The 106,948-nt window shown below is 43.3% G+C and overlaps 2 protein-coding genes and 1 pseudogene across 16 annotated transcripts; 2 read left to right on the forward strand and 1 right to left on the reverse strand.

Annotated features, from left to right (window-relative positions):
- Positions 1 to 9,174: 9,174 nt before the first annotated feature.
- LOC100409414 (ribosome biogenesis protein NOP53-like) lies at positions 9,175 to 15,345 on the forward strand (annotated as a pseudogene).
- Positions 15,346 to 35,163: 19,818 nt separating this feature from the next.
- Positions 35,164 to 84,547, forward strand: STX3 (syntaxin 3). Of its 15 annotated transcripts, none has more exons than XR_013523444.1 (11): positions 36,333 to 36,562; positions 53,136 to 53,219; positions 67,178 to 67,277; positions 69,090 to 69,164; positions 71,033 to 71,100; positions 72,892 to 73,000; positions 73,864 to 73,937; positions 74,149 to 74,283; positions 76,196 to 76,306; positions 76,353 to 76,536; positions 81,434 to 83,280. XR_013523444.1 is itself a non-coding variant. In XM_035262796.3 (11 exons), exons 1-10 carry the CDS (start codon positions 36,533 to 36,535, stop codon positions 83,864 to 83,866), a joined length of 864 nt encoding a protein of 287 aa, XP_035118687.1. In that variant the 5' UTR covers positions 36,333 to 36,532; the 3' UTR covers positions 83,867 to 83,871; positions 84,412 to 84,547. The 15 variants fall into 15 exon arrangements, 9 of the variants coding, with proteins under 9 accessions (XP_078197237.1, XP_035118687.1, XP_035118686.1 ...); XR_013523446.1 differs by having other exon boundaries at positions 74,149 to 75,388; positions 81,434 to 82,013; XM_035262796.3 differs by lacking the exons at positions 76,196 to 76,306; positions 81,434 to 83,280 and adding exons at positions 83,789 to 83,871; positions 84,412 to 84,547 and having other exon boundaries at positions 76,426 to 76,536.
- A 2,128-nt stretch (positions 84,548 to 86,675) lies between these two features.
- MRPL16 (mitochondrial ribosomal protein L16) lies at positions 86,676 to 91,369 on the reverse strand. The gene is made up of 4 exons (XM_002755372.7): positions 91,159 to 91,369; positions 90,434 to 90,499; positions 88,273 to 88,421; positions 86,676 to 87,371 (listed from the first exon to the last, which is right to left on the reverse strand). Exons 1-4 carry the CDS (start codon positions 91,211 to 91,213, stop codon positions 86,886 to 86,888), a joined length of 756 nt encoding a protein of 251 aa, XP_002755418.1. The 5' UTR covers positions 91,214 to 91,369; the 3' UTR covers positions 86,676 to 86,885.
- Between the last annotated feature and the right edge of the window lie 15,579 nt (positions 91,370 to 106,948).

Here is a 106,948-nt window from a genome sequence, read left to right on the forward strand (position 1 = left end):
GAGCCACTGCTCTTGGCCTTTAATTTCTTTATTAAAAAGTTTTCTACTCATCATATTATGGTCTTTCCTTCCACCCTACCCCAGGTAGTTCTTAAAAGAGCCTCCCCTCCAAAAAAAAAAGAGAAGTATCTTCGTTTTTAGGTCTATAGTAAAATTTATTGCAAAAACAAGAGATGCTTGTTATTGTTCCGGTTGCCACTGTGACAAGATATAGATGTAAATTAGGCTCTATTTAGAAGCTATATCAACCTTAGAATAATATGAAGTGCATTTTTTTTTTTTTTTATTGCAAAGAAGACAACTAGACACAGCTTTCAAAAGATGGCCCAGAAAGCTTGCTATTCATTCATATGATGCTAAATTGTTGGGTCAAATGTTGGGCATCCTGGAGACAAATAGCAGCATGCTTTGCTGACTTCAATCTTTACATAAATCTGGACAGGTGGTGGCAGTTATTTGGATCCATCCTTGCTTTTTAAACTAGAATATGTACATTCTGGAATCTAGAGGATACAAAGCTGTGCTTTGGGAGAAAGTGAACTTCCAGGATCAATATGGCACAGCTTTTTTTTTTTTAAAGGTCTATTTTAACTTGAAAATATTTGGGGAATGATTTTATATCAAAACAAACATGGAGATGATATAGGATAGTGGGGAGATTTGCAGGATTTAAGGGAATAAAAGCATAAGATTTTCAAGAAATTTCTTGTGGCTGATCACAAAGTTCTTAAAAATGTAAATTGTCTCTCATGCTAATTAGAGTACTTAAGTTAAAAAGCCTTAGATGTTTCACATGTACCCCAAAACCTAAAATGCAATAAAAATAAATAAATAAATAATTTAAATTAAAAAAAAAAGTCTTAGATGTTAATTTAGACCATAGATTGGCTAATCCTCAATTGAAAATACAATTTCCCAAAGTCCCCAAGTCTCAAATCATGACTTGGAATAGCTCCTCCCTTATTATGCCTAAAAAAAAAAACAACTAAAGTACTAGCCAACTTCTAAACAAGTATGTTCCAGAGAAAAACTCCCAGCAGACAGCTAGTCTTTGGAAATATAGTTTACTGTCTTACCGTCATGCAACTAAGAGCATGGCTCCACAAGTTCTTTGTCCTTCATGTAATCCCTATACAAGTTGACTAGTGGCCCCAGAAGTCACAGATGATCACAGAGTCAGAGCTCTGCCAGGTCACCTGGGTCCATCTTTTCCAAAGAGCCTGCTTGGCTTGTCCAAGACTGCACCAGGGAGTCAATTTTTAATTCATCACTTAAATATACAAAGTACTCTAGGAGATCCAAAGATAAATGAAATGCCATCTGCTTTATGGAGTCAAGGGACAAGACTGTCAGCCGGAACTTCCCTTATTCTGGTTTTGTTTGCCACACCTTTGTACCCCTGCCACTCATTGTCGGTTTCTCTCAATTTAAATTTGCAGATGATATTTAATCACAGAGAGAAAAGGTAGTTTGCAAGGAACTTCCAGTTTGAGTGGCTGTTTAACTAAGTCTATATAACCGCCTCTTTGGTTATGCAAGCAAATTTGAGGGGAATGAATAGATTTTAAAAAGCATAGAATTCGGGGGAAATGATGTTTCCAGGGAAGTAGGCTATGTTGGAATTAAATGATGTGTACTCAAATTTCAGCTTTGTGACTTACCAGTTTTGCAGTCTTGCTAGGTCACTTGCCCTCTCTCAGATCCCATTTGCTCAGAGTAACACCTCACTACTTTACAATGTCGTTGTGAGGCGAATGTTCACGAAATAGTGTCCATGAAAGAACCTAGTAAAATGCCTGTGTGTATTACTTACTCAATAAAGTGCAGAGATTCATTGATTCCTTTACTCGTTATCTATCCTAAGATTGAAAAAAAACATTGAATGGGTAGAACACCTGGCAAGTCTATCTAATATTTTCTGGGAGAGGTTTCCTATCACATCTAACTCCACTCCTAGTCAACGATGTTACCTTATACTTCAGAATCTCTCTTTTAGTGGAGTGAAGAATGACAACTCTTTAATCTACTAATAAACTAGTTATTGTTAAAAGGTACTTTATATAAATAAGGAAATGCAAAACAAACAAAAAAGATAGTTTATAAAAATGTACTGACTTTGGGTATATCTTTATGGCTGAATTGACCTACATGATATAGCTATTAGCACAAATTTGGACATACCTGAGAGGAAAATAAAATCTTAACTTAGGGATTTTTGATTGTGGGATGAACAGAGAAGGAAGAAAAAAGTTATAACCATAATTCACAGGGCAAAAGCCCAGCTCAGAGAGTGGGTATTTGTGGCTTCTGAAGATACTTATATGGCTGTAGCAGAGTCACGGAAGATCTGTGGATATCTATTCAAAGAAAATGTTCCAACATCACATGTACTCAAACAAAAGACATATTTTGCCCTTAGAAAACACTCTTTTTTTTCTGTGAGAGAAGTTCTCTGTCACTAAAGCTGGAGTGCAGTGGCACAAACATGACTGACTGAAGCCTCAACCTCCTGGGCTTAAGCAATCCTCCTGCCTCAGCCTCCCGAATAGGTAGAACCACAGGTGCATGCCACCATACTTGGCTAATTTAAAAAATGTTTTAAGAGATGGTGGCCTTGCCATGTTGGCCAGGCTGGTCTCAAACTCCTGGGCTCAGGCAATCCTCCTGTCTTGGCCTCCCAAAGTGCTGGGATTACAGGCGTGAGCCGCTGCGCCCACCCAAAAGACATCCTTGAATAACATTTTCTATATGTCTGATGATATTCTCACAAGTACTTCCTGGAAGAAATTCATATAAGTATTTTTGGCAACAATATCTCAAAAGAAAGAGAGCCAAAATTGTATCTCTTTGTTGTTAATATGTTGGATCATATGAAATTTGTTTTTGAAGGTCAACAATGGTAGCGTATTATTTGGGGGGAAAAAAGAGAAAAAACATCAATGGTAGCATATAGGCTATTTTACATGGTGCAATGTGATAGTTTTGTAAGTGAACTGTGAGCATATTATATGAAACAGTCAGACATTCAGCAGCAGCTGTTGTACTCCTACTGCAATAATAATGACTAACATTTATTGGGTGCTGTGCACTCCAAAGGCGGCCTCAGTACTCCAAGATCTGTGCACTGTGCTAATTATTTTACAGGCATCAGTTCATTTAAAGTGGACCTTCAGTTCTGTGCAATAGGTATCTTCCTTTTTTACAGTTTTTTTTTTTCAGATGAAGAAATTGAGGCTTAAGAGTTTAATGAACTTGCCCAGCTTGTAAATGGCAGAGTAGGACTTAATTCCTAGGTCGATCTGAAAGCAGGTCTGTTTCTATCATTAAAACAAACTGTAAATCACTGAGCAATGCAGTATGTGCAAGGCTGAAGGATAGTTGCCTTAGAGGGACAAAATTCTTTAATTCTAATTGTCCTTTATCAACAAAGTCTATTACTGTGAAGTGATGTGCCACAGGCATTCCTCAGAGCATTACAGAGGCAGTGCTCAGTACTTTAATTTATAGGCGCTTTCTTTCCTTTTTGTTCCTCATTTTCTTCCTCTCTTACTACTTATTCATTTAATCAACAATATTGATTTAAAGAAATTCCTTTTACATACATTATTAAGGCCCTGCTCTATATAAGGCATAGCTCTAGTTTCTGGGAAAAGAGAAAGAAGTGTATAAAATGAAAAATGTTAATGTTCAAAAAGCTCAAAATTCAATGAGAGCGATAGTAATGAAAATAATACAAGTCAGACCAGGTATTATGGCTCATACCTGTAATCCCAGCACTTTGGGAGGCTGAGGCTGGAGGATTGCTTGAGGCCAGGAGTTCGAGACCTGCCTGGGCAACGCAGTGAGATCTCATCTCTACATAAAATTTAAAAAAATAGCTGGGTGTCATGGCATGTGCCTGTGTGGTCTCAACTATTCTGGAGGCTGAGGCAGGGGGATCTCTTCAGCCCAGGAGGTTGAGACTGCAGTGAGCTCTGTTTGTGTCACTGAACTGTAGCCTGGATGACAGAGCAAGACTCTGTCTCCAAAAAAGAAAATACAGGGCTGGGTGCAGTGACTCACACCTGTAATCGCAGCACTTTGGGAGGCTGAGGCAGGCAGATCGCCTGGAGTCAGGAGTTTAAGACCAGCCTGGCCAACATGATAAAACCCCGTCTCTACTAAAAATACAAAAAAAAAATTAGCTGGGGATGGTGGCACATGCTTGTAATCCCAGCTACGTGGGAGGCTGAGGCAGAATTGCTTGAACCTGGAAGTTGGAGGTTGCAGTGAGCTGAGATTGTGCCACACTGCACTTCAGCCTGGGTGACAGAATGAGACTCAAAAAAAAAAAAAAAATATATATATACATATACGTGTGTGTATATATATGTGTGTGTATGTATATATAGAACACACATACACACACACACACACACACACACACATAATACAAGTCAAACTCAGGGCACTGCTGTCATAAAAGGAAAACAACCTAGGGAAACAGACATATCTCTCTTGTTGCAATAATGCCCTGAAGAATGGCAAGTAATTACAATTATTTTTAATGCGTAAGGGGGCTCCTATGTGAAGGAAACTTCTAGTAATTCCTTTTATGGCAGAATAGATATTTGCTAAGTTTTCAGTATCTTTAAATTCGAAATTGAAATGATGAATATTTTTTAAAAAGTAGAGGACTCCTTGAAAGTACTCACATCTCCGCATTTCAGGACTGGTTAGTGTTGAGCTCATTTCATCTGGACTAGAGTGTGCTCCCTGGATCATTTTAAGCAGACCTTTCTCTTTGCCTTTCTTTCATCAGTTTGAGGAGCATCAATTTCACAGTATGTATTCTTGAGTTTCCCTTAAGCTGTCGGGTATAAACTACTGGTTCTGAGTAGGAACTTGACTTCGACTCTTTCTGTATAAAGCTCCACACTTTGCTTCTGTTCCTAGCTTAGTAATTGACAAGGGATTTTTCTAACATTCTAAAATCTGGAGGCTGGGAGGAGATTCTGACCATTTGCTGAGCTCAAGTGGACTACAACCCATTGCAGATTTACTGGGGTCCTTTGTGAACCCCAAGGGCCCGCCTCAAGGTCTTACCTGTCCTCAGAGGATCCCTGGGCTGATATGCAGACCACTGCTACATTACATATCTCATTGATTCAGGGAACTTTGTTGAAATGCTTCTTAAACCAGACCGGAATCCTTTCAGATTAACTCTTGAGTTATATTCCATCTTGCTTCTTTCTTCTTTGTACAAGGTAACATGGGGCTTATCACATCTCTGTAGCTTGGAGCTTACTTTTAAAGTTGCACTGGTATTCAGACATGACATTATCATCAAATAACAACATTCATAACTAACCTGCCTAATAAGTCATTGCTGGTCTCCTGAGATGACTGAGGTCGCTTGGAAAGCAAAAATCAACACGATTAAATGTAGTCTAAGAGTTAACATTGCATCAGGATTATTCCATGGGTATATCTCCCCTGGGGATGGTCTTTTAATAACTTCTTCATGAGTTCAATGATGAGGTCAGTTGGGGAAAGAAAAATTATTGTTTTCACTTTATCTATAATTAATTTAAAAAATTTCCACATGTAGCATTCTTTTTTTTTTTTTTTTTGCCATATTCCACATTATTTTCTATTGTCTTTGTTTCTGGGAAATAGTGTCCTCCAAATTTTTCTTTTCTTTTTTAATTGACAAATAATAATTGTACCCATTCATAGGGTACATAGTAATGCTTCAATACATATAATATATAGTGATCAGATCAGGATAATTAGCATATTGTCCTACTAATTTTAATCCTGTCTGATGTTTCTTAATTTGCTTTGCCAATTTGTATTTCCCTAACTTCTACACAAGCTGGGTCTTGGTCCCAGGTCCTGTTTTCTATTGACGTATTTTTGTAGTGTTATTATTTAGTTGCTTGGCTTTAAGTATGCTGATAATTCTCACATGGTGTATCTCCAGCCAGCGGTAACCTTACTCCTGAACTCCAAACGTATACAGACACTTATCTACCTGATATCTCTATTTGGGTCATGAATAAGTATCTCACATTTAACATATTTTAAATAGGACTTTTAATCCATCATCCACTTGGGTATTATCTATTGAATCATTCAGATCCTGAGAGTAGTCTCTCAATAAATATTTGTTAAAAATTAGTGAATACTAGTGTTTCATGTAAAACATTGGGGGAGGGCTGGGTGTGGTGGCACACATCTGTAATCCTAGCACTTTGGGAGGCTGACGTGGGTAGATCACTTGAGGACAGGAGTTTGAGACCAGCCTGGCCAACAGCAAAATCCAATCTCTACTAAAAAATACAAAAAAATTAGCTGGGCGTGGTGGTACACACCTGTAATCCCAGCTACTTGGGAGGCTCAGACACAAGAATAGCTTGCAGTATAGTTTGAAGTCAAGTAGCGTGATACTTCTGCACAGCAAAAGAAACTATCATCAGAGTGAACAGGCAACCTACAGAATGGGAGAAAATTTTTTCAATCTATCCATCTGACAAAGGGCTAATATCCAGAATTTACAAAGAACTTAAACAAATTTACAAGAAGGAAACAAACAACCCATCAAAAAGTGGGACAAGGATATAAACAGACACTTCTCAAAAGAAGACATTAATGTGGCCAACAAACATATGAAAAAAAGATCACCATCACTGGTCATTAGAGAGATGCAAATCAAAACCACAATGAAATAGCATCTCACGCCAGTTAGAATGGCAAACATTAAAAAGTCAGGAAACAACAGATGCTGGAGAGGATGTGGAGAAATAGGAAGACTTTTACACTGTTGATAGGAGTGTAAATTAGTTCAACCATTGTGGAAGACAGTGTGGCGATTCCTCAAGGATCTAGAACCAGAAATAGCATTTGACCCAGCAATTCCATTACTGCGTATATAAACTCAAAGGACTATAAATCATTGTACTATAAAACACATGCACATGTATGTTTATTGCAGCACTGTTCACAATAGCAAAGACTTGGAACCAACCCAAATGCCCATCAGTGATAGGCTGGATAAAGAAAACATGGCACATATACGTCATGGAATACTATGCAGCCATAAAAAAGGATGAGTTCATGTTCTTTGCAGGGACATGAATGAAGCTGGAAACGATCATTCTCAGCAAAGTAACACAAGAACAGACAACCAAACACCACATGTTCTCACTCCTAAGTGGGAGTTGAACATTGAGAACACATGAACACAGGAAGGGGAATATCACACAACAGGACCAGTTGGGGAGTGGAGGGCTATGGGCAGGATAGCATTAAGAGAAATACCTAATGTAGATGACAGGTTGATGGGTGCACCAAACTACCATGGCACATGTATACCTATGTAACAACCCTGCACATTCTGCACATGTACCCCAGGACTTAAAGTATAATTAAAAAAAAAAAAAAGAATAGCTTGAGCCTGGCAAGTGGAGGTTGTAGTGAGCCAAGATCGCAGCATTGCACTTCAGCCTGGGTGACAGAGTTGAGACTCTATCTCAAGAGAGAAAAAAAGATCTGGGGAAATGATTTTTCTTCCAACATTCCTTGGAGAAATGAGAGATCATCTAGAGCTCTTCTTCATCTTCCTCTTCTTCAAAGTCACTCATGAAATCACAGAATTAAGAGAAGTTTTAGAGGTCATTTAGTGGTTGCCACTTTGGAATTCCAAATCTCAAAGGGCCCTCAAGATTATTAAGGGTTTTTCAAGGTAATTTTAACATTTCAAAAGCCCTAGTATTAGTCATACATTTCTCTGAGATAAGGTTATACCGCACATGAATTACTTACTATTATTCCTTTGTTATTTTGCTATTTAAAATAAATGATTAGGCAGGCTAATTTTCAAAGCACAGAGTTTGAGGCAATAGAGAAAAACAATGAAAAGAGCAGGTCTGTAATTAAACCTAAAAAGCTTCTTCAGAGCAAAAGAAATAATAGCAGAGTAAACAGACAACTCACCGAGTGGGTAAACATCTTTGCAAACTACGCATCTGACAATGGACTAATATGCAGAATCTACAAAGAACTCAAACAAATCAGCGAGGAAAAAAACACAAATAACCTCATTAAAAAGTGAGCAAAGGAGATGAATAGACATTTCTCAAAAGAAGATATACAATCAGCCAAGAAACATACGAAAAAATGCTCAACATCATGCGTCATCAGGAAAATGCAAATTAAAACCATGATGAGACACCACCGTACTCCTGCAAGAATGGCTGTAATTAAAAAACAAAAGTCGAAAAACAATGGATGTAGGTGGGGTTCAGTGGCTCACACCTGTAATCCCAGAACTTTGGGAGGCCAAGGCAGGCAAATCACTTGAACCCAGGAGTTTGAGACCAGCATGGGCAACATGGTAGAACTCTGTCTCTGTCTCTACCAAAAATACAAAAAATTAGCTGGGTATGATATGTGCAGCTGCGGTCCCAGCTACTTAGGAGGCTTAGGTGGAAGAACTGCTTGAGCCCAAGAGTCAGAGGTGGCAGTGAGCCAAGATTGTGCCACAGAGCAAGACTGTCTCAAAAACAAACAAACAGAAAACCCCAAACCAAAAAACAAAAACCCAATAGGTGTTGGCATGGGTGTGGTGAAAAGGGAACACTTTTACACTGCTGGTGGGAATGTAAATTAGTACAACCACTGTGGAAACCAGTATGGAGATTCCTTATAAAACTAAAAGTAGATCCACCATTCATTCGTGCAATCCCACCACTGGGTATCTACCCAAAGGAAAAGAAGTCATTATGTGAATAAGGCACATGCACATGCATGTTTTTAGCAGCCCAATTTGCAATTGAAAAGATATGGAACCAAGCAGAGTGCCCATCGACTAACAAGTGGATAAATAAAATGTGGTATATATGCACCATGGAATATGACTCAGCCATCAAAAGGAATGAAATAATGTCTTTTGCAGCAACTCAGATGGAATTAGAGGACATTATCATAAGTGAAGTAACTCAGGAATGGAAAACCAAATACCATATATTTTCACTTGTAAGTGAGAGCTAAACTATGAGGACTCAAAGACATACAGAGTGATATAGTGGACTCTGGAAACCTGGGGTGGGGTGGAGGTTGGGAGGGAAGTGAAGGATAAAAGACTACATATTTGGCACAGTGCATACTGCTTGGCTGATGGGTTCACTAAAATCTCAGAATTCACTGCTAAAGAACTCATCCATGTAACCAAAACCATTTGTACCCCAAAACTATTTGAAATAAAAAAGAATAAATTAGAAAAAATAGCTTAAAAAAAAAAGAGCAGGTCTGAATTCAGACAGATATGGATTCCAACCTTGGCTCAGCTACTCACTCCATGTGTGTCTTTGAGTAAGTTAATAGACCCTTTAAAGCCTCGGTTTCCTGACCTGTAAGATGGGGATAATAGTGCTGTTCTTCCCTCGTAGAGTAGTTGTGGGCATTGAATGAAATATGCATGTACGGTGTATATCGTCTTAGCTAACCCTTTATAGTTCTATCGCTACTATAGTGCGGATCATAGGGAAAACACTGTACAATTCCTATGTTGTAGAGGATGTTGAGAGCTACTGACCCAATGCAACCTCACTTTCAACACAGCTATCCATGCCCCATGTTTTTGGATAGATAGATATAAACTACATTGGATCACTTACTATGAAGAATTAAATAGCGGGGAAGGAAAGACTAAGTGGTAGTTGTAGGTAAGATTATTTACCCCGTATCAAAAACGCCAGGAAAGTTTTGTTAGACAACTTTTGAAGAAAATCATAACCTTTCATATCCTCACCAGGGACCTTGCAACTGCTCCATTCACTACAACTTCACCGGCACTGAGGATCATTATTAAAAAACAACCAAAACAAGACGTAATATTACAACTTGGCTCACTTAGGGCTAGATTCTTCCTTTGACAAGGCGGTGATGGGAGGCGGTGGCACTGGTGGGAAGTACAGATCGAAAAGTGATGACGACTGTGGCTTCCTGGGGCTGTGGCCCACTTCGGTGGACCCAGCACTGAGGCAGCGGTGGCGAGGCCCAAGAAATAAGTGCGGCTGGCGGCAGCTCGCTCAGGAGCCGCTGGGGCTGGAGGTTGACCATCTCCTGGAAGATGTGCAGCTGCAGGAGCGCATGAGCGTGGCTGGTTGTCAGAGGTCCCGAAGGAAAAACTCTTCTTCATGGACACTGGCTCCCAAGAAAAAGGACTAAGAAGAAAACCAAAGTCCAGAAGAAGTCACTGCTTCTCAAGAAACCCCTTCGGGTTGACCTCATCCTCCAGAACACATCCAAAGTCCCTGCCCCCAAAGATGTCCTCACCCACCAGCTCCCCAACGCCAAGAAGCTCAGGCGGAAGGAGCAGCTCTGGGAGAAGCTGGCAAAGCAGAGTGAGCTGCCCCGGGGAGGCCCGCAGGGCCCAGGCCTCAACTCTCCGGCAGCCAAGACCAAGCCAGGACACCGTGGAGCGGCCCTTCTACGACCTCCGGACCCCAGACAACACCCCTGGCCAGGCCGTTGGTTGGCCAGGATGCATTTTTCCTGGAGCAGACCAAGAAGAAAAGAGTGCAGCGGCCACCATGCCTGCACACTGAGCGGTCCCCAGGCCCCCGCCCTGGAGGTGGCGCCTGCCGGAGCTTCCTACAACCGGTCCTTTGAAGACCACCAGACCCTGCTCTCAGCGGCCCACGAGGTGGCGTTGCGGCGGCAGAAGGAGGCAGGGAAGCTGGAGCGGCAGCTGGCCTTGCCCCCCACGGAGCAGGCCGCAGACGAGCGTGGGACAGACCTCGGCATTCCCAGCCCCTGGCCCCTGGCCCCTGGCCCGGCTCCCCCTCACGGTTCCAGGAGCTGTGCGAAGGGCTGCTGGAGGAGTCGGACGGTGATGAGGAGCAGGGTTTGGACGAGGGGCCGGAGGCTGGGGAGGCCAAGGTCTGCCCCATGCCCGCCCGCCTGGCCGCCACAGAGAAGACCGAGCAGCCGCGGCGGCGGGAGGAGGCTGCGTGCACAGCAGGCTGCGTTGCGGGGAGGCCTGGCTCCGGCACCAGGAGCTGTTCCGGCTGTGCCGGATCAAGGCCCAGGTGGCCCTGAGGCTGGCGGAACTGGCGCGGAGGCGGGAGGCCGAGACTGACAAGCCCCGGAGGCTGGGGCGGATCAAGTGCTAGGCACCCAGACGTCGACGTGCAGCTCAGCTCGGAGCTGGCTGACTTGCTCAGGACCCTGAAGCCCGAGGGCAACAAACATCTTTGGAGACTGGTTCAAGACCTTCCAGAGGAGGAATATGATCGAGCCTGGAGAGAGAGCCAAGTTCAAGCTCAAGTACAAGGTGAAGCTGATGGAGAAATGGGTGTTACAGGAGATCCAGTTGTAGCTGTCATCAGACGCCGGAGCCCCGCCCTTCAATAAAAAGTCCCTTCTAGGCGGGGCGCAGTGGCTCAGGCCTGTAATCCCAGCACTTTGGAAGGCCAAGGCGGGCGGATCACGAGGTCAAGAAATCGAGACCATCCTGGCCAACATGGTGAAACCTCGTCTCTACTAAAAATACAAAAATTAGCTAGGCATGGTGGCGCGCGCCTGTAGTCCCAGCTACTTGGGAGGTTGAGGCAGGAGAATTGCTTGAACCCGGGAGGTGGAAGTTGCAGTGAGCCAAGATTGCACCACTGCACTCCAGCCTGGTGCCTGGTGACAGAGCGAGACTCTGTCTCAAAAAAAAAAAAAGTCCCTTCTAACTTCCCCCACAAAAACAACAACAAAACTTGGCTCACTTAAACAAACAAAACGGTGGTTGAATGCTTTAATTTGCAGTTTTTGACCCCCATCCTTCAATTTTAGCAGAATACTGTTTTTTTTGGCATGGCACAGCCTCTCTGAGTATCCCCTGAAAAGATCAATGCAAACATCACTCTGTAGGCTGCTACCCTTGGCCATTTGAACCAAATTTGAAAGGTCTACCACGACATAGAGAAATGTTTGTGTGCACATGAAAAATCTACCTTGCAGCCAATTGAAACTCAATAACATTTTAAAAAATTGACAGTGGTTCATGCCTGTAATCAGCACTTTGGGAGGCCAAGGCGGGCATATCCCTTGAGATCAGGAGTTTGAGACCAGCCTGGCCAACATGGCAAAACCCCATCTCTACCAAAAAATAAAAAAATTAGCCAGACATGGTGGCATGTACCTGTAGTCCCAGTTACTCTGGAGGCTGAGGTGGGAAAATCTCTTGAACCCAGGAAGTGGAGGTTACAGTGACAAAGTAAAACCCTGTCTCAAAAAAAGAAAAGAAAAATCAACAAATGTGTGGTGAGTGAGATGGGGCAGTGAAGCATGTTCATTAAGCTATTTCCTGAAGTTATACTCACAGGAAGTTGTGCTACTTTCATTTATAAAAATGTTTTTTGAATCAGCCTGTAATATTCGAATGTGATACCAAAAGAAAAAGAGGTTCCTTTAGTTTTTAAATTTATGGTTGGAGTGGAGTAATACAAATTAACAAAGTGTTTAAGAAAGATTAAGAGTATGATAAGTTGGGTTGTTGAGGGGATGAGCTGTACATGAGGGGATGGAAACCCTCGCTAGGCCGGACACCATAATAGAAATGAAGGTAGACATATAAAGTGAAATAAGAGCACACAACACAAAACAAACAGGATTGTTGAAGTTTCAAGGAAAAAATATAATACCAAAATTCTGGGTTCAAGAAGAGGAAGGATAACAGGATGAGTTATTTAATTTTGCTGGGCTTCCGGTTTCCACATTTGTAAAATGGACAAAGGAAACATCTGTGCTTTCTTTCCTCTGGGTTTGATATGAGAATCATATGCTGTTTGTGGAAATCATACTTTTTTTTTTTTTTTTTTTGCGACAGAATTTCGCTGTGTCACCCAGGCTGGAGCGCAGTGGTATGGTCTTGGCTCACTGCAACCTCTGCCTCTTGGGTTCAAGCAATTGTCTCAGCTTCCGGAGTAGCTGGGATTACAGGCGTGTGCCACCACACCCAATTAATTTTTGTATTTTTAGTAGAGACGGGGTTTCACTATGTTGGCCAGGCCGATCTTGAACTCCTGACCTCAAGTGATTGCCCGCCTCAGCCCCTCAAAGTGCACAGGAGTGTGCCACCGCACCCAGCCAGAAATCTATACTTTTAAGCTGTATATATTTTAAGCGGGGTGGTAGAATAATCATAGTAATGAAGAGGCATGAGAATGATCAGGAGTTTGCTATGAAAAAAAAGGAATGAAGACCAAGGAAAGAATAAAAACAGAAAGAAGACACTTATTGAGAACCTATTGCATGTCTGACACTGGGCTTAGCACTTTGATACATAAAATCTCAGTTAATTTTCCCTAAGACTCTGAGATGGGTGTTACACTCTTCCCATGTTTGCACAAAGAATGCTGATGTTCATAACTTCTCCAAGGTCACATGGCCAGTAGATTAAGCAGTGGGAGTGGCAGAACATTGACTGAACTCCGAAGGAAGCAATGAGGATATGTACGCAGTGATTGCATACTGTGTTTTTAACCTATCTGAACCTGCTCAGGCTCAATGACACAGGAGAGTAACTTTGCCTATGATTTCTTTCCTTGTACCAGGTCTAATGGAAGAGGAAAACCAGAGGGGAGTGGTACACTTCCACTTCCACTCCTTTTCAACAGACCTGGAGGTGACTTCCTTTATAATTGCAGCCTTGATGTTGCACCTAGGAAGCCTTGTTGGAAATTTCACCACTGGGCCCACAGTCTGGCGAGATCCCTTCCTTCATATTCCAATGTACTTTTTTGTTGTTGTTGGCGTTGACTATGTTGGAAATTGGCAGCTCCACCAACATTTCTCCTGCAACACTGGCTAGCATCCTTTCCATGGGGAAGGTGCTTATCTCTCTCCCTGGCTATGGAACTCAGATGCTCTTTGTCATCCTTTTGAGAGGATCTGAGTGTGTCTTGCTTGCTGTCATGGCCTATGACAGGTATATGACTGTCTGTCGTCCATTCAGTTATAATCTCATCGCAAGTGGGTAGCTCTGTGGGCAGATGATTTTGGGTTCTCTAAGGCTGGGATTCCTGTTGTCACTGTTTTTGACTATTCTGATCTGACACCTTTCATTCCATGGCCCAATGAAACCTACCGCTTCTTCTGTGACATGCCCACAGCAAGTGCCTGGTCTGTGCAGACACCACATGCATGAGGCAGCTGTCTGCCTTCATTGTGGCCACTGTCACCGTCCCCTTTCTCCTTGTCTGCCTCCCCTATGGCTGCCTTGCAGCCACCATCTTGAGGATGCATTCAGCTTAGAGAAAGCACCAGGCCTTCTCCACCAGTTCCTCCCACCTCGTTGTGGTTCTACTACAGTATTGCTGTTGCATCCTCATCTGCCTTTGCCCCAGCTCTAGTTACTCATCAGAGGAGGACTGGGAGGTATCTGTTGTTTGCACCTTTTTCTCCTTGTGCAGAATCCCATGATCTATAGCATATGGAACCAAGAGATAACATGCACTAGACAGACATGTGGCAAGAATGTCCTTGTTTGAAAAGCTAGAAATATTCCTTCTTAAAAAATATTCCCCAAACTAGGAGGACATGATCTAAGGGACAGGAAGCTCAAAGACAAAAAGGAAGAAGTGGAGCATGGGGGAGCCAGTCAATCCCAAAGACACGATCCAAAAATCTTGAAAGATCAAAATCCCAAAAAGATAATTGTGAAAAAAGAATTTCGAAATTATGTAAAAGCTAATTATTTACTTTTGTAACAGGAGATTTATTTGAAAAACATAGAAGCACTACAGAATATATTAGTGCTTTGCACAATAAAATAGGCAATAATAAGATACATATTTTTGCAAGCATAAGAACTCAGGCGCACTAATGACAATCACATGAGTATGACAGTTATGAGCAGATGAACCTTATTTATAAAGAAATAGCTCGTGTAACTTCAGTCATCTGAAATACTGTAGGGACAACCTAAGTCTTTTGACGAGATGGATCCAAAACCGCAGTGAGTCACCACCGCTCACGCAATCACTCCAAGAGCTGAGATCTGGAGAAATTTTACCTTTCACAAAAGTAGATGTACAAAAAGGACATGTCATCATTGATTGAGGAAGTTTTAACACTTTTATGTTATGCACAATGCTTACACACAAAGTTAATGTTGCAATAATGCACTTTTGTGAGGTCAAAGTTTGTAAAAAATTCATACAATAAATTAGAACTCTCTAAACATCTTTACAAAATGTGTACCTCTAGGATTGGAAATGATGCAAAGATAAACTACATAGCATAAGGAATTGTAAAAAATGATGCTGGGAATTTAAAATTGTGAGAAAAAACTAAAAACAATAAACAAAACTGAAATGAAAGTTTGACATATGAAAATGCATATTTCAGGGGTAGATTATGGGCAATTACACAAAAGAAGTCCATAAGAGCTTTCTGACTTCCATAACCATTAACTATATTTTGAAGTCTTGCATTGCAATAAATAGCTGCCTTTTTTTTTTCTTTTAGGACATGGCTCTTCTTGGAGAATATGTTCGCATTCATTTTCTTTTCTTTTCTTTTTTTCCAAGCCAAACTGTATCCAGCTTTATTAAAGATACTTTCCATAAACAGTCATGGTATCTCAGACAGGACATGGGCAGACAATTGTTAACAGTATACAACAACTTTCAAACTCCCTTCTTCGACAGATTACCAAAAATCAGAAAGCCACTATAAAACCCATTGAAGTCTTCATCCGATGCTCTGAACAGGAGTTTAGAGTGAGGGTTGACATTTCACATTTAGCATGTTGTTTAACAGCTTTTCACAAGCTGACACTGACTTTCAGGAAGTGAAATGAAAATTGCAGAATTTCTCTGAAGATCCACAATCTGCAAATGGAACCACCGCTCTTTTGACAGGTGCCATCTCAGTGGCATCACTGCAAAGTCAAGATTGCCTGACACACTGGTAACCAATGACTGGGGGTCAGGTCCCAACAGATGTCTGGGCTTAAGGGAGTTAAGTCTATGCTGAAAGACGGAAAGGGAGAAGAGGACATAAAAATGAATTGTTTTTTCATACCACAAAGCTTTTGTGCCAAGATGGCCATGTGTGTCAAAGTCAGGGAATCCCTTCTCCTGGGAGCCAAGAGTGCCATCCCTCTATATTGTTTTGGGCATGTGGAAATCCATACACTTATATGCAGACCATAAATTTGGCAGAAACAATACTGGTTAAACAGCAACACCATTGTGTGTCTTCTTATCTTACCTTGCACATAATTATTTTTGAACCAATCAGTATCTTCACTGGCTTCTTAGGGCAAATGCAACTTTAATTTATTAAAAGTTTGTAGACTGTCATAAGCTGGAAGGAATGCCAATGCAGGCACATTATACATTCATACACTGAAGTTGTCATTGCCAGATTATGTGGCCAATTGACTCACCTGAATTTTTCACCAAATGCATTGGTGAAAAAAAAACTTTTTATTGGTAACATCTTGAAATTCATTTTTAGAAGACTTGATTGTACCTAATTCCAAATATGTCAAAACTAGGGAGACTGATGGTGTAACTCTGAGTCTGAGGAACCTGGGAGCTGCTAGTGAGTCCCGGGGTCCAAAGGCTGCTGGCCAGGAGTTCTGATGTCTAAGGCAGCTGAAGAAAAGTGTGTTCCAGATCCCAGAGAGAGGCCAGTTTGCTTCTGTTTTTTGTTTGTTTGTTATTTGTGTTTTTTTGGAACAGGGTCTTGCTCTGTCACCCAGGCTAGAGTGCAGTGGTGTGACATTGACTCACTGCAACCTCCACCTCCTGGACTCGAGCGATCCTCCCATCTCAGCCTCTTGCACAGCTGGGACTACAGGCATGCACTAACATACCTGACTAATTTTTCCTCTTTTTTGGGGAAGAGATAGGATTTTTTTGCCATGTTTCCCAGGCTGGTCTCAAACTCCTGGGCTCAAGCAATTCACCCCCCTCAGCCTCCCAAAGTACTAGGATTACAGGCATGAGCCACCACACCCAGCCTGCCTTCTGTATTTGTGGGCTCTCCAGGTCCCCAACTCATTGGATGGTACCAGCTGACATTGAGGACAGATCTTCCCCACCTGGTTCATGTAGATTCACCACTAATTTCCTCTGGGAACACCCTCACAGACACAGCTAAAATAACACTTTAGCAGGTTTCTAGGTATCCCTTAATCCAGACAAGTTGACAACTAAAATTGAGTCCACAAAATTCACCCTTGTCAATTTGGCACCCATATTAATCTCTTTAAGCCGTAGTTAATTTCCAGATAGGAACTCTAATGAGGTAATAGTTCTGCCTAATGTGATACAATTGTCACACGATTGTGATTTTGGGGAATTTAAACGTAAGGGATTTGAGTTTAGAGATTTTGATCTTTCAGGATTTCAACATTTGGGATTATGTATGGTGTTCAGAATTGTGATCCAAACCCCTTAATGGCTGTCTTGGCCCTAATGCTGATCAGCACTAATTCCTCCAATTTTTATTAGATTCCAAAGATGAATCTCTGGATTGGTTCCTACCATAAGAAAGAATTCAGGGCAACTCCATAGAGTAAAGTGAAAGCAAGCTTGTTAAGAAGGTAAAGGAATAAAAGAATGGCAACTCTATAGGCAGAGCAGCAGAATGGGCTGTTTGTTGGCTATTTTTATGGTTATTTCTTGATTATATGCTAAACAAGGGGTGAATTATTTATAAGTTTTTGGGAAAGAGGTGAGCAATTCCAGGAATCGAGGGTTCCTCCTTTTTTTAGACTAGGGTAACTTTCTGACATTGCCATGGCATTTGTAAACTGTCATGGCACTGGTAGTATGGCAGGCCAGGTCTCACTAGCACAGGCCTCCATTACAACTGTCCCAGCACTGACTGAGTAGCTAGGTTAAACATTAAAAGCTGATTGAGCCCGTGCCCTTATACAAAGCCTGGAATATAACAAAGAGCCCACTAAGAGTTTTGCCTAAGCTTTCCTGAGCCTTGAAGCATGACAGGCTAATGAAGGAATTCTTAACAGGATCCTTTAAGGATTAAACAAGTTTTATTGGGGATCTGAAGAAATTCCCCAGGCCTCCACAAACAAGTTTATTGGAGTCTAAAGGAACTCCCCAAACCGTTATGATTTAGCAGGAGGCAAGATAAGGATAATCTCCTCAGACCCATTTAGATTAAGTAAACTTACTGAGGCTTCAAACAAAGGTCTTCAGGACTCAGAACTTAGTTACAGATTAAAAGAAATTAATCACTCATGTCTTTAGATGAATGCACACTTCCATGTAGACATATAGCTTGGAAGGCATATAAACTCTGAAAAACTAATTTTGAGTTTGGTCTGGTGATAATTTCCAGGTCTTCTGCCTGTAACCATTACAGAAATGAAAATTCTCTTCCTTCCCAGTTCATCTGCACCTCGTTATTGGGTCCAGCGAAATAGCAACCCCACCTTCAGTTTGGTCAGGGACTAGTAAGAGTGTCCTCTAGCATGCTAATGCATTATAATTGGCGTATAATGAGCAATGAGAATGACCAGAGGTCACTTTCATTGCATTGTCATTTCAGTTTTGGTGGGATTTGGCTGGTTTCTTTACCACATGCTGTTTTATCAGCAAAGTCTTTGTGACCTGTAGCTTGTGCTGACCTCCTATCACAGCCTGTGTCTTAGAATGCCTAACCTCCTGGGAATACAACCCAGTAGGTCTCAGCCTTATTTTACCCAGCCCCTATTCAAGATGGAGTTGCTTGATTGAAATGCCTCTGATACTACCACGTCCACCAAATTCCTCTTCCACCTTAGGGCTTAGAATAAGGACTGGAACAGGAAGGTCAATGAAGAAAAGAATGAATGAATGGATGAATGGGTTGGTGGGAGCAGGTGGTAGAGTGGATGCCATCCTGTTTCCTCTTTTAAGGGCCTACATCCCTGAAGGCATGCAGAGCAAATGGATTCACATATCCAACTGTCTCTTTGACCCTTCTCTTTGTCTTTTAAGGCCAGCTCAAGTTCCACTGCCGTAAGAAAATCTGTCTGGCAACTTTCTCTGGTGGTGATCTTCTTTTTTCATTAAATCATAATTCTTTCTATAAACTGAGTTTCATATGTTTTGGTACTGCCTCTATAATAGGCCTATAATGCCCTTTGGATCTGAAGAAATGGCTTACTTTTTCCTCCATATTTTCTGGCACAGTGCCGGTCACATAGTAAGTGCTTAGCCTTAGGGTCCAGGGCACAAACTTGGGCTCTAATTAGCTCTACTCTTTCCTTTATGTAAAATGGGGTTAATAATAACGACAGTTTTCCTACATCAAAGGATTGGAATGATAGAGGAGATAATGGGTGTGCAAAAATAGAATAGGAAAGTACACAATAAGCTGTGTGTGTGTGTGTGTGTGTGTGTGTCTTTAAGGTCCTTAGTCACTTGCAACTGAATAGCTCTCACTAAGTTGTTTAAGTCTCACCTTCCTGCAGGTCATATCAGCCCTTCCCAAAGTAAGTGGTAGAGTCAGCTACTTCTGTTGATAGTACCTTGGGTTCTGCAATCCTTCCAGGGAAATGCCAAAATCACAATAGACAATGAGCAGGGCTGTTATGGAGACTGGTGGACAGGCTCAAATGGAAGATTAGGAGTAGGGAAAGATATCTTGAAAGAAAGATACGATAAAGAGAAAACAATATCATCCTCTTCTTCCCCCCCCCCACCCCCATCCTGCCACCACGAGATGGAGTCTCCCTCTGTTGCCCAAGCTGGAGTGCAGTGATGTGATCTCGACTCACTGCAACCTCTGCCTCCCGAGTTCTAGTGATTCTCCTGCCTCAGCCTCACAAGTAGTTGAGACTACAGGTGTGTGCCACCACACCTGGCTAATTTTTTGTTTGTTTGTATTTTTAGTAGAGGCAGGGTTTCACTATGTTGGTCAGGCTGGTCTTGAACTCCTGACCTTGAATGATCTGCCCACCTTGGCATCCCAAAGTGCTGAGATTACAGGCATGAGCCACTGCACCTGGTCCCTCATTCTCTTCTTGACGTTGCAAATGCAATGCAATAGATGATAAAAGTCTCTCTATCCCGTTTCTGATTGTGCAATGTACAAGAAAGGGAAGAAAATGAAGAAAACCAACTTGGAAACCCAGTGGCAAGAATTCTTGGGGTCCTTGGCTGGACAACAACATTAAGAAGTGCAGAGCCATACAAGCAATTTATTTTATTTTATTTTTTTAGAGTTGGGGTCTCACTTTGTTGCCTCATGGCATACTACATCCTTGAGCTCCTGGCCTCAAGTGATTCTGCCACCTCAGCTTCCTGAGTTTTTGGGATTACAAGCATCAGCCATAGTGCTGAGCACAAGTATTTTTAATAGTGCTTATGTGGAGGAGGTCTAATAAATATTTTTTATAACAGTGGCATTTGTTGAAATTAATAAATTACTTCTCTATTTTTAATCTACTCTAGTCCCAATATCTTGCCACAAAAGATTTGAAGCAGCTTAAAGATACTCTAATCCAAAAGTTAAAAGCACACAATCAAGAAGATTGGGGTAAAGGAAAAAATTGGTCAGGATTGTAAAAAAATACAGTAGTAAAATTGCTATGCAGAAAGGCAAAGCATGCGTTCCTCTGCCATTTGGAGAGTGGCCACCTATAGGCACCTGAGCTTCCTAGTAGCCAAGAGAAAGAATAAAATGCAATTAAATTGGAGAATTTTAAAGTTTGTATAATAACATACAAATATCTGAAGAGATCTAACATTTTTTGGGCATAAGCTTAGATGTAAATTGGTCTTTTCTCCCACAGTTTTCAAAGAAGAATATACCATATATTAAAGCACATCAACAATGATTATAACACTAGCTATCTTTTATTGGGTATTTAAGTATGTATCAGACATTGTTTTAGGTGCTTTAGTACATGTCAGCTCATTTGATTCCACAAAATCTTATGGGGTAGGTACAATTAGTACTCCCATTTTACACACAAAGAAATGAGGCTCACAGAGATGAAGTAGATTTCCCAAGATCACACAGGTACTAAGCCTCACTCCAGTATGTCCCTTCTATGCTGATTTTGCTGAGGATTTTCATCGTAAAGGGATTTTGTCAAATGCTTTTTCTGTATCTATTGATAATCCTGTGATTTTTGTTTTTAATTCTGTCTATGTGGTGTATCACATTTATTGATTTATTATGTTAAATCATCCTGCATCCCTGGTATGAAACCTGCTTGATCATAGTGAATTATCGTTTTGATACACTGTTGAATTTGGTTCACTCATATTTTGTTGAGGATATGTTCATCAGACCTGTATTCATCAGAGATATTGGTCTATATATTTTTTTTTTATGTCCTTTCCTGGTTTTGATATTAGGGTGACACTGGATTCCTAATGATTGAATGATTGAAGGGGGATTCCCTCTTTCTGTATCTTTTGGAATGGTGCCAATAGGATTGGTACCAATTTTTCTTTGAATGTCTGGTAGAATTCAGCTGTGAATCTGTCTGGTCCTGCACTTTTCTTTTGTCAGGAATTTTTTGGTTACCATTTCAATCTCACTATTGGTTATTGGTCTGTTCAGAGATTCTACATCTTCCTGGTTTAATCTGGGAAGGTTTTATATTTCCAGGAGTTTATCCATCTCCTCTAGGTTTTCTAGTTTATGCATGCAATAGTGTTCATAGCAGCCTTGAATAATCTTTTGTGTTTTTGTGGTATCAGTTGTACTATCTCCTGTTTGCTTCTAGTTGGGCTTATTTGGATCTTTTCTCCTTTTCTTTGTTAACCTTGCTAATGGTCTATCAATTTTATTTTATTTTTTGAGACAAGTCTTGTCTTCAAGAGTCTTGTCTTTAAGCTCTAAAGTTCTCTTTCTTTCCTCTTTCTTTCTTTCTTTCTTTCTTTCTTTCTTTCTTTCTTTCTTTCTTTCTTTCTTTCTTTTCTTTCTCTCTTTCTCTCTCCCTTCCCCCTCCCCTCTCCTCCCCTCTCCTCCCCTCTCCTCCCCTCTCCTCCCCTCTCCTCCCCTCCCTTCCCCTTCCCTTCCCTTCCCTTTCCTTCCTTCTTTCCTTTCTTGTTGATATGGAGTCTTGCTCTGTCACCCAAGCTGGAGTGCAGTGGCACAACCTTGGCTCAACTCACTGCAACCTCCACCTCCTGGATTTGAGCGATTCTTCTGCCTCAGCCTCCCAAGTAGCTGAGATTGCAGGTGTGCGCCACCATACCCAGATAATTTTGTGTTTTTAGTAAACATGAGGTTTCACCATGTTGGCCAGGGTGGTCTCAAACTCCTGACCTCAGGTGATCTGCCTGCCTTACCTCCCACAGTGCTGGGATTACGGGTGTGAACCACCGTGCCAGCCTTAAGTTCTTTCTTCTGCTTGTTCTATTCTATTGCTGAAATTTTCCAGTGCATTTTGCATTTCTCTGTGTCCTTGATTTACAGAAGTTGTGATTGTTTTTTATTTATGCTATTTCACTGAAGATTTTCTTTTTATATCCTGTACCATGTTTTTGATTTCCTTAAGTCGGATTTCACTTTTCCCTGCTACCTCCTTGATTAGCTTAATAATTGACTTTCTGGATTCTTCTTCTGCAATTCAGAGATTTTGTCTTGGTTTGGATCCATTACTGTTGAGCTGGTATGATCTTTTGGGGGTGTAAAAGAACCTTGTTTTGTCATGTTACCAGAGTTGTTTTTCTGGTTCCTTCAAATTTGGGTAGACTATGTCAGGAAGACCTGGGATTCAAGGGCTGCCGTTCAGATTTTTTTGTCCCCCGGGGTGCTCCCTTGATGTGACATTTTCCCTGTTCCCCTATAAACAGGGCTTCCTGAAAGCCGATGTGTAGTGATTATTTTTGCTCTTCTGGGACTAGCCACCCAGTGGAGCTACCAGCCTCTGGGCTGGTACTGGGGAGTGTCTGCAGAGTCCTGTGATGGGTTCCATCTTCAGGTCTTGCAGCCGTAGATACCAGCACCTGATCCAGTGGAGGTAGCAGGGGATGAGTGGACTCTGTGAGGGTGCTTGATTGTATTTTTGTTTGGTGCACTGGTTTTGTGTTCGTTGGCCTCCAGGCACGAGGTAGCACTATCTAGAGTGCATCAGCTGCAGTCCTGTAGGGAGGATGCAGACTTGCCCTAGGGACACCTGGTGAAGTATTGTTTCTCAGGGAAGGGCAGGGCCATAGAGCTCCCAAGAGATTATGACCTTTGTCTTCAGCTACCAGGGTGGTAGAGAAAGACCACCAGGTTGGTTCGGGGGACAGGCCTGTCTCAGCTCAGCCTGTCTTTGGGTGGGGCTAGCTGCAGCTGCAGTAGGGGATTTCCGTTATATTTCCAGTGTAATTATGGCTGCCTCTGCTGAGTCATACGGGTTATCAGGGAAGTGGGAGCAGGCGGGCAGTCACAGACCTCACCCTGCTCCCATGCAGCCCAAAGTCCTATCCACTAGTCTCACTTCCACTGTGCTCTCCCAACAGCATCAAGTCTATTTTCAGGTGGCCAGGGACCAGGGCTGAGAATTTGCCCCAGGCCAAGAGCCACACCATTGAGAAAGCAAGCAGACTCACAGTTTTTCGGCATCTCAGGGAACCTGCAGTGCTGATCCAGTTCCTTCAAAGGGTTTCAGCTTTCCTGGTATGTTTCTGTGGTAGTTTTTGGAGCAAAAGTTCATGATGTGAGTCTTCACAGGCTGCTTCGTCTGTCTGAGCAGGAGCTGCAAGCTAGTCCTGCCTCCTATTCACCATCTTAATCCGGTTTTCATTTCTTTCATTACATATCCATCAGCATGATCCAATTTCATAATGGAATTACAATGAAACTTACACTTGAACAGTACACAATAATTTCCTTCCTTCCTTCCTTCCTTCCTTCCTTCCTTCCTTCCTTCCTTCCTTCCTTCCTCCCTCTCTCCCTCCCTCCCTACCTTCCTCCCTTCCTCCCTCCCTCCCTTCCTTCTTCTTTTTGTTTTTTGGAGACAGAGTCTTGCTCTGTTGCCCAGGCTAGAGGGCAATGGCACGATCTTGGCTCACTGCAACCTCCGCTCCCCAGGTTCAAGCGATTTTCCTGCCACAGCCTCCTGAGTAGCTGGGATTACAGGTGGCTGCCACCACGCCCAGCTAATTTTTTTTCTTTTTTTTTGTATTTTTCACCATGTTGGCCAGGCTGGTCTTGTACTACTGACCTGTGGTGATCTGCCCACCTTGGCCTCCCAAAGTGCTGGATTACAGGTGTGAGCCACTGTGCCAAGGCCCCATTTTCTAATTTAATTTGATTTGCTCATTGGTCTGGGCCACTGGAGTGAATCCTAGTGGCATTCACTATGTGAAGGAAATGGTCTGAATGACTACCTAGTTTATAGAGGTAGTTATTTAAAACAAACAAACAAACAAACAAACACACTTTCGTTTTTTTCTTTTCTTTTAGAGATGGGGTCTCGCCCGGGGGCGGTGGCTCACACCTGTATCCTAGCACTTTGGGAGGCTGAAGTGGGTGGATCACCTGAGGTCAGGAGTTCAAGACCAGCCTGTCCATCATGGTGAAACCCCACCTTAAAAAAAAATAAAAAGAAAAAATAAAAGAGAAGGGGTCTCATTTGTTGGTCAGGTTGGTCTTGAACTCCTAGCCTCAAGCAATCCAACCTTGGCCTCCCAAAATGCTGGGATTATAGGCATGAGCCACCATGCCCAGCCAACTTTCTTTTTTTTTAAACTGAAAATGTTGGGCAGGCTGTAACTCAGCTTTAGGTGGGCCCCCTCTGACACTCACAGTCTCTTTTTGCTGATCACACATATTAGTGGAGGGAGATTAAATATAAAGTCAAAAGACTCGGTTAGAATCCCAGATCAGCCTCTGACGAACTGTGCAAACTTTGAAAATTAATTTCACCTCTATGAATTGTGGTTTTGCCATCTGCAGAGTTGAATGTTAAACACTGCCCAAGATATTAAGTAAAGTGTTATTGGATTGAAATGAAATATAAATGAAACTTTATAAATGTCAAATTATGACACAAAGCATATGGTCAGTGTCAATGTCCTAATTGTTCCTGACTTTTCATCACACTCTCCTATGTCTTCATTGTGGCTGCCATCCGGATATCCCCTCTGCACAAGGCTTTTTCCACCTGCTCCTTCCATCTGGTTTAATTCTCCTTCAGCACAATGAACAAGCCTCACTTACTTCTTGTGCCCCAGCTCCATTTTCTCTTATGAGAGGGGCAAGGTTGTGTCTACAGTTTACATATGCATCACTCCTGTGCTAAACCCCTTGATCTGCAGCATGAGGAAGAAGAAACTCAAGCATTTTTTTTGTGTGTGTGTGACAGAGTCTTGCTCTGTCATCAGGCTGGAGTGCAGTGGCACGATCTCAGCTCACTGCAACCACCGCCCCGCTGGTTCAAGCAATTCTGCTGCCTCAGCCTCCTGAGTAGCTGGGACTTACAGGCACGTGCCACTATGCCCAGATAATTTTTGTATTTTAGTTGAGATGGGGTTTCACTATGTTGGTCAGGATGGTCTCAATCTTTTGACCTCATGATATGCCTGCCTTGGCATCCCAGAGTGCTGGGATCACAGGTGTGAGCCACCATGCCCGGCACATATCTTTTAAAAAAGGAGAAATAGCAAGGTTCTTGCTACTCAGAACACATTGTCCCTTTCTGAATATTACTGATCAAGAAACTGTTTCTATCTGGAAAAGAAAATTGAATAAATCATACAGAACCATACAGAAGTTAAGGAAAAAAAGACACCTAAGTGTCAGGAATTGTTGTAAATTCTATTGACTCTCCTTTTGTTGCTTTGTATTCATTTTCTGACTGCGAAGACACAATGCCTTTTTTCATCTCTAAAATCAGCCCGCTTGTGAGGCCTGTTGAAAGTCTTACCCATCAGGTAAGACTGTGGAATCTCATAGCACTATGTACATTGTTAAGTCTGATCTCAGATGACTTGGGTCTTCTGTTGCTTCCTACAAACAAAATCCATTTCTCTTTTTTTCTGAATTCATTTACATTATTTAGGTGACTATAAGCTAAGAAGGCAAATGTGCCAAGTTCCAGCAGCCACATGATATCAGAATTCTCAAATGTTGCTGAAAAGGAATTACTGTACGAGGTTGTATCACCTTCTATTCTAGAAAAGAATTCATCCGCATTTCTTAAAAAGCTGGCTTACTTTTCAGTGCCTACTTTCCTCAAATGACCGGTAAAAACTAATTCCATGGCTAAGAGGAGGAAAAGTGCACACTAACACTCTGCTTTCCTCTTGAAGACTCACATGCACTTCATCTGGGATGTTCTAGAATGAAACAATCTTTGCAGGGTTGGAGCTTCCCAAAACATTTGATCATGAGAATGCTTTGTTTAACCACCTATGAATTTAGTTCAATGATGACAATCTCCTGGGAATACTTTTAGCGAAATGGTTATGTAAATAACCAACAGCAAAGACTTAAGGAAATGGTACTAGGCGGAGTGGTCCTTTAGCTCTGAATGAAGTAAGTCTACTGTAACAGAATTCAGGCTATAGAAGTCAACTCATAAGCAATTTGTTTTGTTTTTGAGACAGGGTCTTTCCCTGTCATTCAGGCTGGAGTGCTGTGGCATGATCACAGCTCACTGCCGTCTTTAACTCCTGGGCTAAGGCAATCCTCCTATCTCAGCCCCCCGAGTAGCTGAGACTACAGTTGCATGTCACCATACTTGACTAAAAAATTTTTTTTTTTTAAGAGATGGGGTCTCACTATACGGCCCAGGCTGGTCTCTAACTCCTGGATGCAACCATTCTTCCCATCTCCGCCTCCCAAACTGTTGGGCACCTGACCCATGAGCAAACTGAAAATGCAAATTGTTAGACTCATGTCCATCTTTGCATTACTGAACACAATCTTTTTGGATATATTTTAAGGTTTGATTGTTACCCAGGTAAGTTTGACCTAGAAACCAAAAAATTTCAAGAGAAAACAGTTAAAATCCAATGTTATAATTTTTTGAAGTGAAATTCACTCCTTACTCTTAGCTTCCAGCAGTGGCTCATACCTGTAATTAAAAGCAATCCAGGAGTCTGAGGCAGGAAGATTGCTTGAGCCCAGGAGTTCAAGACCAGCCTGGCCAACATAGTGAGCTCCCTTCTCTAAAATAAGTAGATAAATAGATAAGTAAATAGAAATAAAAATAAATAAAAAAGATCTTTGGGGCATAGAACATTACTGGTGTGTAAATGCTTACGCTTTTTGGAGGGGGAGATGTAGGTGTTTGTTGAGGCCTCATTTATCAGTAGCAAGCTTGGCTGGGCCCCGCTTCAAGCCATAGAGACACAGCCCTTACTCGCCAACTGTATCCACTGACATTTGTGGTTCCCTTTGGGACCCACGTTGAAATGATGGGATCAGCTAGAGGCTCTCAGTAAATCAACAGGGAATGTGGGAGAAAATGATGCACTGATCATAGCAATAGCCTCACAGTCACCTGGGATCCCATCACTTTCTCTTTCAAACTCCCTATCTTCTAGAAGATAGGCCAGAAAATGGCTAAGGGCTGGTGCCACTTGCAAAGGACTCAATAGATTTTTCTTCCTGAAGCTTTCATTAAAAAGTGAGTTTTCATTTGTACATTAAATTCAGCAAATAGAGAACCATTAAAGGCACATTAAATTCAGCAAATAGGCTGAGGTCAGGAGTTTGAGACCAGCCTGCCAACATAGTGAAATTCCATGTCTACTAAAAATACAAAAATTAGCCAGGTGTGGTGGCAGGTGCCTGTAATCCCAGCTACTCGGGAGGCTGAGGCAGGAGAATCCCTTGAACCTGGGAGGTGGAGGTTGTGGTGAGCTGAGATTGCACCACTGCACTCCAGCCTGGATGATGGCGTGACTCTGTCTCTAAATAAATAAATAAATAAATTCAGCAAATAGAGAACCACACTTAGGGGGCTTAGATAATGGAGAGAAAGAAAGGCAAAAGAAATGGAGAGAGGTGGTGGTTACTGGGACTGAGAATGGAAGCAGGGAGGGAGGATGAAGAGAAGTTCATGAAGGCATGCAAAAATACAGTTAGGTAGAATAACTTCTAGTGTTCAATAGAGTGGGGAAATTACAGGAATGACAATTTATTTTATATTTCTAAGTAGCTAGCAGAGAAGAGTTATAATGTTCCCAACACAGAGATAAATATTTGAGGTGATGGATATTCCAATTATCCCTATTTGATCATTACACATTGTATACAGCTATCACAATGTCACATGTACCCCTAAAATACGTAAACCATTACATATAACATTTTAAAAAATATTGCTTTCTGTGTTATGCAGAGACTGTTTCTCTGGCTTTAGCAGAAAGGGTGTAGACTCTAAATAAATTGAATTGCAGCGGGGCACGGTGGCTCATGCTTGTAATCCTAGCACTTTGGGAGTCCGAGGCAGGTGGATCACTTGAGGTCAGGGATTTGAGACCAGTCTGGCCAACATGGCAAAACCCTGTCTCTACTAAAAATACAAAAATTAGCCAGGTGTGGTGGTGCACGCCTGTAATCCTAGCTACTCAGGAGGCTGAGGCAGGAGAATCGCTTGAACCCGAGAGGTGGAGGTTGCAGTGAGCTGAGATCATGCTGACTCAAAGAGATATTTGTGTACCACTGTTCCTACCAGCATTATTCACAATAGCCCAAAAGTGAAACTAGTTCAGTGTCCACGAGCAGAAGAATGGGTAAAAAAAAGGTGGCATATACATATAACGGAATATTATTCAGCCATAAAAAGAATGCAGTGGTTTTTGTTTTTTGCTTTTAAGACAGGTTCTCACTTTGTCACCCAGGTTGGAGTGCAGTGGCATGATCTTGGCTCACTGCAACTCTGCCTCCTGGCTTCAAGCAATTCTCCTGCCTCAGTCTCCCGAGTACCTGGGATTACAGGAGCTCACCACCACAACCAACTACTTTTTGTATTTTTAGTGTAGATGGGCTTCACCATGTTGAGCAGGCTGGTCTTGAACTCCTGACCTCAAGTGATGCACTTGCCTCAGCCTCCAAAAATGCTGGGATTACAGGCATGAGCTACCACACCTGGCCTCCATGTACTTCTTGGCAAACTTGGCAGCTCTGGAGATCTTCTACTCTCTCACCATTGCCCCTCTGACTCTGGCCAACCTCCTGTCCATGGGGAGAAACCATTTTCCTGCCCGGCTGTGGAGGCTGGATGCTCGTCTTCATCTTCCTGGGCTGTGCTGACTGCATCCTGCTGGCCGTCATGGCCTTTGACTGGTTCATGGTCGTCTGTCATCCTCTGTGTCATGGCCTCATCATGAGCTGGAGATTGTGTGTCCAACTGGCCCTGGGGTGCTGCTAGTTATGCAGCTGACCGTGCTTATCTTCCAGCTCCCTTTCTGCAGCAGCAACGAAATCAGCATGTTCTACTTTGATGTCCTTCCTGTCATGAGACTGGCCTGTGCAGACACCCGGGTCCATGAGGCCACTCTGTTTATGGTCAGCATCCCCATTTCTCACCGTCCTCTTCCTGCTCCTCATTCTCTCCCATGTCTTCACTGTGGCTGCAGAGGGGAGGCACAAGGCCTTCTCCACCTGCTCCTCCCACCTGACTGTGGTTCTCCTCCAGGACGCATGTACAAGCCTGGTCTACTTGTGTCCCAACTCTAGCTACATTCCTGAGAGGGGCCCGGTAGTGTCTGTGGTTTACACCTTCATTACCCTGTGCTGAACCTCTTGATCTACAGCATGAGGAAACAGAACTTAAGGATGCTTTGAAGAGAGCAATGACAAGGGTCCTGCTGCTCTAAACACATGGCACTCTTCAATACTTCTGGGCAGAGACACATGGCATACTGCTGGAAAGATGAGAAGGAGGAGGACAGCAGTTCATTGTGTTTTATACTGTTACTTCGTCCTAGTTATGCAATGTTTGAAAAGTCATTTTCCATTTCCCAGCCTCAGGTTCTTCACCTCCAAAATAGAGATTACGATACCTGCAGGATCTAAATTCCGGGGTGGTACTTCTGAGGATCAATAGATACGTTAAGTGAAAATACTTTGTGACTTTTAAAGAGAGATATGGGCTGGGTGCGGTGGCTCACCCCTGTAATCTCAGCACTCTGGGAGGCCAAGGTGGGTGGATCACCTGTGGTCAGGAGTTTGAGACCAGCCTGGCCAAACTGGTGAAACCCTGTCTCTACTGAAGATACAAAAATTAGTTGGATGTGCTGGTGGGTGCCTGTAATCCCAGCTACTTGGGAGGATGAGGCAGGAGAATCACTTGAACCCGGGAGGTGGAGATTGCAGTGAGCTGAGATTTTGCCATTACACTCCAGCCTGGGGCACAGAGCGAGACTCTGTCTCAAAGGAAAAAAAAAAAAAAAAAAGGGAGATATGGCAGTAAATGTGGTTATTGCCGTCCTCACCATCACGTAAATCTGCCCTACCTTGGATTGACCTCCAGTTGTTGTTCTTGGGTTCTCAGCAGGCCCAAACAGTGCACATGTGGGCAGGTGCTAAGCCAGGAATAGGATGCAAATAAACTGGGACCACTGAGTTGGTGCTTTTTTTGAATTAATAATCTTTCATCTTAATTTCTGTTCCAGGGAAAGGTGATGGGGAAAATACTGGAGTTTTGGGATTTGGGTAGCTTCTCTTTTCTTTTTTGTTTTGAGATAGGAGTCTTGCTCTGTTGTCCAGGCTGGAGTGCAGTGGTGCAATCTTGGCTAACTCTACCTCCACCCGCTGGGTTCAAGCATTCTCCTGCCTCAGCCTTCCAAGTAGCTGGGACTACAGGTACCACACCACCACACCTGGCTAAGTTTTGTATTTTTAGTAGAGATGGGGTTTCACCATGTTGGCCAGGCTGGTCTCAAATTCCTGACCTCAGGTGATCTGCCCACCTTGACCTCCCAAAGTGCTGGAATTACAGGTGTGAGCCACCATGCCCGACCTCTTTTCTTACCTTTATACAAGAGCTCGTTGGTCTCTATATAAATCTCTGGCTCTGTATCAGCCTGCCTCTGAAATGTTCTACCCATGACTGTCATTCCTCTCCCCTTTTTCCTTTCCTTTCTCTCCCTTCTTCTCCTCTTTGTCCTTCTCATTTCTCTTTCCTTCTCTCTGTCTCTCTTACACATATCTCATATTCTCCTGTTCTGTCTATCCCAGGCTAAGTGTGCATAATATGTAAAAACTGCTTTGTCAGTTGAGCCTCCCTGGGTAGGAGAGGGGGCGCATATTGGTTCGAATCTGGATTCAAGTAGAGCAAAGCTAATGAAGTGAAGATAAACAATGAACTGGACACTGGGAGTGGAAAGGACTTATTACCATGACTGAGTAGACTGAGTAGAATGATGGTCATTTTCGTGACGGTCAGTTGTCTCCAGCAATGGTTATCAGTGTATCCGTGGCTTATCATGTTTTTTTCTGTAGAGTTTGGGAAGCTCATTTATTCTTTTACCCACTGAATATTTAGTGACTTATTTATTCAACAACACTCAAAAGACAGTAAACAACTCTTTATTTAACTCTGCTATGTACTATGTCCCCAACTGTGATTGGACCAGGAAGTAGAAAAGTAAGAAGCAGCACCTGCTTTGAAGGAAGTTAAAAGTTAAAAGTTTAGTAAGACTCAAGAACTCACACCATAGTCACACCAAGGTCCACATGATGTAAGACGGAAATTTCAGAGAAAGCACAGTGAAGGGAATCAAGGCGAGTCTGATGGGGGAAGGTGGTGTTTGAGCTGTACCCTGACAGGCTTCTAGCTCTCGAACTGTGCAAAGAGGAGCAGGAAGGGCATTTCTGAAGGAGGGAACTGGAAGGTGCAAGAACAAGAAGTTATCTCCTTTGGTCCCTGTTTCCTTATCTGGAAAAGTATGAAAAGTGTGCTGTAAGTTTTATGCTTTTCTGAAAGAGTATCACAGGCCCAAAAGACAAAAACATAATCCATATTCTATAGAATGGAAATTTTGCCATCTTTGTAAGAAAAGAACCAGAAGCCTCTTTTTTTGGTTTATTATTCATAGATACTTGCTACCCTTCCTATCTTCTATGGCAATATTCTGCTGGGTCAGTATTACCTGTAGGACTCCAGGTTTATTTTACATTTATTTAATGTTTATTTCACCAAAACCTCTTTGCATAACAGAGGTTTTGGTGAAATAAACATTACATGGCCAAATAAACGTGAGGAAGACTGCGCTGATCAAAGTGAAATTAGTATTTTACTGTCGGTTTACTCAGAGCCTGTAAGATGCAAATGTGCAGTCATGATTCCCTAAGCTGAGGGACGTATTTTGCCATGTTTTCCAAACTCTTCTTTCTTTGGAGGACGTCTTGAAATGGGTTGTTTTGTTGAACTTACATCGGAAAATGCTGCATTAGCTGATGCTAACTCTGAATATCATGATTATTATTTTACCCGTGAATGAAATATTCCAGGCATTTCTCAGTTCCCCATGCTCTTTGAGAAAGCAGTGTGGTTATAATGGGTTAGCAGACTTTTTTTTAACAAGTGATTGAATTAGGGAATTAACAATTCTCATATACATTAACTCACTTATCTTCACAACCATCCATGAGATGGGTACTATTATTAATATTATTAATTATTTTTTTTTGAGACAGAGTCTCTCTGTTGCCCAGGCTATAGTGCAGTGGTGCAATCTAGGCTCACTGCAACCTCCTCCTCCCAGGGTCAAGTGATTCTCCTGCCTCAGCTGCCCAAGTAGCTGGGATTATAGGCATGTGCTATCACGCCTGGCTAATTTTTGTATTTTTAGTAGAGATAGGGTTTCCCCATATTGGCCAGGCTGGTCTTGAACTCCTGGCCTCAAGTGATCCACTTGCCTTGGCCTCCCAAAGTGCTGGGATTCCAGGTGTGAGCCATCATGCCCGGCTGAGGTGGGTATTATTATTATCTTTGCTTATGGATAAGGACCTTGAGGCACAGGGGCATTACATCAATTGCCCAGGGTCACACAAGCATTAGTGGTAGAACTGAGATCTGACCTGAGTAGTTTGGCTCCACAGCCTGGACAGGAAACTGCTGCCTTTTGCAGTGTGGTTATCAGCATGCTATGTGAGCTTGGGAAAATCATCTTATTTCTCTGTACTTAATTTAATTCATAATAAAATGGGGGACAATAATATCTGCCCGAACTCCCTCCCTGAGTTATTGTGAGATATCAGGAGAAAAACAAAGTTATAAAAGTACAGTAAAATTCAGTATGGCTATTCAAACATTCAAATGAAGAAATACACTAGATAGCTTATTTCTTTAATTACAAGGAGTTAAAACCACAATTATCGGATTGTCCTTTACCTGTGCTTCATTATAAATATCCTATTACTCTTTTTTAAGGAATATATATATTTTAAATTTTATTTATTTATTTATTTATTTTGAGATAGGTCTCCCTCTGTCACCCAGGCTGGGGTGCAGTGGCATGATCATAGCTCACTACAGCCTCGAAATTCTGGGTCAAGCAATCCTGCACTGCAGCCTACTGAGTAGCTGGGGACTACATGTGCGCAGCAGTATAGCTGGCTAATTTAAAAATTTTTCTTTTGTAGAGATAGCGGTCTCACTATGTTGACTAGGCTGGTCTCGATCCCTGGGCTCAAGTGATCCACACTTCTTGGCCTCCCAAAAGACTGGGATGACATGTATGAGTCACTGCATCCAGCCAGCTTTTTTTTTTTTTTTTGAGATGGAGTCTTGCCCTTGCGTCAGGCTGGAGTGAAGTGACACAATATCGGCTCACTGCAATCTCCCCCGCCCCCACAGGTTCGAGTGATTCTCCTGCCTCAGCCCCCCGAATAGTTGGGATTACAGGCACCCACCACCACGCCCAGCTAATTTTTGTATTTTTAGTAGAAACGGGGTTTGCCACGTTGGCCAGGCTGGTCTTGAACTACTCACCTCAGGGGATCCACCCGCCTCAGCCTTCCAAAGTGCTAGGATTAGAGGCATGAACCACAGAACCCAGCTCAATTTTTGTATATATATATTTTTTTGTAGAAACGGGGTCTCACTATAAATGAGAACATGTGGAAAACAAAATTTTTAAGACAGTGTCTTGCTCTGTTGCCCAGGCTGGAGCCCAGTGGTGCAATATCAGTTGACTGCAATCTTCACCTCCCAGGTTCCAGAGATTCTTCTGCCTCAGCCTCAGCTGGGATTTATAGGGGTATGCTACCACGCCTGGCTAATTTATTGTATTTTTAGTAGAGATGAGGTTTCAGGATGTTGGCCAGGCTGGTCTTGAACTCCTGACGTCAAGGCCTCTGCCTCCCAAAGTGCTGAGATTACAGGCGTAAGCCACCAAATCAGGCCAATTGTGCATTTATTAAAGCGTTCATTTCAGCATTCCTGATTGCTTATATATGAGTGTGCTCTCTGTGTTTCCCTCAGGACAGGGTTAGCCTCTTACTGGTTTCCTCATTCATTAATGAATAAAACAAAGTATTTGATGTGTGTGCATTTTATATTTGTAGGGAAGTCATGATTTTACTCTTTTAGAAACAATTATCCTGTAACAGGAAATCTTTGAGCAGAGGCTGACAGGCCACCCCTTGATTCCTGCTGTAGAAAGAATTTCATACTCCAGGCCCCAATGGTCCCTTTCAGATTTCTAACGTGAAGGGTCGTTCATGGCTCTGCCTCTCTCAGAAGACTCTATTTTCCTGAAGCGCAGGGACCTAGCTGTCGCCACTAACAAAAATATTTTAAGGGCAGGGTGTGGTGGTGCACGCCTGTAATCCCAGCACTTTGAGAGGCCGAGGAGGGTGGATCGCTTGAGTTCAGAAGTTCCAGACCAGCCTAGGCAACATGGAGAAACCCCTCTCTACAAAAAATTCAAAAATTAGCCGGGTGTAGTGGCAGGCGCCTGTAACCCCAGCTACTTGGGAGGCTGAGAAGGGAGGATGGCTTGAGCCAGGGGGTCGAGACTGCAGAGAGCCATGATCACACCACTGCGCTCAATTTGGGCAACAAAACGAAGCTCTGTCTAAAAAACAGACAGACAGCAAGCAAGCGAGCAAACAAGCAAACCCACCCCCAAACTCCCCCAAAAGGTCTTAAGGTAAGGAGGTGGTAGTGTGTATTTCTGATCTACTCGCCTTTCCTAGTATGACCACCAGGGGACGCGAAAGCCCTCCCGGTACTAAGTTGGGGGCCACCCTGACTGCGAGCGCTGCGGGCAAAAGGACGCGCGCGGGACGCGAGAGAGGACTAGGGCTGAGACCCGCGGGGCTGGCTCAAACAGCCCGACCTCTGCCGTCCGCACCGCATCTTTATGGGAGCCGATGAGGTCAGCAGGGAGCACGCACCCAGATGGCAGAAGAGGGCAAGGTACTGCTAGAATGACGAAGACATTTACGGCCTTTTCACCTGAAAACACAGAGCAGATCCTATTCTTGAGAATTAAATCTTCGGCTCGCCAGTCCCGTTTGTTGAGCTCCACTCTGATGAATGTGTCATTTGTTCCCAAGAAGACAAATTGGGTAGGGAAAAGAGGGGGAGGCGGGGAGAAGACGGGATAAAGGGGCGATCTGCTTTTCAGAAACGGAAGCCGCCTGGGAACCACCTGCGCACCGCGCGGGCTGCGAGGAGGGCGAGCGCTCCATTGCAGAGCTCTGTATTTTACAGCCCCTCCTCGCTCACAGGCTTCACAGCGAACTACGAAGTGGGCATCATCTCCGATTTACAGACGCGGGAACGGGGTCCTCCTGAGAAACGATGCTTTCCCAAACGTATGCAAACTGTGAGTGCCCAGTGTCTCCACTGGCACCAACAACATGAGCTGCTTACGTTTCTCGGAGCGGTCCCCACTTCCAACAAGCAAAAGATCCACATTCTTTGACCGCCCCGAGCCGTCCTGCATCTCCAGATCTCCAGGTCTTTCCTCGGGACACCTCCCCCATCCCCCCACTTTCACTGCGAGCACCCCCGAGGCTGATTCCGCTCGTCGGAATGCCTTCCCCCCGGCGGGTTATTTTTAGAATACTCGACTGACACCCAACCACATCACATTGACTTGAGTTATTTGTTTTCGGGAGCTTGTCCCAGCCTAGCAACGGGTCTGCTGAGAACTGGATCGTAGCACGGAACCGGGCCAGACAGGAGCTCTTGCTCTTCCTCGGCCCTGCGGCGGGATCTGCCGGTGCAGGGGCCTCTCCCCGGACTCCACGCGTGTCTGGAGGGCTCTCGGGTTAGGGAAGCGGTGGCTGGAGACGCCCCGGGCGGCCGGGCGGTGGCGGGGCGCGGGCCCTTTAAGAAGGGGCGCGGGGCGCGGCCAGGTAGGGGCGGGTCCCGGGCGGATCAGCGCTGCGCCGGCGCCGGCCCGGGAGCCGGATTTGGAGCGCGCGGCGCCGGTGGGGGCGGAGGGGGCGGTGCGGCGGAGCCTCCCGTGGCCTCGGACGCTCCTCCTGGCTCGCGGCCGCCGCCCGCCGCCACCTGCGCCTCCAGCTCCTTCGCCCCGGCGGGTCTGGCCGCCGCTTCCAGCAGCTCACCTGGGCCGCGCTACCTGCCCGCGGGCGCCTGGGCTCCAGGATGAAGGACCGGCTGGAGCAGCTGAAGGCCGTGAGTGTCGCCGCAGGCGGGGGGCTGCCCGGGTGGGGGGGGGCTGCGTGGGAGAGGGGCTTCCTTTTGCTCCCCACGTCGAGGCTGGAGGGGGCCCGAGTCCGAGGCCTGCCCTCCCCAATCCCCCACTGCTTTCCGCGCCGGTTCCGCACCCTCCCCTGCCCTCCCTTGTGGGGTCATGTGCCCGGTGATTCATCGCTAGGCAATGATTTTCCTGAACGCCTCTAACCGCCCCCCCCGACCCCGCAAGCTGGACAGTGTCTGTCCACACCTGGGTCCCGAGAAGGGTGCTTGGGCCCGGCAGGGTTCACCATGAGGTCAGGGGTCCCCTCACCACCTGCCCACTGCTGCCTGGCATTACGCCCAGGACCAGCCTCCTCTCCCTTTCCAGTCTCCCTCCTGAGGGCCGCCAGGTCTGGCTACCTCTCCCCACAGGGAGCAGCTTAGAGCTCCTGGTGACTCTGGAGCTGTGAGGCGGTCACCTGCCGGGATGGCTCAGCTCCTCTCCAACTAGTGGTTCGTAATTGTTATCCTCGCGTGTCGTTGTCCTCCCTCCCCCACCGTATCTTTTGGAACAGCTGTGTAGACTGCCTCCCGCCCTGTTGCCCAAAAGCTGTAAAACCTTAGGCTACTTGCTGAGTCTCTGTTTCCATATCTGTCACAGGGGAGTGGTCATACCCTAAGAATTTGTTGGGAGGATCAGATGATACAATGGAACTTGCTATAGAGAAGGGTTAACGCATGGGGTTTTAAGACAGATATTCATTAACTCATTCAATACGTAATTATTGAGTGTGTTCTTTGGGGAGGTCCAGTGCTAAGCTTGGAGATTCAGTGGCACAGGTTCTACCTTAATAAAATTAAAATATAGCCCTTGACACTCAAGAGTTTGGTCCATCTACATTGGTGCTTCTACATTGGTGCTCGTTACGACTGTAGCATCTTAAGTCTCAGTCTAGCCCCGCAGAGTCGGAATTTAGTTGTTCATCAGTTTTCCCAGGTGACTCATGGGCACATAGTTTGGGAAGCACTGGACTGGAGGAGAACTGGGGTTGCCTCCTGGCTCCACTGCTTACTGGCGACCTGTTAAACTTCCAGCCTAAGTTTTCTCATTTGTAAAATGAGTAGTTGTAAGGTCTAAAAGCAACAGAACATGCATAGGAACGCTTTTATGGTGCATGGCACGGGGGACTTAATAAATGGCGAATATTATGCTAATGATTGGGAGTGCTCTTTGGAAAATGCAGAGTGTTCGATGATGTTACAAGAGTTTATCCTTTTCCTGCCTTGCTTGGATGAGACCTTTATGTCTGTTTCACCTGTTCTGGATAACAGGGCTGTGGAGGAGACAGAGAGCTGGGGAAGTGAGAGAAGCAAAGGGACAGTTGTCTGTTGTGGGAGTGGCCTTCTTGCCTCAGGCTTGTTCTTAGTCATCTGAGCCTCACAGTGTCCAGGTTACTGATCGAGAAGAATTTATTGCCCCTGTTTTTATAGATGGGGCAACTGGTGCTCACAAGGTAGGAGGGATGCCCCAGGACACAGAGCCAGCCAGGGTATGACCAGGAGAGGAACCCAGGTTCCTGACACTCTCCATGGTGCTCCTTCCCTTGAAGCATGCTGACTGGGGAGGCAGAAGGAAAAGAAGAGCATGGTTTTGATGATCTCTCTGTGTTGGCACACCCAACCATAAAAAATACAAAACCGAACAGCAGACTCCTCCGTTTGTTAGGAAATAAATTACCAGAGGAAGATACTCCACGGCCCCTTTTCAATAGCTCATTGTCAACAATGAGCAAAGCGTCTTAACTGAGCTTTGAGTTCCAAGAATACATTTAATTTGCCTGGGAAACCTGAGCAAGTCCCTTTGTCCCTCCTTGGTGCCTCATGGTTACCCTCTGTAAAATGGAATTAATGATGGGTTTCCTCCCTTTCCCTCTTGGGGATGTGGTGAAAGTGAGACTGGAGATGGTGGTGTTATTATGGGAGGATTGTTCTGAAATCACAGGGTGGCTGCTGTAGTGTCTTGGAGCAGATAGATGCATGGCAGCAGGTGACACAGGTGACAGGTTCCAAGATCTGATCACTGTGTTTCTTTGTGTCACTTAACTTCTCTGCTTCTCAATTTGTCCTTTGTACAACAAGGAATTTAGTTGATCTCAGAAGCCCCTTCTGGCGTTATTATAGGTTTCTGTGAAGTCTGTTAAGGTTTACGTGGATTTTGGTGTCGAATTCACCTCCTCTTACCGGCTCTCCCAGCTGGACTCCCAGGGATCACTCTCACTGAAACAAGATATGCATCTCCTCCCTCTGATTTCCATTATCAATGAGAAGCATTCGTTAACCTGCATGAAACAAATTTCACATTGAGCAGCCTATGTAATCTCCTTCTGTGGTGTTCGTTCTAAACCCTGGGCATGGGGGTTGATAACTACCGCCCGAGAGCTGAAGAGCTTTCCTGCCTGAGACTGGCTTTGCTCTGGGTAGATACAGGGAGAACATGTGGGGTTGATGGGTAGAAATGAGGAATCCGTAAGAAAGCGTTTTAAGTGGACTGAGCTGCCCAAGGATGGAGTAGATGGTGTGCCCTCCAGCATGGGAAGGAGGCAGGAAGCTTGTTGGGATGTTGAATGTTGTAGGGATTTGAGCATCTCTTGGAGGGGAGGTGAACCAGGAGATACAAGGCCTTCACAACCTTGAGAATGCTTGGTTTTATAAAACGATTCATTGTCTGTGAGCCTGTGGTAAAGCTTTGAAGTTTACAGGGACTGAGGCCTCAGAGTTGCCCCTGTAAAGTGGATCATCACCCTTTTCCCATAGGATCATCGTGAGGATAAAATAAGAGAATCCGTGACAGTCACCCACCACTGTTATTGTGAGTTCCCTTGTCTTGTCCTGCTGGTAGCAATGTCCACACAGAAGCGCATCCTTTCATGAGGCCCTGGTCTTATACCTGACTTACCTCATGTCATTTCATCTCATCTCTTGCACTGCTCTTCCTGGTGGGCTCCCTCAACAGGCTGTTTCTTCAGTGACCGAGGACAGGCTTGCCAGGAAAGTGCAGTGCCTCCACCCAGCCTATCTCAGGACATGGTTCTCTCTGATTTCTCAGCAGCTGAACTTAGAATCTGCTGAGTCTAGTGATCTTTTGCCTGGCTCTGTTTTCATTCAGCAAAGATTTACTAAGTACCGAATACCTACTGTACACCAGTCCTCGCACTAGATGCGAGGCACCCTACGTACCAGATACGTAAAAGTTCCTGGTCTCTGATCCTCTCAGCCCTGCAAAGAAGAGTGTGTTTTTATGTTATTCTCATTTTACAAGTGAGGGAATTGAGGCTTAGCAAGAAAAGCAAGGATCCTAGATTTTCTTAATCACTCTCCCATTGGTGTATAAAGCATCAAGAACATACAAAACTCAAGGGAGCATCAGCAGAATTGCAGGGGTATGGTACCTGCTGATCACCGTGATCAGACCTTTGTGACCTCCATGTGCCCCACATCCTGCTGGGCATCAAGTTTAGGTAGGATTATACAAAGTCCTGGTATCAAAGGGTAAATAAATGGTCACATAGGGAAAACAGAGACATGTAGTACATGACAAGAGGACCAACAGTAATCAAAGGGCGATGATGGTAACGGAGAAGCCAGTGAGGTGCTTCTCACGAATAGAGGTTGAAGGCTTTGGGTCCCCCTTGAGACTCATCTGTAGAGGACTAGATATGACGTGGATGTAATAGCACTTTGAAGACCAGCACCAACAGGAACACGCTAATGAAATCGACCACCTGGGGCTCTAAAGGCCACACTGACTTTTTACTCTCTCTGTTCTGCTTTGTTTCTTACTCTTTCCTAAATGGCTGTTGGCCTCCTTCTCTACTGGAAGCTCCAGGATCTTTGTGGAATCATAGTTCCTTAGGATAACATTGTAACCCCATCAGAAATGTGGAGCTGTGTACTTCCCCTTTAAAGCTTAATTTGTTAATAAATATTTATTGAGCCGCTTTTTTGTGTCAGGTGCTTTGGATCATAACTGAACATTTACATACCAATCTGCTGCTTCACTGGGATTCTGTCCTTCTCTAGTCATAAAATTTCACACAAGTCAGGATTCCTGCCTCCCCTCTTCTCTGCACCTGGGAGGATTCATTCTCTGGGAGAGCTGTTTTTCTGTGAGCAGACGGGAGGCAGAGCTGAGAGTGATGGGGATTGAGTAGGGATTACAGCCCCATCAGCCGGAGGCCAGAAAATGCTTGGATGAGAGAAGGGGATTAATTTTATTTTTATTCCTGTGAGTGTGGGGGAAGTTGGGGGAATTCACAGGAGCTAAGGGGGCGGGGGGCACTTGTTCATGTCTCCTCCAAAGTGTCCTCCCTGCCTTTTGTCAAAATTTCTACCCATCTTCCAAAAGTCATTCTTTATGAGAGGTGTTCTCTAATTGCAACCTAGAATACACTCCTCCATTCTTGTAGCTCTCATGGGCTGCATGTTGCTTTGCACTGAGGGTTTTTTTTTTTGTTACCATGGAATGGGTTTGAAACTACTGTCCATTGCTTTTTATAAGTTGGACTCTTTATCTTCTAGGTCCTTTGTCTTTAAGGTCAATGTTTCTAGTACTTCTTGTCACCATATCAATTATAATAACTGATCATTTATTGAGGAGCGACTTACTATTGGAGAGACTTATGCTGCATACCTTACATACCTTGTCTCTAATTCTCCCAACCCTGCAAAGCAAAGTGAGTTTTTATATTACTCTCATTTTACAAGCAAGGGAATTGGGATGTTACTCTCACTTTACAAGTGAAGGAATTGAGGCTCAGATTTGACTGAGATTCCCATCTGGGAAGTAGTGAGCTCAAGAGTTGAACATGTGTGTCTTGGTTTTTCGTGTCACCTTACACTGTATTTGATTGTCTCCCTAACTACACTGTATGCCCCTGATGCAACAGCAGTTATGACAGTCCTCTGGAGCCCCGGTGCCTAGCTGTCTGCATGATAGGCACATATTAAACATTTGTCTGTTAGTTGATCAACAACAGCCTGGCCCTTACACATCCTTTACTCATTCTTATGACTTATTTTTCTTGCTCCATTCCCTGTGGGCTGGTGAAACTTTACCTACCTGAAGTGGAACATTTACTGAGGGAACCCATATATTTGCTAATGAAGCCAGAGCTTACAGGTCCATCTCTAAGGACAGAGTTCCAAGGCTGCTAACTATACCTAAACACGTAGCCCAAGACAACATGGAAGGTTGCCCTTATTTAGAAAGACAATGAAGGAGAAGATGTGGCTCTCATGGTGAACATTTAGCAACTTCATTTTTCTCCTGGCAAAATCCTGTATGTCTCTTATTCTCAGTTCCAGTGTCATCCAGCTTCCCAGGCTGACAGCACTGACCATGCCTTTCCTTGGACCCCACAAACTTTATTTTTGGTGGAATATACAAAGAGCCACATGGTATTGCAATTTCAGATGCTGCTGGCTCTGTTAGGTCCTGTGCTCTGGAAGGGCACAGACCATGCATGTCGCATTCTCTCTTGTATCTTCTCAGCCCAAAGCCTGTAAAGCTGTAAACCGAACCATCCCATCTATGAATGGGGATATTTTGTAACTGTCTTTACCCGATTCTGTAGTCCCTGAGGGGCCTTATCTCCAGCCACCTTTACATTAGGCCCCTCTGCAGCTGCCCCTACCCCATGTCCTCTCTCAGGGCCGCCTGCTTTCTGGCACAGGGACCATTTCCATGGCAACCTTCCCCAGTCTCTATCTGGAAACCGAGTGAAGTTCAAACCCCACCTAAAGAGATTACTGGAGCAAATACCGTCTGGGGGTGTGTTCAGCTCTATGGGTTAGGACAGCTTAGTATGGCATCAGGATTTTTTTTTAAGTGAATTTTAAAATTTTAGGCTACTTTTAGATTTATGGAAAAGTTACAAAGATAGTACAGAGAGTTCCTGTCTCGTCCTCCCCCGGTTCCCTCACTTGTTCCCGTTTTATACTACGGTATACACTTAGCAACACTAAGAGGCTGATTGATATCGGTAGATGACTATTCACCCAACTCCAGACTTCATTTGGGTTTCACTACTTGTTTCACTAATGTCCCCTTTCTGTTCTAGGATGTGATCCAGGACACCACATTGCATTTGGTTGTCACGTCTCCTTAGCTTCCTCTGGCCGTTGACAGTTGCTTAGACTTTCCTTGTTTTTTGTGACCTTGTTGCAGGGCTCAGGCATCTGTTTTCTAGCGCCCTGGAAGCACGTTTCCTGAGGCTGGTGCTACATGCTACAACTGGGGTGGAGGTGGGGCAGCCATTAAGAGGCATCACTCCAGATGGCTGAGGACAAAGGCCCGGCAGTCGGCTGCCCAAGCACCCCCCAGCTCAGATGCCCACTGTCCGCAGGCTCTTGGGCAGGTATCTTTACACTTTAGTTTTCTCAGCTGAAAGATGGGGAATGGCCCCAGAAGACCAGCCTAGGGATGAACTGTCATGGTCACTAGAAGGCACACATCTTAGAAGGATCCTCACTCAGCACATGTTGAGTGTTCCATGAAGGCTACATGTTGTCACTGTTAAGTATTCTAGAATGACCGCGAGGGGGAGGAGGCTTGTGGCACACAGGCTGAAAGGAAGGGTTGGAGAGAAGGCTGAGGATGGAGTAAGACAGTACTAGTTCCTTTCTTCCTCCTCTCTGTGTCATTGAGAACTGAATGCCATGGTGGGGTCCAGAGTCCAGGACAGGAGATAGGGGAAGGGAGAGGAAGTCAGAGAGGGAAGAAGTGTGGGGTAGAGAATGAAGGAGCTAAGGACACCTGAGATCTCCAGGAGGAAGAAGGTCTTCCTTGAATCTCCTTGAATGGCTCCTGGGATGAGAGAAAAAGCAGGAAGAAAGTGTGATCTTCTCACCCTGAGTGACCTTCTTGTAGGTTTCCTTTGGGTAAATCCACTCATTCCTCAAAATTTCTCCCAGGAGTCACTTCTGCTAACATTCTCTAATAAGCTTCCATCTTCCCCAGGCTCGACCTTGAATTCAGGCAGGGTTGGGCACTGCATCTTCTCTTGGGTGTATAATTCCCTGGGCTAAACACTGTCATCACGTGTCATGTGGTGGTGTATTACGTGGACTGTTGCTTGGCATATGTTAGATATGCAATAAATACTGCTGGATGGATGAATGAACAAATGAATCTGTTACTTTACATGGTACATTGTGGCTGTGCTGATCGGTGATAGGGCCCTGAGATGCCGCTCTGAGTTAATGAAGCAGGGAACATTGGATTAGACCACCCAAGGTTCTAATCCTGGCTTTGTTCCTTATTAACTGTGATTCTGGATGAATTAATCTTCCCAGCCACAGATTCCTCATTAGTGTACATCTCTCTAGACAGCCTTTTACCTCCAACTTTTTTCATTCTTGGGACTTTTTATTCTTCTTCTCTAGACCTACTTCAGGTCTGGAGAAGCAAAAGCATTCTTACATTTCCAATATGGATAAGCCTGGGGAGAACAATTATTGTATTAATTTCTAATTGTATCACTATCAGGAAGCAGCCTATATGACTTTTGTTCTGTGAGATTTGGCATTTCCTTTGTGTCTTTTTTTTTTCTGAGACAAGGTTTTGCTCTTTCTCCCAGGCTGGAATGCAGTGATGTGATCTCAGCTCACTGCAACCTCTGCCCCTCCAGGTTCAAGTGATTCTCCTGCCTCAGCTTCCCGAGTAGCTGGGATTACAGGCACGTGCCACCTGTAATGTAAGATGGCATGTGGGGATTGGACTTCAGTGATTTTTGTATCCAACAAACAGAATGCAAGTTCTTTTGAAACACACATGGAAGATTAAGAAATACCATGTATTGAGACACAAAGAAGGCCGGGCACAGTGGCTCACGCCTATAATCCTAGCACTTTGGGAGGCTGAGGTGGGTGGATCACCTGAGGTCAAGAGTTCGGGACCAGCCTGGCCAACATGGTGAAACCCCATCTCTACTAAAAATACCAAAAATTTTCTGGGTGAGGTGGCACGTGCCTGTAATCCCAGCTACTCAGGAAGCTGAGGCAGGAGAATCACTTGAACTTGGAGGGGCAGAGATTGCAGTGAGCCGAGATCACGTCACTGCATTCCAGCCTGGGAGAAAGAGGGAAACTCTGTCTCAAAACACACACACACACACACACACACACACACACACACACACACACACAAAGAAAATGCCAAATCTCACAGAACAAAAGTCACATAGTCTGTTTCCTGATAGTGATACAGTTAGATTAATACAATAATTGTTCTCCCCAGGCTTATCCATTTTGGAAATGTAAGAATACCTGTGTAAATAGCTCTTGGGCTAAAGATAAATCAAAGTAGAAATGACAAACTATTTGGAAATGAATGATCACAAGAGTGGTAATTACCAAAATTTGGGAGAAGTAGAAGAAGAATTGAAAGGGAGCTCTGTTTCTTTAAAAGCATATAGTAGAAAAATGGCAGATTTAAAACACATGAGGTAAATGCCAATGCATGTATGAAATTCCCTCCTCCTAAGACATCTGGTGTCACCATCTAAGAATTGGCATTAGAATTGTGTCTTTAACAGGAACTCTTCTTAGCAAAAACAAGGCCCAATTTTCTGCTTTAGATGGCACGATCTTGGGTGTTTAATACATGCCCAGCATTGCTGTAAACATTTCACCTGAAGTACTGATTTAATTGTCACAACAATTCTATGAGCAGATTATTCTTGTCATGCTGCAAATGAGGAAACTGAGGCACAGAGAGGTTAAGTCACTTAAGAACATATACAGCTATTAAGTGGAAGAGCCAGGTTTTCAACTCTGTATCTCTGTAGAGATACAGAGCTTGCTTCAAAGTAGAGATATGGAGATACAGGGCTCTCTGTAGAGATACAGGGCTTTCTTCAAAAAAGAGCTACAGAGTACATCTGACTGCCTGAGTTGGATTATATACCCTGGTATCTTTTTCACTCATGCATACAGATTAATCCAACTTAGTTTATGAATATTGCAGCATCCCCTGAAATAAGCGAGAGCGTGTTTACTGAGCTGGAGTGAGAGGGAGGGTACTTTCAGGTGTGTGTAGTGGGGAAGAGCAGGAGCCCTGGGCTCCCAGAGACCTGCCTGTGAGTCCTAATGATGTTATTTGTTAGCTGAATCATTTAGGATGAATTATTTAATCTAATTAAGCAGTTGTCTCATCTGGAAACCGGGAAAGTAATATTTGTCCCTCATAGGGATGATGTGAGAATTAATACATTTAAAACCACAAAAGTGCCTGCAACAACACACACATTATCTATTGTTATTATTGTTAGGGCACAGTGGGTGGAGTGGGGTCCTCAGGGTCCTTGGCTCTTGTCCAGTTGTCCACTGGCTCTCCAGCCTTGTGCTCACTGATAGGGTTTATTCTGCAGTGTCTTCATCTTTCAAATAGGGCTAATTCTTTCCTCAAGTTGTTCAGCTAGGGCTTTCTTCAAAGTAAAAGCATGAGGCTCACTTAGGATATCATTGTCTGTTGATTTCCTCTTGATTTCATCTGAGGAGTGTGTTGGGAAAGACACATTTAAAAGAAAAGGGGAAGTGTGCTCTCTGGGAGGGTTTCACTGGAAGAGAAAGTACAGCTTAGTGAGAGAACTGGGCACTGGAGAAGAGTCATCTGACTCTTTAAATAGGAAACAGAGAGCACCAGGTGCCTGTTGAGAACCTACACACTCAGAATTTTTTCTGGCTTTTTAAAAAAGAGGGACTGGAAAAACCAGATGTTGGGCAGTGTGTGCATGGGTGTGTATGTGTGTCTGTGCAACCCTTGTATAAGTGATGGTGTTTGTCTTTAGGACTCCCCAGACCCTCTTCTGGAGGGAGGCAGTTTGGGGACGTGGGTAGAAAAACCAGGTATCAGGCTGGGTGTGGTGGCTCACGCCTGTAATCCCAGCACTTTGGGAGATTTAGGCGGGTGGATCACCTGAAGTCAGGAGTTGAAGACCAGCCTGAGCAACATGGTGAAACCCTGTCTCTACTAAAAATAGGAACATTAGCCAGGTGTGGTGGTGTGTACCTGTAATCCCAGCTATTCGGGAGGCTGAGGCAGGAGAATTGATTGAATGAAGGAGGCAGAGGTTGCAGTGAGCTGAGATTGCACCACTGCACTCCAGCCTGGAAGATAGAGCAAGACTCTGTCTCAAAAAAAAAAGGAAAAACCAAGTGTCACTATGTCATTGTCTCTTTGAGTTACATTTATTGGGAGATAGTCTGGATTTATAAAGAAGCATCTGTGTCTCCAGAGCAAATAATTGTCTAAATTTGGAGAAGAGAAGGTGCAAGAATTTGTACTCACCTGGTTGGGCCAGGAGGAGTCCTGCCCCACCAGCCCACAAACCTTTAATGTCCCACTGTGGGAAGTTCAAGACCATATCCTTTCCTCTCTGTTATTCCTTTGACCCAGAAACTTTCCTGGGAGGCTCTTGGGCTTTCTGCCTTGTCCTGGGACCCTCTTGTCTCTCTGGGGTCTGGTGCCTCTGTCAGAAAGAGAACCAGAGCTAGTGAACAGTGTGCTTTTCATCTGGGATGACTTCCTTTATCTTTGTCTTCTTCTGTCTTGCTGCTCTGATTTGTAAAAATTCTTGAGATGCTGATGATTTAAACTTACATTGCAGACGTGTTTTAACTTGGAAAGGGGGGGCAAACTCTTTCTTCTTAGAAAGCACTTGTTCATCTACTTCTGTGATTTTCCAACTTTTTGTCTTTCTTTCGTGACAGCAGGACTTTCTTAAAACAAGGCCGGGCGCGGTGGCTCACGCCTGTAATCCCAACACTTTGGGAGGCCAAGGCGGGTGGATCACAAGGTCAAGAGATCGAGACCATCCTGGTCAACATGGTGAAACCCTGTCTCTACTAGAAAAAAATACAAAAAATTAGCTGGGCATGGTGGCGCGTGCTGTAATCCTAGCTACTCGGGAGGCTGAGGCAGGAGAATTGCCTGAACCCAGGAGGCGGAGGTTGCAGTGAGTTGAGATTGCGCCATTGCACTCCAGCCTGGATAACAAGAGCGAAACTCCGTCTCAAAAAAACAAAACAAAACAAAAAAAAACACCGAAATCTTGACCAGGCATGGTGGCTCATGCCTGTAATCCTAGCACTTTGGGAGGCCGAGGTGGGTGGATCGCCTGAGGTCAGGAGTTCGAGACCAGCCTGGACAACATGGTGAAACCTCATCTCTTCTAAAAATACAAAACAATTAGCTGGGCATGGTGGCGGGCACCTGTATGTAATCCCAGCTGCTTGGGCGGCTGAGGCAGGAGAATCGTTTGAACCCAGGAGGCAGAGGTTACAGTGAGCCGAGATTGTGCCACTGCACTCCAGCCTGGGTGACAGAGCAAGACTCTGTCTCAAAAAAAAAAAAAAAAAAAAGAAATCTTACATTTATTCTCAGTGTATAAAGCAGATAAAAGTAAAGCTCTGCAGATTGAAGAGGGGGTGAGGTTCAGGACGCCTATGGCCCCCCCATTGGCTCCCCACTCCCTGAGTACCCTGAGTGGTTTCTGAGGCACATGCGAAGTATCCTGGGTTTACAGAAATTTGCACTGGAAAGCCAAGTTCCTTAACTGATGAGAAAATCAAGGCCTAATCGAGACAAATATTGTTCCCAAGAGCCACAGCGCCACTCTTTCAGCCCAGGATGCTTTCTGCAGGGCTGGGCTGCTTAGCTTCTGGGCCCTGGCTGGTCTCAGTGACAGGCTGCCCTGGGCAGGGTGCAGTGCGATAAGAAGGGCTTAGGGCAGATGACTTAAGCTTGAGCCCTGGCTCGGCAAATCAGTAGCTGGGAGACCTTGGATAACTTATACCTTCTCTGACCTGCACGTTCTCAACTACCTACTGCAGCTGGGATTCATTGACATGGCGTACACAAAGCAGCTAGAGTCTTGTGGCCACCTAGCACCTACTAGGGCTCTATGGGTTGCAAATATTTTTTATAGATTTTTATGAGCTAATGAAGTGAGGAACCTGTGGTCAGATAGACTAAGAATAATAGAGAAGGCAATTGAGACAAAGACACTGAACACTGGGAGAGAGGAATTGCAGTTCATTTGCTTCAGGTTGCATTCTGGGCCCCTGAGCTCTTTCTACTTTCTGTCCAGAGAGGAGGTCCTAACCCTGGTTGTCCTTTCTGGATTTTGGGGCACACTTGAGGGGTAGGGTCAAGGGGAGGTAGATCCCAGGTTGGAGTTCAGTGTTGCCTAAGTCATTGGTGATATCTCTCATCTCTGGGGTGAGAGGCATCTGGAGTTAGGGGAGGGGAGGAAGTGGATGGCTGGGCTTGTGGTTCCCTTGTATGTTTTTTATGGCGGCTGATATTGCAGCTACTGTAATGTTCTGTTACCACATACCTTGATTCTTTGATAAAGATGCTGAAGTTCTCTTCTTGGCTGAGCTCAGTCATGTGGGCTAAAGATAAGGGCATCGTGTGCTTTCCTTGCCCTTGGGTTCTGATGCCTCTTGATCTGCAAGAGAGCACATGTGTGTCAGAAGGGAAGGAGCCCTTGCCCTGGGATTGGTTGAGCCTGCTCTGGAGGGAAGCCTATTGGTAGCTCCAGCTTCATATGACTCCAGATAACATGGCATGATGACCTCTTCCTTGAATTTTCTGATCTGGACTAAACGTTGTTGTTGTTATTTTGTGTTTTTTTGGAAGTGGCATGCTACAATAGGAAAAATTCTGCATGGGAAGATGAAAATCCAGAAACCTGGGTTCTGTTCCTTTCTGTGTCAGTAATTCATTATTTTGTTTTGGCCTTGGTTTTCCCTTCTCTCTCTCTTTTTTTTTGAGACAGAGTTTTGCTCTTGTTGCCCAGGCTGGAGTGCAATGGCTTGATCTCGGTTCACTGCAGCCTCTGCCTCCTGGGTTCAAACGACTCCCCTGCCTTAGCCTCCAGAGTAGCTGGGATTACAGGCATGTGCCATGATGCCTGACTAATTTTCAGTAGAGACAGAGTTTCTCCATGTTGGTCAGACTGGTCTCAATCACCTTAGGTGATCCGTCTGCCTCAACCTCCCAAAGTGCTGGGATTACAGGTGTGAGCTACCACGCCCGGCTGGTTTCCCCTTCTCTAAGTGAAGGGATTTGATGGTAAGTTCTTTAAGATTGCATTCAGCTCTAAAAGTTCTATATATAAAGGTACTCATGTCCAGGTCAAAGCTATAGAGAAGTTGACTTAGCTAGATCTTATATATGGTTGCTTTATTGAGTTCTTTTTTTTTTTTTTTTTTTAGACATAATCTCACTCTGTCACCCAGGCTGGAATGCAGTGGTGTGATCTCTGCTCACTGAAACCTCCACCTCCTGGGTTCAAGTGATTCTCCTGCCTCAGCCTCCTGAGTACCATGCCTGGCTAATTTTTGCATTTTTTTTTCTTTTAACTTTTTTTTTTTTTGAAAAAACAGGGTTTCACCAAGTTGGTCAGGCTGGTCTTGAACTCCCCACCGCATTTTTAATAGAGATGGGGTTTCACCGTATTGGCCAGGTTGATCTCAAACTTTTGATCTTGTGATCCGCCTGCCTCAGCCTCCCAAAGTGCTGGGATTACAGGCGTGAGCCACTGCGCCTGGCCTACTTTATTGAGTTCTTACTGTGTGCTGTACATTGCATAGGGAACTTTATTATCTTATTGAATTCTCACAACAGCCCTGGCAGATAGCATATAGTTTTTATAGAAGAAGGAGGCAGGGAAGAGGGGTGGATTTTGCAGGGGTTCTCTCTATTTCAGTAAAACCGAAGAGTAAGTTTAGCTAGTGCTGGTAGGCATGCAGTCACATTGCATATGACAGGCAGATTCAGTCAGTTGATACCAACTTCAACTTTCTATGTGCCCAGCCCTATGTCAGGTGCCCAGGGGCTACTAGTAAGACTTATGAGATACTCTCCCCGACCTCAAGTTTGTTAAAATTGAGCTTGAAGTTGAGATTGAAACTCATAAAACTATGTGATAAACATGAAGTGGGGCAAGTTTTGTGGAAGAAATGGGACCTGAGCTGGGCCTGGAGAGTTGTATTTGGGTAGCAGAGAAGTATATGAATATTGGTGGTGATTGGGAATAAGGGGCATAGTGCCAATATGGCTGTTGGTGGTGGTGGGGAATGAGGGGACATAGTATTAACAGAAAGCCCAGGAGCAGGAGTCAATGGGATGTGTGCAGAAGACAGTGAGGAGATCAAGTTGATGGAGCAGAAGGTGCCTGGTGGAGAGTAATGGGAATATAGCTAAACACATAAATACAGTCAGCTTCCAAGGGGTTGTGACAGACAGACTGAGGACTTTTATGAAGTAAGTGATAGGGAACCATCATGTTTTGGGAAACAGGGACATAATGGGATTGGACCAGAAAGATAATGGAGGTGGGGATGCGCAGGAGGCTGTTGCGGTGGTAAAGGTCTCCTGCTCAAGCAAGGTCCAAAAACACTCGATTATTCCTATTTACAGATGAGGAAGTTGAGACTCAGAGGTGTGTTACATGTGTGTAACTTTTAAGGGAGGTAGAAGTGCAGTTTTGTTACATGGCTATATTGCATAGTAGTGAAGTCTGGGCTTTTATTGTATCCATCATCCAAACAGTATTGTATCCATCAAGTAATTTCTTATCATCTACTCCCCGGCCCTGTGTGTGTGTGTGTGTGCACGCGCGTGCGCACTTGTGTGTGTGTGTGTGTGTGTGTATCACATATCTTTATCCAATCATCCATTGATAGAAACTTGGGTTGGTTCCATATTTTTGAGGCTCAGAGTGGTTAAACCATCTGTTTAGCCTTCAGTGAGTAGCATGTGATGGACTGTGGCATAGAGCCCTGGCCACCATGTTGCCATGGAGCCAATCTTATCGATTTAGCCTTCAGTTTGAGAACTTCCTGTGGAGGAGGAGGAGGAGGAGGATGAGGAGGATGTAGACAGTGATGATTCACACATCTTTTCTGCAGGGCAATGGGGTTAGGTGCTGATGTATGCCTGGTATTGTGCTTTCCATGTGTGATCTCCTCCAGTCCTCATGAAGGTCATAATGACTGGCAGTGGGGTGGGTGGGGAGTGTTACCACTTACAGGTTAGAAACTCAGAGAGGTTCGGGACTTGACCGAGGCATCCCAGCCAGTAATTGGTAACAGCAGGTTTTGGACCTAGGCTTCTCTTTGCCCAGTTCACAGATTCCCACTGAAGGTGACCAGGCTGCCTGGCTAGATCTGCTCAAAGCCAAGAGGTAGCCATTGTGGTTGTGGGGAATCCCTGTAAGGATACTAGGGGTCTCGAGAGTTTACATCATGATGGAGTGATAGGTGTCTGCCTCCCATGCTCCAGGTCACAGTTGTTCCCAGCTTCTGGAAACTTCCTTGAATCTATTCCATGATGGTAGCCTCTTCCCATTTCCTTACACATGTGTTTGAAGACTCAACTGATGTCTTGTAGGGTATACATGTGTGTGTTTGTGGGCATATATTTATGTGTTTGGGTGTGTGGGGGAGGGTGTGTGGGTGTATGTGTGGAGGGGGTGTGTTGGAGTGTGGGTGTATGTGTATAGTGGGGTGTTGGTTGTTTGTGGGGCATATGAGTGGGTGTGGGTGTGTGTGTCAGCTTGTAGATGTGTGTGGGAGGGTTAAGAATGTGTGTGAAGAACACTGGAGAGGAATGTAGAAGCAGCTCAGTAAACAGTGAATGGCCCTTATGCTGGGTGGGAATGGGATCACTTCCTTTAGATGGCCATTTTGTGATTTCTGCAGAGGAAGTTGAATGACATTGAGAAAGCTTCGGTCCTTAGAGGTGGCTGGGGCTTGGGGGAGAGCTTCCTTTTTCTTATAAACAGGAGCTTCTGACAGGGAGTGACATAGCACTGTTTGCTTTGTAATAGGGTGGTTTCTGAAAACAGGAAAATCTTTACTCTTACTGTGAGAATTGAAAGCTTGTGCTTTGGAGGAATCGTGTCTGGAACCTGTTTGGACAGTGTGAAGAAGGGTTTAGCAGCCCTGGGGTTCAAATCCAAAGGATGAGTTCAATTTTACCTATTGCCATATTTTAGATGTGTGGTTTTTGTCAAGTTACCTAACCTCCCTAAGTTGTAGGTTCCTCAACTGTAGTGAGTTGCAGTGACTACCACCACCACCACCAGCAACAAAACCTAGCATGTGTTGAACTTACAGTGTACCCGGCACCATGCAAGAGTGTCCTATATTCATTATCTCTTTTATTCCTGACACAACTCTATGAAGCAGGTAGTGTTGTTATCAGCATTTAACAGAGGAAACCTAGGCACAGCAAGATAGGTAACTTGCTAGTTCCTCCCTTTCTCACCTCTCACCCACTGCAAAAAAAAAAAGAAAGAAAAAGTAATTGGTAGAAGTAGGATTTAATTTCAGATGTTGAGACACCAGAGTTGTTTGATATATCACAGAGCTGTTATGAGTTATAAAGGAAATTATGTGCAAAATGCTTAATATAGCTCCTGGTACTTCATGAGCTTTCAATAATGTTAGCCATTTACTGTGTTTTTAGTTTCACCCTGTTCATTTTTGTCTTTTGCAGAAGCAGCTGACGCAGGATGATGACACTGATGAGGTCGAGATTGCTATCGACAACACAGCTTTTATGGATGAGTTCTTTTCTGAGGTAGGCAGGCTTCCTGTATTTTTTTCTAAATGTACATAAGAAAACACTTCTTCTTTAATAAGAATTAAAAAAACTTTAGATTTTTCAGGGTAGCAGAGGAAGGTCACAGTCTTTTGCTAGGGTGGATGGCTGGATGAAGAAATTAAAATGACATTCTCTTTTCAATATTTACTTGAAAGGGTCTGGATTTTTAAAAATCTTGTTAAGAAAGTCTGTAGGGGTCAATTATATGTAATTGAAGAGATGCTTTTAAAGTCTTACGCCATATGACAACATTTTAATAATATCCTTTTTTGCTTAAAGTACATAACAAATACAGAATCAACCATAGGATCACAACCGTGAGTATAAAACATTGCGTCTTTAGGCTTGTGATTCAGATACATCAAATATGTCACGTAACAAATACAGAATCAGCTGTAGGATCACAACCGTGAGTATAAAACATTGCATCTTTAGGCTTGTGATTCAGATACATCAAATATGTCACGTAACAAATACAGAATCAGCTGTAGGATCACAACCGTGAGTATAAAACATTGCGTCTTTAGGCTTGTGATTCAGATACATCAAATCTGTCACGTAACAAATGCAGAATCAACCATAGGGCCACAACCGTGAGTATAAAGCATTGCATCTTTAGGCTTGTGATTCAGATACATCAAATGTGTAGCTTCGAAAATTTTTGGGCCGGGCTCAGTGGATCATGCCTGTAATCCTAGCACTTTGGGAGGCTGAGGCAGGTGGATCACTTGAGGTCAGGAGTTTGAGACCAACCTGGCCAACATAGTGAAACCCCACCTCTACTAAAAATGCAAAAATTAGCCAGGCGTGCCTGTAATCCCAGCTACTTTGGAGCCTGAGGCAAGAGAATCACTTGAACCCAGGAGGCAGAGGTTGCAGTGAGCCGAGATCATGGAACTGCACTCTAGCTTGGGCAACAGAGTGAGACTCCATCTCAAAAAAAAAAAAAAAATTATAGTTCCTTTGACTTAATTCTAGTGGTAACTGAGAAACCAAAACTTCCAGTTTATTTTTGTAAAAGTTCAGCAGGGGCAAAAGGGTTCATGTCTATTGATCCACGTACTCTGATCTTAGAGGTCCTCATTGAGATGGTGCTGTGATAGGTAGGTGATTCACCTCTAAAAGGTGAAAAGCTTGTAGAGGTGGTAGTATATCATGGATGAAAATACTGGCGTTGGAGCTGGGTAAACTTGGGCCCGAATCTCAGCCCTGCTTCTGAGAAGCTGTTGATTTCATGAACATTCCTTAATCTGTGTCTGGGTTTCCTTACCTGTAAATTAGGATTGATAATGTAATTTCCAGTAGGTAGGATCACCTGAGCTCAGGAGTTTGAGGCTGCAGTGAGGTATGATCATGCCACTGCACTCTAGCCTGGGCAACAGAGTGAGACCCTGTCCCCTAAAAACAAACAAACAAACAAACAAACAAAAAAACTGGTGATCCAGCTTTTAGGTAACAAAAGAAAAAAACCCTAAACAGCAAAAATCTCCATGGAGTTTTGTAAGGATTAAGAAGGATAAAGTTTGAAACACGGCATAGCATCTGGCGTATATGTGCTTAATGAATGATACTTCACTATTGTGGAAGTCTCTGCCACCATACTATGGTTTCTTAGGTTTTTAATTTCCCTGGAAAGAAAGCAAGAGGTATTGTGCTCTTTTTGCAGAAAGAATATGATGCTTCCCATCCTCTAGACTGTGGATGTGGAAAAGTAACCCTCCAGTTATTTTCTGAATGGAATGGAGTAGAGCTTGATGGTTCGTGCCCATTTATCTGTTAAAGTAATAAATGGAAATTAAGAGCAAACTTGAGTGTGTGCTGGCCTCATTGGGAAGTTGGCTGTAAACTCTCCACAGATCCCCACCCTCCTCATGGGCGGGTCCATCAGAGTCATAGTGAGATCAAACAACACTTAGGCTTTGTGAGTCCAGTGTTATGCCAATTTTGGATAGTGGAAGAACAATTTCCTTTCACTCCCTGGTGGGGGTGGACTTGAGAGGTTTGAAGTCTTTCTAGCCTGTCTCAGTCTGCCTTGGAGAACCAGATACATTAAAGAACTTCCCTAAGATAAGGAATATTCTCCAATAACTGTTCTCCTTTTTCTTCTGAGCCAGTCAGAGCATTCTCTAAGAGGACTCTCTTTGTTAGGTGGGAAGATGGTGGGCTTTGGCCCCTAAAACATGGTTTGAGTCTACTTTTCAAGCATTTCATAGCAGTGTGACCTTGGTCAGGTTGCTTAACCTCTCTGAGCTTTAATGTCATGCTCTGGAAGTTGGGAGTGTTGGTACTTACCTTTCAAGGATGCCATGAGGATCATATGAGATCACACGTCTGAGAAGCATCATCAGACAGAAAAGCACTGGATGGGTGATAGCTACTGCTGTAGAGGCCTTTGAAGATTTAACAAGACCTCCAGGGCTGCTTCATTGCTTATTGCTTTCTCTTTGTTATATGCATGTCTGTCATTTAGGGAAAAACCCCATGAAACCTATATCATATTTAGGGTAGAGAAGAGGGACAGCATGGGGAGGTGGAAAGAGCATGGTCTTTGAATTAAATTTCATATCTGCCACTAACTGTGTGATCTTGGTCACATTCCTTAACTGTTCCAAGTATCAGTGGGCTTATCTGGTTATCTAATTTGCAGTTGTCTATATTTTCCTTGGCCTGTTTGTTCACTTGGCAGAGAGTAAAGTTTCAGAGGAAACAGACCTGCCTTTGGAGGCAGAAGCATTAGGGGTTCATTGTTCTATATTCATTTATCTATTCTTCAAAATATTTGAGTGCTTTGTAAATATTTTATCTGTAAAAAGAGAAGAAAATATTCATGTCATAGGTTTGGTGGAGATTAAAGGAACTAATGCTCAGAAAGTGCTTATAGCATGGGGTGCAGCAGTGTGACTTTCCTCTTTTCTTGGATCTGAGAGAGCACAGAGATGATATTCCTGGGGGTAGTGGGGAGAAGTAAGAGGAAGTGGATCATGTAGCCTCTGGCCCCACGTAATGTGGTCTGAATCTCAGCTCTGCCCATTACCAGTGGTACAATTTTTAAAAAGTTAAGGACTCTAAACCTCAGTTTTCTCTAAAAAAAAAAAAAAAAAAAAAAAAAAAAAAAGAATATTGTCTGTCTTTTTTGTGGGTATAAAATGAGAAAGGGTATGGGTGCACTTAGCACAGTGCCTGACGTCTAGTAGATGTGTTCAGTACATTTTAGTTCTCATCACCTTTCTGTCCCCCAGTGTACTTATGAATAAGTAGACCACAAAGTTTACTTTATAGAATGTGGTGTAGACATACTCTTGAAATTGGAATAAATTATGTTTCAAAGAATAGGGATTTGGGGAAATGAGAGACTGTCCCCGCCCCCCGCTATGTGACTGGCAAGCATGGTCACTACACCCTGCAGGTTATATAGCTAAGTCACTTGCTTGGAAAAGCACTCTTTTGATAAAACTTACTTTTTGGACTGGTTCCAACAAGTCACCTTTGGTTATTTGCTGAGAGCACGAATCACAGCTTGGTCATAGAGGCATTTGCAAGGTGCACATGAAGTCACAGGACCAGGGTGTTTTCAGAATATGATTTGCACTGTCAGATTCCATCGTATCTTCTCCAGCTTCTTGGTTGTTGGAGAAAAAGATTGGCCTTTGGGTTTTCAAGCCACTTTAGCTGATCAAGCCGGAGCCTGGTAAATGATAAACCCCATAGTTTTGTCTAATTTGCAGTTGTCTATATTTTCCTTGGTCTGTTTGCTCACTTGGCAGAGAGGAAAGTTGCAGAGGAAACAGACCTGCCTTTGGAGACAGAAACATTAGGGGTTTATTGTTCTATATTCATTTATTCATCAAAATATTTGAGTGCTTTGTTATGCTTACTGTATTCAAGACAGCATGTTGGGTGCTGGGGATACGATGTTCTGTGTGACAGGATTCTTGCCCTCTGGTGTCTCCTTATCTGGTTAGGGATATAGAAATGTTTAAAACGTTGTTATATGGTAGTAAAAGTGTCAATAAGGGATCATGGGAGCACAGAAGAGGAAGCGTTACATTCTGCCTGAAGAGAGGAATACAAGGGAAGGTTTCCCTGGTTCTTAAATAGACTCATCATCAGAATCACCTGGGGAGTTCTGATTTTAGGACTGGAGTGGCTCAGACTTTTGGATTTGTAGGAAGTTCTTCCAGATAATTCTGTCATCTGCTGCAGCTGTGCACCACTGCAAAGTGATGGGGAACCTTTGAGGATTTAAACAAGAAAGTGATGGGCTCAGAGTATGTTTCAGAAAATTCATTCTGATGGCGGTTAGTGGACGGTGTGAAAGACCCGCAGTGGAAAGACCAGCAAGTCGGTTGATGGAGCCCAGGGGAAAAAGGATGAGAGCTTTGACCTGAATCTGTGATCCAGAGCAGCAGAGTAGCCTATCATTTAGGGATGCTTTTGACTAACTGTGGCTTAAGCAATAAAGATATGTAATTATTTTGCATATGAAGAAGTTTGGGGTTAGGTATGGTGCTGTTTAAAGGTCAATTTGGGGTTCTAGGTCAGCATTGCTGTGATCCTCTTGGTTTTTCTCTTAGGATTGTGAGAGAGAGTCTGTTCTGATGATCCATTGTTATATCACAACATAGCCCTGACATTTAGTGGTATAAAACAACTATTTTGTTATGCTGACAGATTCTGTGGATTGGGAATTCTAACAGGGCAAAGTGGGTCTGGATTATCTCTGCTCCACAATTTCTGGGACCTTTATTGGGAAGACTTGAACAACTGCAGGCTAGGATCTTGTAGAGGCTTTTTAAATTCTACAATCTGGTGCCTTTACTGGGGTGGCTCAAGGGAAACGCTTAGCAGAGACTCTCCATCGGAGTACCTACACTTGGCTTCTTTCTGTGGCTTGGGCTTCTCCTAGCTGACCCACTTAGGGCTATTGAGCTTGTTACATCGAAGCTCAGGGATGCAAGGCAAGTGTTCTAACTACAGAAGTTACATAGCACATCACTTCTGCTTGGCTCTATTATTGAAGCAGTCACAAGCCTGCCAGATTCAAGAGAGCAGTACACAGGTCCCATCTGCCTGTGTTTTGAAACCACCAGAGATACAGCTCCATTTGGCATCACCCTGTGACAACATTGCAAGCATTAAAAAAGGTGCGGCTAGAAAAGTCCAAAGATCCTTTCGTCAGGGAGGAAAACTGCCCAGCTCCTCCAACCTGACTTCCCTTGTGGCCTCCTGGATAGCACTGGGTCACATTGTGTGGGCACCCTTAGCTGGAAGGGACACCAGGAAAGTGAGTACTCAGCAAAGGGACAGGATTGCCAGGATCTCCATCGAACATACCATGATTCATCCTCTGGGGCTAGCGATGCCACTACCGAAACAAAGTTAGACTTCTGTTAAAAAGAAAGAAGGAGAAGGGACAAGGGAATTGCTATTTGTTGGGTCAGTCAAAGTGCTTTGTCATGGATGGCAATGTCAGATGCAAAAAGCCTTCTGTGATCAAATATGTTTGAGAAATGCTTTCTAATCCTTTCTTCTCTTGGAAACTTAAAATGCATATTAACTTACTGAAAGCTCTGAGGAGTCCTGTAAGAAACCAGCTTAACTTGGTTTAGCATTTAATTTTTCACAGTACGTTTTCTAACATGGACCTTCTATTAACAAGGATGAAACTTTTCTTTCTTCTTCTTTTTTTTTGAGATGGAGTTTTGCTCTTGTTGCCGAAGCTGGAGTGCAATGATGCGATCTCGGCTCACTACAACCTCTACCTCTTGGGTTCAAGCGATTCTCCTGCCTCAGCCTCCCAAATAGCTGGGATTACAGAGGCCCACCACAATGTCCAGCTAACTCTTGTATTTTCAGTAGAGGTGGGGTTTCACCATGTTGGTCAGGCTCTTCTTGAACTCCTGACCTCAGGTGATCCATCCACCTTGGTCTCCCAAAGTCCTGGGATTACAAGTGTGAGCCACCATGCCTGGCTGAAAGTTTTCTTTTTTGAATGCTCTCTTAGTTTGGGCTGCTATGAGAAAGTACCGTAGACTGAATGGCTTATAAACAATAAGAATGTGTTTCCTACAGCTCCCAGAGTTCCACCATGATCAGGTTCTGGTGAGGACTCTCTCCTGGGTTGTGAACTGCCATCTCGCTGGTGGAAAGAGCAAGCTAGCTCTTTGGCTTCTTCTTGTAAGTGCACCAAACACAGGAGCCCTTATGACCTGAATGCCTTCCAAAGGTCCCACCTCCAAGTACCATCACACTGGGGATTAGGCATCAACATATTAATTTCGGGAGAACACAAACATTCAGTCCATAAGAAGTATGCTTAAAAAAAGAGACCGTTTGCAATGATATAAGAAGCATGCTTGTCTCCTGCAGTTACTTATATTCATTTATTTATTCAACAAATGTCTCCTGAGCCACCCCACATGCTTGACACTGAGAATATCAATCAAGTAGTCTAAGTTGAGCAACATGTTGTCCTAGCACTTGAGGGGTCTGAGTCAGTTCTGGGAGAAGTAAGGGTGGGTTAATTGTGGGCACAGTGCTGCAGAGCCTGGCTGGGGGTGGGTGGAGCAATACCTGGCTAGAGGAGCTGTGAGGTGACCCGTCTTGAAGCATAGGGATTTGCTAGGTAGGCTTGATTTTGTTAGAGCTATGAACCTCAAAGTGAATGCAACTTGGAAATCCAGACATTAAACCTGGCAGGTTAAATAGTTTTTAATTCTTTACGTAGAGCATTGGATGTCAATGACCTACCATGCAAACTGGTAGATTCTTCATTTCCGGGCTCTTCCAATGGAGCAGGCCCTTGTCAGTCATATGCCTATTTTGCACTCAGGTTCATTCTCTACTGTCCCTCCTGTGCTCTGCTCTGTATTGCAGGAAACTACATTTTCCAGGTTCCCCTGCAAGTTGCTTTGGTATACTTGACCAAGGAGAGTGTTACGGACTGAAGGTTTGTGTCCTCTTGAAATTCATATGCTGTATTCTAATCTCCAATGTGATGGTATTTGGAGGTAGGGCCTTTGGGAGGTAATTAGGTCATGAGGGTGAATTAGTACCCTGATAAAAAGAGACATGAGAAAGATGATCTCTTTCTCAGCCACGTGAAGATACAAGAAGAAGGCTGTCTACAAGCCAGGAAGAGGGTCCTCCCCAGACATCAGATCTGCCAGTGTCATGATCTTGGACTTTTAGCCTCTAGTACTATGAGAAATATACCGTGTGTTTAAGCCACCTAGGCTACGGTGTTTTTCTTATGGGATCCTGAACAGATTAAGACAGTGAGGTATTAGCAGAGGACTCAAGGAGGAGGGAAGAGGCCATGGTTTCCTCCTTGTGTCTGCTCCTTAGACATGTCTTCTTCATGGCCTCAGCTCTTTCTCAATAGACCCTGCCTCCATGGTCCCAGTTCTGCTGGTCAACTCCACTGTGGTCTGGTCCCCATCAGACAGCTCTGGCTTTAGTCTCTGATGACCCTACCTTTCTTCTGTTTCCCTCTGACCTGCTGTTGCTAATGTTCAGAATGCCCCACCAAACTTCTGTTTGGCTTCTTGACCCTTCCATCCCTGCATAAACAATCCCTGTATTATACTACTTTGATTAAAATAACTAGATAGGTTTTCACTTTCCCGACTAAATTTTGAGTGATGCAAAGCACCAAAACACTTAATTAACTTGAGATTATTATCTCTGAATACTTGTTTTCATTGGTCAATATAATTCTGAGATCATTCTTTTCATTTGTAAAAGGAGAATTGAAACATTAGTCCTGGTCTTGATAAAACGCCTTTGGGAACTCGACTATCATTGCTTGGTTGACTAAGGTGGCCTTTTCCCTCCCTTTTCATCAATGTTTGTTTCTAAAGCAAAGATGCCAACAAATTAAAGAGGACTTGACTGAGCAGCTCACATATGAAGACTGTTTGGGATTCTGTCATTTTAGGGGGAAAGTAAAGGGGTATAAATTGTGAAAAGGAGTGATCATTTATTTGACAGTTATAGTAACATTACTCTTATCACCTCAGAATAAGTTTTCAATACATAAATATGCAGGAATTAATGCTCAACTAGAGGTACAAGGTATGTGGGAGTTTAGGAGAGGCAGAGACTAATTCTTAGGGAGAATAACCAAAGCTTTTTTGCTTAGCTTTCATCTTACCCCATATAACCTGCCAGTTTTACAAAGTAGTACTTTCTCTGCTTTTCCTTGTCTAATTAGATTCCACTGGCTAATTAGGTCCAGAGGGAAGAGACCATCCATATCTTTAAAATAACTCCTTCCTTTTAGTTAGATTATGGTTATTAGTATAATATGGTAATTATATTTGGCAACACGTAGCATGAAGACTGTTGACTTGGGTGTTGACCTTAGATTTCCTTGGGTGGTAACTGATGACGTCAGACTGTTTTGTTAAGACTGTTTTGTTACAGGATTGCTGTAAGGATTAAATGAGGCATGCCTGTAAAGGCATTCCACAGTGCCTGACATGTGATAAATGTGCAGAAATTGCTGGCATTTTTGTGTTTCTCATTGTCATCACCTAACATTTACTGAGCCTGTACTTTGTGTTCAACATTTGATATGTATTGTCTAACTCAATCTTCATAAAAACTCTAAAGTGGGTATTATGATAATTCTTATTTCACAGACGGGAGTATTGGTGCTTAGGCACACTAAGGGGTGTGTTCAAGGTCATAAAACTGCCGAGAGAAATAGAGCAAAAACTTGAACCTGGTCTGTTTGATTGTATTTCCTTAAATCCTATATATTATCTGGATTCCTATATTACTAACAAAGCATTGAAAAGAACATTGAAAGCCGGGCATGGTGGCTCAGACCTGTAGTCCTAGCACTTTGTGAGGCTGAGGTGAGTGGATAACTTGAAGTCAGGAATTCGAGATTAGCCTGGCCAACGTTGTGAAACCCTGTCTCTACTAAAAAGATACACACACACACACAAATAGCTGGTGTGGTGGTGTGTACCTGTAATCCCAATTATTCAGGAGGTTGAGGCAGGAGAATTGCTTGAACCCAGGAGGTAGTTGCAGTGAGCCGAGATCATGCCACTGCACTCTAACCTGGGTGACAGAGCAAGAGTTTGTCTCAAAAAAAAAAAAAAAAAAAAAAGAAAAGGAAAATACATTTTAATAAACAATGTACAACGAGAAGGCACTGGGAATATGTCAGCTACAAATTTTGCATGGTATTTAGAAAAAACACTTTTAGATTGGTTTCCTTGGTCAACAATACTTTTTGAGGGCTCATTGTGTAAAAAGCTTTCTATAGCGAGCTGCAGTGAGAAGACAGAGAAATAAGGAACATAATTTCTGTGAAAGGCAACTGATCCATTCTCCCAGACCAGTGGATTGAACATGCACATTAACCTGATGTGGGCTGAATATGCATGAACTTGGGAGAGATGATACAGGAGCCTTCCGTAGGCATTTACCTGGTTCAGGAGATGGGGTTTAGTATTCCTGAGTTCAAGCCTTGGTTTTGCCTCTTTCTGCAGTATAACCTGGAGTAAGTTTCTCTACTTCTTTGAGCCTCGGTATTCTCATATGTGTGCAAAGGAGATGATGATAGCCTCATAGAAGTATTGTGAAGGGCATAGCGTTGTTTCTGATACAAAGATATGTTCAGTCAATTTTAGTTCTTAAATATATGAATACTCAGTAGTGTTAGATGTCAGTATACTTAACCCCAAACAGACACATGCAATAGCCCTTAAACTTTTAGCTTGGGCACTTGTTAGTTTCCTAACTTTTTCTCCACTCTCCTCATGATTTTTTGGTTATCCGGCAAATGCACAAAAGGAAATCACATGTAGCTGCCGTTTTACACCATGAAATACTCAGAAAGTCACCTTAGAGGAAAACCAGTACTTCTAAGAAAAAGCAAAGCCATGAAGTTCAAAAAAAGAAAGCTCTATGTTGGCCATTTGCCAGCCTTGAAGTCCCACAAAGGTCCTGTGATTAGTTGGTGAACTAACTAAATTGCTGTGAAATCAAATTCCTGGAAATGCCTCCAAATGGAAAGGTTGGTGCAGACAGAGGAAAGGGACCAGCCACAATGGGTGGAGGGTGGGTGGGGTGGAATGGAATGGAGTGCTCACTGAGCCTGGGAAGTCCCATAGGCAGGTTGAGGATAGAGCACCCAGGATCAGTTCTTCTGTGCATAGGGCAGGATGAGTATCAGCCATCAAGTCTCCAAATGCCTGTAGTGACACTGAGCCTGAGGCCTGGCAGTGTCATCCTAGAAACTTTCTATCTCTTCCTGTGTTTCTACCGTTGACTAAACTTTGGGTCAGGATACTCTTCAGTTTATAGGCGGGTGATGAAAAATGAGAACACATGGACACAGAAAGGGGAGTACTAAACACTGGGGTCTATTGGAGGGAAAAGGGGAGGGCCAGTGGGAGGGGGAGGTGGGGAAGGATAGCCTGGGGAGAAATGCCAAATGTGGGTGAAGGGGAGAAGCAAAGAAAAGCACACTGCCATGTGTGTACCTACGCAACTGTCTTGCATGCTCTGCTCATGTACCCCAAAACCTAAAATCCAATAAAAAATTAAAAAAAAAATAATTTTCCAGATGAGAGAATTTCTATGACAACGAATCCACTGAACATGCACAATCTAAGTCCTTCATGGCTTGTTAAAATTTGATCAACTCATTTAAAAATGGTTATTGTGTTTTCTTCTAGAAAGCCTTTTTTCCCCCCCTCAATCCTGTAAAACAGAGTAATTGCCTGGGCAAGACAGTCGTGTGGTGGAAGTAGAAACATGGCGTGATGTAATGACATGAATTATAAGAGGGGCCAGTAGCCTCTGATGTGGTCACACCCCTGGAGTCTGTGAGTGTATTAGTCCATTTTCACGCTGCTGATAAACACATACTGGAGACTGGGCAATTTACAACGGAAAGAGGTTTAATGGACTTACATTTCCACGTGGCTGGGAAAGCCTCACAGTCATGGCAGGGGTTAAGGAGGAACAAGCAAGTCATGTCTTTCATGGATGGCAGCAGGCAAAAAGAGAGCTTGTGCAGGGAAACTCCTGTTTTAAAACCATCAGATCTTGTGAGACTTACTATCACGAGAACAGCATGGGAAAGATCAGCCCCCATGATTCAGTCACCTCTCACTGGGTCCCTCCCACAACACATGGGAATTATGGGAGCTACAAGATGGGATTTGGATGGGGACACAGAGCCAATCCATATCACTGAGTATTCATAGGTTGTAACAGAGGCCCTTGTTATAGCTGAGTACGGCTGGGATGCTGCTAAAGTAAAACAGTACTGATAATTTAAAAAATTAGTGGGAAAAAGCATCCCAGTTGGAGTGTGGAGGGCGCTGTTTGCGTGCTGTCCCTACCACCAGCGATGTGACCTATGATTTCTTTAAACTTGTTTCCTCGTTTGAATAATGGTACTGATACAGTCTTATAGGTGGTTTTGCAAACTGTTAAAATGCTTCACAAATATTTGGGTAGTTACCTGCGTGTATATTTACACTCCCATGACATTATTACTTTGTAATTTTATTCTACATCTTTAAGCAAGTGACTCTACTCTCAAACTCAGTACATCTAAGCCAATATATTTATAGAGGGGAAAATCCTGTGCTCAAGTGGCACGAATACTGATTTGAGAGTTAGAGAGCTCAAGTAATGTTTCTCCCATTTTCTTCCCTCCCTCCCTCTTCCTCTCCCTCTCCCTCTCCTCTTTCTCCCTCTCCCTCCCTCTTTCCCTCCCTCCCTCCCTCCCTTCCTTTTTTCCTTCCTTCCTTCTTTCCTCTTCTCTTCTCCTCTCCTCTCATTTCTTCTTTTCTTTATTTTCGACAGAGTCTCACTCTGTTGCCCTGGCTGAAATGCAGTGGTGTGATCATGGCTCACCATAGCCTCAACCTCCCAGGCTCAAGGGATCCTCTGTTTTAGCCTCCCAAGTAGCTGGAACTGCAGGTGCATGCCACCATGTCTGGCTGATTTTTGTATTTTTTTGTAGCAACAGGGATTTGCTGTGTTACCCAGGCTGGTCTTGAACTCCTGGGCTCAAGTGAACTGCCCGCCTTGGCCTCCCAAAGTGCTGGGATTACAGGTGTGAGCCATTGTGCTTGGTCTCTCCTATTTTCTATTCAATATGAAGAGCTAAAATCAGGTTTTAAAAAAGGTAAAGTATCCACAGGAAGAGAGGGATGCTGGAAGCTGCATATGCATTGAGCTGTGTTTTTTTTGCATCTCAGATGTTAGGATCCTACCGTATGACATTTTACAAGATTTCTGTTTGTTTCTTTTCTGTTCTGCAATGTTGATGTGCCCTTCACTTTGAGAGTGAAGTGGATAGACATTGCAGGTGCTGAGGTCTCTCCTTCCTGCCCTGCTCCCTGTACGTCAGCTTCCACTGCAGCAGGGCTGTGGTACCAGTGGCATGGGCACCTGTGAAGGGGGAGCGGAGGTTGCAGTCAGACTTCATGCAGGAATGTCTGGTAGAGTTGTTCTATCTGGGAATGAAGTGCTAATGGAAATATTTCATGATACCCACAACCTTGAACAATCAGGAGCCTTAGAAATATGCAGAAATGGGCTGCAGCTCGAGCTTCCAGGTACTGATCATCTTAGGAAATCAGTTGGTACAAGAACATATGTCCTAGAGAAGCTCGGGCTCTCTTGAGACCTTCATTGACTAGTGTCTCCTTTTTTTCTCTCTCTCCCTCTCTCCTTGTCTTTTTTTATCTGTTTCTTTTTCTTCCTCTCATTCTGTGTTTTTTACTCTCTAGATTTGTCATTTTCTTTCACTTCGTTTCCTTCCTTTTCCCCCTCTCCTTCATCCTCACTCCTCACTCTTTTTTTTTCTTTTTCTTTTTTTTTGAGACGGAGTTTCGCTCTTGTTACCCAGACTGGAGTGCAATGGTGCAATCTCGGCTCACTGTAACCTCCGCCTCCCTGGTTCAAGTGATTCTCATGCCTCAGCTTCCTGAGTAGCTGGGATTATAGGCACACGCCACCATAACCTGCTAATTTTTGAATTTTAGTAGAGATGGGGTTTCACCATGTTGGCCAGGATGGTCTGGATCTCCTGACCTTGTGATCCACCTGCCTTGGCCTCCCAAAGTGCTGGAATTAGAGGCATGAGCCACCATGTCCAGCCTCATCCTCACTCTTTTCTGTTCTCACTTTTCAGGGCTTAAGGCTCTGCCTGCTAAGTCTGCTGATTGTCCCCCTCTGAACATTCTTCATGGGTTTTTCTTTTTTTTTTATTGTATTTTAGGTTTTGGGGTACATGTGAAGATCATACAAAATTGTTACATAGGTACACACATGGCAGTGTGATTTGCTGCCTTCCTTCCCATCACCTGTATCTGGCATTTCTCCCCATGCTATCTCTCCCCAACTCCCCAACCCCCACTGTACCTCCCTATTTCCCCCTGACAGACTCCAGTGTGTGATGCTACCTTCCCTGTGTCCATGTCTTCTCATTGTTCAACACCCATCTGTGAGTGAGAACATGCGGTGTTTGATTTTCTGTTCTTGTGTCAGTTTGCTGAGAATGATGGTTTCCAGGTTCATCCATGTCCCTACAAAGGCCATGAACTCATCGTTTTTTATGGCTGCACAGTGTTTCATGGTGTATTTGTGCCACATCTTCATGGGTTTTTCTAGCTCTTGTTGGCTTTGGCGTGAATCCTTCCATCCAAAATGGGTGAATGTATTACTCTCAGGGAGCAACAAGTATGGATTTTTAATGACTGTCCTGTTGTGGTGAATTTATCTGACCATGGTAGGGTACTCACTGGGCAGCTGAGGACTTTAAGTCATTATCTTCTTTCACAAACCCAGAAGATGGGCAGCTTTCACCAGCAGCTCTGCCAAGCATTGACCTCAGCCATGGACTTATAGTTCCTCTTTGATGATGAAGGCTATTGTCTTTCTGATTATAGATTGAGGAAACTCGGCTTAACATTGACAAGATCTCAGAACATGTGGAGGAGGCTAAGAAACTCTACAGTATCATTCTCTCTGCACCGATTCCAGAGCCAAGTGAGTCACCTAACAATCACCCTTTCATTGGGGCTGAGCCAGCCTTGTTTTTTTGCTCTTCGTGAGCAGCAGGGGAGTGTACAAGTTACAGGGCACTAGTGTCCGTATTATGCCATTTCCCTCTCCTTTGCCTTACCTGAGCTCCCACTGCCTGACCACAGTCAGTGTTTCCTCTTCATGATCCCACTCGAACTATTTAGTGAGACTTTCCTATTTCCCAGCTAGTTCCTCTCCTGACTAGCCATGACTGTCATTGCTGCTCACACACCCCATGGCCTGTCCTGCCTCTGAGATTCTGCTTGTACTAGATCCCCAGCCTGAAATGCTTTTCCCAGTTCCCTTTCCAAATCTTGCCAGAGCAAGTCCCTTTTTTAAAATAAGGTGTTCCAAAATGGTTCAAGTTCACAGAAATCCCTTCTATCCCTAAACTTTTGTTTGTTACCACCACCAAGGCAAACTTTCCTCCACTAACTGTTTGCACGAGTGACTAACCTTTTGGCTTCCCTGGGCCATACTGTAAGAATTGTCTTGGGCCATACATAAAACACACTAACTGTAGCTGATGAGCTAAAGGAAAGGTTTGTGCATAATTTTCCTGATATCTGCCACCACAGATTAAAAAAAAGTCCATGCATTCCAAGGGTTGGACACGGCTGGTTTAGGGCTATATTTTCAGTTCTTAAGAACAGGGAACAAACCTGACACACTGTCATTCCACTCTTTCATTTTTCCCGTGGGCCCTATTACCTAAAGACTGAAGTGGGAACACTTTAGCAGAGCATGTGGGAATTGTCATAGTCACATTCCTGTCTTCCCAGCCAGCCTGTCTCCTGCCATCCTCCTACTGCTCTCCACGCTTCAGCCAGGCCAACTCTGGCTGTTCCCCAGACATTTTCTATTCACTCATACCCTTTACTTATGGTTTCTTCTCATAAGATTCCTGCTCTTAGTCTCTTTCTCTGCCTGGCTGACTCATAGTTCTTGAGACTCAGTCCTGCTCACCTCTGTCTTTAGAAGCTTTTCCAGGTCCCTCCAGGCTGTGCACACCTTGACCAGAACTCATACTTTACTCCACACTGGATGTTAGAGCTGCTGACTTATTTCTCCCTTGTCCTCTACTAGACTCTAAACAGCTTGCAGGAAATGTCTAGATCTTCTTTCTGATTCCATAGTTTCTAGCTCTGTTACAAAGCTGCAGTAGGGGCTGAAGGATGGCTTTTGGATGAATGGTTCTAGCTAACACTTAGTTTAGGGGCTGAAGGATGGCTTTTGGATGAATGGTTCTAGCTAACACTTAGTTTAGGGGCTGAGGGATGGCTTTTGGATGAATGGTTCTAGCTAACACTAAGTTTGCTCTGTACAACCTAGGATTGCTCTGGGTGTGTAGTACGTATGTCATAAGTATTTGCCTCATTTTAAGTTGATTAGCCTTGCTTGAAATCTCTTTTCCCCGTAAGCTCCCTAGAACCTTCTCAACTGAAGCCCCCATGGTATGTTCTTCCCTCTAAAAGCAAATTTCTCACAATTTTATGTGTTGCAGGATTACCTGGGAGGGTTGAAAGAGCTGATTTTGCGGTTCCAACTCTGGGTGTTTTTGTTCTGTGGACTGGGATCGGGTGCCTGGAAAATGCCTTTTAAAAAATAAGCAGTCTGTGATTGTAATGACAGATTCTGGGGAGTGCACTGTGATAAACACGGCTCTGGGCAGTGGATGCCTGAGAAAGCTCCCCTCCTCTGATTATGCTTGCTGTAGCCCACAAAAGAATCAGTCTTCTCCTTTCTAATGGATTCTGCCTGCCTTTGTTTACCCAGAAACCAAGGATGACCTAGAGCAGCTGACGACTGAGATTAAGAAGAGGGCCAACAACGTCCGCAACAAACTGAAGAGTAAGAAGGGAACAAAGGGAACAAGCCAGTCCCCACCACCATCTGTCTCAGCTCGCGCACCTGTAATCCCAGCTACTCGGGAGGCTGAGGCAGGAGAATCACTTGAACCCTGGAGGCGGAGGTCTCAGTGAGCTGAGATCGTGCCATTGCACTCCAGCCTGGGTGACAGTGAGACTCCAGCTCACTCTGGGTCCAGCTTTCTGAACTGAAACTCCTCTTGTTGGAAGGGACACCACTTGGCCCATCTTTGCTTGTGGTTTGGGCTCTGTCTCTGCAATGATCCATTGTAGCCCCAGAAATTTACCTTTTCTTAAATCCTTACTGTACTTGAAAGAGTCCAGAATTGAAGCTAGAAGATGAGAATAAAAATGTGCTTTTAGCTGCTGAGTAGTTGTGTGACTTCGTCCTGGTTCTTAAACTTAGTTTTTCAACCTTTCTTTTCTTTTCTTTTTTTTTTGAGAGAGAGAGAGTCTCACTCTGTGCCCCAGGCTGGAGTGCAGTGGCATAATCTTGGCTCAGAGCCACCTCCACCTCCTGGGTTCAAGTGATTCTCCTGCCTTAGCCTCCCGAGTAGCTGGGATTACAGGCATGTACCACCATGCCCAGCTAATTTTCGTATTTTTAGTAAAGATGGGGTTTTGCCATGTTGGCCAGGCTGGTCTGAAACTCCTGACCTCAAGTGATCCACCTGCCTTGGCCTCCCAAAGTACTGGGATTACAGGCATGAGTCACCGTGCCCAGCCCGTCAACTTTTCTCTTATTGGTCTTATTTCCCTGGCAACAACATACTTAAAAAAAAAAAAAAGAAAGAAAAAGAGTCTTGCTTTGTTGCCTAGGCTGGAAGGCAGTGGCACAATTTTGGCTCGCTGCAATCTCTGCCTCCTGGGTTCAAGTGATTCTCATGCCTCAGTCTCCCAAGTGGCTGGGATTACAGGCATGCACCACCACGGTCGGATAATTTTTGTATTTTTAGCAGTGACAGGGTTTCACCATGTTGGCCAGACTGGTTTCGAACTCCTGGCCTCAAGTGATTCTCCTGCCTCAGCCTCCCAAAGTGCTGGGATTCCAGGTATGAGCCACAATGCCCAGCTACTTACATACATTTGAATAGTGATTTTAGAGATACATAGATGCAAGAGATATCATTCAGTCTACAGATATTTCTTGGTAGGCTAGGCATACTACCTTCTCATACCCTCACTCTCCCCATTTGGGAGAGGATAGTTCAATGAAGCTGCTGTCATAGATTCAATTCTTCCAGGGCCCAGAAGATTTACTTAGTTCAGTGGCGATAGCCTGAATTCTTGCCCAGTGTATTTGGTGCGTGCACGCTATTCATCTGAGGAGAAAGCATTATTGATTGCTTAGCCCAGTTTACCATTTATTCCCCTCAAGTAAATTGCAGTAACTGTTTTAACTGGAGGGTTCATTAGCAGCAGATTCCGGGAATAACAGTGATAGTGCACCTGCCACTGTGCTAGGCACTTTATGTGTCTTCTGACTTAATCTTCACATTAGTATTGTGAGGGAGGGACTAGTATTGTGTTTTACAGATGAGAGAACAGGTCCAGTAAGAGAGGTTAAGTGGCTTTTTCAAAATCACACCTAGTAGGGCAAGGATTCAAGCCTAAGTCTCTTGGTGACCAAAACCCCTGCTGTTAATTGTTATGCTAAAATCTGGTCATTGTAAAGGTTGTGGAATGCACATCCTGTGGCTCACCTGGGAGATGACCTTTTGAGGTGATACCTACCTGTTGTTCCATCTCCATGGACTGGGGTTTGTGGGAATGAGTGAGGAAGTTTCATTGAGTAGCATGTTTCTTGGAGGAGGAGATAGACTGTGAATATAACCTTCCTCTCCTCTTCAGGCATGGAGAAGCATATTGAAGAAGATGAGGTCAGGTCATCAGCAGACCTTCGGATTCGGAAATCCCAGGTAAGACTTTTCCTGGTCTGATTATCTAGTCCAATCTCTTATTATTTTTCCTTAACTGTGGAGAGATTTTTTTTTTAATACAGTCCTTATTTGAAACTCAGTTTTAAGAACTGCTAGAGGGGAACTTTCCAGGTTGAAATAGGGATCAGGGCCAGAGTCCAGCCCTTTTGGCCCCTCTCTTGTACCCTCTTCTCTAAGGAGGCCCCTGAAGAGCTTCTTCAGGCTTCCTAAAGCACAGCATAGGATTCAGTGTGCCTCCTTGTTTTACAGGAGAGGAAATAAATATCTTCTCTCTAACAATTGTTAGTCATTGGTTGTCACATTTGGAGCTAGGCACTTTAGGGGTCGTCAAATATATGATCCTTGTCTTTAAAGAACTGGCATGCCATTCAAGTGGCATAGAAAGCTATTACCTAAGACCCAGCAGGAGGATGGGATAAGAAGACACATGTGGCCAGGTGCGGTGGCTCACGCCTGTAATCCCAGCACTTTGGGAGGCCGAAGTGGGCAGATCACCTGAAGTCAGGAGTTTGAGACCAGCCTGGCCAATGTGGTAAAACCCCATGTCTACTAAATATACAAAAATGAGGCAGGCATGGTGGTGCATGCCTGTAGTTCCAGCTACTCAGGAGGCTGAGACAGGAGAATTGCTTGAACCCGGGAGATGGAGGTTGCAGTGAGCCGAGATCGTGCCACTGCACTCCAGCCCAGGTGACAGAGCGAGATTTCATCTCAAAACAAACAAACAAAAAAACCAAAAAAGGACACATGCATGGTGCTCTCAGCGTCCAAAGATGTCAGGAAGAACTGGGGGTTGCCAGAGGAGGCTGGGCCAAGAGTGCCAATGTGAGCAGGCTCAGGAAGCAGTCTCCCCGCTCTGAGAGGTACAGGGGCAGGAGTAGGGTATATGGTGGTTGGTAGTGGTTGGGGGTAGACGTAAGGGGCAGACATGAAGACAATAAATAGGCTTTCGGAGGAAAAGGTTTGCTGTGGGATAGTGGGCACATAATTTTTAGTAGATAATGTAGTGCCACATTCTAGAGGTCTTTGAGGAGCAGTCTAGAGAATTTGGATCTGATGTTGGAACTTACAGGCATTTGCTTCAGGCGGTGGTATATTAGGAGGACTATTATGGTAGCCATTTAGAAACTGTTTGCAAGTGGGACGGAGGCAGGGGACTGGAATGTCCCTAGTTAGGTTTTTGTAATGGCGTTCGTCTAAATTTGCATGGTGGTAGTGGGTTTGGAAAAGTATAAATAGTGGTGATTTTCCAAATGAAAAACCAGTAAGTAGGGCTTGATGCTGAGAGGTGAGTGAGGAATACAAATTCTTAGGAAGGTTTTAGCTTAGGCATCCAGGGCTGTTGAGAGAACATCTGCTTAGAAGCAAGAGAAGTTGGGGAGATGAGTTTAGGGTTAGAACTCAAGGATCTTTGGTCAGTTTGACATGTGGGAAGGGAATCTGACAGTTTCAGAATGCAAGCGTTGTGCCACAAAAATGCTGCTAGTCCATATGGCTGCAGGGCTTAGAGATTTAGAGATGACTGCTGGCCTCACAGTTACCTTGTGAGGTCAGCAGTAAACCGGTTTCAGTAAACTGGTGCTGAAACCATGCTTTGGAAAGGGCGCTGGACTCTCCCAGGGGCGCAAAGCTAGGAAACAAAAACCTTGGGTTGATACCTGGTCGATTCCAAGTCCAGTGCTACTGTAGACGGCTATGTGGGGATGGGGAGGGGTTCCATAACAGTTACAGAACCACTGGGGGCTGACTGCATTTTACATCGTCCCACAGCACTCTGTTCTTTCTCGGAAGTTTGTGGAGGTGATGACCAAATACAATGAAGCTCAGGTGGACTTCCGAGAACGCAGCAAAGGGCGAATCCAGCGGCAGCTTGAAATTAGTATGTGCCTGAGGTTTGGCGTGTGCCCTCCACCTTTCCTGCCACCTGGTTATCCATCCCAATTTTTGAGGCCCTGGGGGAGCAAGCAGCACCCACACTTTGTGCCTAAGTCTAGGGCAGATGCTATCGCACTGGCATATCCTGAATGCTGTGCTGTAGGCTGAAAGGTGACACCGTGTTTATCAGGCCCAAGTAGTTATATTGCATGGGGTCCAGCATCTTCTCCTCTATAGAAGGGAATTGCTTGCCAAACAGTTGCTCTCCTGTGGACTCATTGTATCATTCTGCTGTCTGTTTGACAGCAAAGCACATTTATGAAATACAAAGTGTGGTGTAAGTTGCTGGGAGGAATAGAGAAATAAATAAAGTTATACCCTTTAGGAATTTTAGGGATACCCTTTAGGAAGGCAGGGCCCTTCGGGGTGGAAGGTGCTTTGGGTGAGAGGAATGGTATGAACGTACTCAAGAAAGAGCAAGCGTGTTTAGGAGTGGCAGGTCATCCAGGGTCTGGGAAAAGGGTGTGTCTGGAGTAACTTAAGGTTAGGATGGATTGAGGGAGGGCTTGCCCACGAACTGGCATGTAATAAGGGCCTTGGATCCCATAGTGTAGTGAATGCGGCAAAGAAATGCTCTGAGCTGGGAAGCAATGTAATGAGATAATGTGCTTTAGGAAGGTAACTGCTGACAATGTTTAAGGATCGCTTGGATTAGGGGAGAAATAAGATGAGTCAGGAGACAATTAGGGGAGTGTTGTAAAGACCATGGTCTTTATAGGGAAGTCACGTTCCTAGTTTTCAGGGACCTTATCAAATGGTATTTCACTGTGATCTTATATTTGATGCTCTGCTTCTTTTGTTATAAAGCCGGCAAAAAGACAACAGATGAGGAGCTGGAGGAGATGCTGGAGAGTGGCAACCCAGCCATCTTCACTTCTGGGGTGAGTGCCCCGTGTGCTCGGATAGCATATCCCTCTCATGAGCAGGGAGGCCACTGTGGAGCTCACGCGGTCCAGCAGGTGGAGGGGGTGCTGCAGGTGCAGGGAGTTCAGGGAGGCAAGGAGCTCCCGAGGAGTGTGTGTGAGGGCTGTGACAGGGGCAGCCTTTCTTGCAGGGGTAGCTGACAGTCTCTCTGTGTGTGGCCTGTTGTAGATCATTGACTCACAGATTTCCAAGCAAGCCCTGAGTGAGATTGAGGGACGGCACAAGGACATTGTGAGGCTGGAGAGCAGCATCAAGGAGCTTCATGACATGTTTATGGACATCGCCATGCTGGTGGAGAATCAGGTAAGTGGCAGTGAGTCCCAGAGTGGGGAGGGAGGAGAGGAAAGCTCAGGGTCTCTGGAGAACAGGGAGGAAGGGAATTCTGGAAGCCAGTGAGGTAGGGTGGGAGAACCATTGGGAATTTGCATAAAAGAGAAACAGAATTCCATGGGAAAGTGTGCATTCAAATTGAACGCTGACACTTTGGGTGATCTTGGCCTTTTCATTCTTGTCCATCTTTTTGGCCTTGTAGTTGTTGATAGTTGACATAGAGGTTGATGTGTTCTGTCAATTACCTAGTTCCCCCAGATTTTAACATTTTTAAATTTATTTTTATTTTTAAGGTGAAGTATTGCTCTGTTGCACAGGCTAGAGTGCAGTGGCATGATCACAGCTCACTGCAGCTTGACCTCCCAGGCTCAAGCAGTCATCCTAGGATTTGTCTTTTTTCTTTCTTTTCTTTTTTAAAAATCAGAGATGGGGGTTCCTAATGGTGATGCTTTAAAACAGTTTCCTGATATGGACCAGTTCACTGATGACATTGAAAATGTGATCTTTTCTCTGGTTTACAGGGAAAGCTTAGGTTTAACAGAAGTTTTTGTTTTGTTTTTCCTGTTTGTGTTTTTCTAAAAATTTTGACACCTTTCACTAAGGCACAGAGCAGACAACATGAATGAAGGAGTAGTGAAATAGCATTTACAGAAGGAGTCACAACACTCATGGTGCTTAATTCGACAGCTCATTTTGTCCCAGGCATGCTTGCTTGGGATAGAGTTCTGGATTGCCTGCATAGGGTGCTAGTTTCATGTAGTCAGATGGTTCCCAGTTCTTATGGGACAGTTAAGTGTGCCACAGGGTCATGGTGCTGTGCACTATTGCCATGAACTTTCAGCAGCTCTGACACCTGGATAGGAGAGAAAATTGCTTCCATAGTAGGCAGACTGCAAAAACCTAGTTGAAGCCCGAGCACGGCTTGACTGGTTTTTGATGTTGGTTCCCTGCTGAGGGCCTGGGTGGTTTCCCCAGTTCCCCACTGGCCTCCGAGACCATTTCTCAAGTCCCTCCGTCCCACCTTTTCTTTTTCCCCCACACTGCTTTGCCGAGGAACTGGCTTGAGATTCAAGTGATGGTAAGTGCCTTGTTCTGTTTACAGACCGCCATAGAGTGACAGAGTAGGGTTGAGGAGGGTCTGGGTAGTTGAGGAGAATTCCTAAGACACCTAAGATTCATTGGAATGATTAAACTTCCCTGTCAGGAAGTAATTGCTAGGAGACTGTTGGGAATCTTATCAAGAGACCACTGTCTGGAAGGGAAAATATACCCAAATAGCCTGGGTAAACCCAACGTCTGTCACTTAAAGGGCCTGGAAATAACTTAGAGAAAGCAAATGTTCCCCACCTCAGCTAGTTATTGAGTACCTACTGTGTGCCAGGCACTCTTCTGCAGTTAGTGAATGTACTCAATTCAGGCTGAATGATGTTGCTTGAGGTCTGAATGACCAGGAAGAGATCAGCATCTGGTAATGTCCTAAGAACATGAGATATCCTTAATTTTGGTTCTTCTCCATGTGCTTAAGTGTGAAAAATAAATAAAAAAGGTTGTCCAGGGATACCTCAGAGTGTATTTATAAGGAGTTACCAGGCATCTAGACAGTATGTTCTGGATGCCTGGTGGAGTGCTGGTCACAGAGAAGTAGGAAAATTCAGTGAAAGCTTCTTGAACAAGTGACTGCCACCCCAACCCACCACCAAGGACTGAGGAGCCACAGGTAGTCCCATGGAAAACGTGAATGCGTGCCCTCTGGAAGGCCATGCATCAAGGTTTCTGGATTCTCCTCTTAACCACTGAAGATGGGAAGAAAGAGAATCCCTTCCCCACATTGGCTAGAACTGTCCTGGGGCATTTACTGTGTGTGACCAGAGTCTGTTCTTTGCAGGGTGAGATGTTAGATAACATAGAGTTGAATGTCATGCACACAGTGGACCACGTGGAGAAGGCACGAGATGAAACTAAAAAAGCTGTGAAATACCAGAGTCAGGCCCGGAAGGTGAGACTCTCCTGTTGCCTTCAGAGAAGAGAGTCCATTTGGTTAGCTGTGTCTCGCTCTTTCTCTTCCCTCTCCCTATCTCTGTTTCTGCTGCCGCCACCTCTTGCATCTGGGGAAAGGGATCCATGATTGACCGTATTGAGAACAACATGGACCAGTCAGTGGGCTTCGTGGAGCGGGCCGTGGCAGATACCAAAAAGGCTGTCAAGTATCAGAGTGAAGCCCGGAGGGTGAGCACCTTAGTCTCAGCTGTCTTAGCAGCTTCTCCTCTCCCTGGCCATCCCCACCTGTGTCATTGAGCCCACCCTCCCTGTCATGACCTCATCAACCCCTCCCTCAGCCTTTCCTAGATACCAGCTGGCTGCCCTTCCTTCTCAGGTGTGCCTTGCATGGATCTGGCTCACAAGCTATCTCCCCAGGAACCCACATTTGAAAGGCAGTTCTGTAGGATAGATGCATGGCCCAGGTGTTGCTGCTGATCTTCTCCTGGACTTAGCTCATGAGACTTTCAGATGTTACACTTGACTCCTCTGTTCAGAAACCCTCTTCATTGTCTTTCACTCCAGGCTCCCAAACCCTGCCTCCCTTCTCTTTTTCTCTACCTTGTACTTGAGGTATGCAGTTTTCTCTACCCATGCTAACTGCTATGTATACATTATCTTATAGCTAATGGAGTACCTGTTATTTCTACTTTATAAAGAAGACAGTTGAGGGTCAGGGGTTCAGTAACTGACTTCAGGCCACCCAGCGAGTAGAGGCACTGGAATTCAAGTTTCGATCCCAGGCATTCTCTTTCTACAACACCACCATATTTGCCCACCCTCTGGTGCCCCTCCTGCTTAAGGACTTCTAGGCTTCTGGGCTCATGACTGTGGGTATCCAGCTCTGGTGGCTTCTGCTTTTTAGACTTTTCTCCTTTGGCTAGTTCTCTTGGGCTCTGACACTGTTGTTCTTTGTTTTTCTTCCAACTTAACCTATTGCTTATACAGGGATTTAGGGGACTGGGAAGTTATTTGACATGGTGAATCCAGAATGGATGGCATTTTCTCATATCCAGGCAGTGGACTGGGTCTGACAGGTAAAAGTGTACTTTAGGGGACAAATGGACAAAAGTAGGAAATCAGGACTCTATCAAAAATGCCTTTACATTCCCTCTGAAAAAGGGAAAAATCAGTCAGCCACTTTTTATCTTGGCCAAGTGCTCCTTAGAGACCCCATGATAGTGGTTCTGATTATATCTGTCCACGTATGCAGAACTGCAGTGTGAGCTGAGAGCTGAGAACTGAGAGCAGCCTCATATTTCCCTCTGCTGGCATTGCTAGCCTGTAAGTAATTTAAAAAATGTAAAATGTCCTAGGCTGGGTGTGGGGGTTTATACCTGTGATGTGATTACAGGTATAAACCACCATACCTAGCCTTCCTTTTGGGAGGCCGAGGTGAGAGGATTACTTGAGCCCAGGAATTTAAGACCAGCCTGGGCAACATGGGAAGACTCTGTCCCTACAAAAATAAAACAATGAGCTGAGCATGGTGGTGCATGCCTATAGTCCTAGCTACTCAGGAGGCTGAGGCAGGAGGCTCACTTGAGCTCAGGAGGTTGAGGCTGCGGTGAGCCATGATCGTACCACTGCACTCTAGCCTGAGTGATAGAGAAAAACCCTGTCTTAAAGTATCCTAGAAGGATGTCTGCGTGTAGAGATGTTGGCTTCTCATTCAGATTGGTAAGGTGTTTTCTATGTAGAGGTGACAGGGGTTGGGTTTTGGATGAGTTGTTTTGTTTTTTGGTTGTTTGTGATAATTTGTTTTTGTCTTATTCCTCTCTCCAGAAATTGATAATTATCATTGTGGTAGTAGTTGTGTTGCTGGGCATTTTAGCATTGATTATCGGACTTTCCGTTGGGCTGAAATAAGAGTGGCCTAAGAGGCTGCTGCACTGAAATGTAAGTAAACGAATGGTTCTTGGGGACTCTGGATTTGGCTCCACAAGAGGAAATTAGCTTGGGATTTCAAACTCTTCTTCTTTCCCACTATGATTGTCCTTGGACACACTGAGCTTTCTAAAACTTTTCGGTAGCCTGTGGATTCTTTATCTCTTTACAGTTCTATTCTTGGTTTCTGGCTGCAGTACATGGGTGAGGTCTCTGTTCCTATCCTGTAGATTCTGTCCCCAAACTCTGTCTTGTCATATTTCTCACCACTTCTCCCAGCGTACCTGAGCACCCCATTCAACTCCCCTTACTCAGGAAGCATGCTCCTAAGTTGAGTACATTGGATCTGGGGTCTGTCTTCTGAATTCTTACTGATTTTCATAGATGTTGGGCTTTACTTTCTGTTTCCTTTTCAGTGTAAATGAAGCTCTGAGTTAGAATTTGGGTCTGCAGATTTTTTTTGTTGCTGATTGGTTGGGTCTTAAATGATGACAGTTAACACACTTTTGAGTGTTGCGTTGTACCAGACAATGTACTAAACACGTTATGCATGTATCATTGAATCCTTACAACATCCTGTGAGACAGATACGGTATGATGCACATTTTACTGACAAAGAAACTCAGTCAAAGAGAAGTTAAATAACAGGGCCAAGTTCACACAGCTAATAGGGGACCTAGCTTCTCTTTGTAAAAGAAGGTAGCCATTATCATTACCTATAAAGCCTGGAGAACCTTAGAGGATAGTGATATTAAAATTTAGACTATTAATTTTTTTGAAAACTTGTTAAAAATGATAGACATATCACTGAATCACTGGTTGTTTTTGAGACAGCCTTGCTCTGTCACCCAGGCTGGAGTGCAGTGGCATGATCTAGGCTCACTGCAACTTCCGTCTCCTGGGTTCAAGCGATTCTCCTGCCTCAGCCTCCTGAGTAGCTGGGATTACAGGCACATGCCACTGCACTCGGCTCATTTTTATATTAGGTAGAGATGGGGTTTTGCCATGTTGACCAGGATGGTCTTGAACTCTTGACCTCAGGTGATCCTTCCATTTCAGCCTCCCAGAATGCTGGGATTACAGGCATGAACCTCTGTGCCCAGCCTGAATCGCATTTAATAATAGTGAGCATATCAAGAATCTGGCTATTGGAACTATTAAGACTTTTAATTATTATTTTTTTCTTTTTTACTCCACATATGCAACTGAAGACTTTTGTGACTTAGATTTTTTTTTGAGACGCTGTCTCATTATGTTTATCACCCAGGCTGGAGTGCCATGGCGTGATCTTGGCTCACTGCAACCTCTGCCTCCCAGGCTCAGGCGATCCTCCCGCCTCAGCCTCCTGAGTAGCTGGGAGTATAGGTGTACACCAACACGCCAAGATAACTTTTATATTTTTTGTAGAGACAGGGTTTTGCCATGTCACCCAGGCTAATCTTGAACTCCTGGACTCAAGTAATCTGCCTGCCTTAGCCTCCCAAAGCACTGGGATTACAGGCATGAGCCACCGTGCCCAGCCGGTGACTTTTAAAATATTTTTCTGAATAAAATATAGCATGTATTGTTAAAAAAACTGACCTATAAAATACAGAGAAAATAAAAGTAGTCAACTTTTAATATTATTGCTGATAACCTCGTGGCATGTTCACACATTCAGACATAGTTTTATGTAGTTCAGATTATATTATCCATAGTTTTGTGCCCAGTTACAAAATCATAAGCATCATTCCACAGTATTAAAATCGTTTTGTAAATCTAATTGTCAACACGAGATTGTGGCCATGCTCACAAATATTTAACATTTTCACAATGTTGGAAGTTTATGTTATTTTGCTATAGCTGACAGTGTGACTAATCTTATTTAATATTTTTCTCACTTAAAGTTTCTCTTTATTACAAACTCATATGAGTTGGATTACTGAGATAATAGGCATAAACATTTTTAAGACTTGGCACATAAAACCATGGCAGTACCCAGAGCTGTGCCTTCCTTTTATATTTATTTCAGTGTGTCTCTTCTTACTCCTCCTCCTTCCATGTGACCAGAGGGTTTAAAAGTCAGCTTATTATAGCATTGAATATTCAACTTCATCTTGAAAAGTAAACAACAGTGAGATTAACAGCCTCTCATAGACAGGTGGTTAGTTGATTTTTTTTTTTTCCCCTTCTTTTTTCTGGCACTTGGAGACTAGCACTTGACTTTTTTGTGTGAAGTTTAAATTTTGTTTTGGCTCCGAACAATCTGATTGGAATAGATGTTGAGATTTTAGAAAGATATAATAGTTGTTATTATCCCATATCCTTGGATGAAATATCACATGCAAATTCATGGTGCCCCTTTCCATTCCTAATTCCAGGACTTCAGAATGTGTATGAATCATTTTTCGAGGACGTAACTCCTCAAAGAGGAGCAGACTAATTAAAATGTTGTTTTTGGTTGACTAACTCTATATTTAACATGCTAAATTGCTGGGCAACTGTTAAGCTGCTTTTATTGTAGTTTATTCGTGTTCCCTAATAAAGTCAAGACTGATTGTTGCCTTGGTCTGGACTCCCCTCTTCCTCCATGTCACCCAAGGAAGAGAGGTCTTTGAGCAGGATGGAGGGAAGACAGTGTGTTTATATTTCCTAGTACTATGCCAGCTGCTTGGTCTAGGATCATAGTATCCTTCCCCATTTTATAGACGGGGAAAGAGCAATGAAGTTAAGGAACTTGCCCAAGGCTACATAGCTCATAAGGTGGAGCAGCCATAATATGACCCCTGAACTTTTTCCATATGCTTCTCATTGTGCCCTTCTGCTTTCTAAAAGAAAGGCAGCAGGGAGTTAATGAAGATTGAGAACCAGAAAGGAGCTTCTGCAGCCTGTCTTCAGGAGAGTGCTGCTGTGGGCCCTGCAGAGCAGGTGTTTTCACTAGGGATCGTTCCTTCCCACCACATCCTTTCATGGGTGTGGACAGCCTGTGAGAAGGCTTATAAAAGCCTTAGAGGCTTTTCTATTTTTTTCCCCCTCTCACAGTAGGGCTTGTTATCTTTGTATAGTGGGATATTTAACTCCAGGTTCTGTCTTGGGTTTGTCTATTTCATAGTGAATTCTGGGCTTTCCTCCCCACCTTCTCGGTTTGTGGATGACTTTTTCTGTTGCCCTTTGCCTTCTTCCTTTGTACTGATCAACTCCTCCTTTTCCTGCCTTCTAGAAACTGATTTCACTCCAGCCTGGTGTGGCCACCCTTGTCTTCAGATGAGAATGGAGTCTGAATGGCCTTCCTTGAGAGCGAGTGCAACCCATTCCTTTGTTTCCTTGTGACCACCCTTGGACCTGACACTCCGCTAACAACCTAGCCCTGGGGGAAGGCGATCTACCTGATGCGACCCTGAGTTCTCCTCAGAGCCTCCTCCTGCCCCACCGGCTCTCAAGTACCTTTTCTCCTGGACTGTGTGAACCCAGCCTGCTTCCTTCCTCCCTGTCCTGTTTCAGATTTTGCCTTGCACCTGGGAAAGCCCCTGGGAGATCCTCCCAAGGTGCTGTATTTTTCTACCTCATGGATTATTCTCCCAGAAATTGCAATGTATTTTTTTTAGGGGAGTATCTTCAACAAAGCAGAAGGATTCTTCTACGTTTGGCAACAATAAGGCTTGCATCCGAGCCTTCTACCTGGCAGGATGCCAATCCTGTTTGCTGTCCCTATGTCCTGAAGACATGAGGGACTGGCAGATGTCATTTTGGTCTGAAGAGTTGACTTGTTGAAATTCAGCCTTAAATTAAGCTCTTAGTTGTTCAGCTTGGAGGGCAACTTTGATTTTTCTGTATGTTGTAGTCTCTCGTATTCACTTGGGCGATCAGGATGATATAGTCATCTGAGGTTATGCTTTGCAAAAGGCTGAGGGTATGGAATATTTGTTTCCATGTCTGAGTCTTAGAAATTGCTGTGATACTTTGTGAAGCTATTGCCTTGGGGCCAAAAATAATCAGGGATTTTAAACTGGGTAAGGGACAGGGTGCTAAAATCTTAAGCTCTGGAAATATTTCATGACACTGGTGTATTCACTCATGTGTTCCAGATGTATTCTAATTGTGTATGAGATGTTTGTACACATGTGTGTGTCTCTCAGGAAGTAGGAAATAAAAATGGAAGATACTATGACCTCAAAAAAAAAAAAAAAAAAAACCAACTTTGAGCTAGGATAAAAATTGGGTAAAGGACATTTGCTTGCCTGCAAATGAATCACTATGGAAATGTGATCTTCCCATATCATCAAGAAACTTGTTTTCTGGATGAGTACTGGGAGAATAAAATGAGAACTCTGGAGTGAGCTAAACTGATCCAATTAAGTTTTTCTGCTTAGCAGACAGAATATAATTTTTTGACAACCTTCCCCACGTGGTGCCTGTGCTAGGTTTGTCCTGAGAACGTCCCTCAGTAATTTCATATTTATGTGGCCTACAGGATGTCCTGTCTGCAGGGCTGAGTCAGTTGGGGAACACCAGAGGCTACACAGGACCTCTTCTTGCTACTGGGTTAATGAGCTTGACAGGTTCTTTGTCTCACCCAATTCTTATCATGTAAGCAGCAGCAGCCGCCAGGAACTCTTCAAGTGTAGCACAAGTCTGTGCTAACCCAGTGGTAAAATCCCTTAGATCCCCTGCTGGTCTCCGGCAGTCTCCTTGATTTGGGGTACCGTGTATATTTTCAGCTTTGACTTTAATGCTTTCTAGGATGGGGTGAGCACCCTTAATCGAGGCACTCTCCATTAGCTTCCTTTGCGAAGGCTACTTACTGCCGGTCACAATCCAGCACTCAGACAGAGCCAAGGGGATATTCTCTTGCCCACGGCTATGATGTCAGACAGTGCATGGGTTCTAGCAACAAGAGACAAGATCACCAAAGGCCTTTGCTCCCCTCTGACATGGAGGCCTGGGGCTTACAGTTTGGAATACAACATGTGAAGGGTTTTTTTTGTTGTCGTTTATATTTTTTAAATGTAAATTTGATTATTTTATTGCTAATTTAAAAATAAAAATGACTTTATATTGATTGTGAAACAGTTTTCTGGCTCTATCTCTGTGTAGAAACACTTAGTGATTTGGTGCCACCATGTGGTGATTTTAATTCAGGTTTTAGAATTAAAACAGTTCAAATCTTTTTAAGCCATGGAAAAGTTCAATGTTTGAACATGGTTTAACTCCCACAGAATACAGTGTCACTATGTTTGAGTTTCAGATTTGAGGTGTTCCCCCCAAAAGAATTTGGTTCAGTCCTTGAGAGTATCTGGCTCTAGGAGGAAATGGTGAGATCTGTCATATTATCTAGAAGGCAGAGTGATCATACCAAACATCCTCGGGAACTCTGATCTAATTTTTGAATTTCTCACCAGAAATTACATTTCTACGAACATTCTGGGTTCTAGAAGCCAGATCCATCTCCCTTGTCCTCCTGTTGCTCTCTTCCTTCATGCCCTCTCCCATGCCCACATGCAGTCATCTCCCTTCCTGCAGAACGCTTTTGCGGTGGTTTCTCATGTGTTCTTTCTTTCCTTGTCTGGATGAGCAGAAGAAGATCATGATTATGATCTGCTGTATTATCCTTGCGATCATCTTAGCTTCCACCATTGGGAGCATATTTGCCTGAAAAAGGTGAGCCATGTGTGGGGAGGGCCAGGCCTTCTTTTACTTACTTGAAACCTTTGTGTCCTGGGGGCACTCTAGTTGCCTTAATCTGGGTGGGATTAGGTATTGATAAAGGTTAGAGAAAACTAAGGAAAGGGGTGTTTCAGAGACAGAAAAGGGAGCGAAGAATGAACTGTTAGCAGGTAGTCTGTGGGAGGAGAGGGGGAAGACAGAAGGTGGCGATCTGTCCTGTAGCCAGGTGTGGCACAATGTTTTGTACAGATCAAGGATATTGACTCCTGCTAAACAGTTTGAGCCTTGGTACCTGGAAGTGCAAAAGGAACAAGAAGTAGTTCTTGCATTAGATGCATCTTGAACTTTTTGGAAGAGGGCTGGCCACACAGTAAACTCGAATTAAGTTTCTTCCTTTTCAAGGTTAATGAAAGTTAACACAGCCTTGTGTATAGTCCCTTACCCCTGTTTAAGAGGGATTTGGGGATCCCAGCCACAAACACCATGCTATATAATCTATGACTTTTTTCCCTTCATTTTTGTTATCTCCCACAGCCCTCACAGATTGGTCGACTGGCATTTGTAATCCTCCTTCCACTTCTGTGGTACCATCACTTCTCCACGCAGACTCTTCATCAGCTTCTCCTCTTTCCATTATGAAACTTCTTAGGAAACAGGGCATCAATCAACTACTTATTAAGAATTATGCAAAGAAGAACAAACATAAAAATACAGATTGGGTGGAGGACAGGGACAGGGAGTAGATACATAGCTGACTAGGCAGATGGCTTAAAGGAGGACTGCAGGGTAGAGAAGAAAGCAGAGTGGGTCCCTCTTTAGGAAGTGAAACTTAGAGCCTGCACGTGCAGCACGGCTGTGAAGGGGCAAAAATCATAGTGCACCTAACTCAACAGGTTCTTACTTGAACTGCTGTGAGTTGGTCAAGTCAGGGACTTCTGCTCTTCTAGGTCTCACCTTTGACCACCTTACATCTGTTTCCTCTTTCAGGCTCCAGTAGTACTTAAAAGTGAAGTGTATCTAAGGATAGGCACATGCCTATCTTGCTCACTGCTGTGTCCCCACTTTTTAGCACAGTGTCTGCTGCTTACAGGTACTCAAATATCTGCTGACTTATAATTAAGCTCTTACTTCAGTCATGGACAAATCCTTGGGTTTGACTCCTAAACTCTTTAGGGTACCAATGAGAACATGGTTATTATCAGAGGCTGTTGGGAATGGGCTGATCTATTAATGCAAAAATGCTGCCAACCCTCCCCCCCATTACCAGATCAACTTTAAAGTGCTTTTTCTATGGGTGGTGATGGTGGACTTATATCAACAGCCTCTTAATCTGTGGAGAATATGGCTGGCCCCAGGACTGTGGTTTAATAACTCAACACAGGCCCACAAAATAAAAGAAACAGGTTTATAGTATGACTGATCTCTCACATCAGTGGCACACTCTGTGAACCATAACAAAGAACAGATTAAGGTGTCAGGTGAGAAAGGTAAAATGAAGTTCTCACTCACTTCACCTCTCACCTGATTTGTGTCGTTAGCTGAAACTGCTGGCCAGTATAAGTGTAAGAAACTGTTATAGGCTGGGTGCAGTGGCTCACGCCTGTAATCCCAGGATCATGGGAGGCCGAGGCAGGTGGATGACCCGAGGTAAGGAGTTTGAGACCAGCCTGACCAACATAGTGAAACCCCATCTCTACAAAAAATACAAAATTAGCCAGGCAAGTGACTCATGCTCCTTGAGAGGTTGAGGCAGGAGAATTGCTTGAATGCAGGAGGTAGAGGTTACAGTGAGCCGAGATCGTGCCACTACTGTACTCCAGCCTGGGCAACGAGAGAAATTCCATCTCAAAACAAAAAACAAAACAAAAAAGAAGCTGTTCTAAATACTGTCCCCAGCTCCATTCAAAGTTCAGTTGTGTTCAGCTTTAACACGAGCTATGTGAATGTGTTCTAGTGCAGATAACTTTGTGATTTAGTTACAAGAATTTCACTAAAAATTCAAAAAAATCACAGTATACAACCGTGAGGAGCACACAACTGCTAAGTTTGTACTTCTGAAAGTAAATTATTACTTTGTTTGATACTTTATTTTTTAAAAAAGTGAGATTAAAAAATATTTTGGTCAGTGCTGTATTCTACCCACCTTCAAAAGCCAATGGTTTAATATTTCTATTAATTTGTGCTTCCTTTAGTTTGAATAGGGGATAGAAGACTGCAGCTGGCTAGCTCTGGAAAACATGAATCTGGGCAAACAGGGAGCTGGAGCTGTGGAGATGAGTCCTAGGGGGCCCTCATTCACTAGCAGTTAAGAATTTACATGTGGCATGGCGTGTAGCACTGTACTGGATTCTGCAGGGGCACAAACATAGACCCTCCCTCTTTGGAGAATTTCAGACCTAGAAAAGGCCACACAGTTTTAACTTTTGCTATTGGTTCCTTTGCTAAAAGGCAAAGGGTATGTTCATTGCATATTGTCCAACATTCCCATTCCAAGACTGAGAGAAGATGGGTAGCTGGGCATCAATAAATGTTGAATCCATTGACCTATGTACTGTTGTTTTTTTTTCTTACACTAAAAATGTGTTTTTACCTAGTAAAATATCACAGAAACTGGCTCCGGAAGTGTGTACATATAAAAGGCAGTAAAGTTAGACTCGCATCATAGATGGCAGAATGCAAACCTTTGTTTCAGCCTTCATGTTCATCTTACAGCCCAGGAGAACCAAGAGCACTTTACAGTCATTCAGGCCTATTGTAAAATCTCTTAAGGGATTAAGAATGACCAATGAGAATTTATATCCTGATGTTCAAATTTTATTTAATGAAAATATAATAGAGTTGTCATTTTAAATCAACAAATGTCATTGTTTTTCAGAAATCATCTACTCATATGCTGCTCCTTAGTTATGACTTAAGAGCTACCCAAAGACTTAAGTGGGTCGGCTGAGGGAAAGAAAAATGCAGAATCCTTCTTTCAATAGCCTATATACAGTTATCTCTTACAGTCGCTACACACGTTCGGGCATGTAGAACTTGCCCCAGTATTTCCCCTTCTGAGTCAAGTCATACGGGCTCAGTACTTTCCGAATGCCCAGCATGTTGGCAGTGGCTATTCGCTCAAATGTCCAGGGGTTCTGGTTGTTACGTTCTCTTTCCTCTTGATCTTTCCGCATCTTCGCTAGAGTCTCGCGGCTCACGGCCTTTGCTGGGAAGGGCAACTTGTGGGCCACCTGGTTAAGGAAACCTTGCACTTCTTCGAATTCACAACGCCCACCCATCTCTACTACAAGGCGGCCAGCCTTTACAGGTGTCACGTAGTGGTCAATGGCACCTTTGCCTCCCCCCATGCGGTGCCCAACACCTTTGCGAGTGATGGGCTTGAAAGGGGCTGGTACTCGCCATATGGCAAACATGTTCTTGGGGTCCATAGAGCGGTTGATTGTCAGGCGCATCATTTCAAAGTGCCCCCAGTGGAGGTAGCCACCACCCAATGCCTAAAAGTGAATGGGAGAATTACAAACACATGTGACTTCGATATCTTCCATGGGCTCTTCTATAATGTCTCTCGTAGTAACTATGGCTTCAATGATACAATTGAAAATACAAATTTAAGGTCTAATAAGTTCCATGGAGGAAAAGCGTAGGGTGCACAGTAATAAACAGAGTGAGGGGGACCCACTTCAGTGGAGAGGCAGGGAAGGCTTCTTTGAAGAGGTGACATCTAAAGCTAAGGCCAGAATAAAAAGACCAACCAGCCAAGGGAAAACAGAGGAGTGTGCCAGGCATAAGAAAGGCTTCTGTGGAGGCACTGGCACAACAGAGGGCTTGGCGAGTTGAACAGAAGCCAATGTGGCTGGAGTAGAGTGAGGAATGTGGAGAGTGGGCAGGAGGTTCTGAGAGGTCAGTGGGGATGATCATGTACGCTGCAGGAAGAGGACTTTAGAATATCACCTTGGCTGCCTGTGGAAAATAAATCCTAGGGCACACCCATTTGTGTAGCTGCAGACATCAAGTCTTCATGGAAGCTTGATCTTTCCGCATCTTCACTAGAGATACTTCAACAAGTAAGGAAACAGCTATTTTCCACATCTGAAATTGTGGATAGTTTTATTTTTTCCAGGGCTTGAAAAGATCTCATGATCTGATTATGGGGCAAATTAGATAGCCCCTTCCTTCTCCTGCTGTTACATTATTTTCACTCTACATTAAAAAAAAAAGTATAACCCAAATGTTTACTGGGTACCCAGTAGCCTCTGTACACATCAGTTTAGAGAGCAACTGGTGGCAGTTCTAATAAAAACTGTAGAGGAAGAGACTAGAATTAACTCAAGAAGTATGAGATTCTGTTACTCCCTAGCTTCTATTCCAAAGCTGCTTGATGCTGAATTCACTCACCAAGATCGCAAAATTGCCTTCTGTGAACTCCGTAGCTTCAGTGGAAGGTCCCCGTATGTCACTCAAATTTCTAGGTTCTTTTTTTACTTTTGGCACAAGTGGTACCCTTTCAACAAATCTAAGCTTGGGTTTTTCAGGAATGGAAACATCTAAAAGGAGCACAGACAACCAGGATAAAGTAAAACTACACATCTCAAAACATTTATTTTCTCCCTAGAAAGATTTATAACAGATGAAAGTCTTAATTTCTTTCTTCTTCATTTTTTGATAGAGACAGGGTCTCACTATGTTGCCCAGGTTGGTTTCAAACTCCTGGCCTCAAGTGATTTTCCTGCCTTTAATTCCCAAAGTGTTGGGATTACAAGTGTGAGCTGCCATATCCAGCCTGAAAGTCTTAAAGTTACCACTGAACAATAATTCCAAAGGTACATTACATTTTTGCAGATGCTTTTAGTGACACTGGAATCTTCTGGCTATGACTAGGGCTAATGCAAATGTTTCTAACACTTTAAAGATAGCAAAGTTTTAACTTCTTAATCCAAACACATTTATTCATCACCAACTCTGTACCTAATGCTGTAACAGCAATTGTTTGGAAATCACTAGTTCATTTAATCTTCAGAAAAACTTTATAGCTTCGGTATTCTTTCAGGGCTTCCTTTTTTAAAAATTTTAAACCTGTCAAAGTTTAACACAGATACACCAAAGGGACAAATTAAAACATACAGCTCAGTAAATTACTAGAAAGTGAATGCATGAACACATATCACTAACACCCAGATCAAGAAACAGGACATTAAGCAGGTAATATATTTAATCTCCATTTTATAGAAGAACCTGAGGCCTAGAAACATTTTATTTTTGGTCTATGCCATCCAGTTAAACAGCAAAGCTCTATAGCATGTCAGAAAAACATATACATATATATTTACTGCCTCTCTGGATGTTAATGGTAGTGGAAGAATACTATATTGTACATCAAAATATCTAAGTTCTCCAGGTCTGCCACATTATTGTTGAGAAACCACCTAGGAATCCTTTGATCAATGCTCCTTCTCTCATATATGCAGGGACTTTTCATGCTGAGGCCTGCACAGGTACTCACTGTGCAACAGCATGCCAGGTTTTGGTGGGTGGGCACAACTTTAGGCCAGACATGTAACATCATCTTTATCATCCTTACTTGACAATTTGGGGAAAAAAATCAACATGTAAGTCATTTAAAAAAAATTTCTAAAGTGAACCAAGTATGGCTTTATAATGGAGACAAATATAAAACAGGAGACTTTGAGGAAATTGTTAAATTATTACTATCAGAATTTCAGAAGCTGCCCCCCCAGCTTCTCTAAGCAGCTACAGAGAAACTTAGTACTGCTTTCTTCCAACTACAAGTGAAAATGTACTTTCAGAACATATAGTGGTTAAATAATTCTATATAGAAGACCCTCAGATGTACAGACCCTATTCATTTTTTGAGGGTTCCAGTATATATATATTTTAAAAGTAAACTAGTTTTACAATATTGTACCTTACCTTAAATTTAACAAAGCTTTTTACATATTGTATATATGCATATATGTAACCTTATTTGGAGAGAACATGAAAAGTCCAGATTTTTTCTTTCCTTTGAGACAGAGTCTCACTCTGTTGCCCAGGCTGGAGTGCAGTGGCCTTCTGAGTAACTGAGATTACAGGTGTGCACTACCATGCCCAGGTAATTTTTTGTATTTTTAGTAGAGACGGGGTTTCGCTTTGTTGGCAGGCTGGTCTTAAACTCCTGGCCTCAGGTGATCTGCCCACCTCCTCTTCCTAAAGTGCTGGGATTACAGGCTTGAGCCACCGTGCCGCCCAAAAATCCAGATTTCAGGCCTATTACTACTGGCTGAGTGGACCACGGGCCACACACCAGTGGGAGGCGTTAGGGAAGCTATATCATTAGACACTCCTCCATAAAAGGAGGGAACGTTTTTGGTTTCCTTTGTTCTTTGATTTATTTCTAGTGCTCAGAATATTGGTTGGCAAGATAATAGGTTCTAAAAACATATTTACTGACAGAGTGATTGGGGATAGGAAACACAAGAACACTCCTATGTCATCTCACACCCTCTGCTGGTTTCCACCAGAGAAAAGACTTAGAAACAGGAAAAAGACAAGTTCTCACCTTCAAAACTTGGTACTGGGAGCAGTGTCTTTAGTCCAGCACTGGCGGGGAGGGGTGCCCAAGAATCTACAGAGACAAATGAAGTTAAACGACGCAGGTGACAAGGCCAGAGCCCCGGTACAACCTGGGCCAAAGGTACTTTTTTTTTTTGAGACGGAGTCTTGTTCTGTCACCCAGGCTGGAGTGCAGTGGCGCGATCTCGGCTCACTGCAACCTCCACTCACGGGTTCAAGAGATTCTCCTGCCTCAGCCTCCGGAGTAGCTGGGATTACAGGCAACCGCCACCACGCCCGGCTAATTTTTTTGTATTTTTAGTAGAGACAGGGTTTCATAATGTTGTCCAGGCTGGTTTCAAACTCCTGATCTCAAGCGATCCGCCTGCCTCGGCCTCCCAAAGTGCTGGGATTACAGGCGTCAGCCACCCCGCCGGCTCAAAGGTACTTCTGCTGGAGGATTCTTGAGGTGTGGAATGCGGGTTCCACTAAATGGACTCAGAGGCTCAGGCCCCGCAAAAGGCCAGCCGGGGTCTCTGGGCGCCGAGTCCCAGGCGCAGCTGTGACCCTCTTGCACGAACCCCTACCGTGGAGGTCCGCGGCGGGATAGCGCAGTCCCTAACCAGCGCTTCATCCAACATATGCAGAGCCGCTTTTGGGTTAGGGAGAAAAAGCACCAGAGGGTGGGGGAGGAAAAGGGATAGTCTTTAAGAACCAAAGGGGACTTCTGACCTGACAAGGGCACACGCAGGAGCGGCGCACTGGCACGAGCCAGCAGCCTCCACATGGTCACGGGCGTCTGGGGGCGCCGAGCTCCCCACAGCGGCAACAGGGACCCCCTCCACGCCTGCAGGCAGCTGCGTTCTAAGGCCTGGAATTGACTTAGGACGCCGCTCAGTGGGGGCGGAAGTGATGTTCACTCAAGCAGTGTCCCGACGGAAGCGGAAGAAACGCGCGCTTCGGCGGGTTGAGTTCCTGCGATGGTGTTCGCGAGTCAAAGGCGCGATTCTCCCAGCCACGCCCAGGGCCTCTGTTGGTTCTCTAGCTTTCGCCTTCCAATCACCGGTCTTTCCACAGAAGAGGGAGGCGGGGCAGGGATTCTTTTGTTTTGTTTAGTTTTTTTTTTTTTTTTTTCCTGTGGAATATAACTGTCAGTGCCTGCCCGTCGCTTATCAAGCTGGTCCGTTAAGGTCCACAGCCTTTGAGACCTTTTTCTAGGGGGCCCCGCAAAGACATTAGGAAAACACTAGATTTGGCATTGGTTTAACATTTATGGGGCAATTGCAATGTGTCATTGAGTACCTAATTGGTTAGTTCTGCCAACGAATCTATGAGGTAAGTCATTATACTTATTTTGCAGATTCCATCCCGAGGGTGGAATGATTTAACTTATTCTGTGTCATACAACAGGAAAACAATACCTTCAGGATTTGAGCACAGTCTGTGATTCCAGAGATCTCAGTGAATGAACAGTATTGTTGATGAAGCAAGTCAAACTCTGTAAAATTTTGGAAGAGATTTATTCTGAGCCAAATATGAGCAACCATGGCCCATGACACAGCCCTCAGGAGGTCCTGAGAACATGTGCCCAAGGTGGGAGGGGTGCAGCTTGGTTTTATATATTTGAGAAGGGCATGAGACACCAGCCAAATGCATTTAAGAAATACATTGGTTTGGTTCAGAAAGGTGGGGCAAGTCAAGGTATGTGTGTGTGTGTGTGGGGCCTTCCAGGCTATGGGTAAATTTAAACATTTTCTGGTTGACGGTTGAGTTTGTCTAAAGGCCTGGGATTGATAGAAAGGAATGTTCAGGTTAAAGATAAAGGATTGTGGAGACCAAGTTTTATTATGCAGAGGAAGCTTTTATATAGCAGACTTTAGAGAAAACCTGTTTGATACCGTTTTTATTAATCTGACTAAAAGTGTGCCTGGAGGCCAGGCACAGTGGCTCACGCCTGTAATCCCAGCACTTTGGGAGGCAGAGGTGGGCAGATTACCTGAGGTCAAGTGTTCAAGACCAGCCTGACCAACATGGTGAAACCCCTTCTATACGAAAAATACAAAAAATTAGCTGGGTGTGGTGAGGGGCACCTGTAATCTCAGCTACTTGGGAGGCTGAGGCAGGAGAATTGCTTGAGCCCAAGAGGCGAGGTTTGTGGTGAGTTGAGGTAGTGCCACTGCCCTCTGGTCTGGGACATGACAGAGCGAAACTTCATCTCAAAAAAAACCCAAAAAAACAAAAAAAAAAACCTGGGAGTTGGGTGCCTGACTCTTAATTGTTTATATCCTGGATCTGGGAAGGAATGAAGGAAAACAAAGGGGACAGAGAATTCCTATAGAAGTGGATTTTTCCTGGAAGAGACGTTGCAGGACAATTTCAAGGTCTAGCAAAGAAATATATTTTGTTTTGTTTTTTTTTTCCCTTGTCTCGTAATGTTATGCCAGAGTCAGATTGAAAAGTAAGTTCCAATATATAGGATCAAATAAAACTCATCTGATAATAATTTATGGTTTGTAGGGCATGATTCCCTAGACCCCTAGGTAGGAATTTGGGCAAGATAAAAAATCAGAGCTTAGTCCTCGAGTTGAATATTGTGTAATCTTGTTTTGAGTGAAAAATGAAATGGCAATAAAATCACTGTTTGATTAGTTGGTATGCCTTTTGGCAACCCAAAACTTCTACCTTGTTGTTTATTTCAAAAGAATCAAAAAGCGCACTCGGCAGATCCAGTGCAATCCCTATCAAAATGCCAATGTCACTTTTCACAGAAAAAAAACCAAACCCTTAAGTTCGTTTGGAACCATAAAAGACCCTGAATAGTCCAAACAATCTGAAACAAAAAGAATGAAGCTAGAGGAATCATACTCCCTGACTTCAAAACATAAATTGATTGTAATCGAAACAGCATGGTATGGCAGAGAAACAGACACATTGACAAACAAATAGGATAGAGAACCCAGAAATAAACACGTACATTTATAGTTCATTGATTTTTTTTTTTTCAAGGTGTAGTCTCATTCTGTTGTCCAGGCTGGAGTACAGTGGTGCCATCTTGGCTCACTGCAACCTCTGCCTCCTGGGTTCAAACAATTCTCCTGCCTCAGCCTCTCTACTAGCTGGGACTACAGGTGCATGCCACCATGCCTGGCTAATTTTTTCTGTTTTTAGTAAAGACGAATTTTGCCACATTGGCCAGGCTGCTCTCAAACTCCTCAAGTGATCCACCCACCTAGGCCTCCCAAAGTACTGGGATTACAGGCATAAACCACCGCACCTAGCCCAGTCCACTGATTTTTTGACAAAGGTGCCAAGAACACATAATGGGGGAAGGATAGTCTCTTCAACAAATGATGTTGGGAAAACCAGATATTCACATGCACATTGAAACTGGACCTTTGTCTCATACAACATACAGAAACCAACTTAAAATAGCTTCAAGATTTAAATATAAAACCTGAAAGCATAAAACTGTCCGAAGCGTTTGAACCAGAGTGACTCCGTCTGGAATAAAGGCTGGGTAAAATCAGGCTGAAATCTACTAGGCTGCATTGCCAGATTAGGCATTACTATCACAGGATATTTGTGGTTAAGAGAACAGTTAATAATGTTTACCAGGGCCAGGCTTGGTGGTATGCATCCATAGTCCCAGCTACTCAGGAGGCTTAGGTGGGAGGGTAGTTTGAGCCAGGAAGGCAGAGGTTACAGTGAGCTGTGATAGCGCCACTGCACTTCAGCCTGGCTAATAGAACAAGACCTCATCTCAAACAAACAAACAAATAAAATAATGTTTACTGAAAAGACTCAGGACTTAACAGACCCGGGATATATCTTGATGTCCTGATATCTTAATAACAAAAGCATTCCTAGTGTAAGAATAAGTTTCCTGGCCTGTTAAGCCATGGCTCAAGCCTGTAATCCCAGCACTTTGGGAGGCCAAAGTGAGTGGATCACCTGAGCACAGGAGTTCAAGACCAGTCTGGCCAACATGGTGAAACCCTGTCTCTACTAAAAAATGCAAAAGTTAGCTGGGCATGGTGATGGGTGCCTATAATCCCAGCTACTCAGGAGGTTAAGACAGGAGAATCATTTGAACCCAGGAGGGAGAGGTTACAGTGAGCCAAGATTATGCCAGTGTACCCCAGCCTGGGTGACAAGAGTGAAACTTTGTCTCAGAGAAAAAAAACAACAGTAAGTTTTACTTTCAATTTAATAATATAGATTCTTGCAAAAGACAGTAGTTACACAAAGATGAACAACGCTTTGTCACAAGCACTTGTAGCAGAACACATATCCCCCTGATTTTTTTTTGCTTTGTTATCTTGTATATAAACAAGCATTTGTACCTAAGGTGGATGTGTTCCTCCTCTTACTTTTGTGAATGCTCTGTCTGTGGAGTAGCTATTCTTTCTTTCTTTTTTATTTTTAGATGGAGTATTGCTCTGGTGCCCAGGCTGGAGTACAGTGGCACATTCTTAGCTCACTGCATCTCCACCTCCCGGGTTCAAGAGAGTCTCCTGCCTCAGCCTCCTGAGTAGCTGGGACTACAGGTGTGTGCTACCATGCCCAGCTAATTTTTTGTATTTTTAGCAGAGACAGAGTTTCACCATGTTAGCCAAGATGGTCTCAATCTCCTGACTTTGTGATCTGCCTGCCTTGGCCTCCCAAAGTGCTGGGATTACAGGCATGAGCCACCACACCCTGACTGTTTTTATTTACATTCTTAATAAATTTACTTTCACTTTGCTCTGTGGACTCACTCCCAAGTTCTTTCTTGCACAAGATCCAAAATCCCTCTCTTGAGATCTTATTGAGGCACTTTCCTGTAACAAAACTACTAGAAGAAACTGTAAACCCATAAAATCAAAGACAGGTCTCAGTTAATTTAGAAAGTTTATTTTAACAAGGTTGAGGACGTGTGCCTGTGACACAGCCTCAGGAGGTCCTGATGGCATGTACTCAGGGTGGTCAGAGCACAGTTTGGTTTTAAACGTTTTAGGTTACATTTTAGGTTTATACATTTTAGGGGGCCAAGAGACATCAATCAACATATCTAAGATGAACATTAATTTGGTCTGGAAAGGCTGTACAACACAAAGTGGGGAAGGGACTTCCAGGTCATAGGTAGATAAGACAAATGGTTACATACTTTTGAGTTTCTGACTAGCCTCTCCAAAGGAGGCAATCAGATATGCATTTATCTCAGTGCGCAGAGGGGTGACTTTGAATGGAATGGGAGGCCGGTTGGCCCTAAGCAGTTCCCAGCTTGACTTTTCCCTTTAGTGATTTTGGGGGCCCAAGATATTTTCTTTTCACAAAACCATAGAGGAAAACGTCCACAACAATATAATTTTGTGAGCAATAATATTTTGCAAATGACCTTGAAATTACAGACAACAAAAGCAAAAATAGACAAATGGGATGGCACAAAGTAAAAACTTCTACACAGCAATGGAAATAACTGACAAAATGAAGAGACAACAGACAGAATGGGATAAAACATTTGCAAATTAAACAGCAGATTAAACAGCAGGAGTTAATATTAAAAACATATCAGGAACTCAAACAACTCAACAGCAAGAAAACAAATAACCCAATTAAAAAATAAGCAAAGGACCTAAACAGACATTTCTCAAAATAAGACCAACAAAGAGCTAACAGGTACATGCAAAAATGCTAAGCATCACTAATCATGAGGGAAATGCAAATTAAACCATAACGAGATACTCACCACACACCTGTTAGAATGGCAATTATCAAAAAGATGAAAAATAATATGTTGGCAAGTATGTGAAGAAAATGATGTAACTCTTGTACATTGTTAGTGGGAATGAAAATTAGTATATTAATGTTATGGAAAATGGGATGGAGTTTCCTCAAAAAACTGTGCGTGTGCATGTGTATTTGTGTGTATGCATGTATGTGCATGTACACTATCTCATTTTATAGACCACATGGGTTTTTGCTGATCAGGTTGTAAGCATAATGTCATAATAAATCACCATGAAACTTCTTCACTCCAAGCCTGAAAAACTCCTCAAGGGACTTGTTAACATTAGCTTCCTCATCAATCTAAAGTCCTGGTGTGGTGGCTCATGCCTATAATCCCTGAACTTTTAAAGGCCAAGGTAGGTGGATCACTTGAGCTCAGGAGTTTGGGACCAGCCTGGCCAACATGGTGAAACCCTGTCTCTACTGAAATACAAAATTTAGGTGGGTGCAGTGGTGTATACTTGTAATCTCAGCTGCTTGGAAAGCTGAGGCAGGAAAATCGCTTAATCTGAGAGGTGGAGGTTGCAGTGAGTCGAGATTGGGCCACTGCGCTCCAGCCTGTGTGATAGAGCAAGACTTCATCTCAAAATAAAATAAAATAAAAATAAATAAATAAAATGAGCTTCTACATGGTTTAGAGCATTTCTAAAGGGGCAATGATACCACAGGTTTTGCCAGAACAAAAATCAATGTTCTCTAATAAAATATTAACCATTAACATAAAGTATTAACATATTGGTGTGAGTTACTCTTTACAAAGGACTTTCACACACACATTTTATTGAAATCCTATTTTGTACATGATAATGGTGGATATGACACACAGAAAACATTAAGTTTATCATGATCATTCCACAGAGCTGGGTTTCCATGCAAAGTGGGTTTTCATTTATTTAACAAGCATCTCATGAGCATCTACCATAGTGCCATGAGCAAGATTAATGTGTCTACACTTATTCCAAAGGTTGCAAGGCAAATTAAATTCAGTCTCAACTTGAAGAGTTACTAAAGTTTTACAAGAAAGCTATTTCAGCTCTTCTCATCTATTAAGTCAACAGGTGCAAAGAATGGATGAACTCCATAATTGTGTGACCAAGAAGAAAGAACAACGCCAATTAGTCTTCTCGTTTTCTGTCTCAGTATTCACGGGTTATATTAAAGTATTTCTATGAACGTGTTCATCATAATGAATAATTATTGTTGTTCAGTTAAATTATTTACAAATCTATGATTATAGGCCATGCTGTAGTAAACAGTCTTATACACGTTTGGTATTTTGTATTTCTTTAGGGCACTTTCAAACAGATAAATTAATGGATCAAAGGGAATGTTTGTTTTAAATCTTTTGACTTTATACAGTTGTGCAAAATTGGCCTCTGTGAACAGCTTATCAGAGTGCTTTCTTGATCAACACCCTTGCTAAAGAAGGACATGATAATTTTTCTAGAGCTTTGCCAACGTGGAAGGGGAAAAACACCACTCAATGTTGCATTTATAACAGGTTGTTAAAATGCAATTGCTTCTGCCTCAGTTTTGCGTAGGACCACAAGGTAATCTCCACATTTCAAAGTGAGGTGCTAGGCCTCTTAGGCAGTTTATGCAGCAGGTGGTAGGAACTAATTTTAGCTGCCCATTCTCTGCCAGCCTGTAAAAACACTAGAAAAGCCGAGAAAAGAAGTGGAGACTGGAGATTACAATAAAGATTTTGTTAAGAGAGTTGTTGGCGCTCTCTGAGTTTACGCCTCCTCTCTTCAATGGCAAGGGTTGTGGGTGCTCTGTCAAGCCCAGTGAAAGACATTTCTGGATCATTCAGAGAGTTTGATATAATTCTTCTGCAGTTTGAGGGACACTGTGTGTTGAGGTTTGGCACCGGCTTGAAGAAATGGTATGTTTGGAGGCTCGTAGAAGCTGCCCGTGGCATCAAAGTAGAGAGCTGCTGTTGGGGAGTAGCCACATTTCCATTGATGGTGGGGCAAAGGCGTGCATGTCCTGTTGACTAGGTGTGGACTCCATGACTAGGTGTGGACTCCAGTGTAGAGTGCCAAGGTAGGGTTTCTTACATTCTGTCCAGCAGATCTGCCTCAAAGACAGGGAGAAAGAAGGTGGAGTGATGATAGATATTCTGGGCCTGAGGGAAGAATCATGTGCATCCAAACAATAATTCAGCAGAGATGAATTTGCCTGCCTCAGGGGAATGGCAGATGAGAGATCCTCAGCAGGTGAGTGAGTGTGTGTGTGTGTGTGCGCAAGTGAAACATTTGATGTGAAGTCCTAGCCCCTAGCACTTCAGAATGTCAGAGAGGTCCTGGAAAAGATCCTCACATGCCTTAGAAGAAACAACCAACCCTGCAGACACCTTGATTTCAGACTTCCAGCTTTCAGAGCAGTGAGGCAATAAGCTTCTGTGGTTTAAGGAGTCTGTTTAATGAGTCTGGGTATAATTTAAAGGACCCTCTTTCTGTCATGAATGCTTTATACGTTCTTCTTTAAGAGGGAAACTACTGCTGAGTGCTGTATTAGTTTCCTAGAGCTGCCATGACAAAGTACCACAGGCTGGGCTCAGTGGCTCACACCTGTAAGCCAGCACTTTGGGAGGCTGAAGTGGGAGAATTGCTTGAGCACAGGACCTTAAGAACAGCCTGGGCAACATAGTGAGACCCTGTCTCTAAAAGCAAACACACATACAAACAATAATCAAACAAAATACCACACACTGGGTGGCTTCAACAACAGGAGCTTATTGCCTCACTGTTCTGGAGGCTGGAAATCTGAATCAAGGTGTCTGCAGGGTTGCTTGTTGCTTCTAAGGGTGGTGAGGAAGGATTTTTCCCAGGCCTCTCTTTGGCGTGGAGATGACCATCTTCTTCGTACATCTCTTCGCGTCATCGTTCTTCTGTATGGGTCTGTCTGTGTGTATGCAAATTTCAGCAAATTGGATTACGGCCCACCCTAATGACCTCATTTATACGTGATTACCTCTGTAAAGATACAGTTTCCAAATAAGGCTATATTCTGGGGTTAGGACTTCACAATATCTTTTTTGAGGGCTACTATTCAGCTCACACCAGGTGCCACCATCCCAGAGGAGTCATAAACAGTGAGAGACTGGGGATAGAAAAGATCTTACTTGATTAGTAAAAGTGCAAGGTAAGGAAATAGGGTCACCCCCTGCTCCCCATTTATTTTCACTATTATCTCTCTATCTGCAGCAGGGCCGAGCTGGGGGAGGAGAGTCACTTTTCTTTTAAATGGAATTCAGAGTTGTGACTGTCACACAATATTAGACATTGTAGGTACTGAAATGAGAATGTTTTCTGTGATTAGAAGTGACAACATAACTTTTTAGTTTTTATGTTTTAAATTAGAGAGTAATGAGAAAATACAAAAACCAACCAAACAAAAAACACACACGCAAAAACAAACCCAGCCCAGCCTCCCTCATAAGAGTTGATTTGGGTAACCAGTAGTTAGCTAAAGTTGATTTCTGATAGTGTTCTCCGAGTTTTACTTAATATAACCTATGTACCGATTATAGGTTAGTTTGCATTTCCTTAATGATAAGTGATGTCACACTTCTTCTCATGTCCTTGATTTCACATATTTTTGTCTATTTGTTTTCTGTGTGTGATTTGCTTGTATAGTTTGTCTATTTTTAATTGTTTTGCTTTTTTTCCTATCAATTCAAAACTGCTTATGTAATAAATATACTACCTCCTATTAGGTTGTATAGTTTTATTTTTATTTATTTATTTATTTATTTTTGAGATAGAGTTTTTCTCTTGTCGTCCAGGCTGGAGTGCAGTGGTATGGTCTCGGCTCACTGCAACCTCCGCCTCCCAGGTTCAAGCGATTCTCATGCCTTAGCCTCCTGAGTAGCTGGGATTACAGGCGTCTGCCACCATGCCCAGCTAATTTTTGTATTTTTAGTAGCGACAGGTTTTCACCTTGTAGGCCATGCTGGCCTCGAATCCCTAACCTCAGGTGATCCACTGGTCTTGGCCTCCCAAAGTGCTGGGATTACAGGCATGAGCCACTGCGTCTGGGCAGTTGCATAGGTTTTAATTTTTTTTCAGCTTTCAATATATACTGGTCGTTTTTGAAGTAGGACCATTTATAATTTTTATGCAGTAAAATCTGTTAGCAATTGTCTTAAGAATTTTGACTTTGAGCCAAGTGCAGTGGCTCATGCCTGTAATCCCAACACTTTGGGAGGCTGAGATTAGAGTATTGCCTGAGCCCAGGAATCTAAGCCTAGCTTGGACAAAATAGTAAGAGCCCATATCTACAAAAATAAAATATCAGCCGAATGTGGTGGCTAATGCCTGTATTCCCTGTTACTTGAGAGGCTAAGGCAGGAGGATTGCTTGAGCCCAGGAGGCTGAGGCTGCAGTGAGCTGTGATTGTGCCACTGCACACCAGCCTGGGAAGCAGAGTAAGACCCTGGCTTAAAAGACAAAACAAAACAACAAAAAAGAATGAGTCAAATGTTATTATGTTAATCAATATATTATATAAAATACATAATATGATGTATGTAATAAAGATACATAAATAAAATATATAATATAATTAATAAAGATATTAAAATATTAATATATTTGACTTCCTTTGATAAGTCAAAATATATTAATACTGCTTATAAAGGCCAGAGGTTAGGGATATAACACAATTCTTTCTCAGAGTTGAAGATTCTCATTTAATATGTGACTTTATTTATTTTTATTTTTAATTTTTTTTGAGACGAAATCTTGCTGTGTTGCCCAGGCTGGAGTGCAGTGATGTGATCTCAGCTCACTGCAGCCTCTGCCTCTGGGGTTCAAGCGATTCTCCTGCCTCAGCCTCCCAAGTAACTGTGATTATAGCTGTGTGCCACCATGCCTGGCTAATTTTTGTATTTTTAGTAGAGATGGGGTTTCACCATGTTGGCAAGGCTGGTCTTAAACTCCTGACCTCAAGTGATTTGCCTACCTCGACCTCCTGAAATGGTGGGATTACAGGCATGAGCCACTGCACCCAGCCTTAATATGTGACTTTATGATGTATTAAATTCTCACATCTTTTGGGAGTTCCTTTTGACATTTTCTTCCATTCCCATGCTCTGAGGCTGGTGCTACATTATTTTAGTCATTGTCACTTTACTACACATTTTTATATCTGCTCGGTCAAGTTGTTTGTTTTTGCACTTTGCAAAAAACATACTGGCTATGCGTTGCATGTTTGTTCTTCAAGATAAAATTTAGAACTGTTTTGTTAAGTTCCACACTCTATTTTTATTTTCTTGACTACAATTCTCAGTCCTCTCTTTTTATTTCATTTTCATCTCAGAACCATTTGCTCTTCTGACTGAGACTTGGGGCTTTTGCTATTTCAAAGACTGTAGGATCTCAGTTTGAAGGGACTAGAGGTGTCAGGTATTTAGTTCCAGTTCCTTAAAAGTGTACTTCAACCACATACTTGTTATAGGTTATTCACACATCTAATTAAAGGCAAGTACAATTGTATACAATCCCTAAATGGAGGGAAAGTATTTGCTAGCAATCTTCCCTTGTTTTCCTCATCTTCATAAAATGGCTATGCTCAGTCAACCCTTCCCCTAAAGAAAGTTTAGACTTTACCATGTATGGCCAGTAGAGGTCACAAAGTACATATTATAAACACTGAAATAGGAACAAACGCATAGGTGGGCACTCTCATTATGCAATAATGAGCGCATATATATGATTATATTAGAGGGAGTTACAATTTCATTCTCTATCATACTCAGTACATTAGGATAGATAAGCAGTATACGTATCTCAGAGAACACAATTCTTAAGACTTTTCCAGAATAAAGAGAATTTTAGAGATGATTCTATGCCAAATCTCTGATTGTATAGATAAAGAAACTGATCTTTGAGTTAGAAACTTGTCCAGGTCACTCAGCTTGTTTACGAGCGAATATAGGAGTGACAGTTCAAAATCTTTTGATTCCAAGATCAGATTTCTTCTCGCAGTGTATCTGTAGACTATGTTTTCCAACGGTAACTTATCTTTCTGAGCTACAATAATTAATTCAATATAAATTTTATGCCAGGTGCTGTGCTGGGTGGTGAAGATATAGTGTTAAGCAAAAATGATCCTTGCTTGTGAGACTATAAGAAAAATGTGAGTAGAAGCAGTAAAATAATGATCAGAAGAACCTCTGAGGTAATGTTAGTTCTCCCTGACAGGCACTTTCTATCCATATTCTGTACTGATTTTGTTTAGTATCTTCAGTACTTTTATGTTAAGATCTTCCAATTTTTAAAAATTAGTTTATTTTATTTTTGGAAGTTAGAATTTGTATTATTTCATATGAAGAAATATAGTTATCACATTACAAATTTCTTCTCATTAATTCCTATGGGAGTTTACTATATCCAACATAAAACGGAGTGCATAATAAATACAAATGCATCCTTCCATAAAGCTCCCTTCATAAAAATTAAACATTAAATTTCCAAGTGAAATGAAACACTACAGTGTTTAGTAAATGTATTTGCTTCATTTTCCAAATCTACGTGTGTCCATCCTTTTTTTTTTTTAATGTAGATTCAGGTGTACGCGTACAGGTTTGTTACATAGGTATACTGCGTGATGCATAGGCTTGGGCTTCTAATGATCCTGTCGCTCAAGTAGTGAACAAAGGTAGTTTTTCAATCCTTGCCCCACTCCTTCTCTCCCATCTCATCTCCAGTGTTTATTGTTTCCATCTCTGTGTCCACATGTAACCAATGTTTAGCTTCCACTTATTTTATTTTTTATGGTTTTTGAGATGGGCTCTTGCTCTGTCACCAGACTGGAGTGCAGTGGTGTGATCATTGCTCACTGAAGCCTCAACCTCCTGGGCCCAGGTGATCCTCCCACCTTACCCTCCTATAGCTGTCACTACAGGCATGTGCTACTATGCCTGGCTAATGTTTACATTTTTTGTAGAGACAGTGTAGGGTTTCATTATGTTGTCCCAGCTGGTCTACGAACCCCTGGGCTTAAGCAATCCTCCCACCTTGGCCTCCCAACATGCTGGGATTACAAGTGTGAGCCACTCCTCTCAGCCTTAGCTCCCACTTACAAGTGCAAACATTCAATATTTGGTTTTCTATTCCTGCATTAATTCATTTAGGATTGCAGCCTCCAGCTGCATTCATGCTGCTGCAAAGGACATGATTTCGTTTTTTAATGGCTATGTAGTATTCCATGGCCTATATGTACCATATTTTCTTTATCCAATCCACCACGATGGACACCTGGGTTGATTCCATGTCTTTGCTATTGTCAGTAGTGTTGTGATGAACGTATGAGTGCAGGTGTCTTTTTGGCAGACAATTTATTTTCCTTTGGGTATATATTTAGAAATGAGATTTCTGGGTTGAATGGTAATTCTGCTTTTAGTTCTTTGAGAAATCTCCAAACTGCTTTTCATAGGAGCTGAACTAATTTGCATTTCCACCCACAGTGGATAAGCGTTTCCTTTTCTCCTCAACCTTGCCAACATCTGTTATTTATTGATCATTTAATAATAATCCATTCTGACTTGTGTGATATGCCCTGTCATTGTAATTTTGATTTTCATCTCTCTGATGATTAATGATGTAGAACATTTTTTCATATGTTCATTGGCTGCTTGTATGTTTTCTTTTGGGAAGTCTCTGTTCACTTTTAAATTTTTTTTTTCTTGCTTATTTGTTTAAGTTTCTTATAGATTCTGATTAGTTCTTTGCTGGATTCAGAATTTGAAAATATTTTCTCCCATTTTGTAGGTTGTCTGTTTGTTGGTAATTTCTTTTTCTTTCTTTTTTTTTTTTTTTTGAGACAGAGTCTGCCTTTGTTTCACAGGCTGGAGTGCAGTAGGCATGATTTCAGCTCACAGCCACCTTGCCTCCAGGGTTCAAGCGATTCTCCTGCCTCAGCCTCCCAGGTAGCTGGGATAATAAGCACCCACTACCATGCCTGGCTAATTTTTGTGTTTTTAGTAGGCATGGCATTTCACCATGTTGGCTAGGCTGGTTTCAAACTTCTCACCTCAAATGATCTGCCTTCCTCACCGTGCCAAAGTGCTGGGATTACAGGCATGAGCCACCGCACCCAGCTGGTAATTTATTTTGCTGAACAAAAGAGTTTTAGTTTCATTAGGTCTCAATTGTCAATTTTTGTTTTTTGTTGCATTTGCTTTTGAGGGCTTAGTCATAAATTATTTGCCTAGGCCAATGTCTAGAAGGGTATTTCCTAGGGTTTCTTCTAGGATTTTTGTAGTTTGAGGTGTTACACTGAAGTCTTTTCCTTTTTGAGACGGAGTTTTGCTTTTGTTGATCAGGCTGGAGTGCAATGGTGCAATCTTGGCTCACCACAACCTCTGCCTCCTGGGTTCAAGTGATTCTTCTGCTTCAGCCTCCTGAGTAGCTGGGATTACAGGCATGCACCACTACTCCTGGCAAATTTTGTATTTTTAGTAGAGACATGGAGTATCTCCATGTTGGTCAGGCTGTTCTGGAACTCCTGATCTTAGGTGATCTGCCTGCCTCGGCCTCCCAGAGTGCTGGGATTATAGGCGTGAGCCACGGCGCCGGGCCACATTTAAGTCTTTAATCCATTTTGAATTAATTTTTGTGTATGGTGAGAGGTAGGGATCCCATTTTATTCTTCTGCGTGTGGCAGCAGTATTTATTGAGTACAATATCCTTCCCATTGTTTATTTTGTTGACTTTGCAAAGATCAGTTGATTTTAGGCTGTGGCTTTGTTTCAGGGGTATTCTGTTCCATTGTTACCACCTTTTTAAAAGAAATCAGGTGCTATATATTAAAAAGTCACCTAATTGACAGTTTCTTCTTAATTTACTGGTGCTAAATGACTATAACATGGGAATTATGGGCAAGAGAAACAAGAGAAGCAGTGCTAGAAAAAAATCCTTAAACTGTGTAGTAGTCCCCAAATGAACACGGAAAGATCCTTAATCTGTGAGATAATGACAAATGGAAACAAACTGGAAAATGTATTGGAAACATATTAAAAAATGGAAATAAGTCTTGGAAAATGGGTATTTTTATATATATGTACTCATATATATGATATATATTTATATATATAAATATATAAATAAAAATATATACATATATAATGGGTATATGTATCTATATATCATGTGCATATTTATACATATTAAATAAGAATACATAAATGTAATATATATTATAGATTATATATCTATATAATCTATATCATATTTATATTTATATAGATTTACTTATGGGCATATATACCTATTATATAGATTAATATATACCTACATAATATATATACCTATATTATATATACCTATATAATATATATAATATAAATCTATATTTAGATTTATATATAACAGGTATATATACCTATTATATATTATTTGTATATTTATATACCTGTTATACAAAAATATATAATAGATATATATGCCTAGAATTATATATATATTATAGGTATGTATAATGGTATATTTTATATATAGACATCTGGGCATCTGAGAGAAAGTACTTGCTCTCTGAATGTTTTAGTGGTGATTTCTGTGTGACAGAATTATTGGTGATTGGGTTTTTTTTTTGTTTGTTTGCCTCTCTGTTTTTTAAGTTTTAGCCATTCAACACATAATAATTGAGCAACTGGAAAATGGAAAAGCCCAGTAAGACCTCGTGGGCTCAAGCATCAAGCAGTTTTCTCAACTTAGCCTCCCAAGTAGCTGGCATGTGCCATGGGCATGTTTCATAATGCCTGGCTAATTTATTTTTATTTTTATTTTTTGTAGAGATAGGGTCTCCCTATGTTTCCCAGGCTGGGGGTATATTTTATAAACAGAAGTGACGTGACTTCCTGCCGCAAGGTATTTAACTTCCTGCCCCACGGTACTTCAGATGATTCTCTTTTGCTATATTTTCCTACTTTGAAAAAAAAATCACTGAAGACAACTACCTTCATTTTTATAGTGTATGCCAATGTAAGTACATTTTAAAGCACTTCCTCAGCCGGGCGAGGTGGCTCACGCCTGTAATCCCCGCACTTTGGGAGGCTGAGGCAGGTGGATCACCTGAGGTCAGGAGTTTGAGATCAGCCTGGCCAACATGGTGAAACCCCATCTCTACCAAAAATGCAAAAATTAGCTGGGTGTGGTTGCAGGTGCCTGTAATCTCAGCTACTTGGGAGGCTGAGTCAGGAGAATTGCTGGAACACGGAAGACGGAGGTTGCAGTGAGCCAAGATCACACAGTTGCACTCCAGCCTGGGTGACAGAGAAAGACTCTGTCTCAAAAAAAAAAAAAAAAAAAGCACTTCCTCAAAACAGAATTACAGCTTTCCAACCTGTTTCTCTGTCTCTAGCTCTGCCAGTATAGGTGAACACACACCAGTTAAGTCCTAGATAAGTAGCCAAAACAAGGTTTTCATTATATGACACAAATCTGTGATTTTCTTCTCTGTTTCCTCCCTAGCCTTGTTTCCTCAATTTTTATTATTAGAGCAAAGGCTGAGGACAGAACTCTTCCATACACCCATATACACACATGTGTGCATGCACACACACACAGACACACAGAGACACACACACACACACACACACACACACACACACAGAGAAATCTCCTTGGCTGCCCAATTTATTGTTAAAAAAGTAAAAATAATCTTTGTATAAAATAATATTTTTTCCATTTTCCAGTTGTGCAATTATTATGCGTCGAATGGCTAAAACTTAGAGAACAGAGAGGCA

This window comes from Callithrix jacchus, chromosome 10 (assembly GCF_049354715.1).
Source record: "Callithrix jacchus isolate 240 chromosome 10, calJac240_pri, whole genome shotgun sequence".
NCBI lineage: Eukaryota > Metazoa > Chordata > Mammalia > Primates > Cebidae > Callithrix > Callithrix jacchus.

Coding starts and splice junctions, on each gene's coding strand:
- MRPL16 (XM_002755372.7), bottom strand. CDS start 91,213: ATGTGGAGGCTGCTGGCTCGTGCCAGTGCGCCGCTCCTGCGTGTGCCC. Junction 90,500..91,158: donor CCTGCGTGTGCCCTTGTCAG/GTCAGAAGTCCC, acceptor TTGTCTCTGTAG/ATTCTTGGGCACCCCTCCCC. Junction 87,372..88,272: donor AAGGCAATTTTGCGATCTTG/GTGAGTGAATTC, acceptor ATTCACTTTTAG/GCATTGGGTGGTGGCTACCT.
- STX3 (XM_035262795.3), top strand. CDS start 36,533: ATGAAGGACCGGCTGGAGCAGCTGAAGGCC. Junction 67,278..69,089: donor TGCACCGATTCCAGAGCCAA/GTGAGTCACCTA, acceptor TTGTTTACCCAG/AAACCAAGGATGACCTAGAG. Junction 71,101..72,891: donor TTCGGATTCGGAAATCCCAG/GTAAGACTTTTC, acceptor ATCGTCCCACAG/CACTCTGTTCTTTCTCGGAA.